Here is a 105,752-nt window from a genome sequence, read left to right on the forward strand (position 1 = left end):
CAGGCGGTGGAGGGCAGAGCCCTGTTCCCACCGGTTTAAGCGAAGTCTTAGCTCCCGGCCCCCATCCCTCTCTCAGTTCTACGAGGGGTGCCTCAGCCGCAGTGAGCTCCCCGTCCCCTGAGGCACACAGCCGGAGCCAGGTGACACTTGGCAGGAGGTGAGGTGGAGAAGATTCTAGCGTCAGAAGCCAGCAAAGTTTGGGTTAGATGCCTTGAAGGGAGCCCACGCGCCCTCCAGGCCATAGGCAGACGAGTCCTGTGATCCGGCCAATTGATTCTCCTGCTGGGCCTCACGCTGGTTCTTTCCTACCCCAGTGTCCTCTCCCTTCTCCTCTCCCCAGCCCGCGTGCACGGACGGGAGCGAGTGACGCCGGCCCTGGCTGAGGGTGGGGCAGGTCCTGCTGTTGCTAACGGCTCTCTCTGGGGTCCAGGGCCCTGGCAGGCACCGACATCTCTGTCCTGTGGGCCAGGGAGTTAATGAGGCAGGGAGGCAGGTGTGAGTCCTGAGGGAGCCAGCAGAGCAGACAGAGCCCCTATCCTTTGGGGGGACCCAGTATAGGAGTGGTCCCCAGGCCTGCCCCTCCCATCTCACTCTGCTCTGGCCCCAGGCAGCTCAGGCGCCCTAGAGGTGGGGTGGTGGAAGAGATCGCCCAGAACCCTCTGTTGCCTTCCTCTGGCTGGACCCACCTTCTGGGCAGGGTCCGGCTGCACAGGGGCCACCAGACTTCCCCAGTGCCAAAGGGCTCACAAGTCGGCAAGCAGGACCCAGGAACCCCAGAGCAGCACGAGGTGGGTAAGGACAACAGCAGGAGGGACTCAAGGTAGACTTCAGAGTGAACTTTCAGGCAAGTGGCAAGTTCTCACGGCATGTCAGCCAAGGGGGCCTCTGGCTACAACTTAGCTTGAGGCTGATTAAGAAAAGGAAGGAGGGACTGGGCTGACGGGGCTCCTGGTGTGGGCTGAGACGGGAGGGTGGGGACAGAATGGAGGTGCGGCAGGAGCTCCAGGAGAAGAGAGCTTTTTGGAACTGAGGGTGAGGGGGGCGGGGAGGGGGGCAGAGCGGCAGCCATCCTCTACGCAGCGCCTGCGACGTGCCAGGCACAGTTCTGAGCACTTGACTCATTTTACCTCATTTAATCCCCACGTCAACACCGTGCGACTGGGCATGTCATTATCCCAACTTGACAGACGAGGACAGTGATGCATAGGGAGGCTGAGTAACTCTGCACAGTCACACAGCTAGTAAGTGTGGAGCTGGCTTTAAACCCGCTCCAGTTCCCGCAAGCTCAACCCGGGGGTTATGGAACGTCTCACAGGAAGATGCGGGTGCTCGGGCGGAGCGGGGGGGCCAGTCCCGCGAGCCTTTGGCCGCCCCCAGCTCCTCTCCAGCGATAGTCCAGGCCATGGCGGGTGTGGTCAGGAACAAGAGATGAAAAGGCAAGGACAAATGGCAGGAAAGTGGCCGGACTGCCGCATTCATCCAGGGCAGTTCGGGTATTTGGGCAGGTCCCGCATTTCCTCCTTCCCCTGCGGTCCCCGGAACCAGAGTCTGGGCCGCCGGAAGGGTGTTGGCATCAGAACTCACAGAGGTCCCCCCAGTCTCTGCTCAGCTGCCTTCAGGCGCGTTGCTGCCCTGGGGGCTCAGAGACCAAGCTGGTCCCCCAGGCAGGGGCTCTGCAGGAGGGGCTCAGGGACTCCCCCAAACCTGGCTTTGAACAGCAAGAGAAGGGTCTCTCCCAAGCCCCCTGGTGTGGGAGAAAAGGAGAGGAAACTCCAGTCAGGACCCCTCTGGGCTGCCTTGTGTGCTGCCGGGTCCCCAGTGCCTGGCACAGAGAAACGCTTAGGAAATGCTACCACGTTAGGGGACAAGCCAAGGCACAGGCGTCCTTGCCAGAGTGTTCCTGAGTGCGGGTAGGGCTGCAGGACAGAGGGGGGCGAGGAGTGAGGTCTGAAAGCTGGGTGCAGGCTCCCCTCGCCTTGCCAGGGACTCGCACAGCACGACCCAGAGGGCAGGGGTTCCCACGCTGGTCTGCCCTGAGAATCAGCTGGGACCTTTCAAAAATGCCAAACCCCAGACCCACTAAATCATACTTCTGGGGCTTCCGTATTTTTGAAGCTCCCCAGGTGATCCCAATGCGAAGACAAGCTTGGAACCACTGGTCAGGGCTTTTAATACTATTCTCTTTCTCATTTTAACTTGGAATAAAATTAAATCTGCCTATTTCAGACGTGTGTGTGTGTGTGTGTGTGCGTGTGTGTGTATAATCTTTGTAAGGTTATAAAAGCGAGTTGTATCCCTGCAGAAATTTTAGAAATAATGATATCATAAAGCAGAACTGAGGTAGAGAAACATTAAGTAACCCTCCCAAGGTCCCAGAGCTACCGAGTAGCAGAGGCAGGATTTGAACCCAGGGCATTGGTGGAGCCCATCCCACCAGGTAGTCCTGGGGTCTGGAGGGGCTGATGTGTGCCCAGGGCAGGCACATGTCTGGGACACTGTACTCCGGGGGCTGTGAAAGGAGGGGGCCCAACAGGGGCAGGGGAGGCGGCCTTTGGGGCTGTTTTCTACGTGGTCCTCGTGTGTCTGCCACAGGAGAATGGAGCTCAATGCCACGTTCACTCCCCGCCTCACCGCCACACCTGAGCGACTGCTCCGACTCATCTTTGCCGGGTTCTGCGGTGCCATCCTGCTGGCGGGGCTGCTGGCCAACGGGCTCATGCTGCTGGTGGTGGGCCGGGGCCCAGGTGCCCCCTACCCGCTCCTCGCCCTGACCAACAGCCTCATGGTGAACATCACGCTGTCCGACCTGCTCTTCCTGGCCTGCGTGGTGCCCGTGCTGCTGCTGAGCTTCCTGCAACACGACTGGTGGCTGGGCCCTGCCGTCTGCACCACCAGCCAGGCCGCCAACACGGCCACCATGTTCTGCACCTTCTACAGCATGGTGGCCACAGCTCTTCTGCGCCATGTGGCCGTGGCCCGGCCTGACGTGGCCTTACCAGCTGGCCGGAGCACCCGCTTGCTGCTCTGTGGGGCCATGTGGGTCCTGGGCCTCACTGCGTCCCTGCCCAACTGGCTGTTCCAGGGGGTGGCAGTGGAGGAGGAGACAGCGGGGGCCACCACGACCCGGGCCTGCCTCTTGCTCCTGAGTCCCGCTCGGACCTCCTGCTACTTCACCTTGCTGGGAGCCCTGGCCTTCCTGCCCTGCCTGCTGGGGCTGGGCTGCTCTTTCAGCCACATGCGCTGGCTCCTGTGGGCGCAGCCCCGAGGTCCCACGGGGGAGAGCACCCAGGAGCACCAAGAGAACACAGGGCTCATCCTCGTGGTGCTGCTGGTTTTCGTGCTGATGTGGGGCCCCTGCTCTGTGCTGGGCTATGTGGCGGCCATGGGCCTCCTGCCTGCCACACCAGAGGCTTTTGTGGCCTCCAGCCTCTGCACCATCCTGGCCTACTCCAATTGTGCTGTCAGCCCCATCCTCTGCTTCTACCTCTCCCGCCCCTTCCGGGCGGGACTCAGGGACCTCTTCTGTAGGCTGCTGACTGCCAGGCGTCCCAGAGGTGTGGGAGGGGCAGCCACGGGGCTGGAAAGAGTCCAGCCTGGCCAGGAGAGGGCCCCGGGAGGCCCATGGGGCCTGGTGGGGGTCTGAGAGGCCAGGGTGATGGAAGGGCTGAGTTTCCAGGGAGAGGGAAAGACCCTCGGTGGCTTTAGAGCTCACCCCCTCTATTTTACCAGTGGGGACACTGAGAAGACCCACAGAGGGCAGACAGCCCAGCGAAGGTCCCACAGCAGTTACACGGCTCAGAAAGAGCTCACATCTGCAGATAACTGGGTCCACCCCGCACTCCACCTTGAGGGTCAGAGACCTACAGGCTCCACTGCTTTCTAGTTGTGTGATCTTGAGCAAAGCCCTTAACCTCTCTGTGCCTCAGTTTTCTCGTCTGGAAAATGGGATAATTATTATATGCACCTTCTTCACATGGATGTCTTGAAGATGAATTCACTAAACATATGTAGGGTGCTTAGAAGAGTGTCTGGTGCTTCGTACATAGATACACATGTTGGTCATAGCTACTGTTATCATTTTTATTAATTCAGGGGCATCTGAGGTGAGTGGACGAGAGGGTGGCAGAGGCGCTTCCAAAGGCAGAGAAGTAGGCGGAGGAATGATGTGGGGGCTGCAGCCTGAGGCCCTTAATTCTGAAGGCCAGAGCTGGGGGATAGCTGTCCCTGGGTCAGGGCTCAGAGCCCAGGAGTGCCTTTCAGCGCCTCTCCCTTCTCTGCCCACCCTCTGCAGCTCTGTCCCGCACACCCCTTGGCCCAAGATGGGAATAAAAATAAAAAGCCGTGGAGCCATGAGTCTGTGCCTGTGAATGGCAGAACGTCCTCCCTTCTTCCCCGTGGTGTCTCCTCCTGAGGTGGCTGGGGCAGGGATCTCTTTTAGGATCTTTGCCTTTTCTCCAGAGCCCAAGCTGAGGTCTCCATCAACTTGGAACCTTCCCACCCTCTGGCGTCCCTGGAGCAGGCCTCAGTCTTCTGTGTTGGCCTGGAAACCAGGGACACTGTCTCTGCTGAAATCCCCAAGATAGCATGTTCTGCTTGGTAATGGCGTTACCAGCTAAACACACAACGCGCACACACACACATCCTGACTCTGTGGTAAAAAGCTTGGGAAACATTGTGGTGGACCAAGTAAACTGGCATCTTTGCTGTAGGACTTATCAGAGCCTTGAAAATCCTAAAGACCATTTAGACTGTCTGAGAGGGGCTCACAGCAGGCAGTTTCCCAAACTCCATGCCAGGGAGCCAGCGTCCTGTGGAACACACCTTGGGAAAGAACCCCGGAGAGAAGCTACAGTGTCAGGCACAATAGACGCCCTCGGCATCCTGTCCCGTCCCGGGCAGCAGCTCTGAGCCTCGATTTGTCTGCCAGGCAGGCGTCTCCTCCCAACATGTTCCCACGGCGCCCACGGGGAGGCCAAACGGCTGCTGGTTATGGGAACTTCCCTTCTCCCCAGCTGCAACCCCACCCCGTTGCCACTGAAAGCATATCAGAATGCAAGTCAGAGGGGCATCTAATTATAGGGACAGCCATGAATCAGCTCTACTTTACTATAAAATTGTAAGAAGTAAACAAGTCCCAAACTTTGGTATAATTAGTACTGAATTCCCTGTGATGTGCAGGTTGGGAATGGCTGCCTGGAGGGCCAATCTGAGAACAAACTTGCCTGGAAAAGGGACAAATCCCCTTTTGCTGTGATCCTGGCCCCTGATGGCCACAGGGATTTATATGTGAAGAGGGACAAGGGGAGGAAAACGGTGTTTCCTGGGCACCTAAAGTACAATGGGTCCTGGGCACACGTCACAACATCCTATGCACGTATCTACCTGTCCCTCTGGCCACACGATAGTCCTGCAAGGGAGGAGCCATGGCCCCGTTGCACCGGGGGTAGTGACTTGTCATGGGCTCGTCACCCGTGCAGGGCCAGGAGTCCCCTTTGGTGCCCACGGCCTCCAGCCCCTCCTGTCGGCTTGGCATCAGTACCCACGACTGTAGCGTTTCCTCGCTCCCCGCCCTGGAGCAGGGGTGCCCGGGCAGGTGCAACTCTGTGCTGAGCCTCCAACACCTGGGCGGGGCCCAGCACTAATATTCAGTGAGTGCTTGATGTGAGACGAGTGAATGAGTGATCACAGGCACTGAAGTGATCGCGTCGCTCTCTCACTTCCTGTTGCGCTCAGAATAAAGGCCAAAGGCCTCAGCACAGACCGTAAGGCCCTGTGCGTTCTGGCATCTTCACCCCGCAGCCCTCTGCTGCACGGTCCCTTCCTAGCTCACCTGCGGCCTCCCTGCGCCCCTGCAAACGCCCCAAACGCGCCCGACCTCAGCGCTCTTCCCGCTCCTTGGAGCCCCCCATATCAGCGTGGCTCCTGGTCTCGTTTCCTTGGGGCTGTCCTCCCTGCCACCTCCTCGGAGAGGCCCTCCCTGACCTTCCCCTAGGATATCACCCGTCACTGTCCACCCTCATCGTCTCTTCTCTGTCTCACCGTACCTGGAATGACGGGATTACCCTGTCTGTCGCTAGCTCACGTGTGCGTTTGCGGCAGACGCGAGGGGACACAGTGGCGGGAGTCCCCAGGGCCCGGCGCGTGGCGCTTGCGCAGTAAATCCCTGCCGAGCACGGGAGTTGGAGGAGAGAGAAGAGGCCCTGGACTCTGCCAAACAGCAACATCTGTGCTGTATTTTTTGGCGGAGAAAGAAAAACAAGGGACTTTACTAAAAGAACCAAATTTACTTGAGATTAAGGCAGATTCCACACAGAGATTGTCTCAGAGACGGGCACAGGACCAGACACCGTAGAAACACCACCATCATGCATGACAGAGGGAAGCGGAGCCGGGCGGCAGACACGGCGGGGCCTGTCCCCACCCGGGCACGCGGGACCGGCGGGCTGAGGAGCCCCATGCACAAGAGGGACTGGCATGCGTGACCTGCCCCGAGTGGGCGGGGGCCGGGCGGCGGGGTGGGCCCCCGCGAGCGCCCCTTTGCCCCCCGCCCACGGCAGGGGCAAGAGCTCGGCACTGACGCCAAGCCCAAGGATGAAGGACCGGGGTGTGTCTGGGGCGGTGGGATGACACGGGGTGACCCTAGAGCCAAGACGGCCTGGGTGAAAGGTCACATTTGTTGGGAGTGGTGGCGGGAACTGGGCGCGGGATGTGCGGACCCTCAGGACGTCAGCGCTGAAGGAAGCCGGGACTGTCCAACCCTCTCACCAGACCTGTGTGGAGACGGAGGCCCCAAAGCAGAAGGGCCGTGCGTGGGTTCCCACGGCAGGCAGAGCTGGAGGCGGCTCGTGCCCAGGGCGGAGAGGGCCAAGAGAGTGGGCACGCGGGCACCGGGGCAGGGCTGCTCCTTGCCTGGGCCTCCAGGCGGGCAGGGCAGGGGGCACCAAGGGCCCTGGCAGCCTCTGGAGGGAGAGGGGGGTGCCCGGAGCTAGGCGTCAACTGTGGCAGAGCCTGCGGGTCTGCGTGTCTAGAACCGGTGCCACCCTGGGCTTGAGAGGCACCGGGAAGGACTCGGTGCTGAAACCCCCATTTCAGGCCCATCCTGTGGCCCAGGGTCACCGTCACAGCCCCCCACGGCTCCACAAGGCTGTCACTGCATACAGCGTCCCTGGGAGAGGTCACAAGAAACAGGGCACAGGATAGGTAATGGGGTGGGGGCCAGGGACAGGAGTAGACACCACTGGAGGATGGGGGAGGGGCCGGAGGAGGCCAAGCCCAGGCTTCAGGGACAGGTGAGCAATGTAGAGATGCCTGGCGGGGTGGGGGACGCCAGGGGCCCCGAGTGTTGTTCACACCTCTCTGGCTGGGCTAGAGCCAGGTGTGGGGAAGAAGAGAAGAGCTGGGATCCAGACCCTGTGCCCCCTCCACTACCTGTACCCCCCAACTCCCTGGGTTTGGGCAGTAAGTGGGGCCAGGAAATTGAACAGGGGTCTGCAGTGGTCCCCTGCCGGCCTCCCAGGCACACAGTGTCCCAAAGTCCAGGTGGGCCGTCCGTGGGGAGTCTGGGGACTCTGCCTACCATTCTACCGGCCTCCCCCGGGCCCCTGCCAGCTGCCTGCTGTGGAGCAGGTTCAGATGTGTGTGTGCAGCGGGGAGGCAGGGGGCGTGCGGGCTGGGGACTGCGGGGGTGACTGTGCTGGTGCCGCGGGCGGGGGGCGCGGGCGGATGCCCTGTGCCTTCATGTAGGACACCAGCTGGTCGGGGATCTCGGCCAGCACGTCCCGGGCCAGGCGGGCCATGCTCAGCACGTGGTTGCCTGTGCGGTCCACGTAGTCCCGGAAGGGCACGAACTGGCGGGTGAGAAGGCAGGGTTAGGCGGGAAGGCAGGGTCGGGCAGTGCCTCCCCCTGGACCCCCGCCCCCCAGATCTCCAGGCCTGGGGTCGTGTCCCCACCCCACCCTGAGCCTCTGCTCACTTTACTTAATCCCCTCCTTGGTGAATTCCCTGACTGTGTCATAGTCACTATTCTTTCATTCACTCAACAAATAGTTACTGAGCACATTCCACGCCACGACACACCATGGAACAAGATTCCCTGATCTCTGAAGTCTCAGCAGCAAGCAGGGCACTCAGCAGGTGCGCAGGGAACGCTGATCGAATCCCCTGACGTGGCACGTGCCCTCCCCTCTCCGCAGAGCCCTGTCTCTGGCCTCTCTTTTCCCCTTGTCTCTCTGGGGCTAATCTGGCAACACCCAAAGCCAGGCCGCCCTGGCCTCCTCCCTCACTGCGGCCGCTGGACTGGGCATGGGGCTGGCCCCGCCTCCCAGACGACCCTCGCCCTGGTTGCCAGCCCCCATCTTCGGCGTCCAACCTGGGATACTCTTTTTTAAACCAAGAGGGTATGGAGAATGTCAGTTTTTCATTCCCCGTGTCCTAAGCTCTAGGGGCCCCGTCTGCAGGAGATTCGCCGCGGGATGTGCTTGCTGAGGGGGCATCTGCCTGGCTGGCTGGGAAATCCCTGAGGACGAAGACCTTGCTGCTCATCATTTTGCATCCTACGTGGGGACGTAAGACTCTGATTCAGTTAACCGAGGGATGCCTGCTCTTGGAGAGGGCTGCTGCACTAAAGACACCCCTCCACCTTCAAGGGGTTTGACAGCTCACTGCGAAAGCTGCCGGGCAGAAAACAACAGAAAGCGCAAGACCACAGAGGCCTGGGGGCTCAGGGAGGGCTGGCAGAGTGTTCTGGGTCATGTTTGGGGCACCAACGTTAGGACTGAGTCTTGGACGTGGCAGGGAGGGGTCCAGCCCAGAGAGAAGTGTGGCCCGAGGACTGAGTCCTGTTCCCTTCTGTAGTGGCCAGGCCACTTTGGGGCTTCCAGTGCCTCCCTGCAGGGCCCTTCTCCAGGGAAGCCCCCACGCCTGGCTAGATGGGCTCTTGAATTTCCCATGCAGCAGGCAGGGCCTGGGCGTCACCTGGACGATGTCCCGTTCAGCCAGCTTTCCCCGGGAGGAGATCCGCACGTCGTCACCGTCCAGCTCCACCATGGCTGTGTGGGGAGGAGCAGCAAGTGGGGAGGGGACTAGCAGTGGACACCCGGGCCTGGCAGGACTTGTCCTCCAATCCCAGCCCAATCCAGGGCAGAGACCACTGGCCCACAGCCCCATGTTGGAGATGAGGAAACTGAGGCCGGGAGACAGGAGGAGCCCAACCACGTGCAGTGCTCCAGCTCCCCACCCTGCCCAGGCTCCCAGGGCTGAGGGACAAAGGCTGACTCAGGCCTCCTCCCCACAGCCCTGGGGCGTGGGCGCACACCCTGACCTGACACACCCCTCCCTGCGCAAACAAACACACCCTCCCGCCCTGCACACTCACCCAGACAGTCACACACGCCCAGGCGTGAGCGCTGGCTCTTTTGGGAAGGGTCCTCTCCAGGGGCCTGGAGCCTCTGGGGAAGCACTGGGTGGGGGTGGGGGATCGGGACAGAGGGTGGCGGGCGGCATCGGGACTCACCGTCGAACTCCGCCTGGCCCACCCCGACGATGATGATGGACATGGGCAGTTTGGCAGCCTGGGAGACAGCAGGGCAGGGGGGAAGGTTGGACCCAAGGAGGGGCCAGGTGAAAGAAAGGAGAGGTCACAGGTCAAAACAAGAGAGTTGGGGACAGGGAAGAAATGGGGGAAGGAACATGGAGAGACAGAGAAACACAGGAAAGGGGTGGGGGAGGGGGGGTTGGAGAGAAAGACCCAGGGATACCAAGGTGGGGCCCGGAAGAGGAGAGGGAAGGAGGCAGAGGGGCAGTGGGTCACAGGTCTGCTCCTGCGAGCCACCCCGATCCCTCCTCTGCCACTGGGCCTCTACCACGTGGGGCCCTCTTATGTGGGTCTGAGGACGGGCCAGTGCGGCTGCAGCTGGGGGCCTTTCACAGGGAGACCGGACAGGTGAGCCATGTCCCAGGGCTTCCCACTCTGGGCCGCCCACCTCCTCTACCTGGCTCTGGGGCAGCAGTCCTAGGGACAGCTGGGGAGGGAGCCGCTGGAGTCTGGAGGGGGCGCACCACCCATGTGGTAGAGAGGTGGGTGCAGAGCTTACAGGCCAGATCCCATCCACCCCGGCCCTCCCGCAAGTCCCAGGAGACTCCAGCCAGAAGCCAGGAGCCAGATGAGGGCAGCAGGTCCCAAGGAGGGAGATGGGGGCGGGGGTGGGGGGGTGGGGAGGAGAAGTCACACTGCAATCCACCCCTCAGTGTATCCCTAAAGTGGGAGGAAGAGACCCCTCAAACCACACCCTGGCCACACCTCTCCCTCCCCAGCCCCCCGGCGTCCTCGCTCACGTTGACGATGGCCTCCTTGGTCTGCGCCATGTCCGAGATGACGCCGTCCGTGATGATGAGCAGCACCGAGTACTGGGAGCCGTCCTGCACGGCCGCCGCGTTCCTGGGAGGGGGCGCAGGCTGAGGGCTGCCGGGGGCTCTGGGCATGCCCCCCCCACAACAAGGGCCCTGAACACTATGGGGGGAGGGTCTCTTCAGGGTCAGGGCTCCTTGAAAAGCAGGTCCACGGGAAGAGGCTGGTGTGGACACACAGGCCTGTGAGCTGCTGGGAGGGAGTCCAGTGGCCCGCGCTCACCTGGCCACGTGGGTGACCACGGGGGCGAAGTTGGTGGGGCCGTAGAGCTGCACGGTGCGCAGGCTGCGGTGGTACGCCTCCAGGATGCCGTCGATGCCGCAGCACGAGGGGTTCTCCTGGTTGCCGTTCTGGGGGCACAGGGGGTGGGGAGGCGGTGGGTGATGCTCCGGAACAGAGCCGGGTGGGGAGGCCTGCAGCCCGGGGTGGCGGGGCAGGGGAGGGGCTCCCAGGGCCCCCCTGAAGGGCAGTGCCTGCTCCCGGGGAGCAGGTCCAAACCCCTCTTTGCCCTACTGCCTGCCCCTGCTCAGAAAGGCCCCTGAGAGCCACCACGCCCTGAAATGACTGCTGGGCCTGAGCAACTCAGGCAGGACCTGCAGCTGATCTGTCCTCATGTGTCCTGTGCCCAGACACAGCAGGGACCATCTGCTGTGACTCAGTGTCTCCAGCTCGCGTGAACGAGGGAGGGGGCCTGAGCAGTTATCTCCCCAGGGCCGGGACCCCCAGATGATGCCACACTCTACATCACCCCAGGGAGCCCACCGCATCCCATCTCAGTACCAACTCGGGAGCTCCTGGAATGGCCTGCGGTTGCTCGTACCCAACCCACACCCCCTGATCCTCTTTCCTGGGGCCCGGGGCCTGGATCAGCCACCGCTCGCCTCCACCTGCCCCTGTGTCTTGTCAGGAACAAGGAGGCCAGAGCCAGCTGTGGGTGGCTCCAGACCTGGAGGGGAGGTGTTTGTGAGCAGGGTGGGGAATGGGTTTCTGGAGGCCTCACTACAAGACCCCCTACGCGCTGCAGGTGGTCTCCCCACAGGGGCTGCGCTTTACGTCCCTAAGCTCAGAGGATGGGAAATCCTCCCCGCACGGCTCCCGAGCCTGTCACCCTACCCCAGCCTGACCAGCCCTCAGCCCTTGCTCCCACCAGCAGGTCCTACCAGCGGGAACTCATGGGACACCCTGCCATCTGGGGGCAGCTTGGCCCCGAAGCCAAGGGCAGGGAACATCTTGTCACTGTCGTAGTGCTGGATGATCTCCCCGACGGCGGTCAGTGCCAGCGCGTAGGCGTTCAGCTGGTAGGGGCTCATGTAGTGCAGGGACGTGGACTGCGAGGGGTTTCCTGCGACACAGGACGTGGGAACATTTGCCGGCCTGGGCGCTCCAAGCACCCCAGATTCAGAATGCAGAAGTGGGTGTCCTAGGGCACCCCTAACTTTTATTTACCCTGGAGTCCTCTTTCTTGCCCCACATTCCCCCCTTGAGCAAATCCTGGCTGCCGAGCCTTCAGAGCAGATGCAGAAGGCCACCTCCCCCGCGCCTCCTCGGTGCCACCTCCCTCTTGCTTTAGGGTTGGCGCAGCCTTCTACCTGCTCTCCCTGCACCCGCCGCCCACACCCGCACGCCAGCCAGTGCGCTGGCAAACCTGCCAGGCCGACCGGGGCCCTCCTCTGCTTGAGTCACCACCCATCCCACCCAGGACAAACCCCGAAGTCCTTACAGGAGCCCCCAACACCCTGTAGGATCTGGCCCCAGTCGCCTCTCATCTCCTACCATCCTCCCTGTCACTCCCTCAGTCCCAGCCTCACGCTGTTCCTGCCTCGGGACCTTGGCAATGCCTGTTCCCTCTGCCTGGGACACTTTTCCACAGATGAGGTCTTTGTTCAAGGGTCATCTGCTCACTGCGGTCTTCCCCAAGTAGCCCATTAAAAGTTGCAGCCTCCCCAGTCCTCCCCATCCCTCTTCCTGCCTTGATTTTTCCTCAGAGCTCTTGTCACCACTAAAATAGTCCATATTTACTTATTTGTTCACTAATAAGAGGCAGTTGGGCAAACTGCCAAGGTACCAAACTTGTCTCTATGTCCTACTGGCTGTGTGATCTTGCATACGTTCGTTAACCTCTCAGCCTCAGTCTCCTCATCTGTAAAATGGGAGTAGTGGTAGTTCCCACCTCATAGGATTGATGTGAGGATTAAGCAGGTGTTATTATAACTACCATTGTTATTGTTACTAAGGTCCCTCCCAGCTCTGACACCCCAACGCAATACAATGCTGGGCCCTACAGCCATAAGACACAGCTGAGCAGGCTGAGGCCTGGGCATTTCCAACTGGCATGAAAACGAGCACTTAGCACCCTACGCGGGGGCCAGAAGCCAAGGAAGGTGGTGGTGCTTCTAACCCTGCATAGTTTGGCGTCGTGATCACTCCTGGAGACTTGGCCCCAGCCTGACTCTGGGGGGAGGGAAGGAAGCCAGGGCAGCCCCAGCAAGGCGAGGACGGGGTCCCCGGCCTGGGTCCTGCGTCCCTGAGGACTAGAGAGCTCAGTCTTGGCTCTAGCTCTCCCCTCTAGCCTAGGGGCTGGACTGCGAAGAGGAGGTGGGATTTGATCCTGGTGGGAAACATCTCTTATCCAGGGCTTTGCACAGGCGGGAGCGCACACTGTCCCAACCCCCCGGGGAGACTGGGTGCTCCTCTAGGGCAAGGCTGTGTTCAGGGCATACAGCCCCAGAGCCCAGAGTTGTTAGGGTCGGGGTCCCACCTGTGGATACCGTTGCCACCTTGGTTGTATCTTTGGTCCTCCAGGCCTAGGTGCTGCCTCTTCAGTGAGGAGCAGGCCAGAGTCCGAGGGACATGGCTTCCAGCCAGGGCCCACCACACAGCCCTTAAAAGCCCTCCCCTTCCCCCAGCCCGCCACTCACCATTGGAGGCAGTGAAATCAATGGCCACGGTGAAGTTGATCTGGGTCCTGGAAGGGGGAGAACAGCAGGAGAGTCACCCGGAGAGAGGCAGGGCTGGGGGAGGCTGCACAGTGCTGGGCAGGGAGGGAGAAACCTGACTGCCACCCTGGTCCCCTGCCCTTCCAGTTCTGGGACACTGGGATCGTATCGCCAGCTGTGCCCTCCTCCAAAGGACGGTTATGAGCATCACAAGCGTTAGGCAGTGGGAAAGCCCTTTAGGATGAATTCATTCTGCGTGGGCCCGGGGCTATGATTGTGTATTTCCTCCCCAAACCCTGTCCCCTGGGCCCACCCGCATGTGCTGGGGGAGTTTGGGTCTCATTGGATTTCTGGGTCAAATTTGGAGTCAGATTCAGGGTTAAAACTTATTGACAAAACAGAGAGTCAAACAGACATCATGCATCTCCTGAGGAAAGAACAAAACACCACCCATGAAGTTGTCTTGTCAAAAAACGGAACCTGAATCTGATGGATCCTCCAGAGCTATCTTCCAGTCATTCACAGGAAACACAGGGGTCAGGGGACATGTTAATGACACCAGAGGAGGCGCAGCCAGCAAAATGCAGTCCTTGGGAAATGCCATAGGGTCACTACCAGAATCTCCCACTGGCTGGGCCTCTCAGGTCCGTGTGGACCGACTGAATGAGAAACTCCCAGCGCAGGGCTCTGCCTTAGCAAGCCATTCGGGCGCCGGGCGGAGCTGATCGATGAGAGGAGATTTAAGAGATGACTCCACCAATCGCAATATGGATCTTGCCCAGATTTCTGATTTAAAAAAGACCAATTAGAAATTTTATAAGATGATTGGGGAAATTTGAACACTAACTAGATATTTGGTATTAATGAACTGTTCATTTTTTAGGTGTGGCTATGGTATTGTGGTTATGTTTTAGAAAGAAAGCGTTCTTATATTTTAGAGCTACATCCTGAAGTATTTGGGGACGATATGTGATGGCTGGGATTTGCTTCAAAATAACTGGATGTTGGGAGGCTGCGGTGGGAGTATTGCTTAAGCCCAGGAGTTCAAGGCCAGCCTGGACAATGTGGCAAGACCCCATCTCAAAAAAATAAATAAATATTAAGAAAAACTGGGCAAAGGGGAGAGTGCATGGAGCAAGACTGGCTCTGAGTGGTAACTATTGAGGCTGGAGGAAGAGTACTTGAGGTTGATTATACCTTTTCTCTACTTTTGCACATGTTTAAAATAAATTTTCCATAATAAAAAGTTGGCTTTTGGGGATTCAAATTCAGGGCTGAAATTCTCTGCGGGCTTTGCTGTTCTAGGTTCTGTGCCAGGTGCAGACAGAGCAAAGCTGACAGATGTGAGTCCCTGATAAAGTCTAGTCCTGTGGTTCTCAGTGTAGAATCACAAGGGGAGCTTGTTTAAAGAGAAGATTCCAGGGCTCCACCCCAGAGATGCCAATTCAGCTGGTCTGGAGCAGGGCCCCAGGATCTGCCTCTTTCACAAACATGCCCTGTCGTGATCCAGGGCTTCTGAGGAGGGGGTGCTGGGATCACACTTGGGGAAACAGGGTTCTCAGTTGGGGCTGTGGATGATGTAAGGTGAGGCAGGCCTCACTTCCCCTGTATTTAGCAGAAGGGACTTATCAGAAACCACAGCTCTCTCTCCACCTGATCACAGCTGAGCTGCTGCTCGTGGGCCCCTCACCCTCCAGGGAAGGTAAAGGACATGGTTAGCAGGAGACCCAAACCAGAGTCTGCTGGCCACAGACAGTCCTCCCCATGCACTTTCCCATCTTCTGCCGGCTGGGGGAAGAGCATCCAGTGGACTCCAGCCTCTGGGGGAAAGGGAGCCACAAGATAGCAAGAGCCTGGGTCCCTGAATGACCTACATGGATCATCTCTCCACCCAACCTTGACATCCCACAGACGAAAAATAAAACTTTATGTGTCTTGGCCGGGCGCGGTGGCTCACGCCTGTAATCCTAGCTCTCTGGGAGGCCGAGGTGGGCAGATCGTTGGAGCTCAGGAGTTCGAGACCAGCCTGAGCAAGAGCGAGACCCCATCTCTACTAAAAATAGAAAGAATTATATGGACAGCTAAAAATATATATAGAAAAAATTAGCCGGGCATGGTGGTGCATGCCTGTAGTCCCAGCTACTCGGGAGGCTGAGGCAGGAGGATCGCTTGAGCCCAGGAGTTTGAGGTTGCTGTGAGCTAGGCTGACGCCACGGCACTCACTCTAGCCCGGGCAACAGAGTGAGACTCTGTCTCAAAAAAAAAAAAAAAAAAAAAAAAACTTTATGTGTCTTAAGCCTTGAGGTTAGGGAATCAGGTGTTACAGCAGTTGGCCTACTATATTGATCCACTGTTTGCTCAGTGTGGAATATAGAGAACAAGTCTTTGGGAGACATTTGAAGGGTAACAGCCCCGCTCCCAGGGCAACCCTTGGCGGGGTGGTTCTGGCCTGCAGGACTACAGCTGAGGGGCTCTTCCAAGTACAGGGTGGGAGGAAAGGCAGGCCTTATTCCTTAACTAGTCTTCCCCTGCTCTGGGTTCAAAAGATCAGGGAAGAAAGCCACTGGAAAGCAGGTAATTCGTGGGAAAATTACTCCCTGCAGCCTAGTCTCTGGTGCCTAAGGGCAGAACGCAGGCTGCCCAGCAACCAGCTCCTCCTCTGACGGGGGAGGGGGCAGAGGTGTTCATCCCCTTCCTCCTGGGTCCAGCTGGGCAGGAGAGGGAGGCCAGGGTCTCTAGACAAAAGCCTCCATCAGCTTCCTGCCTAGACATGCATGCGGGGCTCTGCCTCCCTGGAGCCAGCTGACTCAGGTTCTCCAGAGTTTAAAGGGAGGGCTGGCTCTGGGGCTCTAACCTGCCCAGCAAGGGTGGCACCAGCTTTGCCAGTAGCCAAGCCTCTGATGGCTCCTTTTAATTTATTTTTTTGAGAGAGGGTTTTGCTCTGTTGCCCAGGCTGGAGTGCAGTGGTGTCATCATAGCTCACTGCAACCGTGAATTCTGGGCTTCAGTGATCCTTCTGCCTCAGCCTCTTCAGTAGCTGGGACTACAGATGTGCATCACCATGACAGGCTAATTTTAAAAATTTTCTTGTAGAGACAGGGGTAGTGGGGAGGTTTGGTCTTGAACTGCTGGCCTCAAGCAATCCTCCCACCTTGGCCTCCTAAAGTGCCGGGAGTATAGGCGTGAGCCCCGGCAGGGCTCCTTCTCAGTGAGACCTCACAGCACCCAGCCTGTACGTCCTCAGTCTTCATCTTCATCTCACCCACTGCACCCCAGGGGCATGCAGGGCTCTGGGAGAGTTGCAAGGCGGGCAGGGCCAGGCTTATTAATTACTATGGAATGAAAGGTAGCATGTTATGATACAAGGAGCCTTGTCACCATCTAGGCGTGTGGCTTCGGGCAAGTTATGTGCAACGGAGATAACTGACCTGGCCCTGCCCACTGTGTTCTGTAAGTTGGAGGCATTATGCAAATGAGAAGGATAAACAGGAGCAGGGTTGTTTGAAAACTCCCAGGTGCTATGGAATGTAAGGGGTGGCTGCTTCATGGGACAGAGAAGGGAGCAAGGGCAGGGTCTGAAGTGGGCTCACAGGAGGGGGAGGAAGGGGCAGAGGAGCCCCTCGGGTACTCGGAGGGAGGGCGTCTGCTCAGTGGGTAGAAGGAGAGCTGGCAACCTTCAGACTGTGCAAGTTCAAGGCTGCAGGGAGCAGAGTCATGGGAAAGTGAGCGTGGCTTCCCGGGCCTGCCTCCTCTCTCTGCCCTGGAGAACCAGGGAGCCAGGTGCCTGCTTGGCTGGGATGAGCCTTTGGCAGCCGCCCCTGCCTGTCTCCTTCCCAGACAGGTGCAGCCACTCACCTGCCTGCACCTGTGGGCTCTTGGCTGCCCACGCCCTGACCTGGCACCTGTCCTGGCAGGGAGCAAGCTGGGCAGGTCCTCGTCTCGCGTCAGGCTCTTTCCAGGAGCTGTTGGCCAGCGCCTTCTGGCTTCCCCGCCTGTCTGGGGCTGGACGCTGTCCCCTCTGGTTCTTCCTGCTCCTTAAACTTGTGTTTGGCCGCCTGCTGGCCCCAGGACCATTCCGTGGCTCATCCCCCAATCCCACTGCCCCTTACAGCTCCCTGATAACAGTGAGCAAGTGAATCACTGCCCCCCGCCCCCGATAGATCAGAGGTATCAGCAGCTGGAGCTGGGAGGACCCTTAAAACTCACCTACTGCAATCTCTTCATGTACAAAGGAGGAAACCGATACCCAGGGAGGGAAAGTGACCGGCCCAGAGTAATCCATCAAATTCATGGCAAAGAGGGCCTAGAGCCTGGGCCTTCTCTCGCCTGTCTCAGGGCTCTTTTCACCTCCCCAGGCCCTTGGCGCTCTCTGCTATAGAGCCCCTACCACCTCCAGGTCCTGTCTCTGCATGGGGACCTGGCATGGCCCAGGCCAGCCTCCCTGGCTCGGGCATTCCCTCTGCAGCTGCTCAGGAGCCGGCGGCGTGCAGGGCTCTGGGCGAGTTGTCTCAGCTCAGAATCCAGGGGTTTGCTCAGAGCCCAGCATCTCAGGCTTCGGCCAGGGCTTCAAAGAGGAAGGGTGTGGGGGGTGTGGGGCCCCTTCCCTCTCCCCGAGGCCGAGGCCGATGAAACCGGCTTTGTCTCTCCTCACCCTCCTTTGATGTAGTCGAGGAAGGTACACTCTGACTCCACAGCGAAGGAAAGCAGGGTGACCTTGAAAACAAAAGGGAACTCGGTCAGCAGGGAACATGGGATCAGGGGATGGTTTATGATGCAAGAGCTGACATCTACAGAACTCCACATGTGCCAGTTTTGCAGCAATATTGCATGCAGTGCCCACAACCACCCGGGGAAGTACTATTCCTACCCCATTTTACAGCCAAGGATACTGAGGCTCAAAGAGGTGACACAACGTGCCCGAGGACACTGCCAGGACAGAGTGGGATCTGTTTGATTCCAGAGCCTGCACTCTTGACCTCAACGGAGGGGTCTGATGTCTGTCACTGGAGCACAGGGGCCCAAGCCCAGGACACTGGCTGTCCAGCCCCGGGCCCTGTGGTGGGGTGTGGAGGGCAGGGGGCCATCCCGACTCAGGAGTGCTGACAAGCCCCATGCTTCCATGGGCCGCTACTATTAATCCTGAAACACGACTCTTCGGTCTGTGCTCATCTTAAACCTCACTGGTCCCACCTCAACCCTCTGGCATCTCTCGACCTCCACCCTCTCAGACCCAAGACCCTCATGAGCAGCATCTCCTTTCCCTGGAGGGAACTGACCACCCCAGGCCCCCTCTCCCAGGCAGAGGCCTCTTGACCCAAGGACACTGGCATTAGCTTAGCCAAGACAGGCAGCTGCCTGGCAGCTCATTACAGTAACAATTTAGGATCACGGAGACAAGTAAAAGCCTGGCATCCTACACCAATTAAACGAGGCAAGACTAGGGCAGAGGACCCCTTACGTACGTAAGAGAACTAACTCCCTCTAGTAGTTGGGCAGCCCCCACCAGAGCAGATTCAGCCATTCCTGTGGGCTCAGTGGGTGGGCCCGCAGGACCTGGGCACGGGGAGGGTGTGTGCGTGCTGAGCTGGGTGAGACCCCGGCCCACTGTGGTTACGGTGTCAGTCACCTGCAAGAACCACAGAGCCTCCTTCCAAGCATGGTGGCTCAGACGTACTAGGAATGGCCTACAGCACTGGATTCCACCCTGACACGCCACTCCCTGGGGAGCTTTTGAAACATCTTGCAGCCCAGACCAGTTATGCTTCTGGGGCTACAGAGTTTCAGAAATCTTCTTCTTCTTTTTTTTTTTTTAGTGCTTCACATGAGTCTAACCTGCAGTCAGGGTTGACCACCCCCTCCCCACTGCCCCTACGGGGAAGCACGTCCCTAACTTGCCCGCCCATATGGATTCACCCGGGGACCTGCAGGCCGAAAGCAGACTTCCACCCACTCAAAGTGTGGTTCTTAGACCAGCAGCAGCAACTCGAGGCTGGTTAGAAATGCAGCTTCTTGGCATTTTAACAAGATGCCCAGAGGGTTCTGCACGTAGTAAGGTATGAGAAGCACTGAATGCAGATTCCCGGGCCCCAGCCTGGGCCTCCTAAAATGGAACCCCAGGGAACTGGCCCAGGTGTCTGTTTTTTAACAAGCGTCTTGGCTCCTGGGTGACTTTCATGGCGAAGACTGGGAAATGCTGGAGTAAAGGAAGTCAGGAGACCTACACCTGGACCTGCTCTGTCCCCACCTCACGGTGTGATCCGGGGCAAATCACATTGCTCGCATCACCTCTGAAGTAAGAAGGCTGGGCAAGACCAGTGGGTTTTAGAACCGTTTTATTTTTAGCTGTACCTCCAAGAGTTCCCAGCTGGAGAAGGTACTGCCTCCCCTAGCAGCATTTGGGAATGGGTGGGAGAGTTTGGGGAGTTCTTATAATGACGGGGGCCCTACCGGTAACTAGGGGCAGGGGCCGGGGGTGCCAAACACCCTACAATGTACGGGGAAGCCCTGTGAGTTGAAGAATTGCCCTGCCCAAACGCCGACAGCACCCCCACTAAGACACACCGCAGCTTTGGACAAAGGAAATATCGCTCCAAGCTCCATTGTGAAGCAGTTGCAATCAGAGAAGCGGTGGTCAGTCCTCAGCACTTTACAGTTTACAAGCCTGCATCTCCACGTGCCTGTCACAGCACTTGTTCGGTAAGCAGGGAGGGATGATTTATTAGCCTCATTTTACAGATGGAGAAAATGAGGTTCCTCAAAGGAACCTCAGCTCCCTAAGAGCTCCCCCGGGTCTCGAGCTGCCGTTTGCCTGACTGGAGTGACTAAGCTTGGCCGCGCTGGCTCTTGGGGCCGCGGGGTCACGAGGGAACACGCAGAGGATGAACTTGGACATGTTTGTACTGTGGGCTCCGCCTCAGGGCCTTGGCGTGTGCTGTTCCCTACGGCTGGAATTCCCTTTCCCCAGCATCCTCAATACTTGCGCCATCCCTGTCCCTTTACCCTATTCTACCCGTTTCCACAGCAGTCGTAACCAGCTGACACACACAGGTGTGTGCGTGCGCACACTCCGTCTCCCCACACCAGGCATTTGGGTCTGTCCTGTTCCCAGCTGCATCCGCTGTGCCCAGCACAGTGCCTGGCTCACGGCAGCACTCAGTAAACACCCTGAAGCCGCACCCCAGCAGCTGCTGGGCCAGCGTGTGGCCCCGGGACGGTCACGCTCGGGCAGAGGCAGTGCCCTCAGCAGCTCCCGCTCTGCAGTCAGAGGTGGCGTTGGCTCCCATCCCTGCCACTCTCTAGCTGTGTGACCGTGGTTGAGTCACTTCCCTGCCTGCGGCCTCGGTTTCCTCTTTCATGACAAAGGGATGATAGTATCTGCCTCTCAAGGAAACAACCCCTGAAAAACACCTAAGTGGGGAATTTCCTAGAGCAGGGGCCCAATAAACACGACTTAGTTTCCTCTTCCCTCCCGCAGGAAGGCCCGTGGGCGTTTCTGCGATTCCTCACTCCGTGCACGCACGGTGCCTACTCTGTGGTCTGCAGCGCTGACTCCCGGGGCTGTTGCTCCATCTGCCCCACCCCCCGCAGCCCGCTCTCCCCGTCCGAGTCCCACTCTGCGCACACAGACGCACGCAACTCGCGGTGCCAGACCTGGCTCGGGGCTCGCAACGTCTGCACCTGGCTGCAGAGAGGGGGTGGCTACTCACTGTGCCAGAATTCACGTATTTCTTCTTCTTCATTTTCTTTTTCGGGTTTACCACCTGCAGGAAAAACCAGTTACCGGGTAAGAAAATGTTTCCGAGCAGCCAGGGCTGTGTCTAGGGCCTCCGCCAACCTGGGTGTGGTCCCAGCCCCGGCAGAGTGTGGGGTGCAAAGACCACAGGGGCCCGGGGAGTGGAGTTGCGGGGGGGTTTTGTGGGAGGCTGCTATTTAGTGACACAACTGGGCTCCTGGCTCAGACCCAGTGTCCCACGATCGACCAGGGATATTTATTTAACCTTCTTTCCCACTGCTCCTTGGAACGTGCCCTCCACCCTGTACAGCCAAAGAAGGCCCGATGTCGCAAAGTGGCCCTGTCTGTACCTGTCCCTTGTGTTGGCTCAGGCTGCTCCGCTCACCAAAAATGCCCCTCTTCCCTCAGCCAGATCCAGTCTTCCCTGCCGCTCCTTCGGGACCCAGCCTGCGGCTGCCCTGGGGCTCGTGGCTCCCTCTCCGCCCCCACCACCTTTACCTGGCGGTGAGCCCCTCACCTGTCCTTAGCTGTAAGCTTTACTTCCCAGCCAGCCCTGTCTCCAGCTAACAAATCACATAGTGCTTGTAGGTAGGCTAACACAGTGGTCTCGACCAGGGGCCACTTTGCCCCCCTGGGGACATGTGGTAATGTCTGGTGATAAGTGACAAGTGTCCCAGCTGGGGGAGAGGGGAGAAACCAAGGATGCTGCTAAACATCCTACAACGCACAGGACAGTCTCCCACAACAAAGAACACCCGGTCCCAAATGTCAGCAGTGCCAACGCCGAGAAACCCTGGGCTGAGGGACAAGGGCCACCTTGCCCTGAGAGCCCCCATAGGACTTTCAAACTGACTGTATTTGTGCTCTCATTTGAGCCTCGCCAGCTGTTTTTTTGTTTTTGTTTCTAATATGGGAAGTCTAAGCACAACCTTTCCCCGACGTCCCATCAAAGCAAGGCATTCTCACGCCCGCTCTGCCGCTTGTTGGTTTCTGGTGAATTCCTTTCCCCTCTCCCGCACCTCTAGCCTGTATCTTTAGCCGGGGTCTCTTCTGTCTGAATGAGTATTGACATCTACTTCTGGAAATAAGGAAACTAAGGCACAGAGACACCAAGTGATTTGCCTAAGGTCACACAGCCATCTGGGCAGAGACAGGATTAGAAACTATGTTTCCTTTTTTTTTTTTTTTTTTTAAGACAGTCTCACTCCATTGCCCTGGCTCGAGTGCCGTGGCGTCAGCCTAGCTCACAGCAACCTCAAACTCCTGGGCCCAAGCAATCCTCCTGCCTCAGCCTCCCGAGTATCTGGGACTACAGGCATGTGCCACCATACTTGCCTAATTTTTCTATTTTTAGTAGAGACGGGGTCTCGCTCTTGCTCAGACTGGTCTTGAACTCCTGACCTCAAGAGATACTCCCCCCTCGGCCTCCCAGAGTGCTAACATTACAGGCGTGAGCCACCGCACCCGGCCAAAAACCAGGCTTCCTGCTCTCAGGCCAGTAGTGTATACATTGTGGCCACCTTGATAACAAATACAAACACATCCTTCCTTCAACAGGTATTTATGGGGTGGGGTACCATTTCTTCTCCCCCAGAGTCACCACTCCTGTTAGAGAAAGAAGACATGTCCTCAGGGTGATAAGTGACGAGAGCCACCAAAAAGGGGGAATGAGAGCAGTGTCAGAGGCGTTGGAGGAAGGAAAGGCGGCTCCAGGTGGGAGCACCTGCAGAGGGAAGCCCAGGCGGTCCTGCAGGCTGGGAGGGACAGGAGCGCTGTGGGCAGGGAGAGACGGATGTCAGAGGAGACGCCACGGGGGAGAAGCACAGGACTGGGGGCCACTTGGATTGTAGAACCACAGGGTGGAAGAGAGCCTAGAACGCCAAGTGAAATGACTGAATGTCACCCAGCAGCCTGCAGGGCACTCTGATGACCTTCAAGCGTATAGGGGACAAGAGTACTGCAGGCTCTAGGATGCTGGGACCTGGTGGAGGTGTGAGGGGAGGGGAAGGGACATCCAGGGAATGTTTGCCTGGTTCTGCCACCTAATAGCTGTGTGACCTTCGGCAAGTTACTTAACCTCAGTGTGCCTCAGTTTCCTCATCTGTAAAATGGGAATAAAAAGTATGTGCCTCAAAGAAAGGTATGGGGATTAAATAGATCAATGTAAGTAGAGTGCTATGGAATGTACTAGTACTACAGAAGTGTCAGTTACTTTTTAAAATTACTGCCACTACTATCACTGCCTCCACCAGTCCAGGTGAGAGGTATGAGGACCTGGCGGTGTGGGGCAGGTGCTGAGCTACGGCAAGAACAGCCTGTCAAGAAGCGACCACACATCGTGGGCCCTGGGGGTGGCTGTAGAGGTACGAGAGAGGGAGGGGTGAGGGGTGACCGGGCAGACACAGAAGGGAGGAGGACCTGGACTGGGGGCACAGGTGGGAAGGTCAGGTGGGAGGGCTGCAGGCTGCAGGGGTGGAAACTGAGAGCCTGGCCGGGGGGTGGGGAGAGAAGCCCAGAACAACCTCAGAGGGCCTCCTCGGTACTGAGGACCCCGACGAGGTGCTCACAGACACGCTCACGGGAAAACACGTATGAAGCAGGCTGCTGAGATGGGGGCAGAATTGCAACCCAGGCTGCACTGTCCCGGTTTCCCAATCTGTGCCATGAGGGTGTTGGACTATTAGAATGAATCTCTAACTTTTCCTCCAAAGTAGCCCTCCCAGCCGAGAGGCATGAACCCGGACTCCTGGGGCTCTGGGTGTACCCAAAGACCTGGCCACAAGCACATTTCTTTGAAGTCTTCTGTGGTGTCCTTAACTTAGCCTGTATTCCACATTTCCACCCTCTAATGTAACTGTTTCAGTGTTAAAGCAATGCTCTGTTCTCAGACCCTCGTGCAAAGTGGGCACTGCAGAAGTGCCCTGTGTGCCCTGAGGTTTCGTGTGCTCCTGAGCGCACACCCCTCCCCCAGGGGCCAGCCCCTCCCCCAGGGGCCAGCCTCTCCCGCCCTAAGCGGCTGCTGGTGAAGTTCCACACAGGGGACAAGCACCACCTAGGGGCCAGCCCAGGAACCTCCCCAGTCCACTAAGCCTCAAGCTCTGAGGACCTTTCTCTCTCCTGACACCCAGGGCCCCCAGGACAGGTCTGGATGGGGTCTGCCCTCCCGTGCATGGGGCCACTGAGGGGCTCTCAGGGGGTAGGAGCTGTGCTGGCTCTGGGGATACAGCAGGGAGGGCCCATGGTCTTCGGAGGGGTGGTTAGCGTCACCAACAGGTAACAGCCACGGGGGACCCCAGGAGCACCTAGGAGAGGTGTCTTCCCCAGACTGTGGGGGGAGTCGGTGTGCAGGTGGAGACAGAGTCCCGGAGGAGAAACATCCACGGGGAGTCTCCAAGGACCAGCAGATCCTAACCAGGAGAAGACGACAGAAGGAGGCCCAGGTAGAGGCTGAGAAGGCACGGAGGTTCAGAGAGCCTCAGATGGCGGATGGAGCTGACAATGGGAGACAGGCAGAGGGAAGGGCAGGGGACACCTCCCAGGGGCCTCTAAAGGTGTGTGACGTGATGTGTGTCTCTACGCACATACACATACACACAGTGGAGGTGGCTGGCTGGGGGCACAGGGTCCTGTCCGAAGGAACTTGGACTTTTCCCTGTAGGTCAGTGGCTCCCAGCCGGGGTGGGGAAGCATCTTTTGGAATCTTGTCCCACCTCCCCTGTGAGAACCAGGCTGAGGTGGTGGGTGGGAGGCCCTGGACAGGTGTTAAGCAGGGGAGCGGTGTGGTCAGATTACCATCTTGGTGGAGCACCCTGGTTACCGTGTGGAGGACGGAAGGAGGCGGGAAGGCCATGAAGAGGCTGTTGCAAAGCCCCGAGCAGGCAGGTGACAGGGATAGTGGTGGCAGACTGAGACGAAGGGAACAAACGTTGGAAAATTTGGGTGGTAGAAGGGTGGCGTTTAGTCGTGGACGAGATGTGGAGTGAGGGTTGGGGGTGTTAAGGATGACTCCCAAGGCACCCTGGGCCCCTGGGATGGGCACACAGGAGATGGAGCCGGCTGGCCAGGAGGAGGGGAGTTCTGCGGGGGGCTCAGCCAATGCATTCAGGTTTGGAAGGCTGAGTCCAAAGAGGGACCAGCAGAAACTGGACATAGGAGTCTGACACCCAGGCCATGCCAGGGCCCAAGAAGTGGGTCTTTACTAGCCAAAGCCTGTTCCCTCTTCAGGCAAGGCCTTCCTGAGCCCAGAGCGGCCTGCCGCGGAGGCTGGCGGAGTGGGACTCCTTTTCCACCTGTTGGCCTTTCAGTGTGTGAGGCTGGTGCTTCTGCCTCCCCAGACGGCTGCTTCTCTTGTCGATTGCAAAGAAGCAGAGATCAACAATGGGGAGAACAAGTCAATCCAACACTTTCTGCTGCTAGCCCAAGACATCATGGCTGCTTCTGGGCCTGTCAAGCACCTTTAGAAGCCAAATCCAAGAGATTTGACCTCTTCCCTTCACCTCCCTAAAGATCTCCTCAAAGGGGGCCACTGCCTAGGCTGGGGGGGGAAGACAGCCCCTCTCTTTTTTTTTTTTTTTTTTTTGAGACAGAGTCTCACTCTGTTGCCCAGGCTAGAGTGAGTGCCGTGGCGTCAGCCTAGCTCACAGCAACCTCAAACTCCTGGGCTCAAGCAATCCTCCTGTCTCAGCCTCCCGAGTAGCTGGGACTACAGGCATGCACCACCATGCCCGGCTAATTTTTTTCTATATATATTTTTAGCTGTCCATATAATTTCTTTCTATTTTTAGTAGAGATGGGGTCTCGCTCTTGCTCAGGCTGGTCTCGAACTCCTGAGCTCAAACGATCCGCCCACCTCGGCCTCCCAGAGTGCTAGGATTACAGGCGTGAGCCACCGCGCCCGGCCAACAGCCCCTCTCTTTACAGATGCAGAAAACAAAGCAATTACTGTATCAGAGCCCTTACAAATAAATTCATCCACACGCCATCTCTATAATAGCCATATTCAATTTAATTCAGCGTGTGAATGGATAACAAGCACCTACTGTGTGCCCAGCAGTGCCCTGGCCGGCGAGGAGAGGTGACAGAAAGGGCTGCCACCTTGCCTGTCCTTGGGATGCCTAGTTGGAACCCAAGACCTGCTCACTTGGAGCAGAGGTACAGGGCGAGGGAGTGGAAGTATCAAGGGATTCGGATTCAGCGAAGGGACTCAAAGCCAACTTGTCACCTAACTTGGCCAGGTGAGTGGCTGCTAGTGTGAGGACAGTGCCAGTATGGTGGGACAGGTGTGAAATGTGAGTCTCCTGGCACACTGATGCTCAGCAGACGACAACAGAAGACAGTGCTGACCTCTGGGCCAGGCACTGTTCCATTAACTTATTTAATTCTCAGTTTGCACGGCAGAGTGGCAGAGTGGCAGAGTGGCAGAGTGGTTCAGGGACTTAGCCAACGTCGCATAGCTAGTAAGTGACAGAGTCAGATAAGAACCCAAGCAGTCGTTAGGGTCAGAAGTATCTGCCATTAAGCAGGTTTGGCGTGAACCACGAAGCTCGGACGAGGGAGAACGCACAGGAGCCCAGAGTGGCTGGAAAGACCCGCGCTAGACTGGGAGGCTGGGGAGGCCCTGCAGGGGGACAGCACACACAAGCAAAGGCTCAGTGGCAGAAACTGTCCTTCGAGGGCAAATGCTATTATCTCTGGAGAGATCAGGGGCCTCGTCCAAGGCTGTCCAGCTCCAGGGCCAGATCCAGGAAGGCATCCCAACCCCTGTTCCCCTCTTTCTTTCTGGAAAAGGTAAGATACTTGGCAGGCCCTGACACTGTTCGGACTGGAAGCAGAGGGCCACCTTGAACTCAGGACCTCAGGACTCAAGCCCAGAACCTTCCCAAACTGTCCCCCACCCTCTGCCCCACCCCCACGCCCATCACCCTCCCCACGTCAGAAGTGGTCTTTAGGGGGTGCTATAACTCAGAGATTTGGGATCAGACACGTCTGGGTTGCTGCGTCTTGATTCTGCCACTTACTGAACCATGTGGCTTTGGGCAAGTTCTCATCCTTCCCTGAGACTCGGCCTCCTTAACTGTAGGATGGCACAGGGACACCCACCTCACAGGAAAAACGCAAAGCCCCCGGCCCAGCGCATGCTCACTGTGGTCCTCAGTGACTGGGCGCCATTTATCGTCAGTGCAAACCCAGACTGGGGGCGCCCGCCTCACCTCATAGATGTTAAACTGGCTCTGCCCACGGGCCAGCTCCCGGTAGCTGGTGGTGAACTCCCCGATGAAGTCATGGCTGCAAGGGAAGACTGCTGCTGAGACCCCGCCCCGCCTCCCACACCCCTCCCTGGCACCCACTTCCCCACGGGACTCCACTCCAGGAGCGCACGCCAGCAAGGCTGGGGCCCGGGGAAAAGAGCCCAGCGTCACCCTAGGAGCAATCAACCCCAAGCCACCTAGCAAAGAGCAGGGCCTGGGAGAAATAGGACCCACCCTATTTGGGTTCTTATTTGAACCAACCAGTAATAAAAAGTATTCAGGGGACAACTGGGGAAATTTAAATACAAAATGAATATTGGGTGGTATTTAAGAACTATTGTCCAATGAGTCAGGAGTGATAATGGCATTTGTAGTTATGTGGGAAAATGTCATTATTTTTTAGACATTTCCTGTGAAATATTTAGAGGCAAAATGTCATGATGTCTATAATGTACTTATTTATTTATTTTTTTAGAGACAGGCTCTGGCTTTGTTGCCCAGGCAGGAATGCACTGGTGTGATCATAATTCACGATAACCTTAAACTCCTGGGCTCAAGCAATCCTCCCACCTCAGCCTCCCAAGTAGCTGTGACTACAGGTGCACACCCCTATACCTGGCAAATTTTTTAAAAATTTCTTTGTAGAGATGGGGTCTCACTATGTTGCCCAGGCTGGTCTTGAACACCTGGCCTCAAATGATCCTCCCACCTTGGCCTCCCAAAGTGCTGGATTATAAGTGTGAGCCACTATACTCAGGATATAATTTACTTTAAACTACATTAGCATAAAACATAAAGTAAACATGGTAAAATTGAACAATTGTTAAATTCAAGTGATGGGCTTAAGGATGTTCATTAAACTCACCTCCAATAAACATTTTTTAACAAGACAATTAGCACTATGTGCAGTCAGGCAGCTGGGGGTGTTTTCTGCAGTGCCCACACTGTGTGTTTATGTTATGTGCAGCAAAAACGCGCACAAAGCAGAACTCCCATGGACCCCGTGGTTGGCCCCCTTTAGCCTTTGCTGTCCCTGCTAGAGGACAGTGGCTCATGTGCCGCCTGGGGCGTGCAGCTGGAAGGTGATGCCCCACCGTGAGTCCACACGTATTTCAATGCATTTTACAGCTCTCAGCCTTCTGACTATAAGTAACGTGATGGTGGGACCCAGTGGCACCTGGTGGCTGTCCCCAGCTGCCATGGAAGAGGAGAATATTCCAGAAGTGTGGGAATGCCAGAGGAATATGAGGCAAATCATGGTGAAAGCATGGAGCTGACTGGTTGTGAGGTCACTGAAGAGGTGATGCTGGCCCTGGGTTTCTCAGGGGAGGGCAGGTTCCTTGGAAGGGGGTTCGGGCCTCTCTTAGAGCTGCATGTAGACAGCGCTTTACATAAGACGAGACAGTATCCCCCCACCCACCGTCACAGACTTGGGAGGTACTGATGGAGATTAGGGGACTTTCAAGTCCCCTGCATCATTCCTTGGTAGTGCCACAGAATGCAGAGGTCCTAAAAGTCAGGAGGACATATTTGGATTTGGCTCAACAAACGAGTAGGAGCCAGAGAGGGTTCTGGACTAAAGCTTCAGGAAGCCTGCTCTTGTCCTTGTCCATGAATTCCCAGCAGCACTGGCTCCTTGGGGGCACTGAGTTCTACAGAAGGGGACAGCACTGGCCTCCCAAAGACCCGCCAGCCAGACACAGTCCCACGCAGGCACTGTCTCGAGCCCGAGTCCACTCACACACATCAAAGCCCACCCTTCCCACAGCCCGTCCCCCCAGCCCCGGCTCTCTGTGAACAGCTCCTCTGGTGAGCCAAGGGCTACATATGGTCTGTCAGCCTCCCCACTAGATTCTGGGGAGCCTCTGAGGGCTGAGCTCATCTTTTGCACCTCAGTCGCCCCACAATGCTTAGTCCAAGGCCTCACACAGAGAACGTGTCCACGCATGCTCTGGGGGGCACTAGTATGTGAGCCCTAGAACATTCATACTTCAGAAAATCCTAAATTCTACCAAACACGGTGAGATTGCAGGCACTAGCCGGCCACTGGGCAGCTATTTGGGGGAAAGGAGGCCTCGTTTGCCTCTCACACGACATCCTGCAGGACAGAGGTCCCCGCTGCCTCAGTGGCGCTGGGTGGGGATGAGCCACCGTGGCGGCAGACCCCTCCCACAGGACAACCCAGGCTCCCCCACCCCCAGAGCTGCCACGGGTGGGGGCCTGGGCACAGCTCTCTCCACGTGAGGGCAGGGCTCGACCCCTCCCCAGTGGCTGCCCCATGGTCGCCCACCTTCTCACCTCGTGCCCTCCTGCTGCTTACCTGCCGTCTCGGTCCCAGTCGTACACCTCCACCTTGATGGTCCTGTAAGACAAAGGGCCCTGGTGGGAGGGGCCTGACCCAGCGCCCACACAGCCTAGGGATGGAGCCCTCCGCCTGCTCCTGGACCAGAAGGGGAAGCAAGGACACCCTCCAGGCTCCAGGGCCCTGGGTGGGGAGGTAGCAGCCCGAGAGACAAAGGAACTATCTTTAGCAAAGGTCTTAGGAACAGAGGCAGCCCAGAGCTATGTAGGGACTTCTTGGAATTTTGAGGAGGATGTGGAAAAAAATAGCCTCAGACTTCAGTTCACCCCACCTTCTTGGCCACCCGAGATGGGGCACAGCCCCAGCATGAGGCCATACTGTGGACCTCCCAGGGAGGAGTGCCGAGGGTGGGAGTGCGCTGCTCCCTGGATCTCAGGCCTAAGCAGGGTGAGCTCTTCTTGGGAGGGGCAACGAGACTGTGCGAGGGGACCGGGGTCTGAGGGGCTGGAGTGTGGGAGCCAGCCCTGCACGTCAGGCACGGGCCCAGGAGCCCTGACTCGGGGACAGGGACGGCCTGCTGAGGTTTTCCATCCCCACGACTGGCTCCTGAGTGAGGGTGTAATTATCTTCACATTTTAGCCTGGCTGCTTTAATTAGTTTGTTTTGACTCCTATGCATGGGGCTGGGCTTTGAGAGCTCATTTTATTTTTAGCCATGTTCCCATGGTAACAGGCTAGCGGACCAGAGCTGGGAGGAGGGAGGTGGAGGGTTGCGGTTAACCCTTGGTGCCAGCTGCTCGGTCCTCGGGGGAGGCCCAGGGACAGGGGAGCTGCCAGGGTCCCACAGCGAGGTCAGGGGCTGGAGAGGCGGGAGAAGTCTGGGGAGCCGGGGTCTCAGCCTCCAGCTCTACATGGGGTGCACAGAGGCAGGCGCCTGGGCCTGTCTCCTGTTAACATCCATCTCGCCCATGGCCATGGCCCATCTGGGCTCTGCAAGGAGGGGGCCTTCGGGTTCTGTGGCCCCCAGAAGGAGGCGCTGTCTCCCTTCAGATGAGCCTCCTGGGGACAGGACGGGCAGGGGACAGATTTGCCCACAGCAGGGCAGAAACTGTTCTGGAATGAAGGAATGCCCGGCTGGTCATGCACAGACTGATTTTTGTCAGCTAGGACTCCTGGAAACGGGGCAGGCATAGAAGCCCACCGTTAAAAGGAATCCTTTAAAAGTCTTGCGAAGAACAAAAAACTATGTCTCTTTGACGTGAGTTATTGTGGAAAGAAAAAAAATCTAAGCCCCCTAAGGGGGACTGGTAAGCTGGAAAGAGGGAACGAGGCTGGACGTGGAGCTGGACGGCCCTTGGCTCAGACGCGGGGCCCTCGCTGTGGGACCTGGGGATGTCACTTTACCTCCCTGAGCCACGAAGCACCATTTTAACATAGGGATAATAATGGCTTTGCAGAGTGGCTGCAAAGACACGTCAGCAAGACCTGCCTGCCACACGGGAGGGTGTCTCCAAAAACGCCTCCTTCTCGTCATCATTTGGCTGCACTCGGTACTTTTCCATATGAAACTTACTTAAATCAGGGGACACTTGAGCCTAGGTACCTGGGCTCAGCAACTCCCAGTTCCTGGAATGACAAGGCTGGAGGTGACCGCAGTGGCATCTAAGCCTGATTGGGTGGCAGAATCACCAGGGGGTTTTCAGAAACATTCCCAGGCCCAGCACTGGGGCAGGGCCCAGGAATCTGTTTTCAAGGATTCCCTCGTGACTGTGCTGTCTGTTCTAGAGTGATGCCCTCTATCCCCGCCCCTCGACTTTCCGCTGGGGAAACTGAGCCCTAAAGGCCTTTGGTGACTTGCCCAGAGTCACACAGCTGGAGGGCCCAGTCCCTGACTACTAGCCCAGGGCTCTGGCCACCATCCCTCAAAGCTGAAGTCTCTCCGTCCCTGCTTGGCAGCTTCCAGTCCTTCCCCTGAGCCCTCCAGCCCTGCAGGGGACCTTCAGAGACCACAGCAAGGGGTACCTCTCCTCCGACCACCACATCAGCCCCTCAGATGACTAGATCGTTGACCACCTCATGCTTAGAGGCCGTAGGAGGACCCAAGTCATGACGACAGCTCTGGATAGTCACAAAATCACTGGGGGGATTTTTTTTAAATCCCACAGCCAGAGGGCCTGATTTAACTGGCCTGGAGAGGACTCGGGCACGGGGAGCTTGAAAAGTTCTGGGGGCTGATTCTAACGTATAGCCTGAGCCACTGACTAGACTAGAGCACTAGTTTTCAAACTTGGTTGCATTTTGGAACCCCCTGGGGAGCTTTAGAAATACTGATGTTGATGCCTCACCCCAGAGATTCAGAATCAACTGGTCCGGGGTGTGGCCTGGGCACAGGGATTGTTAAAAGCCTCCCAGGGGATCTGAACTTGCAGCCGAGGAGACCACGGAGTGTGAGATTGCTGTGCACACTCCCCTGGGCTCATTCAAGACCCCAGGGACGGCTGCAACCTACAGCCCTAGCGGAGAAGGAGGTGACAGAAGTGGCACCCAGGAAAGGGTGAGGCAGTGGGGAGAAGCCAGGCATAGCTTTGACTCCTCCATTTACAGTTCTGCTGCCGTCAGCCCCGGCTGGGCGGCCCAGGTCACCACTTGGGCCTGTAGGCCTTGGCTCCCAAGCCCTTAGCACAGGCCCAACAAAGGCTGTGTCACGCTGACTGTGACTTCTGGGGACAGCCCCTAAGAGAATGGGCTCCTGGGTGTGGGACAATGAAATAGGCCTCCGCAGCCCACAAGATAAACATCTTATATGGCATAAAAAAGGCTCAGAACATGGGGCCCTAATCTGGGAGACAGCGAGGTAGACAGGGAAGACCCAGGCCCCGGGTGAGCAGCCGGGCTGGCAGGCCCAGCTCTCCCAGGCTCTCGGTGCGTGGCCCTGGGCAACGTGCTCAGCACTCAGAGACGCTACTTCTCTCTAGAACAGGATGATCACACCCACTCTGGGGTTACTGTGGAAGTAAACTATGTCACTCCTCATTCACATGGTCAGTATTTGACAAGTGCTGTTCTGTTCTGTCCAAAACACGCAACTCTGGGAAAGCTGGTATTGAAGGCGAAAAAAATAAAAAAAATAAACACTCAACTCCGTTTCCCAAGCTCCTGTCTCCCAAGCACTTCCCATGCACCATGAAAACAGCAGCTCCGTGAGGCCAGGGATTTCTGTTTGTTTAGTTTACTGCTGTATCTTCTAGAACAATGCCTAGCAATATTAGGTGCTGCATAAATATTTGCTGGCTCACGGAGGTCTCCTAACAACCTTGCGAAACGGGCTACACAGTAACAATATCCTGGTTCCACGAAATCACAACAGGAGGCCCAGAGTATGTGGTTTTCCCTGAATCACACAGCGGTTTGGTGGTTCAGTGGCGACGCCAGTAGCCAGTGTCCTGGGCCTCTGGACGCCCAGGGCCGGAATGACAGAGTCAGGTGTGTGTGAGCCTCCGCAGGCGAGCAGGGGTGAGGGACGCGGGCTGCCCTCCCTGCACACCATCCAGCGCTATCTATAGCCTCTCTGAGCCGGAGCTGCCAGGTCTGCCTCCTAATGAGCCGCTCCGGACGTTTCCCTGCTGCTCACAAGCCCTGAGGGCAGCAGGCCCCGAGGGCTTTGCCCTAAACTGACTGAGTCAGTCCAACACTCTGAGAGGCTTCAGGGAGGAAGAGGACTGTCAGGGCCTCTCCTGGGGCAGGGAATGGGCCTGGCGTTATGGGTGCAGGGGCCAAAATCCCAGCCCCTCCCTTGCACTGTGCGCCCTCAGGCTATACTGCAGCGACTCTACCTCCTCAGTCTCAACTTCTGCAAGTGCAAACCTGGAATGCGACACCCTCCTCGGGGTCATACGTGTGGAAGGGCCTGGCCCTCCTGGTGCTCCGCGTGTGGCAGGGTGCAGAGGAGAGGCGGATCGTGCATCCAGCGTGCCAGACAGAGGCGAGAAGCTGCGGTGAATCCTCTCCCCTCTCTAGGTGAGGACTCTGTACCTTCAACACCCTCCTAAAATCTACTCCTTCAACACTGAGCTGTGAGTGAGCGGCAGGAGCCCGACCCAGACAACTTTGGTGTAACAGGGACACGACGTCCCAGAAGAGAGTGGGCCGAATTCTGGGAAGGCAGTGGAAGGGCCTCTCGTCATCATCCCGACTTCACCCCACTGGAGGGCTGGACTGGCTCTGACCCTGACGCCATTTCCTCCGACTCCAGCTCTGTCGGCTGGGTCACTCGGGCTTGGCCTTGTGTGGACTGGAGACACAGCAAAGGCAGGGGGACCCCAGACCGGAAGGCCAGCCCCGGGGCAACTTCTGCAGAAGGGAAATGTACCTTCTCCTTTCTGGAGAGCAAGTTATGTAATCTCTGCTTCTCCATTTCCCCATCTGTAAAATGGGCACAGCACTAGTAACCCCCCCACCCAAGGTTATTGTGAAATTTAAGTTCACAGAGTCAGATAATGCATTTCAACTGATGAGGACACAGCTTGGTCCATGTCCTAAATACTCAATAATTTTAATAAGAGTGACTGGTTTCTACACCCATCACTCCAACAAAACTGCCCTTTCTCAGTAGGTCCCTGGTTCTCACCTTCCTGGACCTTTCTCACGACAGGAGTCGATACTTCTGTCTGACTTCTCCTCTCTTGGGGCCCCTCCTCTCTCTCTCCCACCATCTCATCTTCCCTCTTGCCCCCGACCTCTGCCTGCCCCTCCTGGGGACTCCCGGACCTCCGTCCTCCTCTTGCTCCGGCTGTGCCTGGCCCACGGCCGCCCGCTCTCGGCGTGGCTAAAACCACGTTCACCTCTTCTTCCCCGACCCTCCCAACAGCAGCAGTCCATTTGCAAACAACAAACATAATTGTTATAATTTAAGAAGGGTAATTTTTTAAAAATGGACTGCACACAGTCTGTGAAAGAAAACTACATAACACAAATCCGTGAGTAAGACTCTGGCTCCTGGTCACATCTCCATCTCTGTGGGTGGTACCACCTCCTCAGCCCCCCAAGCCCCGAACCACTATCTCTTTGTCTCTTTCACTCCTGTATCTAGGCAGCTATCAAGGTCTTGGGGTCTTTCTTCCCGCAGTTCCCCTCTCCCCTGCTCCCTGAATCACTGGGGCTTAAAGCCAGAAGGACTTTTAGGGCTTTCAGAACTAAAACCAACTCCAAGAGGCCTCCGCACCTCCAACCCCAAAGCAGACTCGCCCCAACCCCCGAGCAAGGTGCTCCCCAAATGCACCCCAGCCACGGCCCTGCCATGCTACGTCTAGGCTATTTGGCAACAGGACAAAGGGGTTAGGAACATAGAGTCTCGAGCCGGCCTGCCCGGGTCCAAATCCTGGTTCTACCATCAGCTGGCGGTAAGACATTGGGCAAGTTATCTCCTCTCTCTGGGCCTCAGTTTCCTTGCCTGTACTATGTGGATGGCGTTAGTACCTCCTTCCAAAGAGCTGAGGGTTGGGAGGATTAAATTAGTTCCTGTACATAAAGCACTTAGAGCAGGGCCACGTGCTGTTATTAAGACCCATCTGTCTCCCCGCTGGCCCGGGTGAAACCTAGGAGGGAGGGCCTGAGCTCAACACGCCCCCACGGCACCCAGCCCGGCGCCCCGTGCCTGGGTTAGAAGACGGGGCTGCTGGATTGCACCGGGTTCTGCGAGGCTCCCAGACATGCCTGGGAAGGAGAGGGGCAGTGGCCTCATTTTCCTGCACCGGGCCCTCCCCCTCCTGCCCTGGAGGCCTGCCGAGTGGCTGTGGGGTGTGTGGGCTATATGGGGGCTGGGGGCGGGGGGTGCAGGCCTGCTCGCTCTCCGAGCCAGCACGACACACCTGGCCCCCTCCATTAGCACCACTGTCAGTCATGTCACAGTCTGTCTGCTCCCGGCCCTGGAGGAGCCCCGAGCTGCCAGCATCCTGGAGGGAGAGGACGCTGGGCTCTGCCTCAGAGAGGAGCCTGCTGGGCATTCCCTGCCCACCTGCCCATCCCCCCACATACCTGCCTCCTCTGGTGCCCCAGTGGGGGGGCCAGGCCTCTGAGCCCCACTGTCCCCGTTCACTGTCCCTGACAACACTAGGTTCTGAGGACCTGGGAGCCTCTCCAGAGATGCGGTGTTGTTGGGGGTCAGCTGGGCCCATCCCAGGGCAGTGGCTCCAGGGATCCCCAATTCCTTCCACCCCGTGAAACTTTAACTGCCATGCTCTGCCATTCCCTCCCTTCGTTTCCTCTCACTTCCTCTCCCTCACTCCATCCCAAGCCTCCCTCCCAGGCCCTGCCCCCAGGAGCCCCTCCCCTAGACACTAGTGCTCCAACCGACTGTCCTCCTGCCCCTCACCCACTCCAGACGCCCCAGGACCAGCTGGACCTGTAACAGGGGCTGGTTTGACTGGAATGCCCATTTTTGTCCCCAGCCTTGTTCTGCACGTTATTTAGCTAAGATACATGTGCACATCTGAGCTCCCTGTGGTCAGGCTACAAGCTCCCTGAAGACGGAGGCGCACCATGCTCCCCTGCATGCCGCACAGCCAGTGGCACAGTGCTGGGCACAGGGCAGGTGCCCAGTGACCGCCGTGGAGCAGATCGTAGCTTCTCCGTCCCAGCCAAGAGGCAGGAAAAGCGGCCACCTCACGTCTCGGACTGGCAGTCTGAGGGTTTCCCTGGAGGGAAACAGGGGTGACTGGAGGCCGCCCATCTACTCATCTCCCCCTGTAGCCTGTCACTGGGAGCAGGCTCCCGGGGTGCCCCGGGGTGTCTGTTCTGACACCCCAGTGCTCCTAGCGGAGCGGCCAGCACAGGCCCAGCTTCCTCAGGGCTGCCCACGGCCCTGCCCCTGAGCCCCCTGCCAGCTCACCCAGCAGAGCTGCAGCAGTTGCCAGGGAGCCGGATGGGTTCCCGTGACTTCACACAGACCAACACGGCTGCGCAGCTCCCGTCTCACACGGCCCCCGTCTCTCCCAGCACGTACACAGTGTGTAATTACATGTTTCTCTGTGTGATTATTGGATTAATGTCCGCCTCCCCTACTGGCACGTAAACGCCACAAGGTTGGGCGAAGGGTGCAGATCGCGAGTTTGTTCCCTGCTGACTTCCCAGCCTCTAGCGCAGTGCCTGGCACACAACGGGGTTCAACGAACGTCTGTGAACAAGACGCGGAGTTTGGTGTTTCCTGCGTACTAGAGCCTCCTCGCGTAGGCTGTGTCACGTGAGCACCAAAGCAGCCCTATGAGGCAGGCAGGTGCTTTAGTACCCGTTTGACAGGTAAGGAAACCAAGGGTCAGACAAGTCAAAGCTCGCCCAGGGTGACAGTGCTTTTTAGTTACAAAGCCAGGATTAGAAACCAGGTATCTGGTATCTATGCTCAACAATCTACACGCTAATGACGACGATGACGATGATGATAGCTCACACGTAGTAAGAGTAGGCTCTTTGCACCCGCCCTCCACCTCATGGACGGCAACTCGGCTGGTGGGAATATCCCTGGGATCCCGGGTCCCCAGAGGCCACTGGCCGGGAGTTGGGCTGGTGGGGATTGGCTGCCTCTGCTGCCTCAGCCCCCCGCCCCCGCCCCCACCAGCTGCCATCTGCCCCTGCACCGGGGACAACGGAAAGACAAGCTGCTGCGCTCCACGCCCGGGCACCCCGACACCCATCTGGTTTCCCTGGAATCCCAGGTACGCCCACCCCCTCAGCCTTGGGAGTTTCCCACCACTGGGGATGCCAGGGAGGGAAGAGGGGGGCAGGGTGGGGAGGGCCGTGCGGCTGAGAAGAGGCAGACGCTGCCCCACGCGGTGGGGGAGGAGGGGACGCTCGCCAGGGCCCCCCCTGCGCGGGGCACCCCCTGCACAACTCCAGGAGGCCCCGCTGGCGCGGATGGCGCCGACCGCGTCCATGTGGACAGGGCCTCCCCCACCCTGCATGGGGAGGGCACGGGTGCGGGAGGCAAACACAGGGACGTCCTCCCATCTCACCGATCATAGTCCCCGTTGCAGAGGGCCCGCACGGGGATGGAGAAGGTCTGCCAGACGGGGTTCAGGGTGTTCTTCACCACCTCGGTCTTGTGGCAGATGGTGAACCTGGCGAAGAGACGAGAGGGAAAGGCTGTCAATTGCGAGCCCGAGGCAGGCGGAACCCGGGTCACAGAGGAGGCAGCTGGGTGACATCCCCGCTCACCGGACGGTAACAACTATGGCTTCCACAGGGGACAAGCTGCCCGTCGCTAGCAGCAGCCAGGCTGGAGTAGACAGCCATTCGCTGGCGATGCTGCAGAAAGGGCTCCGGGACCAGGGGGACACCTGCACAGCAGGGACAGGTCCTGGGGTAAGTGTCGGGAGACCTGGATTCTAGCCCCTGCCCTGGGGCCAGCTCTGTGTGTGACCCTGAGCAAGCTGTTCCCCTCTCAGCCTCCACTTCCTCACCTGTGAACCCCGGGAGTCAGCCTCTACCACGGATTCTTCGTCTGAGACCGTGGAAGGATGTGTGGATGCACTTTAGGGGGCTGTGAACCCCTGAAACTGTAGGTGAAATTGGGTGCATGAGTTGTGTGTGCCTCGGTTCCCCGAGCCTAGAGCATTCTCTCCCCCGTGTCCAGGGCTTTGCGGTTCACCCCCTCACGACCTTCAGATCAAATGTCCTCTCCATGAAACCTCCCCTGACTATCGTATCTGAAATGCACAACCCGCTGGTCCCCTGACTCTCATGTCTCCTAGTCTCCGTCCATACTTTTTTTTCCATTTGTCACCATTTGACATTTTGACAGTCTATGTTTCTCCTTATTTATTCTGCTTATGATCAGTCGCTAAAATTAAGTTCCGTAAGAGCAAGGATTTTGTCCATCACTGGCAGGTCCCTAGAGCCTAGAGCAGCGCCTGGGACTTAGCAGGTATTCAGTGATTTTGTTTAAATGAACCAATGAATAAATGTGTCCCTCAGGGAGTTCCCACAGCTTTCACTGGCATTTCGATCCAGTGAAATTAAAGCCCCTGGCTTAGATGATCTCAAAGACCCTCTCAGCTTTTCCAGCCTGAGTCCGTGAGCCTGCTTTGCAAACGAAGAGTACAGCATTGGCTTGTCCCAGCCGGGCCCGCATCCAGCGTCCCTGCCCACTCCCGATGCCAGGCCTGGGCAGCCCCATCCTGGAAGCCAGGCCTGCCACACGGATGGGCAGCCGGGAGCAGGGCTGGGCTGGGGGCCGGGGCCTCGGTCTGCGATTTCCCCGCATCCGCCCAGTACAGCCTGGCTTGGAAAGGTCACCGCGTGAGTGCCTGGGCCCCGCCCATGCCCACACAGCCGGTGCCATTTCTTCTCTGGCAATTTGCAAGTCAAAATGTCATTCCTGTCATCATGGCTCAGCGTTTCTCTTCTCTGCTCCTTCCCGCCCACCCACTGGAGTGTGGAGATGCACGTGGGAGACCTCCCCACACACCCCAGAGCTGGTGGCGAGGACAGGAACAGGGACGGGGCAGGAAGAGGAGGCTGGGGCGGCTGGCCGGAGGAGGGATACGAGGAGCAGGGCCGGGTGGTGGAGGGAGGGAGGATGGTACAGCACAGGAGCTGTGCTGGGCGCCCCAGCTCTCGAACCCCTGACTTCTCCCTCTCTGTCCTCGCCCTTGACAGCCAAGCTTCCGGACCAGGTCTTCTAGGCTGATAGGCGCAGCTCCAGGAGCACGGTGGACGCTCCCTTTCCTTGTCCCTCCTTGCGTGGCTGGTGTGACAGTTCACTCTCCTGGTTCCCTCACTGACCTTCTTCCTGTCCTCCTCCTAAGCCTTCCATTCTTCTCTCTCGGATTGTCGGTGACCACCCTGTTCTCGCTGGTTCAACCTGTGCCCCTTGGCAGGTGCCTGCACACCAGCCCAGCTCTTGGGGGGGGGAGCTACGGATCAGTTTCTCCAGTGCCCGTGGGGACCCCCTGGAGAGCTCCAGCCCATGCGTCAAGTGGAACTTGCCCCCCAACAAACTCCCATCGCCTGCCCGGCTGACCAGCTCTTTTGCCAACACTCTGGGTTCCCTTGGCTCCGCTGCAAGGGAAGGGACTAGGACTCCCATCCCCACCCAAGTCCTGCCCGGTGAGGTCCTCACGCTGTCCTTGTGTCCCCGTCCCCCTCCCCGTTTCCTGTCCCTGCATCTCCACAGCACAGCTCACGGCACCTCCCACCTGTTCACCGTGTCAGTCACGAGGCTCTCCCTCTCCCGGCCCGTTCCCATCCATCCTACACACCACTCTGCCAGAATAATCTTCGGCAAACACCCGTCGCAACGCACCCCTCTGGCTCCCAAATCCTCTCCTCCTCCCGGCCAGTCGGACGCGCCCCAGGCCCTGGCCCTGCCGCTCTGGAGGGGGCCTGTGTGGACGCGAGAACACACTGGGGCCTTTTCCTCCCCCACATCAAATCAAGTCAGAGTCAACAAGAATTATTTAAAGAAATCCTGCTGGGAGTCCTTTGGTGAGACAAAGAATCCTTTTGTCATGCAAATGATTCCACCTAATTTCCCTTGTTTTGTACGTTCAGGTTTAAAAAATCAGTTTTTCTTTGAACTGAAACACACCCCCTCCCTGCCTCTCCCCTGCCCCCTCAACACACACACACACACACACACACACGCGCACACACACACAATTTCACAATCAGGAGGATCTGGTGAAGCCCTTGCCCTCTGGGCACACTGGCTTCGCACACATTCTCTAGCCTGTCATTCTTCCTGTGCCCCCACCCCCACCCCACGGACCCATTTTCTTCGTCTCTGTCAAAATCCGCTTCCAAGTCCCCTTCTGGGCAGCGTTTCTCTGATTAACCCCCCTGCCCCGCGCTTCCTCCTCCTGCAGAATCCCAGCCTCTAAGTGGCCACCGCCCCCCACAACTGCGATGCTCAAGGAGCCGCGGGGATCACTTAATCCGACTGCTTCATTTGGTGGATGAGAAAACAGGCCCAGAGAGGGGGCACGACTTGCCCCGGGTCACACAGCAGTTGGTAGGGAGGACCCAGGTCCCCAGGCCTTCCCTCCAAATCTCTCTGTATATATTGCTGACCTACATTTGCCAATGTGTTGTGTACGTTTCCGTCACGCGGGTGATTCTGGATTAGGGGGAAGAGAGGAGGACACAGGGGCTTCAGAGGCTGCAGTTGTGAATGAAGCCTATGGCAGCATGGAGGGCAGGCGGGGGAAGGGTCCAGACTGGCCATGCGAAGTATGCAGTAGTCGGGGACATGGCGGTGTTCAGAGGGCTGTGGACAGAGGGGACTGGGCTGGGCGACAGGGGCTGATTTGTGAAGAATGAAGGGCCCCGTGGGGGATGGGCCCCTCAGTCCCGCCCTGGCCTTGTTTTTGCCCACTGCCCCCACCCTTGACATACCCAGCACCCACCACTCGGTACCGTTGCTGAGACCCTCAGAATGACACTGCCAGCTTATGGGGCTGCCCCTACCCCCACTGGCCCCATCTAGGTGGCCAGGGCACTGCCCGAAAGCCCCGGACTGCAGCCCTAGGCCTTGCCCTCCCTGGAGCAGGAGATGGGCCCGAGCCACCCTGCCTGGCAGGTCACCACAACCCGTCCATCCCCGGCCCCAGATGGGGACAGGAAGGCGCAGTGCGCACGTGTTGCCAGAAAACTCACGTTCCGTCCTCGTTGCTTCTGTAGAACACCAAGAAGGGGTCGGATTTCCCAAAGAAATCTTTCTTGTCCAGCTTGTTGGCACAGAACTGCATGGTGGCGACATCCTGGTGGGAGGGAGGGAGAAGGGGGTGTGAGGCAGGACAAGGGTGGAAACAGCCCCAGGCCCTGGCAAACGCGGGGTTCCAGGCACCACCCTGGTCAGGAAGGGCAGTGCCCCACATTTGCCCAGCACTGACAAGTGCCAGGCCCTGGACTAACACTTTGGAGGGTCCCATTTCATCCTCAAACAGCCCACCCAGCAGGTCTAGCGGACGTGTGGGGGAAGCAGGTAGATCCGGAGTTGTCCCAGTTTAAATCCTGGCTCTGCCACTTTCTAGTTGTGTGACTTCGGGCAAGCAGGGAACCTCTCGGAGCCTCAGTTTCCCCTCTGTAATACGGCGCTGACTATATTAATAGTATGCTGCTCTTAGGGTTGTCATGAGACTAAATGAGATCAAGGGTGTGATGCGCTCAGCAGGGTACAGGCATGTAGCAACTGACAAGCACGTAGCTTCCTCGTGAACATTAACACACATGATTTCACTACAGTTTTACTGAGTGGCTCAGAAAGCTGAGCTTGACCTGTTTCCCCAAAGCCCTGGTTCTGCCCGCATCGCCTCACTCCCGCTGGTGTCTGTGTGGCTCCCAGGGGAAGTCCCGGGCAAGCGCCACTTTCACAGCCACTAACGCACGACAGGCCCTCCCGATGCTTTAAGGTAGAGACGGGGCGGGGGGCTGTGGCCCATTTTACCGCTAAGAGGCCAGAGCCTCAGCGCAGGGAGAAGCTCCAAGTTCCCCAAGCAGTGCCTGGCTTCCGACTCCCCAGACCAGTTCCTGCCCGGCTGTCCACACACGCCCCCCTGAAGAGCTCAAAGAAGGTGTCTGGGCCCTAGTGACGATTGCTGGACCTCTCCCCTCACGTGGCTGGAGGCCCTCAGCTTGCTGGGCCAACAGGGCACTGGGCAGAGATGCCCGAGTCCTCTCCCCCCAGCCCAGAGTGGCCTCTGCAATTTGGAAGCTCTGTCCTACTCCTACCTCCATCACCTCACATGTCACTCAAGCTCTGAGCCTCAGTTTCCTCATCTGAAGGGACGTGCTGAATGGGATGACCACCGCAGTCCTTTTAATGCCAGACAGTTTAGGATTTGGTGTGGAAGTCACACAGAGAACCCTGGGGCAGGACAGCAGCTGGGGACGCTGCAGCCAGTCCTTGTCGGGGGCACTGGCACTCCTGGAAAACCAGGGTCATTCTAGCGTCCCCAGGACGTGGCTCAGGTGTAATCACAGTGACCTCTCACATATCTGGAGACCAACCGTGTGACACTGTCACCTGAATGAACACAGGTGAGCCACCCGTGACATGTTCAGCGTGCATCGGTTGACTATAAAATGCATACGCTTGAAAGAACCGAAACAGATGCCACAAAAATCCACGAGCAAAAGCTCTTATTTTTGCCTCCTAGAAAAACCCTTCAGAACCCTGAAAGATCAGGAAGGGAGTAGAAATACTAGAATAAGGCCGGGCGCGGTGGCTCACGCCTGTAATCCTAGCACTCTGGGAGGCCGAGGCGGGTGGATTGCTCAAGGTCAGGAGTTCGAGACCAGCCTGAGCGAGACCCCGTCTCTACTAAAAATAGAAAGACATTATATGGACACCTAAAAATCTATATAGAAAAAATTAGCCGGGCATAGTGGCGCATGCCTGTAGTCCCAGCTACTCGGGAGGCTGAGGCAGTAGGATCGCTTAAGCCCAGGAGTTTGAGGTTGCTGTGAGCTAAGCTGACGCCACGGCACTCACTCTAGCCTGGGCAACAAAGTGAGACTCTGTCTCAAAAAAAAAAAAAAAAAAAAAAAAAAAGAAAAAGAAAAAAGAAATACTAGAATAAAATAAATGCAAGAACCATCACGACTTCCAGGACTACACAGTGCTCTGCTGAGAGGGCTACTGTCCATGCAGCACGGCGCCTGGCAGAAAGAACAGAACACAGGAGCCCAGGACCACCTGGCTGGGATCCCAGCTCCGCCACCTGCCCGCCGAGCAGCTTAGGGGAGGCCACTTAGCCTCTCTGAGGCTTGGTAAAACGGGATAGTGGTGCCCCCTTGGGAGCCTGCTGGGAAGACCAAAGGAGATGACGTATGTTGAGTTCAGTTCCACGGTGCCTAACACAGAGCTGGAGCTAACACTTGCAGAGTGCCACCTACTCCCTGAGCCATATGAAACTGCCAATAATCAACTGTTGTTTGCCTACAAAAATGGCAATATATCAATAACATGATTCTACGTAATATGTGCTAGGCACTATTTTTATATCGATTAATTCACTTAATCCTATCAACAACCCTATGAGGTAGGGACTGCTATCATTCCTATTTTAAAGACGAGGACTGGGGCACAGAGAGGTTAACACCCTTGCTTGAAGCCACACAGCTAGTAAGAAGAGCTGGGACTGGAACAAGACAGTCTGGCTCCGAAGATTAATAACTGAGATTCCAAATCATGACCTCCAATCATCAAGATAAGTTTAATTTTGTTCTGTTTGCCTCAGTCTGAGAAGTCAGAGAAGTGTGAAATCCATTTCAGAAAGGCCTCTGTGCAAACTAGTTCAAATTAAATAAAAAGAAAAACAGACCGATTCTGAAATTCAGCTAACTGGAAAAATCCACCAGTGTGCAACACCTCACTCCCCACTGATGGCAGATAAGTGAGGTGTGGCTGGGGGCTGGGGGCTTATTTCGTGGCTCAGCCTGACCTCCCCCCTCCCCCCCCACATAACCTAGACCCAGGAACATTTGCCAAAAGCCCGCTGTGATCATCGGCATTGTTGTGCCATTGTAGAATCCATGGGGGACAAGACAGACCTTCAGAGAAATTTCTAGGCTGTCACCAAGGCAAGCCTCCTCCCTAATGGGTACCTGTGCCATAAGGAAGTCCTTGAGCCAAGGACTGAGTAACCGCCGGGGCCTGCACTTTGGAAGGTGGTCCTGAGCTACGCTGACAGTCCTAGGAACCAGGCTTCCACTGCTCCCCTCAAATGTGGGTCAGTGACAGGCCCAAACCCTTCATACATGCAGGAGCCCAAGAAGAGGCCAGGGAAAGTGCAACAAGATGGACGGGTCCCAGAGGACAGCAGAGCAGCAGATTCCGGCTGAGGGTCAGAGGTTCTGCTGTCTGATGGCCTCAGCCTGAGGGTGGGGCTCTCTGAGCACATGAAATGCTGTTCCCAAACCAGAAGCATCACTGGAATCAACTGCGGAGAAGATAAAGCAGCTCCTGCAATATATAATTTCCTGCAATTTCTGCCTTTCACCCTATCTTTTAAAAAAACATATTAAGTTCTAAAACAGCAGGATTGCCTCAATTTGCATCTCTCTGCATGCCAATGGGGCGGCTGGGAGACTACAGCAAACAGCCTTGCTCTCCAGGGGGGGTCTGGCCTGCTCTAGCACCTTAGCCCTCCCTGCCCCAGGAGAGGGTGATGGGGGTCAGAGGGCAGGCCCTGCGGTCCGCTGGTGGAGTGTAGGCTGGGGACAGGGCGGCAACACCCAGGAGGGGAGAACGCAAAGCCGCCTGGGTCTTGCTGACAGCCCCCAGAATCAGGACAAGAATGAGGTGAGTGCAAAATTTAAGGGGCATCCAAAATCTCAGTAATCAAAGAATATTTTTAATGTGATATTTTAGAAAATTGAAATCAATGCAAAAATCTATGATAAACAAAATATCAAAATTTTTAATAAAGACATTTTACAAATGAAGCAACTGAAGCACAGAGAAGGTAAGTCACTTGCCCAGGGTCACACAGCTAGTAAGCAATGGCATTTGGTCTGTTAAGCACTCACATACTGTGCCCTAAGAAACACTTTTAAACAGATGGTGAGACCATGGTGACACTTACTGTCTTCTCAAAATTTGATGGATTTTCCAAATTTCCTAGAATTAGTACATTGGTTTTTTTTTTTTGTTTTTTTTTTTTAGACAGTCTTGCTCTGTCACCCCTGGTAGAGTGCAGTGGCATCATCATAGCTCACAGCAACCTCAAACTCCTGGGCTCAGGCGATCCTCCAGCCTCAGCCTCCTAAGTAGCTGGGACTATGGTGCGCCATGATGCCCGGCTATTTTTGGTAGAGACAGGTCTCGCTCTTGCTCAGGCTGGTCTCGAACTCCTGAGCTCAAGTGATCCTCCCGCCTCGGCCTCCCAGAGTGCTAGGATTACGGGCGTTGAGCCGCCGCTCCCGGCCAGTACATCGTCTTTTTAAGTCAGAAAAAAAGAAGACATCAACTAAAAAGAAAAGAAATCATTAGCAACAACTCTGAAATTCAGCACTCCAGCAGGAGGACACACAACCTGGAGCTGGGGGTGACTCCGTGAGTAGGGACCTCTGGGAGAAGGAGGCCGGAGCCCAGGCTCCCTGGGATGAGACTGCAGAAGCAGGAGACCCGGGGACTCAGCAAAGACCCCACAGGCAAGCGTTTACTCAAACACAGATGGGCACAGAAGTTGGTCTGGGAGACTGGGCCTGTCTTTATGTACTAACTATAATAACCATGTTGAGGTCAAGCTGGCATTTCATTGTTGTCTTAATGACCAACTTCCCAAACAATCCAATCAGTGGTGCATCTGTTGATTTGGTCATTCAGAAGCTGAAAACCCCAGATTGACCATTTTCCTCCCACTCATTGAGCCTGTGTGTCTGGGATACTAACCAAAATCCATCAACTAAAGTTCAAAAAAAAAAAAACACTCCAGAACAATTTGGATATGAGGATGTTCACTGCAGTATTGTTTACACTGTTTCCTATAAAAGAATAGGCTTCAATAAATTATGGCCTATTCAGAATATGCAGTTATTGAATACATGTTTTCTAAAAATATCTAATGACATGTGACAATGCAGGCTGTAAAACTAGATCCCACATTATGCCAATTAAAAGAAAAAATTATACACATGTATAATCGGGAAAAAAGCCTTGGAGGAAACGCATCAAAATGTCAACAACAATGACTATCTCTGGGTGATTTTTCTATTCCATTTATATTTTTATAGAGTTTTTTGGCTCTCCCTGAAGCTTGTCTTTAGAACAACAAAAGTTTCAACTTTGTCAGGATTCAAGACTGCTAAGCTCCCCTGCAACAAGGTCCCACACAAGCTGGCCCCTACTTCCACCACCCCTAGCTATACCCTCATCATCCATCACTCTCCCCTACCCCAGGGACTTTGCACAGGCTGTTCTCGCTGCCTGGGCCAATCTTCCCCAGGTAGCTGCCTGGGCGCATTCTCTCACCTGTGTGTGTGTGTGTATGTATTTCATATATATATACACATCATATAGTATCCATGAATCTTCCTTCAGGATAATAAAAAGTGTGATAAAATGTTTGTTATAAAAAGAGGCAGTGGGTCTGCAGGGTTGAGGGCCACTGCTGTACTGGAATTGCTGGTTGGCATTTCCAACTCTCACACTAAATTAGAAACTCCGGGAGAACAGGGGCTGCGTCAAAGCGTATTTGTTGAACGGAAATGAATGAACACGTGAGCAGGCTGGTGAGACCCGCGGGGTGGGAAGGGCCCCAGGGACAGCTGCAGTGAGAAGCCCCTTCACCACCACCACTCGGACTGGGCTGCCCGGGTGTGTGGAGGGACCTGACCTGGAGGTCCTGAGGACGTGTCATCTTGAGCCAGGAAGTCCTGACCCCAAAGCAAGGCAGGTGTGGGGGCCCGGCAGGTCTAGGTGAAGCCAAGGTGCTGCCCATTATGCATCGGCAGCCACCCCTACCTCTGCCCGGAAGCCCAGCCCTCGCTGCCCAAAGCCAGCCTGCCTGCCAAAGGCCATTGAGCCCCGCAAGGACCGCAAGGTCCCTGACCGTGCCATGTACCTGAGGGCACGTGGCTCCATGGGCGAGGGAAAGACTCCCTGCGGATTAGGGTCCCAGCCTGGGCTAGAACGCCAGCAGTCTTAGGCAGGGCCACTTCGCTTCTCTGCGTCTGTAGAACAGGGTCACTCACACCTATCCAGCCCCAGCCCCGTGGCGAGAATCAAACAAGACCATAAACAAGAGGGCCTTGGTAAACTAGACTATGCAAACACTGGTTAGTATTAGACACAATAACAATAATTTTACTGCTGGGCTGAGTTAAACCTTTGGTGATTCAGAAGGCCCTTTGGGGAGCCTAATCTCATCATCGTCAACTTCAAGTACCATTCAGTAGTATCTGGGTCGAATTCTGATTGTGCCATTTAAATTCCAGACAAGCAAGGCTTTTCTATAACCTATCGAAGTGTGCGGGGACACTCCGGAGTCCACTCTAATCCTTTGCTGGTCCCCGCCCGCCCACGCCCCTGCTGCGGATAAAGGGAGGGTTTGTCTACTTCTGCAGAACGCATTCATCTGAGCAGAAAGCCCTGCTCTGGTGAAAAGCCAGCTCTCAGGCTCCACCCTCCTCCTTTGATCCTCCCACTGAATGCTGAGCTGGAAAGACAGAAGCAAAGCTGTTCAGATGTAATTATTTTAGTTCAGCCAGATGCTGGGAATTAGTCTCTTTTCCTTGCAAGTATTCTAGGGAAAGGCAGAACTCAGCCAAAGATGCCCAGAAGAAAAGGCGCTGACAATCTCAGGAGGAAGGGAGGGAGCCCCCACCCACCCGCATCCTCCCCAGCCCCTGACACACACCCCTGGCGCTGGAACAGCTTAAATCAAGGAAACTGCTGCCCCCCTGGGTGCAGGAGCGGGGAGGAGTAGGGAAGGCGAGGAAGAAGGAGGGGCCCAATAGGTATTAAAAGAAGACCATTTACCAAGCCCTGGAATGCTAGGCCGGCAGCAGCAGCCGGCATTGTCGGAGCTGCAGAATTTCCAAGGCACCTTCATTTCTTTTACCTTATTTAATTATAAACCAGGGAGGAAGTCACCCGCTGGGCTAGAAGCTTGGGGCGGAGGGGACTGAATTTAGGCTTCAAGGAATTCAGATTCAACCCTTCCTAGGCACCTGTTAAACACACTCACCTGCACCATCTCCCCTAGTCCTCCCAGCAACCTATCAGCTCCAATATCCAGGGGGAAACTGAGGCTCTGGGAGCGTAAACGGAAGCTTTGTTCTACCCGTCAACTGAGTTCTCCCCCGTGTGAACTGCAGCGGACTCAAGTGTGGGAGTTTCACCATTGCCCGCCGCTAAACATTCCGTCCCAGATCCTGACAGATCCTCAGCGAGCACCTGCTGTGCACCGAGCCCCCTGCTGGTGCGCACACCGGTGGCTTTATCCCCGGCGTCAAGTCCTCCAGACCCACTGCCGTGAACGGACAAGTGGCGCCACCAGGATGAGCAGCTGCGTATCAGTTTCTTTGGTCATCTCTATACCGCCTGGACCCTCAATTCTGTGTGTTATTCTCCCACTGCGAGCCCTCGGAGGCAGAGTTTGTGACACCACAGCCTGGTGGTTAAAGACCTTGGCTCTAGAACCAACTGCCTGGGTTCAGATCTCCTCTACTCAGTGGCTATGTGACTTTGGGCAGGTCACTTAACCTCTCTGTGCTTCAGTTTCTTCACATGACAAGGTGAGCAAATTAATGAGGACCGTAACACATCATGCTACGTATTGCGCTAACTTTTATAATGCATCGGATAAATGAGTCAATACACGTAAGCCACTTAGCACAGTGTGTGGCCCAGAATAATTGCTCCATTAATGTTGGCTAACACTGTCAGACCTCTATCCTAGCAGTTCTCCAAGTGTGGACCGGGAACGCTATGGGGTCCATAACTATTTTCATAATAATGCTCAGAGTTTTCTGGACGTTGCCTGACAGTGACATCATAGCAGATTGAAGCAGGTATGAGACTCGGTGGCGTCTTTTTTTTTTTTTTTTTTTTGAGACAGAGTCTCTCTCTGTTGACCGGGCTAGAGTGAGTGCCGTGGCGTCAGCCTAGCTCACAGCAACCTCAAACTCCTGGGCTCAAGCGATCCTCCTGCCTCAGCCTCCCGAGTAGCTGGGACTACAGGCATGCGCCACCACACCCAGCTAATTTTTTCTATATATATTTTTAGTTGGCCAGATAATTTCTTTCTATTTTTTTTTTTTTTTTTAGTAGAGACGGGGTCTCGCTCTTGCTCAGGCTGGTCTCAAACTCCTGAGCTCAAACGATCCGCCCGCCTCGGCCTCCCACAGTGCTAGGATTACAGGTGTGAGCCACTGCCCGGCCTTCAGTGTCTTCTATTAAGCAGACTTTAAAGAGATTTGCAAAAGTGTAAAGCAAGGCCACCCTTCTCACTAAATGATTTTTGGGAGTTATAGTCATTTTTCAAAAAATATGTTATTTATGGTAACCCATAATGGGTTCAACTATTGTTATTTTTAAATGAATTAATATATAAATTTTAAAAACTTTCTGTTTAAATTTCTAACATGGTAAATATTGACAGACAGCTGATGTGGTGGTAGCACCGACTTCCCAGGAGGTCAGAGAATCTCACTTCTCCTCCTCATCCCCCCCAGCCCCGTAGGGCGCTGTCTGGGCACGAGCTCTAGCCCTCTCTGCTTCTGTCCCAGCCTCCTCCTCTTGTCCCCGGGCCCCCGCCCTTCCTACCTGTGGTTCCTAATCAACCTAAGAGGCACTCAAGCCTGGTGGTTTGGGGGATGAGCCTGGATTTTAGATCAGGTTGACCTGGATTAGAACCGTGATTCTGCTGCTTATTATCCTTTGAACAGGTGACTTTGCCTCTCTGAGCCTCAATTTCCTCATCTGTAAAATGGGAATAACATTTTAGTACCTGCCTCCTAGCATTATTGTGAGAAGCAATGATAACTTATGTAATATGTCCATTACCTGACTAACAGTAACTATCACCATTATATTTTATCCGTATTATTAGCCTTGAGGTCCTACGAGCCCCTTCTTGGTGTGCTCAGCTGCCCCGTCAGCTGTCCCCATCTCCTGCTTCCCCACAAGCCCACAGAAGCAGCGAAACCAAGGGCTGCCTGGGATTGCAGACTCTGACTTACACACACACACTCCCTCCCTCAACCCCACGCAGGGCATTGTCACCCTACTCCAGAGATAAAAGTGAAAAATGACAGCTAAATGTCAAGCGTCCAGGCTCCCTAAAAGGGCCCTCTGCTGCCAGCGTTGGTGCCAAGGCAGTCTTGGCTCAAGGACATGGGCGTGGTGGCTGTGATGGGGACTGGAGGGAGCCCAGGCTCTGGCTCTGCTCTGCCACTGACTGTGGGCCAGTTCCTTCCCCTCTCTGGGCCTCAGTCTGCCCAGCTGTAAAAAGGGAAGACACCTTCCAGCTCCAATGTTGTAGAATTCTCTGACAGTCGGGTCAGAATCAGGAGCCCTGGGTACCCTCTGTTCCCTCCGGGGACACACAGGATCCTGGGCCAGCCCACCCTCGCCAGGTCCTGTCCTGGAGTCCCTCTGCACTCACCCTACAGTTGCTGAGCTCCTCAGCGGACAGGATGATGGTGCCACATTTCTTCCCTGGGACACCACTGGGAGAGGAGAAGATGAAAGAATGGAAAGCCAGACAAAGACAGAGACACAAACCTCAACGGTGCCTGCATCAGCCCCTCCCTGTCCTCCCCCTTCCCTCCCCTCCAGCATAGCTGTCCCCTAGTGCTCTGCTTCCTGGGGCCAGGCCCCACCCCCTGCTCCCACCGGGAAGGGCAGCGTCTGCAGTGAAAGTCCTAGAACCGGAAAAGCATCCAGACTCACCCAGAGGCTTCCAGACCAGTGGTTCTCAAACTTTCCATCCAAAGACCACTTCTGTGGGCAAAAGACCTCGTGGGCTAGCCACCCCACCTTGCACCCAGCTGACCCCCAGAGTCCCGGAACATTCCAGCTCTGAGCCAGCCTGATTCATCATGGGAGGGAGAGCAGCAAGAAGGGGGAAGGCAGGAGGGCTGGCAGACCCTTGGTGGCAGCTTGCCTGGGCTCTCTCCCATGGCCACCTCCCCTTGAACTCCTTGGCTGGGGTCTCCCTGGGGGAGGAGAGAGCCTAGCCAACCATGCGGCTCCTCGGGGAGGTACAACCAGGGCAAGGCCTAGGAAGTCAGTCCGCCCCAGAAAATACCCGCAGAAGGGCAGGATCCCAGGGTGGGGCTCCACCCAGGTGACCTGCGCCACCTCTTCCCCCGGTCAGATGGGAACCCCTCCCCCAGGCACTAGCCTACTCTGATGTTTAGGACTAAGCTAGGGGGGGACCAGTGTAGCCAGGGGCCACTGGGAGGGGGAGGAAAATGTCAGGTTGTCCAGCAGATATATGACTGTGGGCTCATTACTGCACCTCTCTGAGCCTCAGTTTCCTCACCTATAAAAGGAGTGTGAGTGTAGCATCATTTTACTAACTAACATGCATACACGGTGCCTGGCACAGGGAAGGCCTTCAATGAGCATCGTTTCCCTCCCTGCACCCTTTGCTGCAAAATCGTGCAAAGCTGGTACAATCCAGCTTGACAGCTGTCTGTGGAGCACACTTTGAGAACCACTGATGGAGCTCTTCCCAGAGCCAGCTCCGAGAGGGAGAGCTCTCAGACAGAGGCAGCAGGGGAGGGAGGGGGGCGGCCCTGGGCGGCTGCAGAGACAGCCCAGATCCCTCCAGATCAGGTGGGCAGAACAGGGGCCACATCTGGGGTGGCACTGTCTGCCAGCTTGTCCCTCCAGACTCGGGCCGCTGACTGAGTGCCCCAAGCCCTTCCCCACCCCCTGGTCTGGTCTGCTATGGTAGTAAAGACATGATTTGTTTGCCCGGGGAGCTAGAATCCACCTCCACCCTCTGCTTCTCCATCTGTTCCTTTCTTCGCCTCTGAGTCCTTCTTCTATTTCCGATCTCGCTTCCCTCCTCTCCAGCCCCAACCTGCTCCACCTGCTTGGCCTCCCCCCTCCCTCCCTGTCTCTGACTCCTGCCCGTCCACGTCCACCTGCTGCGTCTCTACCTTCCTGTGTCGGTGTCCACATTCTCCCCGTCCCCTGGAGGCCCCTTCCTTGTGTGCAGCTGGTCAGGTGGCCACTCCAGCTGTGCCACCCCTCCTCCTGGGAGCCCTCAGGGGAAGCCAGGGAGCTCTGTTTACCCCTCCGAAATGCCCTTCTGCCAGGCCCCTCAGGGCTGGTCCTCCAGCCAGATGCCCCCTGCCCTGCCCCCGAGCGGGCATGAGAAAGAAGCCAGGCCAGGGGCTCCCCAACAGGGAGGGAAGGAGAAGAGGGGTGGGGAGGCTCTGCACGAGGCCAGCCAAGACCCATGGCCAAGGGTGGGGCGCGAGGATGGCCCACTGCAGCCGGTGAGCAAATGCAAAAAGGGGCGACAGCTGGATCCACTCTGCGGTGAGGGGGAGGCTGGCGTCCAGCAGTGCAGACATGGAGGGGAGCAGGGCTGAGGAGAGGAGGGGAGGAGAGGGAGACAGAAAGGGGTGGGGGTGGGAGTGGAAGAAACCAGGCCAGGGAGAGAGGAAGGGAGTGGAGAGTGCCCAGCCCCGCTGATTCCCAGGGAAGAGCCCCTGCCTCTAAGCCCCACCCTGCTCCCTGAAGTCTTGCCAGCCACGGGGCCTTGGATGCTCAAGCTCTAGCCTGGGTGGGGGAGGGGCCAGCTGCAGGGTGGGGGGGCCTCTGTCCAGGTCCAAAGTGCCTGGGCCCCTAAGGGAGGGACCTCCAGAGGGACCCAGGACCCTCTGTGTCCCCCTAACCAGAGCTGAATTCACAGTGATGGGAGCAGGGACGGGGCCCAGACTCAGGGGCTCTTTGCAGAGCTGGGTGAACGTCTGAGGACTCCAAGGCCAGAGATGTCTGGTGACCTACCCGTTGGACACAGCTGGCATGGGTTTGCCCGTCCTGGAATTCAGGCTGAAGGCGCCTATCCTGTGGAGAGAGAGGAAGAGAGAGCATGCCATCAGCCCCTACCCCATCCACAGAGGCCGGAGCACTTGGCACCAGATTCTTGGAGGTAAGTTTCTGTTCTGAAGGCCCTTAACACAGGACCAAAAGCCGCAGGCCAGGGAAGGAGAAGTCTTTTTCTGGGCAAGTTACTCTACTTCAATGGTTTTCAAAGTGGGATGTGCGGCTAGCAGCACCAGCATCCCGTGGGGATGTGTTAGAGACGTACATTCTCAGGCCCCGTCCAGCACCCACTGGATCGGAGACTCTAGGGAGCGCAGCCCAGTGAGTTGTGATCTAACTGCCCCCCGGGGATGCCGATGCCTGTGCAGTTTGAGAACCATCGCTCTACCTCTTCGCCCTTCAGCTGCAAAATGGGGAGATTCCTGAAAAAAATCACACGAGGTCATGGTAAGGGCTGAATTGTGTTTCCCCCAAAATTCATATGTTGACGTTTTGGCCCCCAGGACCTCACGGTATGACTGTATTTGGAGACAGGGTGTTTAAAGAGATAATTAAGGTAAAATGAGGCCCTGATCCAGTACGACGGGTATGTTCTTCTAAGAAGAGATCAAGACCCAGACAGCCCAAGGGGAGAGCATATGAAGATGCAGGGAGGAGAAAGAAGACAGCCAACCACGAGCCGAGGAGAGAGGCCTCAGGAAAAATCAGCCCTGCCAAAGTCTTCATCTTGGACTTCCAACCTGGAACTTCTCCAGAATTGCGAGAAAATAAATTTCTGTCATTTCAGCCACTAAGTCCCTGGTATTTGCTACAACAGCCCCAGCAAACTAATACGGATTTCACAGGCAAAACACTGACCCTCGCGTCTGGCCCAGAACAGACGCCAGTAAACAGGAGCTGTTCGCAGGGTTTGGGCAGGAGGACAACTAAGCTTGGCCACGTGAAACCTGCCGTGGCGGTGAAAGGTCCATCTCGCCACCCACGTCCCCGTCAACCTCTACGTTTTAGATCTCGCTTGTCCTTTAAGGCTTAGCTCAAAAGCCATCTCCCACAGGAAGTGTTCCTTAATCCCCATCCCCAGAAGATGTGCCCCTCCACCAAAGGGGGACCAGGTGACAGCAGGCAGGAAACAGATCCAAATGGCCAGTGGGCTTTTGACCCAGGCAGGTGGGAGCGGAGAAGCGGAGACACACCCACTGCTGGGGCATCTCCAGCCTGGCGATCCAGGGACAGCCACGGTGGGGGCGAGGGCTGGGCTGTGGGGTGGGCGCGGGAGGGGCTGTGGTGAAAATCAAATGCCACTGAGTGTGTGATACTCAGCACGTGGTTAACACTGAAACAGGCAAAGGGGGCAGATGTTCCCGCGCCCCCCACTCTCACTCTCGTGAGCCTCTTCCACGCTAGAGAAAGAATAGAAACTTACAAATCCAAATTGTTAGGGGTATGTCCAGGGACGGAGGGGCCTGGAAGAGCTGAATGTGAATTCTGTATTCTCTTTTTGAAAAGGACCCCAAATTCTATGAGCTTCAGAGCCCTCCAATGTGGGTACTCCCCTCAACAAATGGTGGCCGTCAACGTTTTCTGGGAACCCAGAGAGGAGACCTTTCTGGGGCCCTGAAGTCACCACACAGTTACTGAGGGTCACAGGCAAGGGCCTGGGAGGGAGACCCCACACAACACCCCCCCACACACACACACAAATGCCACATGCCACACACACACACACACACACACACCACACCACATACACACACACCACATACATACATGCCATACACACCCACCACACACCACACCACATACACTCATACTACACATACACCACCCCCCACACACATACCACACATATCACACACCACACATACACCATACCCCCAACACGAACCACACACACACCACACACCACACACCACACACATACCCCCCACCACACACCACAACCACCCCCCCCACACACATCACAACCCACACACATACCACAACCCCCACACACCACACACCACATATCCCACACACGCATCACAACCCACACACATACCACAAACCACACACACCACACATACCACATACTGCACACACATATCACACACACATACAACATAACACACATACCACACACACCCCCACACATACACCACACAATCACACACCACACGCACATCCCCCCCACATCCCACACACATCCCACACACCACACACACACCCCACACACACACTGCAGCTACTGACCATGGTGAGGGGACTGACGCCTAGCCCAGCCTGACCCCAACTTCCTGACTGCTCTGCCCTGTGGCCTGGACGCTGTCCCAGTCTGCAGGCCTCTCTTTCCTGGGCCCTGGGTCCCTGGTGCTTCCTGAGCAGTAGGTACAAGAGAAGTCACCCTCAACGCCTGGCCAAGACACCCTCAGGCCCCACTGCGAGAAGCCTTGGAGTCCTCATCCCAGAGCCTGCTCAGGGTAATGGCTTTCCCCTAAAGTCACCTTAAGGTCCCACAGTGCAGACTGTCAGGGGCAGGGTGGGATGGGGAGGGCCTCACTGTACACGGCTCTGGCCTACAAGCTGTGAATAATCTAAGGAATGTGCTATATGAGTAGAGCCCTGGGTTCAAATCCCAGCTCTCCTACCTCCTAGCTGTGTGGCTGTGGGCAAGTCGCTTCTCCTCTCTGGGCTAGTTTCTTCCCCCACACAATGACAAGGTTGGGTGGGAATGGACTAGTGTCTCAGGCCTTCCCAGGAGCATGGGGCTCTAATAACCCAGCCGGGGTCCTTCCTGTCAGGGCAGGGCCCCTGGGGTCTCCTTATTCCTAGTTGATCTGCAAATGCCCGTCACAACTGCTCTGCCCCCACCCTGAGCCAGCCTTCAGCAGGGCAGGCCGGAAGTGGGCCCATCACTGGGGAAGCCACCCAGACAGGCCGTATCCCTCCACACTCACGTGAGGGGCTTCTCCAGGCGGCTCCCAGGGGACCCCACAATCTCTCCAAGGGTGCAGAAGGCCTGGCCCAGGAAATCCTGCAATCCAGGGGACAGAAAAGGCCAGCGTCACCCATTCTGCCCTGAGTTAGCCCACCTCCCCCATCGCCCGGCCCCAGGAAGCGTGAGGGCTCTGAAATGCCGGGGTGCGGCATCAGACACGTGCTCCGTCACAGTGAAGCCCAGGGCCGACCTAGAGGGTGGCGTTCGTTCAAGAAACTTTACGGAATTGCTGGCAGAACTCACATGTTTAGATAAATCAGGGCTCTTGGAGTCAACGTCGTATCTGCAGGAATACAGAGAGAGGTGAAGGGAGCTGCGGGCGGCCTATGCAACGCTGTCTGGGTCCTTGAGTTGAATTAGGGCCCTCGCTCCCCAAAACAGGCTCTAACATACTGGGCATTTCTACAAATAACGGCTGGAAGGCACAAAAGGAGACATCTGGGTGCTTGACATGTTCTGTCTCTTGACCTGGCTAATGGTTACATGGGTGTAAACAGATGTAAAAACGTTTTTCTCATGGAGTAGACTCTTAAGATTTATGCACTTTATTGTATATATGTTATACCTCATTACAATTTGAAAAAATAAAACAAATGAGCCCTGCCACCCTGGCTGGTTTACAGGCGGCTGAGCCACCTCCTTCACTCCCTGTTCCCATCATCCCAGCCAAGGCGCGGCTGCCATGGAGCCCAATACCTTTCCTTATCGCTTCACCTTACCCCGGCCTGCCCAGCTTGTCCTTGGGCCTGGTCACTCAAGAAGGAGGGAGACAGTAACACCTTCACCTTGGCTGGCTGTGGGCAGGCTGACCCTGCAGCTGGGCTCCTCCCCTCCCCCCCGCAGCCTGCTCACCTGGGGCCTGCTCACCTGGGGCCTGCTCACCTGGGGCCTGCTTCACCTGGGGCCTGCTCATCTGGGGCCTGCTTCACCTGGGGCCTGCTCACCTGGGGCCTGTTTCACCTGGGGCCTGTTCACCTGGGGCCTGCTTCACCTGCACCCTTCCTCTGGCATCCCCGGCAGCCATGCCAGGCCCACAGGGCTCCTGCTGAGGGGCAGTCATTCTCTTCCCACCCCACTGCCCTGAGCACTTTCCTGCTCCCAAATATCTCCAAGGTGACTTCTCTACAACGGGCTGCGCTGACTGTCCTCAGCCTCGGTTCCTCCCATCACTCCCTCCTGTCATTTCCTTCCATGGAATCTTTTCCTTTGCTCTCTCAGGCCCCAAAGCCCCTTCTTTCCCACTCTGCCCACCCTGCTCTGGGGCGCAGACCTTTCTAACTAGCCCATACCCCATAAAAACAACACCCCAAACTCCCCTCCTGTTCCCCAGGACCAAAATCTTGGGGAACCTGTAACACCAGGCCAGGGGCACTCCCTGCCTTCTGCTGGACACTAGATGCCTGAGCCCCATCGGCCAGGTTACTCCTGCAGCAGGGGACGCTGGGAGGCCCTCCTCAAAACACACTTTGACAGGAGAGGTCAGTGGATCCCTCCTGGTGACGGGCGGTGGGGGGAGAAAAGGGCTCACAGAGGTAGAGCTGAGACTTGGCCCCAGGATCTTCCCTCAGTGGACATTGCCCAAGGCCAGGCAGCTTGCCCAGTGCCCTCCTCCACCTACCTGGGACAGACTGGGGGGAGGTGCCTTTGCTCCATCTCCCGGTAAGGGTGGGGATGGACTTCAGCTAGTTGTCACTTTTATCCCAGGCTAACTGTATCTCAGCTCCTTCCACCTTCCCTAGTAGGGGAAACTCCCGCCTCAAGCACAGGGCCCACAGCCCCACCTCCCAGCACGGCTCCTCCCCCAGCTCCAGCTTCCACTTACAGGTCAAAGCGGAGGTTCTGCTTCTCCTCGAAGAAATAATCCACAATGAACTTGCGCACAAAGTCAGGATTGAGTGTGTTGTCGATGACTTCTGTGCGCCCAAACTGCAAGAGAAGATGGGGTGTGGCCCAGGCTGGGGGGGGGATGGGAGGGCACTGGGCTCAGAGCCCTGCGGCCTGGCTCCGGCAGGTGGAAGCCCTGCCTTTCTGGGTCCTGAGCCCTGCCCCCCAATGGAGGCTGGAGCTCCTCCATGTAACAATGGAATCCATGCACGGCGTGGTCCAGCCCGTGTCAGCTTTATCCTCCCTTTATCTACACTCCACTCGCTCCACTCGAGCTGCTGGTCTTGACGCCTGAGCGGGCCCTCACTTTCCTGCCTCACTGCCTCTGCCTATGCTAAGCCCTTCTCCACCACTGGCATGTCCTCCGTTCCTTCAAGGCCCATGATAAATGCCACCTCTTCCAGGAAACCTTCCTGATTCCTCCAATAGTCTTATTTCTCTGAACCTCCACTGAACTGGTGCTCACCACTATGACCACTGTTCTTCTCTGATTCCAAAATTAGGTGTGTGCTTGTCTGATGTCCCACAAGGGCATGGCAAGAGCAGAGGCAGGGACTGCTGGTGACAACCTCCTAAAAGATCCCCACTGTCAGGGTGGGAATGCGTAGAGTGGGCTGAGAGAGAATTTTTGACATAAAGATTAAGATAGGTTTTAAAGAAAGAAGTTTATTTTACTTTTTAAGAGAGGAGAGGGCACGGCATGAAAGACAGGAAGAAAAGGTGTCGCTCCCGAGAGTGAAGGGTTTGGGCCTTTTATTGGGGTTATAAGGGGTAAAAAAGGTAGTTATTGTTGTAAAGTGATAACTGTAAGGGCGGGTCACAGTTCAGTACCCTTCAAGGCTGTGAAAACAAACTCTTAAAGACAACAAGTTAAGCCTCAGGTGGTTAAGCAAACAAAGGGGCAGTTTTGTGCTGTGATATTTTTCTCCTTTTTTCTCTGTAACTAGTTCATCAGCAGTGCCATCCTTTCACCCACCTTTTCGATTCATCCCCTTGTGTAAGCACCTCCTCTTGAATGTGGGCTGGACCTAGGGACACACTTCTGGTGAACGGAACATTGCACAGGTCATAGGCTGTCACTTCCAAGATCATGTTATAAACAACTATGACTGCCATCTCGGGCGCCCTCTCTTGCCCTGTCTTGCTTGCCCACGTTGGCGAAGCCAGCCACCATGTCATGACCTGCCTCGTGGAGAGGTTGGCAAAGAAACGAGGGAGGCCTCAGGCCAACAGCCAGGGAGGAAGAGCGGCTGTCAGCCTGCCCGCCCACAAGAAATGGAATCCTGCCAACAACCACTGAGTGAGCTTGAAAGCAAATCGTGCCCACTTGAACCCTGGCTAACACCTTCACTGAGGCCTGTGAGAGACCCCGAGCCAGAGGACCCAGCAAAGCTGCACCCGGATTCCTGACTCTGCTGTTTAAAGGCTCAAGGCTAATTTGTTACTAAGCAGTGGCTAACTAATGCAGAGACTTAATCTTCTTGGTTTCCCTTGCAACAGATACTCTAGAATTTTATTCACAATAGGTACTAAATAACTGAATCCCGTTAAACTGCTCAAATTACTTTAGGCAAGTCACTCCTCATCTTTGGGCATCAGCATCATCTGGAAGACTTGTTAAAACACAGATTGTAGGCCTCACCCCCAGAGGTTCTGCTTCAGCAGGTCCAGAGTGGGGCCTGAGAATCTGCATTTTAAAAGTCCCCAGGTTGGCTGGGCACGGTGGCTCACGCCTGTAATCCTAGCACTCTGGGAGGCCGAGGCAGGAGGATCATTTGAGCTCAGGAGTTCGAGACCAGCCTGAGCAAGAGCGAGACCCTGTCTCTTCTAAAAATAGAAAAATTGGCTGACTGTGGTGGCGGCGCATGCCTGTAGTCCCAGCTACTCGGGAGGCTGAGTCAGGAGGATCGCTTGAGCCCAGGAGTTTGAGAATGCAGTGAGCTATGATGACATCACTGCACTCTACCCGGGGTGACTGAGTGAGACTCTGTCTCAAAAAATAAAAATAAATAAATAAATAAATAAGAGTCCCCAGGTGATGCTGCTGCTGCTGGTCCAGGGACCCCACTTTGAGCACCGCTGAATCAGACCGTGGTCCTCTGGGCTCCGAGTTCCCTGGAGGCTTCCCATGCCATGGAGGCGGGTGGAGTGGGTATAACTCCAGGCCAACAATTCCATCAAAACAGTTCTCTTTTGTATCTGTTCAATATACAGACATTTTTGGCAAGATTTTGTTTCAAAACAGGGATATGAAGCTAAAAGGTAAAGTACAAAACAATGCACCTACAACAGAATATTATTCAGCCTTAAAAAGGAAGGAAATCCTGACACACGCTACAACATGGATGAACCTCGAGGACATTGTGCTGTGTGAAATAAGCCAGTCACAACAGAACAGATAACATCTGAGTCCACTTGCACGAAGTATCTAAAGTAGCAAAATTCACAGAAGCAGAGAGTAGAATGGCGGCTACCAGGGGACAGCTGGAGGTGAAAAGGGGAGTTGTTTAATGAGTACAGAGTGTCAGTTTTGCAAGATGAAAAAGTTCTAGAGACCTGTTTTACAACAAAGCAAATATATTTATAACTCTACTGACCAGTGCACTTAAAAATGGTTACAATGGTAAATTTTATGTTATGTGGGTTTTTTTTTTAAACCATAATTTAAAAACAAAAAAGCAAACCCCACTGCACTGTATGCTCCATGAAGGCAGGGGCCCTGTTCATTATAATGTCCCCAGAGTCTCAAAATGAGTAAGACGGGCGGGTGCTAGACAAAACATTTTAAATAGATCGTTAATCTCTCTTAATACATTAGCATGCTTTTTTTTTTTTTTTTTGATTTGGGAAGTAATTGCCAAAATAAACAATTAGTCCTGAGTATCAGCCTTCCTTGAAGGGGCCCTGCAGTCCAGGAAAATGCCAGCACGCGGGCCCCTCCCACATGTGGTGGGCATCACCCTGGGTCCCTTTCTATCCTGAAGTAAGTTAGAACTTGCAAAGGGAACCTCCCACTCAGGCAGCATGGGGTCATCCAAGGAGCACTAGACCTGGAGTCTTCTCGTCCCTCACCTCTCGTCAAATTAACCTCTTGTTCCAGTCAATCCCATCTGCCAAACGCCTCACCTATCCGCACCTCCTCTGCTGTGGCCTCGGTCGGGCCTCATCACTTTCTCACCTCAACCACCGTGACAGCCTCCTAGTGGGTCCCCCATATGGGACAATTCCTAACGCTTGAGGCCTCAGAGCCCTGGAAGACCTGCTCTCGGGCTCCTCACCCCTCCCCGTGTACCCATCATCCCCTGCATCTCTAAGGCTGCACTTACCACGTCACCTGACACTGACCCACTGGGTCTCTTTCTACCCCTCTCGACTGTGAGCTTCCCAAGCAGCAGGAGAGCCCAAGGTCTCCGCATCTTTGCAGCCCAGGACCTGACACAGTGTTTAACAGTCACAGGCTCACAGTCGCGGATGGTAACAGCTAACGTTTATTGAGCACATACAATGCACAAGGAATGGTTTTAAACACTGCGTGCCGTACTACTATGCAATGCTTTTGTGTTAGGCTTTCCCATTTAACAGATGAGAAAATGGAAGCACAGAAAAATTTAATTTGTCCAAGGTCACGCGGCTAATAATCACCGACTTCAAGGCACAAGCCAGACACGGGCTCATGCTCTCTAAGCCGTGGTGTGCCATGCCTAAGATTAGGAGGGCAAGGACCGCCTGCTGCTTCTGCTCACTGCTACCGGTGATTGGTATACAGTAGGTACTCATGGATTGGTGAACGAATTGAGGCCGAGTGAGGAAATGGATGAATGGTTTTAAGTCCCAATTTCATCACAAGTTCACTGTGTGATTTGATCAGAGCCTTTCAGAGCCAGTTTTCCATCGGAAGACGGGGAATAATACTACTTGTCATCATTCAAAAGTCATCATTCAATTCAATTCAATTATTAAGTTAGCAGTTTTTAAGCACTTATTGTAGGCCGGGGCAGTGCGATTGGTACTGAGCTATAAAAATAAAAGAATATACACTGTACTTCAAGAATTCTCCATCACAGGTGGGAAGACTCATAAGCAAATAACTACACTATAGTGCTGTGGTCCCCAACCCCCGGGCCGCAGCCCAGTACCAGTCTGTGGCCTGCTGGGAACCGGGCTGCGTGGCTCCCTCCTGTCCCTCCACCGCCTCCTGTGGAAAAACTGTCTTCCACGTCAAAATGTCGGGCACTGCTGATACAGTGTGGTAACAGTGATAAAAGGGCTACATGCCAAGGTCTACGGCAGGGCCTCACCCTGACTGCATGTTAGAATCCCTGGGGAAGTGTGAAAGACATAGAAATGGACAAACAGGCAGATTACAGGGTGTCCTGTTTAACATACCGTCCAGGTATCTGATTCCATAGGCGTCCGAACCTTTTACTACCTTTGGGCTACTTCACAACTCTGTAAATTTTATACAGCACAGAGTGATGCAAATGAGATTCATATTAACACATAGAGACACAAAAGAATTTTGTGCAATGGAATACAATTGCTTATTACTCTGTGGCTATTGACCAATTTCGCATCTATTTGTAACTTCATTCCAGCATTCCTGATTGCCTATATGTGTGCGTTGTGTGAATTATTTGGGTTGATTGTAACATCTTCCTGATTTCCTCAATTAACAAGTTAAATCTTTGTCATGTATTCATTTTATATTTGTATGGGAGTTATGATTTTACCTTTAAAAAATATATATACTTTAACAGGTGCTTTTTAAAAATAGCCACACTCCAGCCCCACCACAGACCAATTAAATCCAAATCTCAGTGGGTAGGGCCCAAACAACTGTGCTTTTTTAAAGTTCCCTAGGTGATTCTAATGTGCAGATGGAGTTGAGAACCACAAATGAATGGGAATACAGAAGGAGGAAGAAAGAAAACTAACATTTACTGAGCCCCTACTGAATGCTCAGTCGATCAAATGGATCATTAAGTTATCTCATTAGACTCTACCAAAATCCTGTGAGTTACTGCTTATTGTGCAAGTGAGGAAACTGAGAATCAGAGAGGTTAAGTGACTTGTCCAAGGTCACACAGCTAGGCAGAGCCCGGATCTAAACTCAGGTGGGTAGAACTCCAAAGCCCGTTATATTTTTACTTCATCTAACTGCAAGGAATCATCAAGCACTATGAAAATCAAATAAAGATGAGGCTTACTCCACAAGCATTTGTGGAAGGCCCACTATGCACAAGGCAAATTGAGTAAGGCTGGGCTCCCGTCCCGCCCCCTGAATTTGACAGCAATCTTATGATGTATAGCCCTTGTTCCAAAAGGGTTCCTGCCTTCTCTTCCTCCACTTTAATTCTTAATACTTCCTGTCTTCAGACAAAAGAAAAATGTCTCCTAATAGCTTTTCTACAGAATATTCCAGGAAAGCACCCAGATTTGAGAGAATCCTCCCTGGGGGAAGGGGCCTACCTCCTCCCCCGTACACTGCCCTCCTCCTCTAACGCGGAAACCCCCCTGGCAGGATCCGCAATAACCCAGCCCAGGAGGAGAAGCGTGCTGTTGTGCAGCCACTCCCGGTGTAGACGCCAAGGAGAACACCCATTAGGGAAAATGACAAGGCTGCTTTCAAAATGGCACTTGAAGCTTGAGTAGAGGGGAATTCCCTAGAGATTGATCTCCGTCTGAGAAGAAAATGGAGTTCCCCTGGAAACAGGACAGGGCGGGGGGCTCCAGCGGCTCCCAGAGCAGGAGAGGGGGCAAGGCAGCCAGGCGGGCAGTGATGGATTACCAGGACTCAGAGGTAATTAACATGCGCATATCACAAACAAGCGGGCAATCCACAACCCTGGGACTCACTAAAGATGTTTTATAGCCTTCATTACTTGGACTAATAACAAAGGGGAAAAAAAAATGCTAAAACTTGGATTTTAAAATCTGAGAAGCCACCAGGTCCCTGTCAGGCCCAATTTACACGCTTATTAACGATGGCAGGAATGCAGCTCAACTGATGTTTTAAAAATAATCAATTTGGCTGCTGTATTTCATTCTACACAGACTTACAGACTTTTCAAGCCAGAAGGGACTTGGGGAGATGCGATATTAGCACCCAAGCACTGGGAACCACACGAAGGCTCGCAATCTAACTGCTGCGCGGCAAATCCTGCCCGGGGAGGAAGGGGAGGGTAGGTTAACCCCTCACCACCCATAATCCGGAGCCCAGCCAACACTGTTCACGCTGCCAGCGCCCCGGTGTGCCTGTCCACGCTTCCGGTCCATTCCGAACCCTGATGTCCACACTCCGAGTGCTGAGGACGCAGGCAAGGGGAGTCCTCACATTGCTCACAGTCTGGAACACAGGCCACCAAGCACAGATAAGCACAGGAATTCCGACTAACAAAGGCCGAGGAAAGCTCAGAAACCTGCAGGTGGAATGTGACGCAGAGAGCCCTAGAGAACTGCTAGAGAAGGTGGGCAAGTGAGGCCAGGGCAGGCTGGGGTGTGAAAACTGGGAAGGAGGCCGAGTGATCAGGGAGGTGACAGGGGACCTCCCTGACCCCAGGGGCTGGCACAGCTTCCTACGGGGGTAGGAGGAAAGAGAAAGTACAAATGAGATGGAAGCCAGGAAATTAGAGTATTTACCCTCTGAAGTGCTCTCTTCTTATCTCTGGCAACAAAAGCCAGAGGAAAATGTTCCTTATATGCCACAAAAGATGTTCCCCAGGCCTCCTAAAACCTCTGTGACTAAGCCCCAAGAATATCAATTAAGCAGCATTAATTACATGTCATCAATTCCAGTGAGACCCTCAAAGGGGAGGCAGACTTGAAACTTCTTTGAGGACTAAATTAGGTGACTCCCGGGGGCTCTGTTACTCACAGGGGTTGGGATTTACGGGGGCAGGTGGGCACCCTTGGTGGAGAGCCCAGGTCAGACAGGCAAGGGCTTCCTGCCCCATATCCTACTAGGCGGCCTCAGTCAAGACACGGGCCTCCCGGCCTGTGGGGGTCACGGGGCTGGCAATTAGGCCTGGACTGATTTGGAGGCTGGTGAGTCCCTGCTGCTGCCCCCCACCCCCACCCCCACCCCCAGCTCCAACCCCTGTCTTACAGCACATCGTTTCCCTTTGAACAGCAGCGCTCTGGTTTCCTTGCCCATGTGGCCAGTAGAGGCACTGGCAGATGGGAGATGGGAGAGAGAGGTTGGGGACCTCCCACTCCTGCCCAGCCTCAGCAACAACGCTTCCGGAAAGGGCCGCTTCCCTCCAGGACCACAGCTCCAGGCAGGCCCCCACCTCCCACTCACGGACAGCAGCACTGCCTGCTCCCAGCGGCCGCGAGCCCAGGTGGCAACAGCTCCCTGCTGTTGCTAGTCCCCCGGTGCTGCACTACCCCTTGTGGATTTCCCCAACCTCACTATACCTCTGGAGGAAATCCCTTCATTAAAATCCCTCCAGTTAAACCCTCTGAGTAGCGTTCTCTTTCCTGCTGGGACCCTGACTGATATACTTTCTCTCTCACAAACACGTTCACACACATACAATGTCCAACTCAATTGAACATAAATCAAGAACAGCCCCGCCTCCACCCTATTCTGCTCAGATTCCACTGTGTAACATTCACGCCACCAACCAAGTGCGTGACTCCCGCTCATGCAGCCAAGAGACCAATGTCCTGTGACAGCCCTCTGGGATGCAGGGTCTCAGCACTGCTGTCCCACCTAAGGGCCTCCGTGGTGACTCTCAGGGGCCAGGAACTCTCCCTAACCTCCTCCACATTGTAGAAAGTGGCCATCCAGCCACACAGGTGCCGTAGGGAAGGACAATTGCTAAATCAGAGTCAGGGCCTGAGGCTCCTAACCTGAGCTTTAAGTGGGATTGGGACCCCCTGAAATTGAATGCAAATGTCTGTCTGTACATGTCTGCATTTTCTGGGGAGGGGAGCCAGGGTTTTTATTACTCACTCAAAGAGAAGCATGTCTTCAAAAAGCTTTAAGAACCACTGATTCTAGCTTTGAAGGCAGATCTTAGGGTTTCACACGTAAAATAGTAAAGTGAAGTAGTTAATCGCACAGAGTCTGGGGCCAGGCTTCCTGGCTTTAAATTTTGACTCGATACTCATGGGCTGTGTGACCTTGGGCAAGTTCCTTTACCTCTCTGTGCTTCAGTTTCCTCTTCTGTGAAACGAGAATGACAATTTGTCCACACAGTCCAGGGCTACTGGAGGCTTAAATGATTTAATTTACACAATATACTTAGAAGACCACCTGGGACACAAAATGTGCTCTGTAAATTAGTGATCCTACACTCTGGTTCTTTCTAAATCCCTCACTCTGGCCCAGCCACCCAGGAAGTATGTATCTCCCAAATCTCTGAACTCAGCCTTATCTCTAAGATGCTCCCGGTCCTAACCGGGACATGTCCTGCTCAGCTCCTACTCTTTCCTGCTCGCCTTCCATGCCTGAGAAGGCGTCTGTCCTCCATCAAAGAAGTCCCCTGTGCTCGAGACAACCCCTGGGAGGATGTACTCCCCATTGCTAGAACAGTAAATCATTCCTTCCTCCAGGGGAAGGGTGGAAGGGAATGTGCAAGAAGCGCTATGCAGAGCGTCCGCTGTGGAGTTGGTCTTTAGTACTGATAGTCATGCTCCGGTAGCCCTACTGTGTGCCAGGCACTAAGCGTTCTCCATACATTAATTAGTTTAATCTTGATGAGGCAGTATCATCGAGTACTTGAATAGTACTTAGGGTGCAGTACTATTATTATTCTCCCATTTTACAGATAAGTAAACTAAGATAAGGCTCAAAGAGATTAAGGGACTTGCCCAAGGTCACACTTGCCCTACCACACAGGTGGTAGGAGCAGGATTTGAAGCCAGGCAGGCTGGTTCCAAATCAATAAGGAGTTGATATAGTCACTAACCAATAAGAGGTTAATACTGTGAGTGAGGCTGGAACTGCCTTCACTCCTGTAGCTCCCTAGCCCCTAGCCCAACTCTGAACTGCTTCAGTGCTTACTGTCCCTGCTACCTGGCTAACTCTTCCTGTGGGTCTGGGTGGTTCCATAGGTCAGGTCATACAGGTGAGTGTCCCTGACCTATACCTCTACCTGCCCCCAATCCCCACCTCCAGCCCCTATACACACATACACACACACACGCCCCAGTCCTGGGCCTTCCTGTGATTTCCATTAAAAACTGTTGATTAAGAAGTTGACATAGAGCTGGGTGCAGCAGCTCATACCCGTAGTCCCAGCTACATGGGAGGCTGAGGCAGGTGGATCACCTGAGCCCAGGAGTTCCAGGTTACAGTGAGCTGTGATCACACCACTGCATGCCAGCCTGGGTGACAGTGTGAGACCTTATCTCTCAAATAAAAGAAAACAAAAACAAAAATCCAAAACCAAAAAAGAAAAACTCAAGTTGATGCATGGGACCTGATTTCAGAGCTGGAAGGAACCAAATCCTCTCAATTAACCAGTGAGAAAACAAAGGCAGGGAAGGGTGGGGCTGGTATGTTCAGACCAGAGTCACACAGCCGGTTAGGAAACGGGCGTGACAGGAGCCCAGGGCAGGGGGCTCCCAGCCCTGCGCAGTGCCCGAGTCACCCAGAAGCCTGGTGCCGCCCCTCGTGCAGTTTCTTTCTTTTATCAAATTCTCCTCCTCCTTCCACTTTGTATCGTGACTTCTCATCTTCAAAACACTTCCACACATCCATGATCTCCTTTAACCCCCCAGTGACCCTGTGGAGATATTATCATCGTCCCCATTTTACAGATGAAGGGACGGAGCTCCGGGAAGCCAGTGGGGCCCTCCCAGAGGCGCCCAGCCGTGGGCAAGGGAGGGCAAGGGCCCAGGAGTGGCGAAGGCACAGCCCCTGCAGCGCTCGCGGGCCACCTGCCTCGATAACGAGTGGGTGGCTCTCTGCAAGCCTTCACAATCTTAAGGGCCCTTGATTTAGGCAGCTCTTGCCTTTTTACAAATTACAGCTGGATGGAGCTTCGGAGACATCCCCCAGCTGCAAAGCTCCGGTGGCTGTGCCGCGGGGACAGGAGGCTGGAGCTGACACAGTGCCCTCTACCTCGCAACCTGCTCACCCTTCCCAGCCATAGCTCCCCCCAGAATTTTCACATATTATTCATGGCTCCTTAATTGGAGATTCTAAAAGCCTTGCTGCAGAGCCCATCCCTGGCCCCTCATGAATCACGTTCACCAGGATTAAAATTAGAGGCCAGAAACCTACGTGACTCAAACAGAAACCGAGAAAGGGAATGCGCTTCCCAAGGTTGGCCTGGGAACAGGAGCCGGGTGGGCTCCCAGCCGCTGGGGAGAAGAATGGCCCAACATCTGGCACAGGAGTGGGGGCACGAAGGATCTGGCTTTGCCAGCCCTGCCACCGTCTCAGGTCTGGAAAGTTCTCTCAGGTTCTCTCACTGGAGGAGTCCAGAGTTCTGGGGTTACCCCCTCTTTGTACAGTGAGGGAAACCAGGCCCAGAGACAGCAAAGGGGCTTGCCTAAAGTCACTCAGCGTGAGCCATGATGTCTGCACCTTGTGTTTCTTTGGCCTGGTGACCTCCCAGACCGTTTCCTGTTTCGTTGAGGCCTCTAGGTGAGGAAGGGCAAGGTGGAGATGGGGGGCCTGAGTGAGGAGACCCCACGCTCTAAAGGCCTCCCTGGTTCTCAGCCTAGAAGCTCCCTATCTAGCCTCAGAAGCCAGCAGTGGGCTATGAAACTTTACCAAGCCTATAAAGACTCCCTGCCAAAAAGCTTAGTTCCTAATTAGCCATTGTTCCAGATAATCTGTTAAATCATCCCAGATCCTGAGGGAATGGCTCTTTTGCCAACAAGCCTGGCTGCCAAGCTGCCAGCAAAACACCTTCTACCACCCTATTTCCCCCACCCCAAGCCCCCAGCCCTGGGTCTGGCTGTAGGAGGTGGGTAGAAGCCTGAGCAAGCCCCACCCTCAGGGCAGCCAAGCATCATTGTCATCATCATCGAGGGCCCTGGGACCACCTGTCTTCCAGCTCACCCCAAAATATCTATAGCTCCTACCAAACGACATCACAATGTCTGAAACGACAGTCAGTGGTTCCTTCCTCCAGGTAAAGCACTGGTTTCTCACTTAGGCCTTCTTACAATAGCCTTTTCTGCACGCCAGGCACTTTCCATGAATTAGCTCATTTAATCCTCACAGCAGGCATGCGAGCCCAAGCACTTGCCCAAGACCCCCAGCTGGGCAGGTGGCAGGCCCATGTTTGGACTTGACTTTGGAGCTCATCCCCTCAACAGCTCAGCCACAACCGTCAAGTGCACCCGGACTCTAACACCAAAGGGTAAATAGATCCATCGGCCACCAAGGGACCTGGCCTAGGACCATGGTGTTTACTAGAAAAGCAAACTCCTTTCTTCAAATGAAACCTTGGGCTCGTGTCTAATGTATTCCATAGAAATAACGAACGTCTCTGCTTGAAGGAGGAAGGGGAGGCGGGGGCCACGCGCATATTCACAGTTGGTCCCTGAGCTACCATCAAATCCTGGGGACAGAAAAGTGCACTTTGAAAATCAGTGCTGCATCTCGCTCCCACTGTGACGGAGCACCCGGGCGCCTAAGCTGCGCGATGGCAGATGGCAGTTGATATTTCCTGGGCAGATGAGGGGACCAGGGATCTGGACTCAGAAAACCACACTCCCATCCCAGCTCTGCCGCTGCCCAGCTGGGCTCTGTGCCTCTGCTTCCCCGTCTGGGTACGGAGAGGGCCGAGGGGACAGTGGGGCGCTGCCGATGTGGAGACTTGCAGGGCAGCAGGCATGCCAGTCACCCTGTCATTGAAGGAGGGACAGGAAAGGGGACAGCCTCTTCACAGCTTGTCTGATGGCGCTGCACAGTAATATTTACAAGTACTGAGCCCAGGCAGGCATTGTGTTAAGTGATGCTGTCATTTGGTCCCCAGCACAGTCCAATGAGCAGGCATCGAGATCCCATTTAATGATGAGAAAAACCAAGGCTCAGAGAGGTTAAGGGAAGTGGCAAAGTCAGGATTTGAAGGGACATCTGTGACGGCATCTCACTGTGACAAAGCAGGCTTTAAAGCCCTGCCCCTGAGACTGTGAGTAGGTGCCCATGGACCCATCTGGTCCCCAAAGCAGAGCCTTGGTCCCGGACTGCCTGCTCCTGGTGACAGGGAGTCAGAGCCCCGAAAATTCAGGTGCATGATGAGAGCAAAGGCCACTAAAGGCTTCCCAGGGGATCCAAAGCTCAGGAGGGACCTCTCTACAGAGGCAGACTCCTCTGTACAAAAAGCAGAGAGTCTCAAAAGCCAACCCCAAGCCTGTCTTGGAGCCCCCTCTTAGAGAGGCGTGCCCCCTGCTATCAATGAAGGTCTATGTAGCATGACTGGGGCCAGGTCCCATGTTTGTCATCAGGGATCCCAAACTGGGCTCACAGCCTGGTGGGCAGAGGATCATTTCATTTCAGATTTAAACGCCTGGTGTTGGACAAACAGGATCCCCACTGTCCTTGCCCACCACGATCTCGATCCAAGACCCCCACAAGATTGCAAGTTGCCTTCCTGCTTCTGCCCTTTCCCCTGCAGCCCACTCTGCACACAGAGCTCTTTCTGCAGCCCAGGCTGCATCACTCCCCTGCTCAAAACCCTCAGATAGCTCCCCATCACACTTAGATCATATCCAAACTGTTTACGTGGCCCGCAAAGCCCTGCGGGATCTGCCCCTGCCGACTTCTGGGACCGCATTGTACATCGTCTTCATCGTTCACAGCACTCAGACTACACTGGCCTCCTTTTTGGTCCCTTAAATGCAGCAAGCTCCATGTCAAGGCCTTTGCACTTGCTGTTCCCTCTACCTGGAACACCCTCCTCCCAGACCGATACATGGTACCACTCAGGACTCAACTCCAGTGTCACCAGCATTGGTTTAGTTCACAAGGTCTCCAAGGATGGCCATTCCCACTGTGATGGAGCACCAGGTGTCTAAGCTGGGCAATGGCAGATTGCAGGTGATATTTCCAGGCATTTTCACAAGATTACCTTAATTAGTCCTCCCAAGAAGGTCTCCTGACCCCATTTTACAGATTAGTAAGCTGAGACTCAGAGAAGATAAATATCTCACCCAGTTCACACGGTTAGTAAAATATCAGAGCTGGGAATCCATTCCAAGGTTTTGGACATGAAGTACAGGGCCTCATCTGACAGGGTCTTTGACGGTTATTCATGATGTCCTTGGGGACCAGATGGGGAAATGTGGGAGGGATGGTAACTATAAAGTTACATAGAACATGGGTGGGTGAACAGCCCACCCCAAAGGTCAACTGAGAAACTGATGCCAACCTGGGAAACGGTCTCTAGTGAAGGACCACAGCACTCCATCCCCTTCCACCCCTTGTCACCTGTGTGGATGACAACTGCAGCTGACGCAGGACCAAGAGGCAGAATCAAGATGCTGAATGCACAATTGTAGTTCAACATGATCTTCATAAACCGTAACAACAGACTAAATCCAACAGATGACACATAATGAGAATAAATGTAAAATCACGACTTTAGCTTCAAAAACTCATTGCCAGGTCTGAGTTGGGGGAATCCTGTTTGGACAGCAACTCATGGAGGAAGACACACAAGTCCCCAAACTCAGTAGGAATTAAGTAAAAAACACCCACCAAAGGCCAGTGGAATTCCAGACAGCGCTGGCAGAGGTGGAATCCCGAGACAGACACGGGAGGCGCGGCCAGCAGGGGCAGCTAGGGCAGGGCGCCAGCCGTGGGGCTCTGGGCTGGAGAAGCAGATGGTGCAGGACACACCCTTTGGGAAGAACATTGACAGACAGACACATGTTGGGGGTGTGCTCGGAAAGGGACAGGAAACAATGATTTAAAAAGTCTCAGTTTCCTCCTCTGTGACATGGGCCAATAGTAATAATACCTTCTTCACAGGGTTGCTGTGAGGATGCATCAAATGCTTGCACAGTGCCTGGCGCATTATAAGCGTTTATTGTGTGCCATTATCGTTATTATTGTTGTTATTATTAGCTCCCTGAGTTGACAGTGAGCCCCTGTGGTTCTAGACGGTGTTTGGTCCTTCACAGGCCCAGCATTCATCCCCTGGCACACAGTAGGTGCCCGCTAGGTCTGAGTGTCTGTGCCCCTCCAAAATCCATATGTTGAAACCTTAATCCCCAGTGTGATGGGGGTGATTAGGTCATGGGAGCAGAGCCCTCATGAATGGATGAGTGTCCTTATAAAAGAGGACCGAGGGAGCTCATCTCTCCCTCCCACCAGCAAGCAGGATGGCGACTTCGCTAGACAGGCTGTGGGAATGGGCCCTCGCCAGACACAGAACCTGCTGGCTCCTAGATATTAGACTTCCCAGCCTCCAGAACTGTGTGAACTAAATTTCTGTAGCTTATCATTTTATTTTACCCAGTCCATGGCGTTTTTGTTATAGCAGCCTGAACAGACTGAGACAGCGCCCAGCACGGGCTCGTTGAAGCCAGGTAATGCAGAGACACATATCGAGTTGCCCCAAAGAAGATCATTCCGAATACTCAGAGATGAACCATCACTCCCAGATGGTGTAAAAATGTTAAACAGGCTGAGGTTGCTCAAAAATAGACTGAGCACTCTGGCAGGGACATGTGGGCGTGGTGCTGGGGCCACATGTGCTGCAGGTGGTGTGGGGCAATCCGCAGACACCCCGAGATTCTGTGATTCCCATCTCTTCCCTTCCGAGGATCCCTCAGCCAGGACGGCCACCTGGCGAGGGAGGGGCAGGGATCACTGCCCCCATTTGTCACATGGGGAACCAGGCGGGGCTCCCTATATGCCCTTCTTCCCAGCGCAGGCATTTCTGGGACTCTCCCCCCCAGGCCCTCCTGCCTTCCCCAGGACACGCAGAAGGCCTCGGCAGGCATTGATGCAAATAGTGCACGATTTTCCAGGCTAAAATTACATCTTGAGTCAATTTTCATAAAATGCGGTGACAGATTTAGGTGCTGGGAAGATGGAGCTTTCTCAGAAGGCATAAAATTGACCTAAACGGTTAAAACCAGCTGAAACCCAGCAGCCAGGGCCACGAGAGCAGCTTTCATCCTTCCGGGATAAGCTCATCTGCAGCCTCGTGCAAACCCACGTCTGGCCCCGCCTGGAGAAACTGCTGTGCCTGCACTTGACCCCCTGATCACAGCATTGTTATCTCTCGGCCAAGATTCTGGTAACGGAGAGGCGATTGGCTCCCGAAGGCAACGAACTAGCAGGTGGAGTGGTGGGAACTGGTTCCTATTTATTCGCAAGGGCGGTCTTCCCTGCCCGGGGTAGCTCCACAGAGACTGATCTGGATCTATCTATCTTTCTTTCTTTTCTTAGAGACAGGGTCTCACTATGTTGCCCAGGCTGGTCTCAAACCCCTGGCCTCAAGAGATCTTCCTGCCTCAGCCTTCCAAGTAGCTGGGATTTTTCTTTCAATTCTCCATTCCTGGTATTGTCCTCTGTGGGTCACACAGAATCAGGCAAGGAAGTGGGCCCCCTCCCGTCCCCCGTGTGTTTAAGTGCATCTTCCCCTCTCCAGAAATAGCTTGAAGCCCATGCCCTAGGGGCGGCCATGTGGCTGAGCTCTGCCACCTTCACCCCTAGAGGCTGGACATGGGTCCTGATCAGGTCTCGTAAACGGGGTCCATCTCCTTGATCTCTAGGAACCCTCATGCTCTGACATTCTGGCCTGTGACTACAGCTGTCAGCCTGACATCCACGAACTCCCTTCTGCCGGCTCTTCCTGTACCTTGCCAGCCTCACACTCTAAAAGCTAGCCATGCTCATCTGCTTGCTGTTCGGGCTGGACGGTCTCCATTTGCCCCTCTGGTTCCACCCCCAGCCTTGTGCACATACATTGCTCTGTGCCCAGGGAGGCTGACCCAAGTGGATTACATCAACGGTCCCCCGGCCACAGGTCTCCTGGTGAGGTTCCACCAGTGGGAGGCATCAGCAGGAGATCCGAGGGTGGGAAGAGAGTTAAGTTGCCTGGGTTGGCTGTGTCCCTTCACTGGGGCCCCTGCTTTTATCTGGAAGCCCCCTTGAGATTCCAGAAACCCCCTCGTCCCGTACCCAGGCCTGGAGTACTAATGGCTTCCCGCTATTACCCTCCATGATTCAACATCCCTCACTGGTTTCCTTAAATTCCACTCACCCCTTTATTACATCCCTCAGCAACGCAGGACCCAGGCTGGTCTGCTCCCCCAGCCTCCCTCTGTGCCTTTGCTTATGCCACCATTTTGCTACTGGGCCCTTGCGCTATGTCTCCAAGCTCCACTGAAACCCGGTTTGACTCAGCTCCTCCCAGCGGACACCCCTACCGCACTGGGGTCTAGCGCCCTGATCCCATAACCTGAGGCCGGTCCTGCCCCTCTCCGTAGAATGAAGAGGTCGAGCCAGATGATGCCTAAAGTTCCTTCTGACCCACAGACCCATGTTCTCCTCTGCCCCACCACGCACCCCTTAGGCAGATGCCTTGTGTTTAGATTCAAATTCCACTTCAAAAAATCCAAATGACCTGTCAAAACGCTTTAGCTGAATGTGGCCTTCTGGCTGTAACTCTCCCTTTCTTAAACTCCCATTTTATTCCAGCCTCACTTCCCTCCTCACCACTTCCTGTGAGGGCTGTTCACACACACGCATCGTCCCTTCCAGGCTGCAGATCCCCTAGTTCCGACTCACACTTTCGGGGAAGCTCTGTTCCTCTGACCCATCTCCTTTTTTTCCCCAGCCGCTGATACATTGCCCGGCACTTCATAAATGCTCACAGTTGCAAATACTGACTGATGTAGGGGAGTGACCGGCAAGGCCCCCAGAACACTTCGGATGACGCCTTACAAAGAGTGATGTCCACTGAGCACCCGGTGCTCCGGGCACTTCACCTCCATCATTATGTGCACCCGCAGGCCTATAAGGTAGGACTGAGCCCAGACGCCAGGTGTGGACACAGGTGCAGAGAGGTCGCGTAGCTTGCTCTAGGCCCCAGCTCCAGAGAGGGCTGGAGCCAGGAGCCATGCACAGGTGTACCCACACCAAGCCCACCACCGTCCCTCCGCTCCGCCCTGCTGGTGCATTCCGCAACAAGATGTGACTCGGACAATCGGGGGCCCTGAACCAAACGGAGACGAGTGTCAGTTACAGAATGTAATCAGCGGCTCGCGGAGCAGTGCCCCTCTGAAGAGGCCCTTCCAGACTTCCCTTAATGAATCACTGAGACATCAGCACATTCCTGGTTTCTGTGAAGCGCAGCCAAAAGGCCTCAAAAGTAATTAGTTCGCTTAAGTAGGCTAAACGTTCCCCTAGCAATCTGCTTTATGCGTTAATTGTTTTAGAGTCTTGGAGAGGGTGAAGAAGTAAACTTTCGCCCAGCCCCTGTGGAAATATTCTCACATTTTATAGATGAAATTCACCCCCTTCAGCTTCTCGGTCCCACCAAGTCAGGGGTGGTGGGGGTGGAGCAGGGCGGAGGTGTCCCAGCCCGTCCACCCACCAGGCAGGGAGGTTCCTTAACGAAGTCTGAGTCACCTGGGAGGGCCTCCCCGCCAGCCGGCTTCCGGCATTGGTCATTTTGTGCACTGTGTCCCTTCCTTCCCCTTTCCCTGGACCCTGGGGACAGGCCTATGTCCTTCCGCTCTTGACAGCTGCCTCTGCCCTCCCAGCCACTGGGGTGTCCCTCTCTTGGAGATGCCACAGCTCCCTCCCAGGGTGGGTGGAGATGGGCATGGGGTGGCGCTGCCAAGGCCAACAGGGCCACAGCCTCCGGAAAACCCCTTCTGGTCCCACTATTGTACCTTTTCTGATCGCCAGGCCCACGTTCAATCTCTCGGCAGCTCGGGCAGCTCTGAAGGCCACGGACAGCACTTCAGCTCCGAGGCCCAGCGGGCTCACCCCACGTCCCCACCACGGAAGGGAATAACAATCTTCCCCCCAGACTTCAGCTTTCTCCTTGCTCAGCCAGAACCTCTTCTCCCCGAGAAAGGAGAGACAGCTTTTGTTGTTCAAACAGGAGCCAGGGGCTACCAGGACCCCTCAACCCGAGCCAGCTCCCCGCTTTCCTCACTGCACCGGAAAACCCTCCCGGGGAGCTGGGCGAGGGAGGCAGGAGAGGGAGGCAGGAGGAGCAGACACAACAACGGCCACCATGCCCTTGCCAGCCTCTGCAGGCCCAGCTCCCTTTCCTAATCCTTTTATTCCTTAACAACCATTTATTAAGCACCTACTGTGTGCTGGGCACTGTTCTAGGTGCTCAGAATATAGCAATAAAAAAAGCCAATGACAATCCCGGCCCTCGGGGAGTGACAGGTGACAACAAGATGAATAAATAAACCAGAGCACGGTGGGTGGTGAACAGTGACACGGAGACAATAAAAAGCAGGGAAGGGGAGTGAAAGGGTCGGAGGGGTTGGAATGTTAGACTGGGTGGCGGGGAGGCCTCCACAGGCTGACATCTGCGTCAAGGTCTGAGGACAGTTGGAGGAGCCATGGGGACGACATGTGAGAAGGAACAGCCAGTGCAAAAGCCCTGAGGCTATAGCAGAGAGCTGGGTGGGCCGAGCAGTGGGAGGTCACATTATGTGGGGCCTGGGGGTCATCTGAGGGACTGTGGTTTTGCAGGATGGGAGCTCCTGGAGGGCTCTGGGCAGAGGAGGGACAGAACTTGACTTGGGTTTCAACAGGCTCCCCCGGCTGCAGGGTGGGGAACAGACTGGAGGTCCGGGAGGCCCGTTCACCTGCAAACGGCTTCTTGGGAGCGGGCCCTTCGAGTCTGCCCTTCCTCACGCTCCCTCCCACAGGGGACAAAAGGCACATGCAGTGGGAGTGGGGGCCACGGGAATGAGACAAGGCTGGAAAGTGGGCCATGCTGGGATGTGGTGGGTCTTGGAAGCCAGGCTAAGGAGCTGGGTCTTAATTCAAAGCAGAGGGAGTCATCGCAGGTTTCTGAGCAGGGAGATCGCCTAGCTGAAGCCATGCTCGCATCAGTCAGAAATCATGGGAAGGAAGGATTCCAGACCAGACATGGTGCTGGAAGCTATACCCATGCCCCTGGCCACCAGACAAGGAGGTCTCAACAGGCCTGGGGTCCCTCTCTCCTCCTGAGACTGGACTCCCTGAGGACACGGCCGTGTCTCCTGTCAGACTGGGGCTCCCCAGGATAGGACCATGTCTCCCCTCAGAATGGGGTCCCCAAGGACAAGGCTGTGTCCCCCCTCAGACTGGGGCTCTCAGACTGGGGCTCCCTGAGGGCAGGAACCACCTCTTCCCCTTCCAGTCCTTCCCTGTAACAGCAGAGACGATACTCCACCCTTTGCACATCTTGGTAGCCTTCAGGGGGGCTAAGATGCTGCAGTTAGAAACATGACAGGGGGATCGCTCCAGAGTCAGAGACGGACAGACACACAGACAGGCAGACAGAGAATCAGGGACAGGCTGGTGTTTCTGGCGTGGGGAAGGGGCTGTACCTACCTCCCGCCACTGCTTGTTCTCCATGCCTTGAGTATACATGACGCACACTGCGGGGAGAGGAGAAAAGTGGGTTAACACCCCAGGCCAAGAGGAAGGTGGAGGTCCCAGATGGGAGGGTCCTGGATGGGCAGGCGCCTCAGAGACTCCAGCCTGGGCGGCACTGTTGAGTCTGGGTGGGGGTGGAGGGTGTCTCCTGAGGTGGCTGGGGTCTTGGTGAGTGGGTCTATGAGTCTGGCCCCCAAGCCTGGCCCCCAGGGGTTCTAGATGCACCAATTCAGAGTGGTAGGCTTGGAGAAGGGAGCCTAGAACATAGGTGTGTCTGGAAGGGACACCCTTTGGGAGGAGGGTGGGGGCCATTCACTTCTAGGCCACAGCAAGGGTCTGAAATGTGAAGCAGTATGGAGATAGGGTGGCAGAGATGTGACAGGGACAGCATGGGAAACCCTCACTGTTCCTTTAAAGCCCAAAGCAGTCTCAGGCCTATTATCAGCATCAGCCCCACTTTACTGATGGGGAAACTGAGGCTCAGAGGAGACCAAAGACCTGTCCAAGGTCATACGCTTGGGTGGCACGACTCAGGGCTTAAACCTTGGACTCCAAAATCAGTGCTCGTCCCACCAGACCACAGCCAATGGGAGCTCTTAAATGTACGGGTTTCCCTGGGACTGAGACCGTCTGGCCCCAGACACCTCAACCCCTCCCAGCCCGCTCTGTTGTGTTGAGGCTTCACAAGTGTGGGAGCTGGGAAGGGTCACACCCCAGTCCTCTTTCTCCAGACACTACTGGTGAACATGAAACAGGCTCGACACTCTTGGAACAGAGAGTCTGGTGCATAGTTAGCGCTCAGCAAGTGTTTGCTACTGTAATTAATCATAATGTTGTTGGTGTCATTGTTACTGTGTTTATTCTCGGGCCAGGACTTACGTGGGTCAGACTTGGAAAACATGTCTTTATCCAGGAGGTTCCTGAAAGAGGGGGAGAGAAGAGGGGTTAGCGAGAAGTGACCTCAGGGGATCTGGGCCCGTATTGAGACTGGAGGCTGCTTCTGGCCTGCCCTCAGGCAAAACAGGAAGAGAAGGCGGCTCCTTCCCCAAACTTCCAGTAAACTCCATTAACAGCCAGGCACTGGGCGCGGGGAGGGTCTTCAGCCCCATCTCCCTAAGTGTGCGGGCTCCCTAAACCACCCACCACACCATTGTCACTCCGAGAGTGGGTACCCTGGCGCCCTGGATCCCACAGCCGCTCACTCTCGGGCCAAATCCTAAACTGCTTAATGTCTTAGCCCTTTCTAGAAACTCTCCTTTGACCACTTCTCTGTCTCTCAAAAAATAATAATAATAGTGGCCGGGCGCGGTGGCTCACGCCTGTAATCCTAGCACTCTGGGAGGCCGAGGTGGGCGGATCGTCTGAGCTCAGGAGTTCGAGACCAGCCTGAGCAAGAGCGAGACCCCATCTCTACTAAAAATAGAAAAAAATTATATGGACAGCTAAAAATATATATAGAAAAAATTAGCCGGGCATGGTGGTGCATGCCTGTAGTCCCAACTACTCGGGAGGCTGAGACAGGAGGATCCCTTGAGCTCAGGTGTTTGAGGTTGCTGTGAGCTAGGCTGACGCCACGGCACTCACTCTAGCCTGGGCCACAGAGTGAGACTCTGTCTCAAAAAAAAAAAAAAATAATAATAATAATAATAATAAAATAGGAGCAAGCAATCAAAACTTATCCATCCAGTCTCCCATTCTCTCAAGACTCTACTCACAGCCAGTTTATTCGATGGTCTCATCTGTGCTGACGGATTAATGAATTATACCTCCCAGGTGTGAGCAGACCCATTTGAACAGGGTCCTTCCGTGCTCAAGGCCAGATCTGACACACAGCCCTGACACTCCGGCAGGCACTGCAGCAAGGTGATGGGCACAACACCTGAGGACACAAGGGTCTCGGAACAGGTGCTAAGCCCCTCCCGCCCTGCCTCCGTGCAATAACAGCTCCGCTCATGAACCCCAGTGGTGGCTCAGGCAGCGCTAAAGTGCAGTTATTAGCCCCCAATTCTCACGCTGCCCTGCGAGGTCGGTATTGGGCGGGCATTGTCCCAGCTCACAGATGTGGAAGTGGAGGCTTGGGGCGAGCCGGCAGCCTACATCCTACACATCTGGGATTCCTTATTCCACAGTGCCTTGATACCATCAGGGAGCAACTCAGCCAGGCGGAAACTCGGTTTTAGGCTGGGGAGTGATTTGACCTCTCTGAGCCTCCAGCTGTGCAATGGAGGCTGTCGTTGTAGCAGCCCTGAAGGCTGCAGCTGCCCCGCCCGTCCCCCCAGCCCTCCCAGTTCCAGCACACACCGCGGTTTCCTCCTGCAGGCGCTTCTCTCCAGGGGGCTTTCTCTGGCAGGCGGACTGCAAGTGCCAGAGCCTTCGTGCTCCCAGGGGCAGCGCTGAACCAAAGAAGGGCGGGGGCTGGGAGATAACTACCCAGCTGCCTCACTGCCCGCAGGGGACAGCTCTGCCCCGCACAGTCTCCCCGAGGTCCCCGTGGGACTGCGCCCAGGGGCCCACCGGGAGACCTGCTCATTGAGACACCCTGTGCCGGCTCAGGCTCCCCTTCCCTGCCCCGGAGGGGCTGCCGGAGCCCTTCCTGCCGTGTGGCCGCTCCTGACTCCCCACCTCTACTGCCCTAAAGTCTTGGCTCACTTCCCAACCCGCTCAGCCTTGTCCCACCTCCCTCCCAGATGTCCCAGGGGGTCTCGGCGCCTCCCCCTCCGCTCCTACAATGCCCCCACTCAGGTCCCTGTGCCCCTTGAACCGCTTTTCCCAGAGAAGAGAAACAATCCACACTGGCTGGTGTTGCTTCCTAGCAGCCAACTCCAAAGGTCAGAGCCGGACAGGGCCCTCGGGATCATGTCCCCCCTTCTCCTGGATGACAGGGAAACAGAGGTCCAGGAGGGGCAGGGAGCAGCCCTGCCCTACAGCAAGCAGGGGTAGAGCCAGCCAGGTCTAGGAGGAGGCCTCAGCCCGAGTCACGTCACGGTGGCCTTCAGCAGTGACAGGCTGTCGGGCAACTTGACCCCATGGTGAACCCCACTGCCCATGACCCCACCGTGAGGTGGGAGCCAAAGACCAGCTGACAGACAGACGCCGCAGCAGCAGCCTGGGGCCAACACATGGTGTCCTCTGATGCCTGGGGGGCCCCAGATCGTGTTCACAGGTCACCCCAGCTCCAGTCGCAGCAGTGCCCCCCCCCCCCCCGAGAGGGGATTCCCAGACGGCTCCTGGAGAACTTCCTCCCTCCCCCATGGTCTCCACATCCAGGGGCCTCTCCCCAAAGGCAGCCACCCCCAGCTAGCCTTCCCTGACCCGCAGGCACTCCACCCCTCTGCCCGCCCCCAGCAGCCCCTCCACCGGACCAGATCCGGACCAGATCCACTCCCAGCCAGCTGTTACTTTGGAAACCATCTGATAAACCTCCCAGCCCACTGCCGTGGGCACGGGATGAACTGATACACTAGGCGGCTCTGAAGAGTGGGCAGCAGGGGCTACGTGGAAGGTGCCACTTGTACATGCAGCCGTTCGCACCGCGGCGGGCCGACTCCCACCCAGCCTGGCCTCCTCATCCTGACGTGCGCTAGCTCTGGGGTCAGGGACATCTAGCTTGATTTAAACAAAGGACAAAATGCCTTAACATCAAAGATGACTCCCCAGTGGTGGAACCCGAGGCCCGGGGAGGAGTTGGAAAGTAATAAAGCGGGGGGTGGGGGTGGAGGATTCTCAACTACAGCAAGCGCTGCGGTTTATCTTTGAGTCTGTAATGAAATTCTGTAATTACATAAACTCCTAGGATGTAAACTCCTCAGCGCTCACCCTTCCCAACTCCTTTACAAATCAACAACGTGAGACTCAGAGAGACAGCAAATGACTCCAAGGTCCGGGTCTCCTCCAAGTTTGGGTCTAGAACTCTGGTTTGGTCACGTCTCAGCTAGTGAGAAAGAGACTCAGAGCCTGGATTTCACCCTAGACGTGTGTGTGAGAGAGATAGGAGATCTTATCTTCCTGGTACTGCCCGCTTCCCAGCCAGGCCACAGGCGCACAGCTGGACTAAGAAACAGAATCCAACCACCTGGTTCCTGTGACTCCCTGCCCAGGCACCTCAGGACCCAAATTAAGTCCTGGGACATGGATCAGCCTGACGACCAGCACCTAAGGTTAATGCCAACTCTTCCCTCTGCTCTGCTGAAATTATTCTTATCATCCTTCCAGACCATTCCTACCCTTCCTGCTCGATTTTGCCATTCCTGGACACTGACTGACCACCATTCCCTCTCCTCTCTCCTGGGCTCCCTCTGGCCTGAGGCACGCAGCCCGTTGACCACTGGACTCCAACGCAGCATTCAGCACGCCCCGGGCTGCAAAATCACGGGGCCATCTGCCTCTCACTCTGGCCGTGTGCTCCTCCCGCCTCTGCCTTGCACCTGGCCGAGAGCAGTGGCCTGGCAACGTGGATGAAGAAAGCACAAAAGGAATGGCCAGATGGGTGAGCAGGGCTCTTGTCTCCCCGCCTGGATGGTGCGTGGTCACACTCGGGGACAGCCTACGTCCCCTTAGCTGTGGCGTGTGATGGTTAAGCGGATGGACAAGCTGGGTTCACATCTCAGCTCTGGGCAGGTGACTTGCTTTCCTTGTGCCTCAGTTTCCCCATCTGTAAAGTGGGGCTAAAAATGGTTCAGGGCCGCTGTGGAGATTAGATATGTGGAGCACATGGAACCTAGTCCAGCTCGTAGGATGGGTCAGTCATTGTCGGCCTGGTGTTAGCAGAGCAGTCACCCTCCTGGCAGATGCTTCTGGTGACAAGGGCAGCACAAGCCACCTGCGCCTTTGCTGGTCCAGGGAAGCCCACGCCAGTGCACACTCCCAGCACTCCCTTCGGAAGTGCCTGTTGACTCCCTCCCGCTGGCTGGGAGCACTCCCCAGCTCCTCCTCAGCCTCCTTCCCTCACCTCGGCCTGGAGGACCCTCTGCCCCTCACCTACGTCCCTGCCCCCACCCCCTCTCTGGTCCCTCACCTTGTCCACACTTGCCCCATCCATCCCTCACCCCGACTGCCTGTCCTGACAGAGAGCTCAGGGCCTACTGAGCCTTCCCCCTTGGCCTTGAAATGGTGGCATCACCCCGTGAACCATGGGCCTAACACTTCCCGGGGCTCGCCCCAACCCCAGAGGGCAAAAGGCAGGTTCTTGGACCCCATTCCCAGAGCCTGGTTTTGTAGGTCTGAAGCATGGCCCCAGAAGCCTTGTTTAAACAGGTGCCCAGCTGTGCCCTCATGTGTCTCTGATGGCAGCTGTCCCAGTACCACATGTTGAGACACCTTAGGGCCTCGGCTTCCTCCACTGCCAAGTCAAAGACAACAATATACACGTGTGCAGCACTTGCAGGCTCTTCAAGCTAAAGCACCTTCCCAGCGATCCTCCCCCTGAACCTGGGGACCCCCAGGCTCAGGCACCGTGAGTGACCTGCCCACGGGCACACACCCAGAAGAAGCCTGGGCCAGGAAGCCAGGTCTTCCGCCCCGAAGAAGGGTGGAGCCGTGGGCATAGATGAGACCTGACCACAAGTGCTTTTCTTCCACTTTCTGTCTTTGCAGAGCTCAAAGGGAAATTTTTTCCAATAGGCAAAATGTATTTTTTCCCCCGAAAGAACACACAACCCTTCCGCTGTCTGCACAGCAGCCTGGAGCTTGGCTTCTTTTGTTCCTTAAATCAAGGCCAGGGAAACGGAGCCGAGGGCCCTTCTCCTGCTCGCCCTCAAGGAATCATTTCCAATAGGGTGGCTGTGAGAAAACGGTCATCCACTGGGCCCTGAGCTCACAAGTCTCCGAGGCCCAGCAAGGGGAGAAGGCACTGGAGAGGAGAGAGGAGAGCCCCCGCAGGGGCCAAAGGAGGGGCCTTCGGGTGACACCTTCCATCTGACACGCTTAAGAAAGGTGCGGGTAGGGGCTTAAGAAAGGTTCCAGTGTGAGGTGGAGACACAGCCCTGACCTCGGGGAGCCCCAGTCTGAGGGGAGACGCGGCCCCGTCCTCAGGCTGAGCTGAGATGCTGGGTGAACTGACCATCACACATTCCTGGTTGTCTCTAAACAAAGCCCATAAATGCTTTGAACTCAACAAAGACTCTGGCTGCAGCACAGAAAGAGACACATTTTCCTGGACCAGGGTCCTTAATGGGGGTCATGGACCCTCTGAAACTGTAAGCAGGATATAGCATATTGGTACACATACATGGACACACTCTTTTGCAGAGCTTTCATCAGATTCCCAAGGAGATTCATGAGGCTAAAAGGTTAAGAAAAGATGGTTTATCTCTTCCCAACAACCCACCCGAATCATCCCTCCAACGTGGGGCGAAAGGTGGGGGTGTTGAGAGCACAACTTGGAGTTTCAGCTCTGCCCCTTACCAGCTGTGTGGCCTCAGGCAAGTGACTTAACCTCTCTGTGCTTCTGTACCCGCATCTGTACAGAAGGGGTAATAATAGACCCACCCTCCCAGGGGTTTTCTGAGATTAATAGAGTTCATACATGCAAAGCAGTGAGAATAGTGTCTGGCACATAGTAAGTTGCAGTTCAGTGCCTGGCATACAGTAAGTGCTCAATAAAGGCCCGTGGAGAATAAAGATGGCTTCTAGGAGTGCCCCACATTCTCCCTGCCCTGCTCTGTAAAGGCTGGCTGTGGCAGGACCCGAGGACATGCCCTCGCCCACCACCACCCATCTGGCTGTACCGCCTTCCTCGAGGGGAGACCGGGGCTGGTGAGCCAAGGTCAGGTAGAAACAGGAATCCTGAGGGCTCCACAGACACCCCTGGATCTGCAGGGCCTGCCAGCATCACCCCGTTTCTCTATGGAGCAACTCAACCCCACACATCTGGCAAGTGGGGTGGGAGAGGGATGACACAGATCAGGGACACAACCGGTGCCAAGTCCTTTGTGGGGTCCTTAACCCGTGACACCCTATTTACCCTACATATGGATGCCAGGAGGTGGACGTGGCTCCCATGCCACAGGCAAGGCAGCTGAGGTTAAGCAATGTGCCGGTGTCGCCTGGCTTGTCAGGGAGTGTGCTGAGATCTGAACTCTGAAGCTCAAGCTCATCTGGAGGTGCCCCGGGGAGCACCTGCACTGCCAAGAGCCAGGGCCCCCCCAGCTCCACCTGGGCCAGCAGTGCCCCTTGTGGCCTCACCGCCCTGTTTCCTGCCCCAGCCTCTCAGAGCTGCTCGAGATGGACGACTAGAGAGAAGAACTGGAGAGTTTCCCACACCCGCCCAGCTCCCGCCCTAACAGGCAAAAGTTACCTGAGGAAAGCAGGGAGGGAGCTGGGAGGAGAGGGACCTTGGCACCCAGCCCGGCGCTCACCCATCGCCCCTTTCAGATCCCTTGTGCAAGCAACTGTCTCCCTGCCAAGCAACCTCACCCAGGTCTAAAAAGCAATTTCTGCATGGCTTAGGGAGCACTCCTTCCTGGGTTATTTGCATTTGTATAATTAATTACTGCAATAAGTGTCCCTCCCATGCTGCACGGCCAAGGGGTGAGAGCATGAGCTCAGGCCTCCAAAGCGTCCAAGCTGGAAGCATCCACACCGCCACATGGTAAAACTCTAACCCCGGACAAGCTACTTCACCTCAGCCTCCTTATCTGTGCACGGGTCACACACCGGCCCTGTGGGGTTGCTGTGAAGCCAATAGCTTACAACAGAAATGTGGAGAGTGTGCTCAGTTCTTCTCTGTCCCTACGCCCCCTCCGGTCCCATCCATCAAGTCTTAAAGGTTTCTGCTTCAAAAACTCCTCCCAAACCGTCCACTCTTCCGCCTGCCACCATCACCATCGCCTGGCACTTGTAGGCTGCAGTGGCCTCCTGCCCAGCAACGTGCTTCAGTGCCTCATGTCCCCACCCCTCACCAGTCCGTTCTCTTCGCGGCAACCAGAGAATTTTCCTTGAAAGGTCAATCAGAAGTCGTATGTAACACCTGCCACCCAACGGCTGTTAAAATAATAAATCGAATTCCCTAGCATGGCCTGCAGGCCACGATCTGCACTCCCATTTCCTCTCTGACCTCATCCTCCTCTGCTCCCCCACTTCTCACTCTGCCCCAGCCACACTGGTCTCCCTGCAGTTTCACAAGCATACCAAGGCCTTTTCTACCACAGGGCCTTTGCACTTGCTGTTCTCCCTACCTTCATCACCCTTCCTCCAGATCTTCCCTCAGCTCAGCTCAAACGTCACCTGTCTGTCTTGTCTAAAACATACCAAACAGCCACAAACTTATTTACAGACCACTGATCCCCATCAGACATTATTTGCTTAATCAAAAAACGTGTACATTTGTTTATATTCCACCTCCACCCCCACCCCACATGAGTTCTATGAGGAAAGAGAGTTTGCCTGTCTGGTTCACCCATATGTCCCCAGCACTTAGAACTGTGCCAGGCAAAGACAGGACTCTCAATGGCAAATCAAGATCAATGTCAATTATCGAATGAATGCGTCACTAGTGTTCAGTTATTGGTACCTATTATCATAAACTTCTTAGTGCATTGCAGTTTATACAGAACTTCACAGATTTAATCTCTTTTGTCTTCCTAACAATCCTAGGAGATGCGGACAGGACCAGTATCCTCCACCACTTTACAGATGGAGAGACTAAAGTTGGACAACTTAAATGACCTGGCCCAGACCTCAGAGAAGCCAGAAACTGCAGTGACTGCCAGGGTCCCGCCTAGGTTTCTGCCATACCCAAGGCGTAAAGCTGTCCTACTGGGGCCTTCAGGTGCTGCGCCAGGCCAGTGGAAAAGATGTCAGGGGACAGAAGCAACTTGCAGTGATGTGAAATCACACTAAGCCTTTTGTTCCTTGGCTGGCAAACTGGCAGAAAGAGAAGCAGTCAGGGGTCCAGCCAAGCTGCACTTGGAGAATCAGTCCCCAGTCACCTGTCCACTGGCTGCAGGACAATCTGAGGAGTCGGTCTTCAGAGATGCCAAACTCCATGCCTCTCACAGCCCCAGGGAGCTCAGGCGGCCTCCTTGGAGAGCCCCTGTGGCAATGCCAGGGCGGCCCATGTACAGCAAGCAGTCCCCATGCTCTTCCTGCTAACAGAATGCACACTAGTTCAGAGCTGAGGAAGACCCCCTGAAGTCAGGGAAGGGAGGCCCTTGGCCCTAGTCTAGGAGTGGACACGGGACCCAGTTTTGGCCACTGAAATATGCATGGAAGTTTGCTACAAGATTTTGGGAGGGAATGTGTGTTCTTCAAATAGAACTTTTCAACGAGAAGCCTGTGGCACTACACCTAGCTTCCCGTCTTTGGATGTGGTCGTGACGCCTGAAGCAGAGGCAGCCATTTTGTGCCAATGAGCCTGCCATTGAGATGATAGCGAAGTAGAGAGAGAGCTGGGTCCCTGATGGCAAAATGAGCCAATCTACCTCCAGACTCATTGTGACCCGAGAAAATAAATGTAGTTCAGGTTTAAAGCCACTATCAGTCAGATTTTCTGTCACCTACAGCCAAAGCATTCCTAACCGAGCCTGACTCCTCTCTGCCCCAGAGCTTTCCAGCCTCATTTCCCTGCCTCCTCCCTACCCTTTTTTCCCAATGGTAGGTCACCTCTAGTGATGGCCTTGGGTCTGAGCAGGGAGGCCTGTGAGCTGGGAGAGGAGGGTTGGTAAGCTACATCGCATGGTCTGGATGCCATGGAAGGCTGGCTTCCATCTTGTGACGCTCTCTGGCTGCTGCTCCCTGGGGATATCCCAGATCTGGGTCTGCCTCTCAGAATCACAGGCATCCCTTAGCAAGGAAGGCCTCTTCCATCCCTGGGGAGAGACGCCTACCTCTGGGTCACACCTACCACAGTTACTACCCAGGCCTCTACCATGATCGCCATGGAGACTCCAACCCCCAACCTCAAGAAACCCCTCAAGGCTTTGAAGTCTGACAGAACTGGATTTAGATCCTCCTCTACAAATGTACTAGCTGTGTAAATCTGGGCAGGTCCCGTAACCTCTCTGAGCCCCAACTTCCTAATTAGCAAAAAGGGTAAATACTATCTATCTCGCAGGACTGTTGTGAGGTTAAAAGATATAGTCATTGTGGTAGGCAGAAACACAAGATGGCCTTTGAGATTCCTGCCCCCTGGTGCGCACACCTGTAGAATCCCCCTCCCCTTGAGTGTGGGTGGGACCTGGGAATATGGTGGGACAGTCACTCGTGTGATCAGGTCACGATACATGGCACAGGTGAGCAGATGCTCACCCCTGTGACCACGGTTGCTTTACGTAAGACTCCGTTGTAGCAGGCTGGGGAAAGATTGTCCTGCTGGCTCTGAAGAAGCACGCTGCCGCGCTGTGAAGGGGCCACACGCCAAGGGCCTAGGGGTGGCCTATACGAGCTGAGAGTCGCCCTGGTCTAACAGCCAGGAGGAAAACAAATTTAATCTTACTGCTGCAAGAAACTGAACTCTGCCAAAACCCAGAGATCTTGGAAGAGGACCCCGAGCCGGGGCAGAGATCACAGCCCGGCTAACACCTTGATTCCAGCCTAGTGCGAGCCTGGGCAGAGGAGCCAGTCCATGCTGTGCCTGGACTTCCGACCTACAGACGGGGAATAGGTGGCTGTTGTTCTAGGCTATAGGTTTGTGGTAATTCGTTACAGAGCAACTCAAAACTAATGTAATGATCCCAGTTTGAACCACACAAAAGTGCTATTTGAATAGGTTAAAAACACTTGAGTATAGGCAATTGTACATGGTTCAGCCTAATACAGATGTAAATACTTATTACCTGCCCTAGTATGTAGGAAGCGCTCAATAAATGCCATTGTTAGTACTGCCCTGGCTCCACTAAACTGAGTACCTTGGCATACTGAATGGTTAAATGGACCTCTTTTCCCTAGCACTAGATTTGACATCTGCCACACTGTCCCTAGGCCTCCCCTTCCCCAAAGCCACCCTCCTCCTGCCTGTCAGAAGGAAAGGCCCAGAGCAGGTTTACGCCCCTTCTGAGAGGCCCAGGGCACACTGCTGCCGAGCTGGGCTGCCTCTCAGGCCCTGAGGCAGCAAAATGCCAACCTGAACAGACAGCAGAAAAGAGTGTCTCTGGGGCAGAGGCAACAGCTGCCTGAGGGCCCCATACCAGCTAGCGGGGAGAGAGCAGCTGCTTGCGGCATTCCAACAGGGCTAAGAGATCAGGCTGCCTCGGGACTCTCCCCTCCCCATCTTCCCTGGGTCTCTTGGTCTCAGTGTGGAACTGTGCGTTGCTTCTCCAGCCGGACCCTGCCCCAGTGCAAAGGTTTCTGGTTATGTAAAAAATGCAAATCATTCTTTCTAACCACCATTGCTGGTCCAGATCCCGGCACCAGACGATGGGTTACATAGAGACCTGGAAAATAGTGGGGACTTTGGGGAATGGGACACCAGACAAGTAAATTTTGACTTGGTCTGCAGGGTGGCTAACGAAGACAGGAAAGGTCTAGAACAGACCATCGGAGTAAGGAAGAGCTTTTGGCTCAAGGGTGTAGGGTCTTTAAAGTCACATTTTCTTTTCCTTTCTTTCTTTTTTTTTTTTTTTTTGCTTTTGTTTTTGTTTTTTTGAGATAAGGTCTTGCTCTGTTGCCCAGGCGAGAGTGCAATGACACAATCACAGCTCACTACAGCCTCGAACTCCTGGGCTCAAGCGATCCTCATGCCTCAGCCTCCCCAGTTGCTAGTACTACAGGCATGAGCCACATGCACATCTAATTTTTTAAATTTTTTGTAGAGATGGAGTATTACTAGGTTGCCCAGGCTGGTCTCCAACTCCTGGCCTCAAGTGATCCTCCCACCACAGCCTCCAAAAGTGCTGGGATTACCAGCGTGACACTGTGCTTGGCCTAAAGTCATATTTTCTACAACGTCTACTGGTATCAACTTCCACAAACCACCTGCCTTACCCACTCCCAAAACATCCTCTAAGAATCTCTAGATAGATCAGATCTCCAGGACCCACACAAACCTGGGACCCAGGTATAGACACAGACCTTCATTTACTTTCAGTTGTCAAATAATCGACATCAACCACTATTTGTGGATTAATCCACTTAATCCTCATACCTGGTAAGGATTATGCTTGCTTTACAGATGAGGAAACTGAAGCACAGCCAGCTTAAGTAGTTTACCCGTGATCACAGGAACAGAGCTGGGATTTGAACCCCAGGAGACAGGTGCCAGAGCTCACAGTCCTAACCATTGCGCCAAACAACCAAAGGCTTTCTGATCTTCAGCCCTTAGTTTACCAAAATTGGTAAAAAAAATAATTGTTTGGGAGCAGACTATAGATTAGCCGAAGATATACTCCACCTGGAGCAGAGGCCCGAACACGTCCATCCCACAGTGTTACCTTCAGCATGGTGGCCTGTGCTCTGGCTCGGACATGCCCCTGCATCAGGCAGCTTTGCTCAGCGAGGAGCGCCCTAGGATAGGCGTGGGAGGGGGGCCTCCTGGGGCTGCAGTGGGTCATAGGACCCCTCATGAGGAGCAGAGGGAGAAGGGAACTGGAAACCAGCATTCCTGGGAGCCATCCCTGAAACAATGGCCCCCTCCACCCGAGCTGTTCATCCTGAAACCCCCTTCTCACCTCCCAGCCTCTCTGCCTGTCCTACTGTTCCCTGCCCACCAGCAGGTGACACCTAGATGCTCAGGGCAGGGGCAGCCCATAGCCTCCTCTCCGGGGGCCCGGTCAGCGCTGACCACAGGGTGCAGGAGAGAGGGACTAGACTCCTTTTAACTGGGGACCATGCAGTGGAGAATATGCCAGAGAAAGTCACTCTGTGTACCTCTCCCTCCTCCCCATCCTCCTCCTGTTTCCGTCTCTCTCTGTTCTAGAACCTCAATAGTTGCAGCTAAGAGCTTGATCAACAATTTCAAGGCCACCCAGATTGTTTCTTCCCCTCCACTCTTTTCCAAGTGACTCCTCCCTCCTCCTCCCTCCCCACTAAAACCCACTTCCCCACCCTCCGGCTTTCTGGAGAGCAGGAGCAGGACCCAGGTCAGACCCTCCTCAGGCTGATGGGTCATGTCCCCCGCAAGGGAATGGATGCCAGGGTCGGCCCCAGAGCCACATCTCCCAGGAGCTCAGATGCATCCCAAGCTACTTCTTATACAAGAGGTTTGAGTCCTTTGGACACACCTCTACTTCCAGAGAGCAAGCCAGAGGGACCAAGTGCTACTGTCTTAGGGTAGCTACTTATTGAACACCTACTGTGTGCCAGGCAAGTGCAAAGTAGTCTGCTAGGGCTTCGTGCTCCTCTATGGCTGCCAGGCACTGTTCTAGGCACGTGAGCTACCTTGGCTAGCAGGTTCCTCCGTGGGTACATACATGTTGCTTGTTGTTTGTGCTTGACATAAGGGGAAAGCTGAGGCTTCAAGTGTGCCCAAGTGCTGAAGCAGAGGTTCCATTTCAAGAAGCCTAACTCCAAAACCACAATATCACCTGCCCTGTCTCCTTTTCTCTCCACTGGAGTAGAGGGTCTGTGGGTCTGATTCAGGGTGGGAGTCCCTGCCCCGGAATGCTCGGGCGGAGAAGGGATGAAGTCTACACACCTGAGATGTCTTAAGAGGTTTAGTCCTCAGTATAGGAGTGACCCGTGGCCCCGGCTGAGTACTCAGGGCCCAGGGGACACAGAAGATAGTAATTTGAGCTGGGTGTCTCATGGATGAGAGGATGCCCGGAGGCGGGAGCGGGAGGCCAGGCCTTTCAGGATGGGGGGACAGGAACTGACAGCTGAGGGAGGAGTGAAACGTGGACGGGAACGGGCTGTTTGGAGGCTTGGAGGTGGGAAGGATCCCCACGACTCTGAAGAGGACAGGTATGACAGAAGCTGGGAGGGAGCGCCAGGAGCGGGCTGTGCGCGCAGAAGGGAAGGAGGGCTGTGTTAGCTGCCGATGTCTGAGGAGGTGAGACTGGAGCTAATGAGCCAGCAGGAATCCCCCAGCAGAGCAACACAAGATACGAATGGCGCTGGGAGATGATTCTGACAGCATGGGGTGCGGGATGAGGGGGGACACTGGGAGCTGTCACAGGAGCCCCTGGAGGGCCTGGCTTGGGGGCAGCTATGCTCCACCACACCAAGCCCCCACTCCCACTCCCCCACAAGTCTTCAGGAGAAAGTACCCCCGAATCCCTCCCTCTTTCACAGCCCTGCCCAGCCTCTCTGGCTCTACCTATTCCTCCCCAATGCCCCAACTTTGTAATACAGGGCTGGGGGGCAACGAGGTCACCGAGCATGAAGGGGCTGACCAATGAGTGATTTGGAAGAGGATGGGGTGGGCCATTTGGAGCAAGGGCCAGCCAGGGCCCCAAAACTGCTCTCAGTTATTTGGGGAAGGGAGCACGGCATCTCTAGGGGAACTTTAAGGGGGCTAGGCCTGGGCCACAGTGCCCCTCGCAGCCACGGCAAGGCAGGGATCCCAGGCCCGCCACAGCGTGAGTGCACTAGGGAACAACCCCCTCCACCACCCATCCCCTCTGACTGCCCGGGCAGCCTTCCCCTCACCTAGGACAACCTGGGGGAGACCCAGCTCTTAGGGAAGTCGCCCCCCAACCCTTGTGACATGACTGAGGATTTGGGGGTGGTAGCCCACAAAAACACTACTCCTTCCCTGCTGGGCTCTAAAATCTCACAGTGTTCTATTCCTTTGGCTTGAGATTCTGGACCCAAGTTACCCTTTTTTTTAAAATGGTGCCACTTTAAGTTGTTATCATTTATCCACACCTCAGTATGACTGAGTCAATCTGATCCTTTTCCAAGAGTTGATTTTGTTGTTGGAGGGGAAGGAAGGCTTTAGAATCCCGGGGTCCAGGAAGGTGGGTGGGTGGGGGAGGAGAGGATGAGGATGCTGGAGTGAAGGGTGGGAAGGGGCAGAATAGAGAGGAGGACAGAGAAGGGGGTAGGCAAGCCTGCGGTGGACGGTGGACGGGGCAAATCCTTCACTTCCCTGGGGAAGAAGGTTGGTCAAAGATAGCCCAAGCGGAGACCCTGGTGTCGCCTTTCACCACGTCCCTCTCCCCACTCGGGAGCCTGGACCCCTCTGCTCCTGTGTCTTCCTACCTCCTCGAAGCAACAGCCTGGAGTGCAAACTTTCTGGGATATGACCCCAGCCTGGCTTCCCATTCTGCCGTGGCCACCGGCAGCTAGCTGGGCAGGGGCTCTTGGCGGACCGGCAGGGGCGCGTCTTGGAGGCTAGGACACTCTGGGAAGGGGGCGCGCGCGGAGGCAGAGAGTCGAAGCGCCAGGGGCTGCGGGGCTCCGGGTCCAGGGGCGGGGCATGGGGACCCAGCCAGCGGGCGGCTCACCTGCAGGACACGGTGATCTCCACCTTGGTGGCCGGGATGCTGCCCGCCAAGGAGTCGAACTCGCTCAGCGACGCCATGTCCTCGGGCTGCTCCATCGCCCACCGCACCCCCACCCCAAATTAGTCAATCCCTGCGCGATTCACGCCTCCTCCGGAGCGACTGGAGCCCTGGGCTCTCCCCCAACTCCAGAGCCGGGGCTGGGCGGCAAGGGGAGGAGAGAGGAGCGCGAAGAGGGGGCGTGGGAAGTGAGAGAGGGAAGGGGGCGGAGGGAGCGGGGGCCGCGGACCGAAGAGGGGGCTCGGGTGACGCCGCGAAGAGGCTAGGGGCCCAGCGGGGAGGGGCCAGGAGCCCAGGGAGCTGGGGCGCAGCGGGAGAGGCGGAGAGGGGCTGGGGAGAGGGCGCCGGGAGGGACGCGCGGAGTCGCGGAGAGGGGAACAGAGAGAGGGGCGCGCGTGCTGCTGTGGGCCGGGGTAGAGGGGGTGCAGGAGACCGGGAGAGGGGCGTGGGGGGCTGGAGGGGCCGGATGGGGCGCGGGCGGCGGGGGTGGCGGGGCGCGGGCAGCGCGGAGCCGGGAGCCCGGAGCGCCTGGGCTGCGCCGCCTCTCGCTGGGTCTCGGCGCGGGCGGCAGCGGGGCTGGGACGCGGCTGCAAGCGCCACCTCCTCGGCTCGAGCTCCGGCTCCGGGGCGCCCGGGCTGCGGGAAAATCAAATCTGCCCGAAGCCGCCGCCTCCCGCCACCCGGGGTGGGCTGCGTGGGGGCCGCGAGCGCCAGAGGGGGCGCCCGCAGGGGCCGGGGCGGGGCCGCGGGCGGGGTCTGCGCGCTGTGCGAGCGTGTGTGAGCGTGTGTGTGTGTGTGTGTGCGCGGCGGGCATGGGGACGCGGCTCCAGATGCTGGGGACGTGGGGGGTGACAGCTAGAGAGGGACCCGGTCGCGCGCGTCTTCGCGTGCGCCCGCTCCCCTCACCTCCCCTTAGGGCCCTGCATACCCGGGGTGGGCGGGCTGTGTGAACCGAGGGGCGCCCGGGTCTAGGTGTGCAGGGCGGGGAGGGGCTGGGGTAGGAGGGACGTGTGCAAAAAAGCCCCCTCCCCCAGGGGTTAGGGTGGAGGGTCTCTGCTGAGTGTGCGCCCCACCCGGGGGCAGGTCTCGGTCCAGAAACAGACTCGACATCCCCCTATCAGGAGGGAGCACCGTGGTTTCGCAGTGAGGGCCTCTGGCCCAGGCAGGGTCGGTGCGTGGGCGCTTCTCCCTTCCCGCCTCTGGTTCCCGCCGGCCCTGCCTCGCCGAGTCGGCCTCCTAAACCAAGAGCCAGCGCCCTCCTCCTCCCCCGCCCGTCGTGACCACAAGGCTGAGCCAGCCTCCGGGTCTAGAAGCTTCTGCCACCAGACTAGGAGGGTGGCCCTAGCTCCCTGGGCTTCTGTGCAACCAGCACAGAGTAGATGCCTGCTGTGTGCTGTGTGCGGGGCTCCTGGCCCTTCCCAGGGAGCGAGGGGAGAGTTGAAGTATCTGTCAGGCAGCCCCCTTCCCACCCAAGCCCCTCGCGGCCCCCACCGCACCCTGGCCTTGCCCTCCCAGGTCATTTCCCCCGAGGCTGCACACGGGCAGACGTCAGACTTGTCTCCAGAAAATCCACCCCGCAGCCCCTCCTCAGCCTCAGCCTAAGCTTTGCAGAGATGGAGCCTCCACTTTTACCCCCACACGGGCACTTGGAAGCAGGATGTGCCTTGGCCAGGAGGCCAAGAACTGGGAACTAGGCCGGAAGAGCCGCGCCCTCCAGGCCTTGCCTGTGGCATCCGGGCCATAAGGGGTTCATCCAGATTCTGTTTGAAGCCAATTCCCAGAACATCAGATAACAGCCAGAGTCACAGACAGATACAAGAAAGAACACAGTACTCGGCCTGGGACAATTTACCCATGGCTCAGGATCAGCTGGATTTGGGTCTGCCACGTGGGACACACAGGCAGAGGCTGGAATTCCCCAGGCAGCGGGGCACAGCTGGGTCAGGAGGCCCCAGTCGCCGGTTTGGCCCGAAGCCCTCCCTCCACGGAGAATAACTCAGTCTTCCTTTCCTGAGGGATGCAAAACTGGGCTTAGAATCTCTATGTTCCCCACCACCCACATACCTGGTGTAGACAATGCTTAAAACATACTTGTGGAATATGTTCTCCAGTCATTCCATGAGTATTTACTGAGCACCTGCTGTGTGCCTGGCACTTGGGAAACCTTGTTGATAACAATGATCACCACTATTTTATTTTCAAAGATCTAGACACCCGGCATAATTTTTTTTTAAGAGAGCAACTCTCCCTACATTGCCCTATTCACAGGCAGGACCATAACTCACTATAGCCTGGAATTTCTGGCCTCAAGTGATCCTCCTGCACCCTGCCTGTAGCCGGGACTACAGGTGCTGCCACCTGTCCATACTTATTTTTGAGACATTATTCACATACCATAAAATCACCATTTTAAAGTGTACAATTCAGTGGTTTGTCATGTATTCATAAGGCCCATGCGTGATTTTAAATTCTCAAAATAATTATAGGAGTGGGTTATTATCTACATTTAATAAATAAGGAAACTAGGGCCCAGAGAGGCTAAGTAACTTGTCCGTGATTACCCAGCTGGGAACTGGCAGAGTGAGGACTTGAAGCCAGGCAGTTGAGAGCAAAGCGTGACCTTGAGCAAGAGGCTTGAGTGACTCTTAGGATGGGGCCAGATGACAGAAAGTCATCAGTGAAATGAGGCCTTGCTGGAGAGGATAATAGGGAGCCATTGCAGGCTGTTGAGCAGGTGAGTAGTGAGATTGAAGTTCTAACCAAGTAACCTTGCAAAGTGACAGCATTTGGAGTAGCAGCCCCAGCATCTCTTTCTTGAAAGATGTAGGGACCTGTTTGTGTCATTCCATTCCCTCTTACTCATTGCATTTCCATTGCTGGATCTTTGGCAAAAAAAAAAAAAAAAGAAAGAAAAAAAATTATTCTGGGCACCTGCTCTGTGCCAGGCAGTATTATAGGCTCAAAGAATATGAAGGTGAAGGGACATAGTATCTATCCCCAAAGAGTTCCCACGCTGGTGGGGGCCCTGTGACATGCGGACGGCAAAACCACAGTGCAGCATGAGCAGTGCTGTTGAGGTAGGTATAAAGGGCCTGGGAACAGAGACGAGTAACCGACCGTCTGCCCCAGGAGTGGGAACCGGGGATGGTCAAGGGAAACTGCAAAAAGGAGGTGACACTGCGATGGACATTGGAGTTGATGTCTTAGTTTGTTTCCCTCAGAAGCAGACCCTGAGACAAAGATTTGAGTGTGAGCAGTTTATTTGGGAGGTGTCTTAGTCTGTTCCTGCTGCTATAACAAAATATTTCAGACTGGGTGTTCTATAAAAGAAATTTATTTCTCACAGTTCTGGAGGCTGAGAAGTCCAAGATCAAGGTGCCAGCAGGTCTGGTTCTCTGCTTCCAAGATGGCACCTCATTGCTGCATCTTCCAGAGGGGCGAACGCTGTGTCCTCACATAGCAGAAGGAGGAAGGGTAAAAAGGGACCCACCTAGTTCCCTTAAGCCCTTTTACAAGGACACTAACCTGTTCATGAGGGCAGAGCCTCCTAAAGGCCCCACCTCTTAATACTATTACATTGGCAATTAAGTTTCAACATATGAATTTTGGAGGAACATGTATGTTCAAACCATAGGAGGAGGAGGAGACACTCTGTGGGGAGTGTGGAGGAGAGACAGGGGAGGGAAGGCAGCCAGTGAAATGTGTTTTATCAAGCCAGTTATTGCTGTGGGCGACCGGGGCTCACTCTCACCAAAGAACTCTGGGAGACTGTAGACCACACCTCAAACTTGACCCGCCAGAGGGGTGAGGGAGCTGGGATGTGCTTCCACCAGCTTCTGCCAGTCCTTAGCTCAGTGGCTGAGGGCTGCTTCTGGAGGGCGCCGATTTCCCGGCACTTCTGGCCTGACCGGCACAGAGTGGCAGTGCAGGCGCAGAAGCCGGAGAAAGCCTCGGGCCAAGAGATGCAGGTGCTGGCAGTTGGATGTGGGGGGCTGGAGCGTGCTCAGGCAGGGTGAGGCAGCCCCCGCCACAGATGATGAACTTCCACCTGCAGGGCAAGGCGGAGCAGGCATTCCTGGCAGGGGGCTAGTATGAGTAAGGGCCAGAGATCTGTGACCGGGACCATCGTGTGGCTGGAGCACAGGGCGAGGGTTGGGGGAGGTAGAGTATGAGGCCAGGAGGTGAGGGGCCATGATGCAAGGCCATGGCCTCCTCTGGGCACAGAGGCTTTTCAGAAGGGGACACTGAAGGAGGGTGGTGTGAAAGACACCCTCCAGCTGCATGGCCAACCAGCGAGCCCCAAAACATAAAACTTGCTGATCAGGCCCAGGGAAAAAGATGCTCCCAGTCCCTGCCCAGATGAGTTGCTAATGGTTCAAAAGCAGCCTGGAGACAGACGTTGCCATTGAAGGGGTCATTTCTTCCTTGAGAGCTGTGTTGGTGCTGAGTAACAGTGGCCACCTGTGACGTCCAGGCAAGCCAGTGGGTGAGCCAGCAGGTGCTGTGGACACCAGCAGGTGCCTGGCAGTCAGATTAGACCCAACCATGGCCCTGGCCCACCAAGCATGTAACTGCTGCTCCCCTCTCTGATTAAGAACTGCAAGCACGGAATGGGCCATGCCCAGAAGATCTGGAATAATCAGCATCAGCATTTTGCCTTTGCCATCCAAGACTGCAAACATGCTCTCATCTGACCTAATCCACGGTGTTAATGATGGCAGAGCAATTTCAAGAGGCAACTCACAGCATTGATAAGGAGAGGAAAAGCACCACCCGGCTTAGGAGGCAGAGCTCCTCACAGAAAAGGCAGCTGCTGTCCCTCCTCCCCTCCCTGGGCACTTCTTGCAAATGCTGCCCTCCATCTGCCCTGTCTGAGGCTGGGGATGAGGAGAGGAATGGACATGGAAGAATGGAAGTGGGTGTGTGCATGGGACAGGGAAGTGGGTGCTGCCCATTCTGCACCTTAGAACAAACTAGGAAAAAGGCATTCTTTTTACTCTGAATGCAGCCTTGAGCCAGACAGGGCACATGGCTTGTTGGGTAGCATGTGGGCTGGGTTTGAGTTCGCACTTACCCCCTTGGCTGGGTGCCTTTGTACAGTAAACACCTTGCACTACCGTACATGGCAGCCCCAGGGAGAGAAGGAAAGATAAGAGGGCATGACCGGAACTTGAAACCACCATAGTGGTAAAGAAGTAGGGGAGATGCTGTGTCTGATTCCATCCATTAATAGAAATCCTAGAAGGGGCTTGGTTGGAGACCATCTAGGTTAAACCCCTTCTTTTACTGAAAAGCTTAGAGAGGAGGGGGTGATGGACTCAAGGTCATCTGGAGCTTCCCTTGGTGAGAAAGTCCACTAACAGTGAGGCCAGGTGCCCATGAGCAGTGAAGTCCTGGCTCAGAAGGTGTGGTGAGAAGCCCTGTTCTGTTGGGGTAGAGGAGGAGGCAAGAAGCCAGCCCTGGGACTGTCCAGGCCTCTAGTCCCTCGTTCTTCCTAGAAGGGTGGCAGCCTCCCTGCCAAATGCCCCACCATCCCGACTGGAGTCCCATGCTGCCCATCGCTCCTGTCTCTCCCCACGTCATGGTGCCAGCTAGCTCAGCCCACGTTTCATCTGGGCCAAGAGAAGCCCCAGGGCCCTCCTACGGCCAGCCCCGTAGCCTCTCCTGCCCCTAAGACACACCCCTCACCCTGCCCTGCCCCGGTATCTGTCTGCAGCCGCACAAGCACTGGCTCCCTCTCTCACTTCTCTCGCCCTCCTCTTCCTTCCAGCCACACACGTGCCTTTGCAAGCGAGGGAGGCCTCCCACCCCTTATAGTCTAGAGACTAGAACCTTCCCAACCACCATGGGATCTGTACAACTGAAGGCAGCTTGTGTCATTCTTCTGCTTAAGACCCTTCCTGGCTCCCATCTCACTCTGTGTAAAAGGACTTGCTGGGCTGCCGGCTCTGCTCCCCGCCTCCCCGCCTCCCCGCCTCCCCACCTCCCCGCCTCCCCGCCTCCCCACCTCCCCACGAGCTCTCTGACTTCCTCTCCCCCTCCTCTCCCTCTCACTGGCCCCCTTGCCCGCCCTGCAGGCTCCTGTCTCCGGGCCTTTGAACTTGCTATTCCGTCAGCCTGGAACACTCTCCCCTGGGGCCTTCAGGGCCCACAGGTCCCCGCCTAAATGGCCCCGCCTGGCCACACTGCCTAGCGTAGTTCCTTGTTAATACTCTCATTCCCCTCGCTCTCCTTTATTTTTCTTCATAGCGTTATCCTTGTCTGTTTTCCCCACTAGGATACAGGCTTTATGTAGGCCAGGCTTTGTCTTGCTCCTTGCTGTGTCCCCAGCCCCTAGGACAGTGCCTGCACACAGCGGTGCCCAGTTTGTCAGGTGACTAAATGCAAAGTCCACCCTTGGCCTCAGAAACACCGACCCCTTCATGAGGACCCCTGCCGTCCCCCCACCAGTCCCAGACAGGGCCTGGGTCTTCCCGTCCGCACATCTCATCTGTGCCTCCATCCAGCAAACATTCATTCAGCATCTGTTGCGAATTCGGCCATTGACTGGTTTGACAACTATTAGATTGAGATTCCCTGGGTCCCGTGGCCAGTACCACGGAGAAGGGAAGGGATTCTTATGCATGTGTTTCCTGAGAACCCACCACGAGATAAGCACAGGAGTAAGAATTTAACGTCCATCACACGTGTGATCCTCACAGTAACCTCGGCTGTCCTCGTCCCACTTGCAAAGCCTTGACTCCTCTGTGCCGTGCGCTGTGCTAGCTCATAGCTGGGGACAGGGGTGAGGGAGACCGTGTCTCTGTAGAAGCCCAGTCAGTGGAGTTGCAACACTCATTTTGAGTTTATGATCTAGGAAATCCATAGGAGAATAATGAGCATTATTAGCTCCATTTTTTCAGATAAGGATACTCGGGCCCAAAGTAGTTCAGTGACTTAAATTGCTCGAACTCCCACAGGTAAGTGGCAGAGACAGGATGCGAGCCAAGGGCTGTGTTGGTCCAAAGCCCCCGTCTTTGCTCCTCAGGGCCATGTCCCTGCTCCCCGGCCACACTCAGGGCCTGTCCAGGAGCCGCAGCCTCTGCCAACATGGCCCAGGCCGGACCCCTCACAAGTCTGTGGGGCCCACTCCAGCGCCATGGCCTTGACCCTTCCACTTTTCACTATGTTCAAGTGTAGACAGCCCAGCCTGTCACCTCTCCTAGTCCCACCCTCACCTACACACACGTGTCATCCAACATTTGGCTTGGTAGCGAGAGTCCTGGGATAGAGACCTCAGTGCTGCAAAGGACTAAGATAACCTGACTCACCTGGAGTTTACAGATCTAGGGACTGAGGCCTAGAGAAGGACAGAAATTCCTCCAGGGTCATTTGGCCAATGAGCAGATTCACAAACAAAAGCTAACAGGTAGTCTGATTAGAATCCGTCTCCTTTCTTTTCCACCCGGCTCCTTCAAGGAGGGATGGGTTGCCTTGGTTTTCTGTTGATTGATAAACACAAATGTGCCATCTGGGCCTTCCAGGATAAAGGCCAAAGTGACCTTTCATCTCCCCACCTGCCCCCGGGCCCTCATTCCCAGCCAGAACCAGCCCCATTTAGCTGCCCCCGGGCCTTTCTTCCTGCCGTTTCCTCTCTGCCCAGCCCAAATCCTACCCACCTTCAGGTACCATCTCTTCCAAGAAGCTATGCTGGATTCCCCCAACCTCACTGAGTTTCTCCTCCCACTGAACACCCAAAACACTTCTCTTAGGTAGATTTTTTCCTCCTTTCCCTCTCGGCCTTCTTACCTTGGTTCTCCACAGCGCGGCCTTTCCCAGCCCCGGCCTCCCTCTTTCGTTTTGCTGGATTTAATTTCATTTGAATACATCACCCCCCAGCCAGCCAGCCTGCTCTTAGGCCTCCCGAACTCACTCAGTGTAAGCCCATTTCCTCCTATTTGAGCATCTTGGGAAATGGAGAATGAGTTCTCACATTTCTCCAGAAGCTTAAAAGCAAACTAGGTCCCAGCCTGAAGTCTCAGCCTTCCCCCAGCACACTTGACGCCTTCCTGACTGTCATGCTCAGGTCCAGGCTAGGGAGGAACGGGTAGATTTTCACCCAGGAGGCCTCAATCCAGTCTGTTCCTCGACCTCCCTCCTGTTTCTCCCCTGCCCCAGTTGCCATGAGGGGGGCCACAGGGCCCTGCCCCCTCCTCCCCAGGCTGATGGGTGTGTGCGGGAGGGGTGGGGCTGCTATTTCACCCCAGCCCTTAGGTTCTCTGTCACTACTGCTCCTTGGCCCCTGCCCTGGCTGTACCTGCTCAGAGCAGCCTGAGAAGCCACTGAGGGTGGCTTTCTGAGCTCTAAATGCATTTTCACGCCAAGCTGCTTGTGTTTGCTTGCCTAGCGGCTGAAGGTAACTGGAACATGCACAAAATGCCATGAGCCTGGCTTTGTGAGAAAGCTTAAGTCTCGGTGGCCCTGCCCCGGAGCTCGCCTGCCGTGATTTCCTCGGGTTTCATTAGCTCTGGCCTTGCCCGGGAGAGGAGCTCATCAGACACACTTCACATCTTGCCTCCTCCACCTCTGGCTAAGAACAGCTGCCCCGATTGCGGGAAGTGTTTGTTCCCCAGTTCACTGATAATTTTATCAGAAGCCCAGGCCAGGCTCAAGTGTGAGGCTTCAGAGGCTGCCGGCCTGCTGGGGGCAGGGGCTGGGGTGGGGGTGGGGGCTGGCAGAGTGCCAGGTTCCCTCTACTCTCTCTGTATCTGTTTCTCAGTTTCCCCAGCTTACAGATGGGGACAAGAATGTACCCATACCACCGTCCCCTCCAGAGTTGGTATGAGATTCCAATTAGGTGGGGATTATCATAAAAATCACAGAGGTTTAGATTAAAGGGGCATCTGGGTCTCTCATTCTACAGATGGAAAAACTAAGGCTCGGGGAAGGAAGTTACTAAACTCATACAGTGACCAGTTCTGGCCTGAAAACCGGTTTCCTTATTTTTTCAGCTGGGGGGAAAGGGAGCAAAGGATGGTAAGGAAACTGTCCCTGTGTGACTTCAGTGTGACAGAGGGAGAGCAGACCTCAGTTTGAAGCTCAGCCCTGCCAGAACCCAGCCAACAGACATGGCGCCTTCATCTGTGAAACAGACTCGTGCATGGAACAGGGCACCGTGATGTCTGGTCCACAGCTCTTCGGAGAGGATTAAATGCAATAATATGTGTAAAGTACGTGGCGCTTTGTAAGTTCCTCAGACATAAGTGTCTTCCCTTCTCCTGTTTGATCTTAAACAACGTCACCAATGCTTTCAAAATGGAAGCACAAAGGGGACATTTCCTTCATAGCTAAATGCTGCCAAAAAGATAATCGTGAACTTCGGATTCCCTTTACTTTGGGGGCTTTTCTTATACAGCGAATGTAAAATGGCCATTTGCTCCACTCAGTGTCATGAGGAAGTAGAAAGTTACTTCTCTTTTCTCCCCAGCTCCTTCTGCTGTCCAAGAGCTTCCTCACAGGTACGGGGGCAGCAGCTCTTAATGGAGCCGTGGCCAGACCCTCACGGAGAGGAAAGTGCTTTCTATGAGATTAGCTGAGTGGTGCGGCTAACACAGTTACGATCCAATAAACACGCTGATTAGGGTCGTGTGTGTGCTCCCGCCCTCCTGCTGTGCCTTAGCAGGCCCCGCTCAGGCTCTCTCCGAAGGAGAAGGAACGTGGAGACCGCCCAGGCTAGGGCCGCCCAGTCCGCCGGGCCTGAGGATGCCCTGGGAGGGAGTTGTCATGTTGGACATCCCGCGCTGTAAGGGAGGAGATTCAGGTTCTAACCTCTGCCCTACCACCAGATGATTATTTTTTCTGCACCTCATCTTCCTCTGTGTGTCAAAGGTGGAGATCAGGGGAAAAGAGTTGAACTTGGGGTCAGAAATCCCCAAGTTCAAGTCCTAGCCCTGCTTTTTATTAGCCAGGCAAGGCCCAGAACCTTTATTCTATCCTTGTTCAAAGCCTCTGTACAGGGCTTTGCGCTACATGCCTAAAGTCCTTAGTTTGCTCATCCAGAAATGGGTATAATAATGCCAACCTCAGAAGTTGGTTTTGGGGATTAAGAGAAAAATATGTATAAGAAGTATCCACAGACCATGAAACACGGAAGGGACAACAATAGCTTTTTGTTTTCTTCTAAGTTTCCTTCTGGTTGACTTTCTCTGATTCTATGATAATATTTGTTGGTATAAAACAGGGGCTCCAAAATTACTTGTTGAATGAGTGAATTCAACTGTAAAGTGGGATGTTAATCAGCTAAGAGGGAACTGACTGTACGTACTTTACACATATTATTGCATTTAATCCTCTCCGAAGAGCTGTGGACCAGACATCACGGTGCCCTGTTCCCTGCCGTGGTCACAAGGGCACACCCAACCTTACCATGCACAGAGTCCAGTAGACAGAAAAGAGGGCCGATCAGCTTGTGCCAACAGGGCGCTTTCACAGGCTCATTCTGTGCCAGGCTGACGTCTCAATTCTAGCCCCTCGCAGTCTGAGCAGTTGCTGGTTTTCCACACCCAAGGGGTAGCGGGCCTGGCTTAGAAAAACCATGAAAGGCATCCGCAGGCTTCTGCCTTTTGAAAAAGCTACAAGACTAAGCTGTATTCATAGTGGCCTCTAGTGGCAAATTTCCAAAATAGCACGCTAAGTGGAAACTTGGCCGCTGGAGGAATCTTCTCAGAATGACCTAGATTCAGAAACTTAAGGCTAAAGGGGGCCTAGTTCCAATCTTCCCTTGATGGATGAGGACACCAAGGTGCAGAAGTAAAGTGATTCACCCATGGTTACACAAAGGCCTCACATCCCTCTTCCATAAACCTTGCCCACGCCTGGACATCTATGGTTTCAGATGCAGTTAAGGATGTTACCATTTGGGAGAACAAACAGGGACCCAATTTCTAAATCAAACCAAGCCAACCTTCGAGTGAAACCCTAACATATTTTCTTCCCCTGCACTTTGCTTCTCTCTCATCTGTAAGAGTGTTGCTGGAAGATCCCCTATCACGGTATTTACCAAAAAGTAGTAACCCACTCTGTAGGCAACAGGGCTCTAAGGCCATAACGAGCTTCGTAGGCAGTAAACTCCACGACTTTAACAAATGTGCTTTTTCAATGCTTCCTCCTCCACACGTTGCAAGAATGCAGTGCCAAAAGGGGCCACAGTGATGGCTGAGACTGGCTCGAGGATCTGGGGGTAGGAATCATTTGCCTTGTGCGGGGAAAGCTATTTTGACATATTCTGGAGACACAATCCAAAAATACATTAAGCTGAGGACTTCCAGAGGGCTTGATGGAAAGGCTTGGCTGCCACACTGTAGCTGAAGCCTGGGTTTGGAGACTTGGGGTACAGCTATTTCTGCAAATGGATCCGAATCTTTTTCTGATGGAGAAAATTTATTTGATTCGTTCAGCAATAACTCAAAACACTGCTCAAGGTGCTGGGAAGACACGCGGAGGGGAGTAAGACAAGGTCCTAACTCCCAGAGGTTAGCCCAGCGGGAGGGAAAGGCTGTTGGTATGTTGGGATAAGGAGGCAGGAGAAGTGCAGTGATAGATTCAAGGGCCACTGGTAATAACAATAGCTGGCATTTTCTGAGCGTTTTTGAAATGCCAGTTCCTGTTCTAAATACCTGCACTAGCTCATTTAATCTTCACAACAGCCCTATAAGGTTAGCACCATTAGCCTCAGTTCATAGTTGAGGAAACTGAAGCACAGTGAAATTAAGAAATTTGTTTAAGTTCACACTGTTGGGGAGTGGTGGAGCTGGGATCTGAATCCTGACAGTCTGCTTCCAGAATCCTTTTCCTCCAGTGCCATAGTTGCTGGTGCCGTCTTCCCTGCATTTTCCGTGATATCTGCTGACCATACCATCTAACCCACCCTGGTGCCCACACAGGGGATTTCAGTGCCAAATGCCACAGTCTGATGTCCAGTATACTGAAGTGGGAACAGAAGAGCACTGTTTCACAAAGCTTAGTCTTGGCAGCCAAAGCCAGCAGCTGTGAAAGCTTACCCTGTGCTTTGAATCTCCTCACTCTTCCAAGGCCACCAGGATGAGGCAGGCGCGCTGGTCTAGGAGGCAGAGGATTGGGTTATGGTCCTGACTGCCCTGTGCTCTTAGGAAAATCCTCCTCCCCGGTTTCATGTGGGAGGGATGTGACCTCTAGGACTGTGGTCCCCACGCCCCAAACCATGGACCAGTACCAGTCTGTGGCCTGTTAGGAACTGGGCCGCACAGCAGGTGAGCGGTGGGCTCCAGCTGCTCCCCATCACCCACATTATCGCGTAAGCTCCGCCTCCTGTCAGATCGGCAGTGGCATTGCATTTTCACAGGAGCATGAACCCTACTGCAAACTGCGCATGCGAGGGACCTAGGTTGAGCGCTTCTTATGAGAATCTAATGCCTGCTGGTCTGAGGTGGAGCTGAGGCGGTGATGCTGGCGTTGGGGAGCGGCTGCAAATACAGATCATCATTAGCACAGAGGTTTGACTGCACAATAAACATAATATGCTTGAATCATCCCAAAACCACCCCCCCACACACGGTCCATGGAAAAATTGTCTTCCATGAAACAGGTTCCTGGTGCCTAAAAGGTTGGGGGTCACTGCTCTAGGACTTTGCTACTCCAAGTGTGGTGTCCAGACCAGCCGTCACCATCTCCTGGGAGCTGGTTAGAAATGCAGAATCTCCGGCTGAATGCAGAGCCAGGAGCTGCTTTCTAACGGGCTCCCTCTGCGACTCCTGTGGGTGCTAGTGTGAGACGCCCTGGGCCAGGGCCCTTGGGGGCCATACTTTATAATCTGGATCCAAACTTCTCTCACCCATC

The 105,752-nt window shown here is 55.4% G+C and overlaps 2 protein-coding genes across 4 annotated transcripts; one reads left to right on the forward strand and one right to left on the reverse strand.

The window, feature by feature from the left end:
* The first annotated feature begins 2,596 nt into the window (after positions 1–2,596).
* LOC138395672 (allatostatin-A receptor-like) lies at positions 2,597–3,643 on the forward strand. The gene has a single exon (XM_069488520.1). It carries the CDS (start codon positions 2,597–2,599, stop codon positions 3,641–3,643), a length of 1,047 nt encoding a protein of 348 aa, XP_069344621.1.
* A 3,532-nt stretch (positions 3,644–7,175) lies between these two features.
* On the reverse strand, positions 7,176–93,004 carry CPNE5 (copine 5). 3 transcript variants are annotated; one of them, XM_069487916.1, is made up of 22 exons: positions 92,844–93,004; positions 78,403–78,443; positions 77,479–77,525; positions 57,925–58,028; positions 56,346–56,385; positions 56,062–56,138; positions 53,090–53,149; positions 51,014–51,064; positions 50,727–50,790; positions 41,269–41,372; positions 37,626–37,730; positions 29,642–29,683; positions 27,283–27,358; positions 21,048–21,101; positions 17,993–18,054; positions 13,324–13,370; positions 11,566–11,747; positions 10,628–10,755; positions 10,333–10,435; positions 9,512–9,569; positions 8,974–9,047; positions 7,176–7,847 (listed from the first exon to the last, which is right to left on the reverse strand). In XM_069487916.1, the coding sequence occupies exons 1-22, from the start codon at positions 92,936–92,938 to the stop codon at positions 7,629–7,631; spliced, it is 1,833 nt and encodes a 610-aa protein (XP_069344017.1). In that variant the 5' UTR covers positions 92,939–93,004; the 3' UTR covers positions 7,176–7,628. The 3 variants fall into 3 exon arrangements, with proteins under 3 accessions (XP_069344017.1, XP_069344018.1, XP_069344019.1); XM_069487917.1 differs by lacking the exon at positions 51,014–51,064; XM_069487918.1 differs by lacking the exons at positions 17,993–18,054; positions 27,283–27,358; positions 29,642–29,683; ... (9 more) ...; positions 78,403–78,443; positions 92,844–93,004.
* Between the last annotated feature and the right edge of the window lie 12,748 nt (positions 93,005–105,752).

Source organism: Eulemur rufifrons, chromosome 15, assembly GCF_041146395.1.
Source record: "Eulemur rufifrons isolate Redbay chromosome 15, OSU_ERuf_1, whole genome shotgun sequence".
Lineage (NCBI taxonomy): Eukaryota > Metazoa > Chordata > Mammalia > Primates > Lemuridae > Eulemur > Eulemur rufifrons.

Excerpts from the sequence above, each read along its gene's own strand:
- CPNE5 (XM_069487916.1), bottom strand. The coding sequence starts at position 92,938 with ATGGAGCAGCCCGAGGACATGGCGTCGCTGAGCGAGTTCGACTCCTTG. Across the intron at positions 77,526-78,402 it reads GTTTTCCAAGTCTGACCCAC|TGTGCGTCATGTATACTCAA; the intron begins GTAAGTCCTGGC and ends CTCTCCCCGCAG. Across the intron at positions 58,029-77,478 it reads AGAACAAGCAGTGGCGGGAG|TTTGGGCGCACAGAAGTCAT; the intron begins GTAGGTACAGCC and ends CTTCTCTTGCAG.
- LOC138395672 (XM_069488520.1), top strand. The coding sequence starts at position 2,597 with ATGGAGCTCAATGCCACGTTCACTCCCCGCCTCACCGCCACACCTGAG.